Genomic DNA, 144,179 nt, shown 5'->3' on the forward strand with positions numbered 1-144,179 from the left:
TACTCGTGAGAATACAAGAGCTTTACAAAACACTTTCACAGTCTTTGGTACGATCTGTCTCCAGTATAGATACAAACATTACAGGTGACCTCAGTAGATCAAAAATATTAGCAAACTGTAAATAAGTTAAATAAGCTGTGGTATTAAAATAAAATTAAGTTATAAACAACTAACAACAGTGTTACTTCTTTCTTGCTCCTCTGCACTATTATTAATGATTATAAATTAAACAGGTTGTTTGATGTCTTAGTCCTCTGCATTTTGTAGATTAATGTTCACCATTTTTAAAAATCGTTCATCAGATTTTAGATGTCCTTTCTTGTAGGCAGCCATTGGTTTTTGTTCATGAAAATCATTTTAGTTATCTGAGGTGAGATTCATCTCATGTTTTAGCAAAGTTAAGATTCTGTGTCATGATAATTCAGTTGTGAGTGTGTTAAAAATATGTATTTGTTGAGTGATACTCTGATATCCAACAACACGAGATGGTTGCAACTCAAACTTCAAACACAAAATTCAACTTTTGACGAGAATTCTGATTAAATAGAAGTTTCAAATATAGATTGCCTAATTCAAAATTAATTTAGCTTGTGTTGAAATTATTACATTATTGTTTTGCACAACAAACAAAAGGTCAAATTCTATCCTCCATGTGAGGACAAGTCAATTCAAAACTTGGCTATATTCCAACTTCACTGATCCAACTGCAAAGAAAATTACAAATTGTTTAGTTTCCACTGTGACTTTTGTTTTGTGCAAGGTAAAAGAGTATTGCACATTTTATGCACTTCAATGTAGTTCTCTCCTTGCTGTGAGGAGGAGTCAATGCAAAACCTTGATGTCTTCCACCTCTACTTATCTGACTGCAGAGAGGATGACAGAGAACAGTGGACACACAGTTTAACATGATGGACTATAGGACAGGACTGCTGCTTTTAACTCTCTGCTGGGCAGGTGAAGATCTTCACAGATCTTGAGTTGAAGTTGTTGTTAAAAAGTTACCAGCTTAAATCAACTGATTATTTTCTTTTTCTGTCTTGACAGGTGTTGAAGGTCAGACTCTGACAGAATCTGAACCAGCAGTTAAAAAGCCTGGAGAATCCCACAAACTGACCTGTACAACATCTGGATTGTCATTCAGTAGCTACTGGATGGCCTGGATCAGACAGGCTCCTGGAAAAGGACTGGAGTGGATTGCTGCTGATGGTGGTGGTAGTAGCAAATACTACTCTCAGTCAGTTCAAGGCCGGTTCACCATCTCCAGAGACGACAGCAGAGAGCAGCTGTATCTGCAGATGAACAGTCTGAAGACTGAAGATTCTGCTGTTTATTATTGTGCTCGAGACTCACAGTGACTGAGTTGGTTGAGCAGCTGTACAAAATCCTACAGTACACTGTAAAAAATTACTGTGAAATCCACAGTAATTTACTGTGTTTCTGCACAGTTAATTACGGTGAATATTTTTTACAGTATAGTACTGTATATTAGGCCTAAAAACACAGTAATTATAATGATACTGTAGAAATCACAGTGATGAACACACTACTGTAGAAAATCACAGTAACCATTATGTTACTGTAGAAAATCACAGTAACTACTTAGTACTGTAGAAAATCACAGTAACCATTATGTTACTGTAGAAAATCACAGTAATATTGATACTACTGCAGACACCATTATGTTACTCTATATGAGGTAACAAATTTCCCTTTTGTAAAGAAAATCACTAATTTGAAGATTATTTTGTAATACCTTCAAATAAAACCCTCAAATTCATGGTGCAGATTAAATAATTTAAAACTTAGTTTGAAATAATTATTCTTTTCATATGAATTCAAGTACTTCAGGATGACCTTGTTTGTTCATACTTCTGCAGGCTGTTACTTTCAGGTTTTAAACTTGTCTCAACGTTTATCAGGTCATAACCTTTTATACAGTCTATGGTCATGACAGGCTGTCAGTGAAGTCGTGAACTGATTGGTTGAGCCAAAGAAAAACATCATATGATCTCAAATTTGAACAGCGTCACTGAGTCAGTCTGGGCGCCAAAGTAATTTACTTCACTGCAGCCGGTTTGGGATTTAACAGCTCTTTGGTTCACTACATTATCTTCTTTTTTTTTTTTACTTTAAAGAATTTTCTTCTTAAGAGTGTTCATGTTCTTGTCTGCTTTTGCTCGGTGTAAAGTTGTCAGACGGTATCATAGATGGACTTTCTGACCTCCTACAGCTTGCTAACTTCACCAGCTAACATTTAACTGCAGAGTCCTCTGAAATAAAGGACGTAACAAACTCGGAACATTCAGAAATGAGCACTGGAAGATACGGGAGAACACAAAGTCGAATGTTCAACAGATATTTTTTGCAGTGTGGACAGTGCACTTCTTGCAGCATGGTGAGGAGTAACGTTAGCCGTCAGTCCGGAGCAGCAGTAGCAGGAGTCACTGACATCAGCAGCTGATCAGTAAGTGTCTTCAACATTAAAACACTCGGTCCTGACTAACACCAGAGATTACACCAAGCTAGTTTTTGTACTTAATTTATTCACATCGATTTCTGGCCGCTCAGAAGTGTGCTGTGCTAACATTCTTATGTTAGCTAGTGGTCTGTTAGCTAACAGAAATCCACAGAAATCCAACCTGACTGCATTGTGTTAAACTGAAACAGCTTCATGTTACGAAACTTGTCAACACGCCTTAACGTTACAGATGTAACCTTTATAAATTCTGGGACATGTGAGAGCACTGTTATGTGTGTTTAGCCCGTGTCACCCCCTGGCTAACTCAACACTGTTAAGAAAACGGTGATGTTTTCACTGTAACTTAATAGTTTATTATTTATTCTATTCTAACGTTAGGTCTGATAAAGATGGCAAAATGCTCTGATAGTCTATCATCTACTACCAAACTGTGTGAAATTAATGTGTTCCAAGATGTATATGTATTTATGTATGTTTGTGTGTGTGCGCGCGCCTGCGTGTATAGGACTATTAATTAAAAAGTAATCACTCTCAGTAAAAGCAATGTTTTCCAAAGTCATGCACGGCTCTAAATCCTGATGCCTTTCTTCATCATTTCTTTCTACTCCTCACAGCTGATGACAACTCCTGCTGATGTCAGAGTCCAGTCTCTCCATCATCTCAGGTCTCACTGTGTAAGGTAAGATTTAAAATCCATTGACAAAGCCAAGTTAGTCAGCTCTTGTGGCAGTTGTGCTTGTCATACTATGTGCCTGTTTGTAGATATTTTATATTTATATTTTATATTTATTTTGGCTTAACCACAAGCATCTCAGCAGTCATCTGCTTAGATCTGTTCTCATGTACTAACTCAGAAACGATATTGTCTCTGTTGTGTAAGTTCAGTTTTCACAGAAAAAACAGTACTTTAAGGTAATACAATTGTTGTTAATTCAGTGTTTTATTACTCATCAGGAGAACCTGAACCTGAGATCCTGTGTACGACTAAGTGGATGCTGCTGATGGAGACTGACTGACTTCACTACCACCCTGGCTGTCCTCTTCACATCTTGCTATAGTTCACAGTTGAATATCAGGAGGAAACAATGACATCGCTGGAGTCTGTTCAAAAGATATTGCTCATCAACATTTTTACAACACATCCTATTTCTTTTACATTCATTTTACTTGCATTTTCCCTGTGATTGTTAAGATTGCTGTTAAGATTAAGATGAAATAAAGAAAATACAAACTACTTCAAATAATAATTCAGATGTTTTCTTAAAAAGGACCTGTAAACCTTCTGTAAATGAAGACAACGTAATGTCTATAAATCATGTGGAATCATAATATGAAGGAGGGATAAAACAGTTGTAGATTTCTCTACAAAATCACTAGAGGTCAGTGTCAAGTTTCTCTCTTTTACAATAAGGAAACACTCAGATCTGCTTTTCTCATTAATCTTAACTGACTGACACTTGAAACCTGCACTGATTTAACGCCTGCTTGTCATGTACATGGTGTCAAAATGTGCTTGAAACAAAAGTCATTTCTGAATTTGAATGAGCCTATTTTGAATCATATATTTTGACTCAATATGATATTTACCATCAGCAGTGACTGCAGCTCAGTCTGTCAGTGTCAATTCATCATCTCAACAGACAGGAAGTAAATCTCAAGATGAACAACAGAAAGCCTAAAGGAGCTGTTGTGTATTTTTATTAAAGCTGGATGAACAAAAACTATGTCCTCCTTCTCTCATCCTCACTGATAGACTCTGCACAGTCTCACATTATTAATGTCCTCAGGTCAACTAATTTACAATTACACAACACAGTCATCTGAGTACCACTGATGTAGCTTTAAAAGTAAGATTTCATTACAAAAAATATAATGTTAATATAAATGAAAAATCTGACTCTTCCATCACATACCGTAGCTTCATTGAAACCATTGCTGAGAGAAGACAGCAGTAATCTATAAAGTCCAAGTTTCTCTGTGTGTGTTTCTTCAAACATCTGAAAACACTGAAACCATTCAATGTCTTTTATGCAAACTCAACTTTTCATGATATTTACATGATCCTGCTGCTGTTGTTGTATTTCTGTATGAATGAAATAGGTAAGAAAAGTCAACAAATAATGAAATAAATGTAATGAAATTAGAATATCACATGTAAAGCAGAGGTGATTTCCAGCTGTGTTTTCACTTTGCAGATATACAATAATAACAGTCATCAGACTCTTCTATTAGTCTCCATTTAGACCAACATTAATGCTTCATGTGTTTGATTCTATGCAAACTCAGTGATCCTCCTTGTTTCTCAGATATAAAAACTTTACATCAGACTGTCAGTGGAGATCACAGCACATCAGTTTCACCATAAACCATGTTCTCTGTAGCTCTGCTGCTGCTGTTGGCAGCTGGATCCTGTGAGTTTCTTTGTTTTTTTTCATAGTCAGCAGTTCTTCCTGTTTTTTGATAATTTGTCACAAAATATTTTCTTGTTTTCTTCGCAGGTGTGAAGTGTGAACAGTTGACACAGCCAGCCTCAGTGACTGTGCAGCCAGGTCAACGTCTGACCATCACCTGTCAGGTCTCTTATTCTGTTAGTGGCTATTACACAGCCTGGATCAGACAGCCTGCAGGGAAAGGACTGGAGTGGATTGGAATGAGATATACTGGAGGCTCTCACTACAAAGATTCACTAAAGAACAAGTTCAGTATCGACTTAGACTCTTCCAGCAACAGAGTGACTCTAAATGGACAGAATGTGCAGCCTGAAGACACTGCTGTGTATTACTGTGCCAGAGACCCACAATAACACAAACCATCAGCAGACCTGAACAAAAACCCCTCAGTGCCTGAACACTTGTAACATGAAGCCACCAGAGGAGGAGCCCTCAGACCACTAATATACTAATAACACCAGTTCACTGTTACAATAGCAGGAAACAGTATTTGATCATATTTAACCATAAAAAGTAAAATAAATATGTCATGACTTATCATAATATATAATTATAATAATATTAAATAATACAGTGGAGGCATTTACCAAAAAGTGTTCTCTCTTCTTGACTCACAATATTTATATTTCAAGTAGTGAATTTGTTGCAGCATTATTTCAGTGGACAACAACACTTTAAAAACAATTCATGTAACAAGAAATGAAACATAAAAGTTTCTTTATGTCATTTTTAGTTTTAGTTTCAGCTTGGGGATCCACATAAATTACTTTTGTCAGTCTGGACTAACAATGAGAGGAAGGACTGAACAGGACAAGAAATGTAACATTTTCTTCTTTTACTCGTGAGAATACAAGAGCTTTACAGAACACTTTCACAGCCGATCTGTCTCCAGTATAGATGCAAACATTATAGGTGACCTCAGTAGATCAAAATATCAGCAAACTGTAAGTAAGTTAAATAGGCTGTGGTATTAAAATAAAATAATGTCATTAATAACTGACAATAACATAATTATTTGCTTGGTCTAAATGATTGATAAATTAAAACAGGTTTTATGTCTTAGTCCTATTTGTATTGTAGATTAGTGTTGACCTTTTTTCACATATTTACCTGTTTCTTTTTCATATTTTTCACATATTCTCATCAGTTTTCTTCACTTATATTCCTACTGGGGTTTTCTTTCCCCCTGACATCCTGAATGTTATGAGCACTTTGTCAGAAAAACAAAAAAAGCAACATTTGTTCAGGAGGTACTTTTTCTATTAAAACTTAATGATAATAAGTATGAACTTTATATTGAAATTATTATTGCAAATTTTCAGTATTTCAATCTCGTTCTCTGCTTGCTGTGAGGAGGAGTCAATGCAAAACCTTGATGTCTTCCACCTCTACTTATCTGACTGCAGAGAGGATGACAGAGAACAGTGGACACACAGTTTAACATGATGGACTATAGGACAGGACTGCTGCTTTTAACTATCTGCTGGGCAGGTGAAGATTTTCACAGATCTTGAGTTGAAGTTGTTAATAAAAAGTTACCAGCTTAAATCAACTGATTATTTTCCTTTTTCTGTCTTGGCAGGTGTTGATGGTCAGACTCTGACAGAATCTGAACCAGCAGTTAAAAAGCCTGGAGAATCCCACAAACTGACCTGTACAACATCTGGATTGTCATTCAGTAGCTACTGGATGGCCTGGATCAGACAGGCTCCTGGAAAAGGACTGGAGTGGATTGCAACTATCAATACTGGTGGTAGTAGCAAATACTACTCTCAGTCAGTTCAAGGCCGCTTCACCATCTCCAGAGACAACAGCAGAGAGCAGCTGTATCTGCAGATGAACAGTCTGAAGACTGAAGATTCTGCTGTTTATTATTGTGCTCGACACTCACAGTGACTGAGTTGATTGAGCAGCTGTACAAAATCCTACAGTACTCATCAGACCCCCTTTAACTCATATGAATCATGTCATCAGTTCAGTTAGTTCAAGAAAATGATGTAGTTCCTTCACACCCAAACACCTTCTTGGAACCAATAATATGCTAATTGGGTTTTTAAACAAAGAATCCTAACGACAGCTCTTCAGAAAGATTTTAATTCTTTTCTTACCTAAAGCAACATTTTTTTTTTTAACTTGAATTTCAGTATCTGAGCAGCTCTCTAGAGGCTCTGAATGTCTGTGGCTTCAAACATGTGCAACACTGATACAACAAAAAAGTATCTCATCCTTGAAAAATGCAATATTAGAATATAATCAGTTTATCTACAATAATACATGATTAAATGGTAGATTATTTAAAATGTCATTTTAAATAAAATCATAGCACCATTATAAGTTCACTAAATTAACCATATATCATGCTTAAGTACAAATTCAGTCTGGAAACTTCAGACTGAACTCCTCACCTCAAAGTGATAAATAGAAGAACTAAGTAATCCAGTCCAATCCAGTTCACTTCTCCCTGTGAGGAGGAGTCAATGCAAAACTCAGAAGTCTTCCATCTCTACTTATCTGACTGCAGAGAGGATGACAGAGAACAGTGGACACAGTTTAACATGATGGACTTTAGGACAGGACTGCTGCTTCTAACTATCTGCTGGGCAGGTGAAGATTTTTCACTGATCTTGACCTGACATATAATTCATTTCAGATTTCATTCACGTTATGTTTTCTTTTTTCTCCTGACAGGTGTTGATGGTCAGACTCTGACAGAATCTGAACCAGTGGTTAAAAAACCTGGAGAATCCCACAGATTGACCTGTACAACCTCTGGATTCACATTCAGCAGCTACCATATGAACTGGGTCAGACAGGCTCCTGGAAAAGGACTGGAGTGGATTGCTTTTATACACACAGGCAGTGCTGCTATCTCTTATTCCCAGTCAGTCCAGGGTAGATTCACCATCTCCAGAGATGACTCCAGCAGTAAGCTCTATCTACAGATGAACAGTCTGAAGACTGAGGACACAGCAGTGTATTACTGTGCCAGAGACACAGTGAGAGACAGTAATAGGAGACTCATACAAAAACTACTTCCTCTATTTACCTCAAAGACTTGGAACATTCAATGGTCTAAATAGCAATAATAATTGTCCTGAATTGCTGATTTTAATGTTTTGGTTTTTTTTGTTTTCATTCATAACCACTAGAACCACCACTGATAACATTCAATAACATTCATTCCTTTATTATCACTTTTTTGCAATACTGATTGTGATGAACTGTCAGTGATGAAAAGTAGTGATTGGCTGAATATTTAAGTCTGATTTGTAACCTACATAAATATATATTACTAAAACAGAAAAATGTTTTTATTTGATGAAGATATATTTTTGTGTATTTGCAAGGTTTACAGATGATGTAAAAAGACTATTTTTGGTTTCATACAATGCTGATGATTGAATTCATTATATTACACTTGAAACCTAAATTTTGCTCTGTAAATACAGTGATTCAAAAATGTACATTTTGGTATTCTTTTAAAAAAAATCAAAAGCACTGATTTGTTTGTTTCAGAAACATAAGTTTTGATTGTCTAATACATAATCAAAACCACATACATTCCTGAAACTGAGGCATTTTACACCCTTAACAATATGTTTTAGGGAAAAAGGCTGTGCCAGATGCATTTACTTATTAACAAATCAAATATATAAATGTCACTTTTTCACTGTTATTATTGAAGTAAATCTCAAGATGAACAGCAGGAAGCCTGAAGAAGATGTTGTGTATTTTTGTAAATCCATTGACAAAGCTAAGTTAGTCAGCTCTTGTGGCAGTTGTGCTTGTCATACTATGTGCCTGTTTTTAGATATTTTATATTTATATTTTATATTTATTTTTGGCTTAACCACAAGCATCTCAGCAGTCATCTGTTTAGATCTGTTTTCATGTACTAACTCAAAAACGATATTGTCTCTGTTGTGTAAGTTTAGTTTTCACAGAGAAAACAGTACTTTAAGGTAATAGAATTGTTGTTAATTCAGTGTTTGATTATTACTCATCAGGAGAACCTGAACCTGAGATCCTGTGTACGACTAAATGGATGCTGCTGATGGAGACCTGACTTCACCACCACCCTGGCTGTCCTCTTCACATCTTGCTATAGTTCACAGTTGAATATCAGGAGGAAACAATGACATTGCTGGAGTCTGTTCAAAAGGTATTGCTCATCAACATTTTTACAACACATCCTATTTCTTTTACATTCATTTTACTTCTATTTTCTCTGTGATTGTTAAGATTGCTGTTAAGATTAAGATGAAATAAAGAAAATACAAATGTACTTGTATGGCTTGTTCTTTAATTCTGTTAACTAATCTTTGATTCTTAAGGAAAATAAGAGACAGACTCCCTGGAAGTTTGTAAGAGCAGACCCTCGGCCTGCAGAACTGACCTCTGCAACCCTCCAAGTGGGGTTTCAATCAGTGATGTTCAAGAGACTCAGAAAGACCTCCTAATAAACCATTTCGATAAGTTGAATTACGACACAAACTAACAGCATGAAATGACCCTAAAGGCCACTCGGACCAGAGGAAAACAACTCCCACCTTATAGATGGAAGACAGGCTCTTATCACCAAAGCCATAAACTAACCCACATTCCTGAGGACTTCGTGAAGCCCCTTTCAAATCTGAGACAAACCTGAAATTCATGTAAATTAAATGTCTAATCATCATGTAACTTATATCATGTTATTTGTCATGTAAATACAAGAAAAACAGTATAACTTTCATAGGTGTATGACTATCTACTAAAGAGATAGAAGACTTAGATTGTATTATCCTTTTATACCAACAGGTAACAATACTGCTCCTCTATTGACAAGAGTTAAATTCCCTTATGTGAAGAGTTAATAAATGTTTAATAACCATGTATTTGTATTTTAAGTGTTTAACTTGTGATCCATTAACTTCATAAACAATCATATTTTAGTAGTTAAATTAGACAAGTAGTTTGGTTGAAAGAATGAAGTTTCTAAAATAATAGGAATGTAAAGATAATATTTGAAGGATTTGAGTTTAAAGTTTCTTTTATTGTTAAACAATAGTTACGTTGAATGCTTTTATATTATAAAGTAAGTTATGTGAAATTATATTTAAATATGTTTCTGAAAGTAATCTAATCGCATTAGTGTGGCCTAACTTTATTTCCTTTCACTATAGGATTAAACTTTATTTCAGTAGATGGTTTAAGATGTGTAAATAGTCCGAGAAAGTTGAACTAATGAAGGTTGTATGCTTAGACATCGTGAAGTGTTAATATGAAGGTTAATGTTTGTTATTAGAAGAACTGACTTATCATGAATCATGTAAATTGCTCAACTGTTTTTGAATGGTTTTATAAATATGATACAAGCTGACAGGACCGTTATTAATCAGAAATATCATGAATGCTTGGACACCATGAAAAGAATGTGTTTACAGCTTTAATGTGAAATAATAGGCAACAGTGACTTGAAGTGTGAGTTTCTGCATGTAAAAACTCAGAATTAGATTTCACCAAATTCCTTTACTTCAGGAGACGCAGGCCGTATTTAGAGAAGTTGAATTAGCTTTTCCCTTAGCATTCCCTGGTACAACACGTTAAGCCTCGAGTCACGCACTTCGAGCCACTCCTGCTGAATAATTTTCTTTATTAATTTTTATCATTCTTAGGCCTTATTTATTTATTTATTTTACTTTCCTTTTTTATTTATTATTTTCTGTATATTATCTGTATATATTATATTATCTATGCTTTATCATGTATCCTCAAGACGTTTAGCTATTAATAAATGTCTTCATTTATCCTAAAAGTGTTTGCTTGTTTCTTTGAGCTGCAGTAAACAGAGGTCACTGTTTGGGACAAGAACTTACGATTATGAGACTGATTCATTGATTAAACTGAACCAGGGTTAGTGCTTCCTCCTGGCACTAACAAATCCTAACCAAAAAGGAGGTGGTGCCCCCAATAATGAGGTAATTCATTAATAAAGTATTAATACTCCTACACAAACTACTACAAATAATAATACAGATGTTTTTTGTTTTTTTTTCTAAAAAACATGTAAACCTTCTGTAAATTAAGACAACATAATGTCTATAAATCATGTGGAATCATAATATGAAGGAGTAAAAAAAAGTTGTAGTTTTCTTTACAGAATCACTAGAGGTCAGTGTCAAGTTTCTCTCTCCTCTTTTACAATAAGGAAACACTCAGATCTGCTTTTCTCATCGATCTTAACTGACTGACACTTGAACCCTGCACTGAACTAAAGCCTGATACTCCTGCTTGTCATGTACATGGTGTTAAAATGTACTTGAAACAAAAGTCATGTGTGAGTTTGATTCAGGTAATTTTGAATAACACAGTTTGAATCTAGATGATATTTACCATCAGCAGTGACTGCAGCTCAGTCTGTCAGTGTCAATTCATCATCTCAACAGAGAAGAAGTAAATCTCAAGATGAACAACAGAAAGCCTAAAGGAGCTGTTGTGTATTTTTATTAAAGCTGGATGAACAAAAACTATGTCCTCCTTCTCTCATCCTCACTGATAGACTCTGCACAGTCTCACATTATTAATGTCCTCAGGTCAACTAATTCACAATTACACAACACACGGTCATCTGAGTACCACTGATGTAGCTTTAAAAGTAAGATTTCATTACAAAAAATATAATGTTAATATAAATGAAAAATCTGACTCTTCCATCACATACCGTAGCTTCATTGAAACCATTGCTGAGAGAAGACAGCAGTAATCTATAAAGTCCAAGTTTCTCTGTATGTCTTTGTCTTCAAACATTTGAAAACACTGAAACTATTCAACGTCCTTTATGCAAACTCAACTTTTCATGATATTTACGTGATCCTGCTGCTGTTGTTGTATTTCTGTTTGAATGAAATAAGTAAGTAAAGTCAACAAATAATGAAATAAATGTAATGAAATTAGAATATCACATGTAAAGCAGAGATGATTTCCAGCTGTGTTTTCACTTTGCAGATATACAGTAATAACAATCATCAGACTATTAGTCTCCAGTTAGACCAACATTAATGCTTCATGTGTTTGAGTCTATGCAAACTCAGTGATCCTCCTTGTTTCTCAGATATAAAAACTTCACATCAGACTGTCAGTGGAGATCACAGCACGTCAGTTTCACCATAAACCATGTTCTCTGTAGCTCTGCTGCTGCTGTTGGCAGCTGGATCCTGTGAGTTCCTTTGTTTTTTTTCATAGTCAGCAGTTCTTCCTGTTTTTTGATAATTTGTCACAAAATATTTTCTTGTTTTCTTCGCAGGTGTGAAGTGTGAACAGTTGACACAGCCAGCCTCAGTGACTGTGCAGCCAGGTCAACGTCTGACCATCACCTGTCAGGTCTCTTATTCTGTTAGCAGCTATTACACAGCTTGGATCAGACAGCCTGCAGGGAAAGGACTGGAGTGGATTGGAATGAGAGCTGGATCCACCACATACTACAAGGATTCACTAAAGAACAAGTTCAGTATCGACTTGGACTTTTCCAGCAACACAGTGACTCTAAACGGACAGAATGTGCAGCCTGAAGACACTGCTGTGTATTACTGTGCCAGATACCCACAATAAAACAAACCATCAGCAGACCTGAATAAAAACCCCTCAGTGCCTGAACACTTGTAACATGAAGCCACCAGAGGAGGAGCCCTCAGACCACTAATGATTTCAAGTCTAAGTCAAACAGTCTATGAATACTGTTTACTGTACATTAGTACTGAAAATGTCGAAAAAAGTATAATAAAAGCATTTGATTGCATAATGCAATAATATAGATACTAGAACATTATAATAACTGATATATGACATGATGGGACAAATGGATTACAATAATAGACATTATTAAACTTTAAACCATCATATATTCAAAGAGACTGGTGTGAGCTACAATTTCACAAGTTGATGCTTTTCCCAAATAGAGTCTTATTTCTCTGACTCATAATGTCTATATGTAGAATATTGAGGAATGAATAAAAGCAACATTTCAACATGCACCTTGCTTTTAAAAGGAAGCAGTGAAACCCCCAAAAGTCGTGTCTTTTCCATAACTTCATCATTTAAATTTTTCAGCTCTCATTGATAAGTGTTGTGTTAACAGTAATAGTAAACCTCCCACAGTGAATATTTACCTGTTTGGGTGTTTGTTTTGAAATATTGTTTTATTAAATAACCACAACACATGAATGCAGATCATACATAACAGTTTTAAAAAGCTGATTATCTCACAGAAAATTTTAAAATAATGTTTTCCTCAAAAACAGCAGGATTCTGATGGATATCAAAGGTTTGAGCTTAATATTTTGATAATTCAAAATGTATTCAGCTCATCCTTTTTGTCATGCAGGTGTCTTAAATCACCAGTTGATGATTAATAAATTGTATGAAGGACATTTTATTTAGTATTATGCTGTGCTCATACTTTTGAAGTTAATTATGAGACTGATGCAGGAGAAGCTGACAGTGAATCAATTCTCTCAGGAAACCAGTTCACGTCATATTTAATATGAAAACAAACTAATCACACTGTAAACACGGCTTAGAGAACGCTAACAGTGTTGGTGGTTACTCCTGTGTGCATGGTGCTCATCATCACTTTTTGCGGCGTTAATTTTAATGAATATGTGTTCCATTATCCATGATGAAAATTTCCCAAACAACAGACCTTAATGTTAATATTATTATGTGGTCACAACAATACATAATAGTTTACAGTAAAAGCAGAGATGCATTATTTTAAATAGTAACAGTTGTTTCATTGAAGTCAGCGACATTTTCAAAATGTTACATTTAAGTGAGTAATGAAATAAAAATCTGGTATGTAAAGCAGAGGTGATTTCCATAATAACAATCATCAGACTCTTCTATTAGTCTCCAGTTAGAGCAACGGACAGAATGTGCAGCCTGAAGACACTGCTGTGTATTACTGATCCAGAGACCCACAATAACACAAACCATCAGCAGACCTGAACAAAAACCCCTCAGTGCCTGAACACTTGTAACATGAAGCTACCAGAGGAGGAGCCCTCAGGCCACTAATGATTTCAACACCAGTTCACTGTTACAGTAACAGGAGAGAGTATTTGATCATATTTAACCATAAAAAGTAAAATAAATATCACATGATTTATTATAATATATAATTATAATAATAATAATTCAGTGGAGGCATTTACCAAAAAGTGTTCTCTCTTCTTGACTCACAATATTTATATTTCAAGTGGTGAATTTGTTGCAGCATTATTTCAGTTGACAACTACACTTTAAAAGCTCTTCATCAAACATGAAATGAAACATAAATAATCTTTCTTTATGACACTTTTAATTTTAGTTTGTGGCTCCACATAAATTACTTTTGTCAGTCTGGACTAACAATGAGAGGAAGGACTGAACAGGACAAGAAATGTAACATTTTCTGCTTTTACTCGTGAGAATACAAGAGCTTTACAAAACACTTTCACAGTCTTTAGTAGGATCTGTCTCCAGTATAGATGCAAACATTACAGGTGACCTCAGTAGATCAAAATATTATCAAACTGTAAATAAGTTAAATAGGCTGTGGTATTAAAATAAAATTAAGTTATAAACAACTAACAACAGTGTTACTTCTTTCTTGCTCCTCTGCACTATTATTAATGATTATAAATTAAAACAGGTTGTTTGATGTCTTAGTCCTCTGCATATTGTAGATTAATGTTCACCATTTTTAAAAATGGTTCATCAGATTTTAGATGTCCTTTCTCGTAGGCAGCCATTGGTTTTTGTTCATGTGTATGAAAATCATTTTAGTTATCTGAGGTGAGATTCATCTCATGTTTTAGCAAAGTTAAGATTTTGTGTCATGATAATTCAGTTGCGAGTGTGTTAAAAATATGTATTTGCTGAGTGATACTCTGATATCCAACAACACGAGATGGTTGCAACTCAAACTTTGAACACAATATTCAACTTTTGAAGACAATTCTGATTCAGTAGAAGTTTCAAATGTAGATTGTTTAATTCAAAATTAATTTAGCTTGTGTTGAAATTATTACATTGTGTTTTGCACAGCAAAGAAAAGACCAAATTCTATCCTCCATGTGAGGACGAGTCAATTCAAAACTTGGTTTACTTCCAACTTCACTGATCCAACTGCAAAGAAAATGACAAATTGTTTAGTTTCTACTGCGACTTTTGTTTTATGCAACGTAAAAGAGTATTGCATATTTTAAAAACTTCAATGCAGTTCTCTGCTTGCTGTGAGGAGGAGTCAATGCAAAACCTTGATGTCTTCCACCTCTACTTATCTGACTGCAGAGAGGATGACAGAAAACAGTGGACACACGGTTTAACATGATGGACTATAGGACAGGACTGCTGCTTTTAACTCTCTGCTGGGCAGGTGAAGATCTTCACATATCTTGAGTTGAAGTTGTTGTTAAAAAGTTACCAGCTTAAATCAACTGATTATTTTCCTTTTTCATCTTGACAGGTGTTGATGGTCAGACTCTGACAGAATCTGAACCAGCAGTTAAAAAGCCTGGAGAATCCCACAAACTGACCTGTACAACATCTGGATTCACATTCAGCAACTACTATATGTACTGGATCAGACAGGCTCCTGGAAAGGGACTGGAGTGGATTGCAGCTATCAGTTATGGTGGTGGTAGTAGCAAATACTACTCTCAGTCAGTTCAAGGCCGGTTCACCATCTCCAGAGACGACAGCAGAGAGCAGCTGTATCTGCAGATGAACAGTCTGAAGACTGAAGATTCTGCTGTTTATTATTGTGCTCGAGACTCACAGTGACTGAGTTGGTTGAGCAGCTGTACAAAATCCTACAATACTCATCAACATTGGGCTGAAAAACTCCAACTATCTCATATGGTTAATCACTTATTACCTATTAAATTTTTAAAGAGAGAATCCTAATGACAGTTTTTTAGAAAGATTTTAATTCTCTTCTTACCGAAAGCAACATTTTTTTTAACTTAAATTTCAGTACTGATACAACAAAAAAGTATTTTATGTGAAACTCCAAACCTCCACACAGCTGCAGAATACTTGGCAAATGATGAATTTACATATACAGTAATAAATGTTTAATTAAAATTACAGATACATATCCTTTTCCATGTGAGACTATTTATAACTTTCAATTCATTCACAGTAGACTCACCAAAGACAGATTTTGATAACTATTTATTAATGTTTTTTGTGGATGATAATGTGTTTTTATCCATTATTACACAAAATCTTATCCATGCAACACTCAGTATTAGACTAAAATCAGTTTATCTACAATTATACATGAATAAATGGTAATTCATTTTAAATAAAATCATAGCACCATTTTAAGTTCACTAAATCAACAATATATCATCGTACACTCTATATATTCAGTCTGGAAACTTGATAAGAAAGACTGAACTCTTCACCTCAAAGTGATGAATAGAAGTAACAAGAAATAAATAATTATTTATTCAACATCAACCATGTTCTCTGCAGCTCTGATGCTGCTGCTGGCAGCTGGATCCTGTGAGGAGCTTTCAGTGGATTCACACTAATAAACACATTAGAAACACTGAATAGTCAGATGAATGATGGAAGTAATGTTGATTTCTCTTTCCACAGGTGTGTACAGTATTGATCTCATCCAGCCAGACTCAATGGTTGTGCAGCCTGGACAGTCTTTGACCATCACCTGTCAGGTCTCTGGTTATTCTCTGACTGATAACAACTATGCAACAGGTTGGATCTGGACAGCGTGACGGAAAACCAGTGGATTGGATTTTGCATCGGTGGGGAGGAGGTGACTCTTACCAAAATAATGCTCTGAAGAACAAGTTCCTCTATCACACACACAACTCTACTAGTCCAGTGACATTAACAGGACAGAATCTGATCTGCAGCCTGAGGACTATTATTACTGCGTACGTATAAACTCCACAGTGATACAAACCACCAACAGACCTGCACAAATACCCAGCAACCAAGTAACCCAACCACAAATTTTCTATATATATCACTGATACTTGAGTTCAATTTAACATGTACCATACAAACAGTCTTTCTTTCTATTTTTGGGTCTATAACAAAACTTCAAGAAGTATAAATAAATAAGTGCTCAAGTCTCTGGATATTATATTGTATGAGGAAACACAAGTTATATTGAAAAAAAAGCAAACTTAACTTAAACTATAACAGACTTCCAGTAAATGAGACACTCCCTTCCCATGATACTCAGATGCAAATCTTCAGTGTGTGTGTTACAGGCCTCAGGCATGAGTTACCTGTAGTCAGATGACGTGTCCTGTTTAATACAGGGAAGCAGAGACAGAAGATGTTAGTTGTGTTCGTTCAGCAGGCTGCTCTCTGTTTTTATTTAGCAAATTTCATCTCTTTTTCTCTCCCTTAGACTTGACTCATAAGTCTCTGGTTCACAATAATCTCCGCATAACAAATTTAACAATTCATCCATTGACAACCCAACAATGATGAACTGTCACCGGTTAAGGCTATAATAGCAATGTATAACTTCTACACACCAATCTGTTGCTACATTTACCAGTGATAATTAAGTTACCAAATATTGCTGTAAAATCTGTGTACTAAAACTTACAATCGTTTACTGCTGCTGTAACCAGCTTGCAAAATATACTTTAGCAGTAACTTCACTGTTTTAAGCTTGTTTTGTTTAGCCTTCTTCACTCCACTGCATACATGAACACTTCTACATAATACAAACAATAATATATACACTATATAAACAACCTTGGTCATTCAAAAATACTAACATATTACATTTAACCATTTTACAACAATAACAGCGTGTATCGACCAGAACGAGCAACCAATAAAATTTAAATAACTATACATTAACCACGATGCTCACTGCATGCAAACCTATAGCATTCACTTCATTAAATTTTACACTAAACCCTTAACTAAGCAGCTGTTTAAGGAAGATGTACAGGAGCTACAGAAGAAACAAATAAATACACTGATATTAAGACCGCCATTTTGTCACCATTTACTCACAGGAGCCAGTGAAGCTCTATTTGACTTCCAATTTCTAACACACGATTTTCTACCTTAAACTTGGTCCAAACCACATCAGAGAGGCTTAAAAAGTCCATAGGGATAAGTTGTGACAGGTTTACACACATTACTAACCTGTTTAATACAGGGAAGCAGAGACAGGAGACGTTAGTTGTGTTCGTTCAGCAGGCTGTTCTCTGTTTGAGGAACGGAGGCCTTACGCAGCGTACAACTAGCGCTCGCTCTGTTGACTCCTCCCTCTTGTGGCAGAACAGAAAAGCACACTTCACAAAACAAAGTTTAAACTCAAATAAAACATATTTAAAATTGGCCTTTTTCACAGCAAAATATACATAAAATAATGATCCAAACCTAACCATTGTGTCCATACATTTGTAGGTGTCACATGTGCAGTGTATGTCCTGCTGACTGGTCTCTGGTTATTCTCTGCCTAATAACAGCTATGCAACAGGTTGGATCAGACACCCTGAAGGAAAACCAATGGATTGGATTTTCCATTGGTGGGGAGGAGGTGACTCTTACCAAAATAATGCTCTGAAGAACAAGTTCCTCTATCACACACACATTTCTACTAGTTCAGTGACATTAACAGGACAGAATCTGATCTGCAGCCTGAGGACACAGCTGTTTATTACTGCGTACGTGTAAACTCCACAGTGATACAAAACCACCAACAGACCTGCACAAATACCCAGCAACCAAGTAACCCAACCACAAATTTTCTATATATATCACTGATACTTGAGTTCAATTTAACATGTACCATACAAACAGTCTTTCTTTCTATTTTGGGTCTATACCACAACAAAACAATAACTTAAACTATAACAGACTTCCAGTAAATGAACCACTCCCTCCCCATGATACTCTTGTCACTGGTCAAGACACAAGACACTGGTCTTGTTGTTCTTGTGGAGCATCAGAGGTCACATCTCCAGCCTCAGGATGATGAACACACTCACTCTTCTGCTGGTTGCTCTCTCTCTGTCCTGTGAGTTCTCCTGCTTCTTGTTGTTTTATCAGACAACATCAACTGATGGTCAGTCAGTGATACCAGAAAACTTCCCAGATGACTGTTTGTCTCATTTTCTTCTGTGGTTCATCTCTCCTTTCATCTCATCAGGTTGTACAGGTCAGAGTATGGAGTCCATTCCCTCCAGTTCAGTAGTGAAAAAGGCTGGTGAGACTCTCGGTCTCTCCTGCAGGGGATCTGGCTTCACATTTACCTGCTGTACTATGCACTGGATCAGACAACCTGCAGGAAAACCACTAGAATGAATAGGGGTCGGCTGGTCCACTGCTAGTAGTAACACTTATGCTAGCAGTGTGAGAGGACGTGTAGAAATCAGCAGAGATGATAGCAACAGCATGGTCCATCTGAGACTGTCCAACTTAAAGCCAGAGGACTCTGCTGTGTATTACTGTGCCAGAGACACACACTGGTTAAATTAAGCAGAGAGGCTTTACAAAAACCTAAAACACCTACAGGGGGCAGCAGGAGACCCGAAATATGATGGCAGTGAGAGCAGAATGACGATGACACCAAACATACAATACACACGAACAAAGAGCAACACTTCCTGTTTGTTCTGTTTTTTTTCCTTGTTTTTTTGTGAATAATTTACAGGGTCTTTGTTGTTTGATGACTAATAATGTCTAAATGTGCTTTTCTTTCACTGTTTTATTAGACGTGTGAAGAAAACAAAATTGAATTTTTAGATATTGTTTGAAATAATAACATTTTCTTCCAGGCTGTAAAAGTATGTAATAAGTTGTGTAATTCAGCAATTACACATCTGAGTGATCAAATTAATAAGTGGAGTCCAACAGGGGTCCATTCTCCGAAAGCTCCCACTAGCCCAGTTTATGGAAAGCAACAACATATTCTAAGATAGTTATGTGGATGACAAAGGATGTCATCAAGTGACTGTGGTGAGTATAGTCACTAAATAAGTGCATTGAACAAATTAATATTTGGATGTGCCAAAATATGTTTCAGTTAAACAAAGATAACACCAAGATACAAAACCAGCCTACAGTCACCTTAAAGGAATAATTAGACATTTTGGGAAATATACTTATTTTCTATCTTGTTGAGAGTTAAATGTGAAGATCAATTCCACTCTCATATGTATTCATATCCAAATAAATTCCCTTGCTTATAATAGTATAAGTGGTCATGACACAAATCAGGATTTTGATTACTTGTGACATAATAGTCCATCATTCTTTTATAGCCTGTCAGTATCCTTCTTTATGCAAAGTGAACGTCCTCACAGTCTGCTATAAACACTTGATATCATGCTGTCAGTTGCAGCAGAAGAAGAGAAGCTCCCCTCAGACCACTAATGATTTCAACACCAGTTCACTGTTACAATAGCAAGAAACAGTCTTTGAACACATTTAACTGTGAAAAAAGTAAAACAAAAATAACATGACTTATGATGTATAATTATAATAATATAAAATAATACAGTGGAGGCATTTATCAAAAGTGTTCTCTCTTCCTGACTCAAAACAATTATATTTCAAGTGGTGAATTTGTTGCAGCATTATCTCAGTGGACAACTACACTTTAAAAACTCTTCATCTAACAAGAAATGAAACATAAATAATCTTTCTTTATGTGACTTTTAGTTTTAGTTTGCGGCTTCAACACCAGTTCACTGTTACAATAACAGGAAACAATATTTGATCATATTTAACCATAAAAAGTAAAAAAAAAATAACATGATTTATTATAATATATAATTATAATAATATAAAATAATTCAGTGGAGGCATTTACCAAAAAGTGTTCTCTCTTCCTGACTTGCAGTATTTATATTTCAAGTGGTGAATTTGTTGCAGCATTATTTCAGTTGACAACTACACTTTAAAAGCTCGTCATTTAACAAGAAATGAAACATAAGAGTTTCTTTATGTGACTTTTAGTTTTAGTTTGTGGCTCCACATAAATTACTTTTGTCAGTCTGGACTAACAATGAGAGGAAGGACTGAACAGGACAAGAAATGTAACATTTTCTGCTTTTACTCGTGAGAATACAAGAGTTTTACAAAACACTTTCACAGTCTTTGGTACGATCTGTCTCCAGTATAGATGCAAACATTATAGGTGACCTCAGTAGATCAAAATATAAGCAAACTGTAAATAAGTTAAATATGCTGTGGTATTAAAATAAAATTAAGTTATAAACAACTAACAACAGTGTTACTTCTTTCTTGCTCCTCTGCACTATTATTAATGATTATAAATTAAAACAGGTTGTTTGATGTCTTAGTCCTCTGCATATTGTAGATTAATGTTCACCATTTTTAAAAATCGTTCATCAGATTTTTGATGCCCTTTCTCGTAGGCAGCCATTGTTTTTTGTTCATGTGTATGAAAATCATTTTAATTTTCTGAGGTGAGATTCATCTCATGTTTTAGCAAAGTAAAGATTTTGTGTCATGATAATTCAGTTGTGAGTGTGTTTAAAATATGTATTTGTTGAGTGATACTCTGATATCCAACAACACAAGATGGTTGCAACTCAAACTTCAAACACAAAATTCAAGTTTTGAAGACAATTCTGATTAAGTAGAAGTTTCAAATGTAGATTGCCTAATTCAAAATTATTTTAGCTTGTGTTGAAATTATTACATTATTGTTTTACACAACAAACAAAAGGTCCAATTCTATCCTCCATGTGAGGACGAGTCAATTCAAAACTTGGTTGACTTCCAACTTCACTGATCCAACTGCAAAGAAAATGACAAATTGTTTAGTTTCTACTGCGACTTTTGTTTTATGCAACGTAAGAGTATTGCATATTTAAAAAACTTCAATGCAATTCTCTGCTTACTGTGAGGAGGAGTTAATGCAAAGCTTGGATGTCTTCCACCTCTACTTATCTGACTGCAGAGAGGATGACAGAGAACAGTGGACACACGGTTTAACATGATGGACTATAGGACAGGACTGCTGCTTTTAACTATCTGCTGGGCAGGTGAAGATCTTCACATATCTTGAGTTGAAGTTTTTGTTAAAAAGTTACTAGCTTAAAGAAACTGATTATTTTCTTTTTTCTGTCTTGACAGGTGTTGATGGTCAGACTCTGACAGAATCTGAACCAGCAGTTAAAAAGCCTGGAGAATCCCACAAACTGACCTGTACAACATCTGGATTGTCATTCAGTAGCTACTGGATGTACTGGATCAGACAGGCTCCTGGAAAAGGACTGGAGTGGATTGCAACTATCAGTTATGATGGTAGTAGCTACATCTACTACTCTCAGTCAGTTCAAGGCCGGTTCACCATCTCCAGAGACAACAGCAGAGAGCAGCCTTATCTGCAGATGAACAGTCTGAAGACTGAAGATTCTGCTGTTTATTATTGTGCTCGAGACTCACAGTGACTGAGTTGGTTGAGCAGCTGTACAAAATCCTACAATACTCATCAACATTGAGCTGAAAAACTCCAACTATCTCATATGGTTAATCACTCATCACCTATTGGGTTTTTAAAGAAAGAATCCTAACGACAGTTCTTCAGAAAGATTTTAATTCTCTTCTTACCTAAAGCAACATTTTTTTACATGAATTTCAGTATCTGAGCAGCTCTCTAGAGGCTCTGAATGTCTGTGGCTTCAAACATTTGCAACACTGATACAACAAAAAAGTATTTTATGTAAAACTCCAAACCTCCACACAGCTCCTGAATACTTGGCAAATGATGAATTTACCAATTTCAACTATTGTAAAATACATGCAACACTCAGTATTAGTTTATCTACAATAATACATGAATAAATGGTAATTCATTTTAAATAAAATCGTAGCACCATTTTAAGTTCTCTAAATTAACAATATATCATAGTACACACTATATATTCAGTCTGGAAACTTGACAAGAAAGACTGAACTCTTCACCTCAAAGTGAAAAATAGAAGTACTAAGAAATAGATAATTATTTATTCAATGATATGCAAATAAATGTGACTCATAAGGAAGTGAAGTGTGTGTGTGTGTGTGTGTCAGCGAGAGGACAGAAGAGCTCACATCAGTTCAGCTTCAACATCAACCATGTTCTCTGCAGCTCTGATGCTGCTGCTGGCAGCTGGATCCTGTGAGGAGCTTTCAGTGGATTCACACTAATAAACACATTAGAAACACTGAATAGTCAGATGAATGATGGAGATAATGTTGATTTCTCTTTCCACAGGTGTGTACAGTATTGATCTCATCCAGCCAGAGTCAATGGTTGTGCAGTCTGGATAATCGTTGTTTTTCTGACAAATGTGGTATAAAGAAATCATGGCTGCATGACAGTAGCTAATGAGCAGATTAACTTTCTGTAGGTGCTGAGGGTCAAACACTGACTGAGTCTGAATCAGTGGTTAAAAGGTCTGGAGAATCTCATAGACTGAGTGAATGTGGAAAAAAAGAGTAATAAAAAACACTGATTGCATGGTGCAATAATATAGATACTAGAACATTATAATCACTGATATATGACATTATGGAACAAATGGATTACACTACTAGACATTATTAAACCTTAAACCATTATGTATTAAAAGAGATTGGTGTCAGCTAAAAATGCACAAGTCAATGCTTTTGCTAAATAGTCTTTCTCTGACTCATAATGTCTATATGTAGAATATTGAGGAATGAATAACAGCAACATTTCAACATGCACCTTGCTTTTAAAAGGAAGCAGTGAAACCCCCAAAAGTCATGTCTTTTCCATAACTTCATCATTTAAAAAGATTAACAATATATTATAATCCGAATAACTACAGTTTTAGTAAGTTCACTGAATCACTTCTCTTCAGCCTTCATGGTATCATGTATTGTGAGGGTTGGCCGAGCAGCCAGGCACAAAAAATGAGGAGGTACAGGCAGAGTTCAGCAGTCCAAGTGAATTTTATTTGCCATCAGTGGAGTCCTGTGCAGATATTTACAGTGGACATGAATATCTGGCCAAAATGGAAAAAAAAAACAAAAACTGATTAACCAAAAGTAAAAAAAATAACCCTTTTCTCAAAAATAGGAGAATACACACACACAAAAAAAGAAATCAACTCTAAACTGCACTTTGATTATACCCCCTGAGATTAGGCCCAAGGCAGGGGCTGCAGACTGAAGCTGTGTCTGTCTCTGTATGACCAGAAAAGCCTCGAGTCACCCCAGACTTCTCCCTCTTATACAGGTGGACTCCACCTACTCAAGAGAACAATATCAATTATCTCTTACAAAACACTAACGAGGACAGCAGTGTTAAATAACAATATACTGTCAAATAGAAATTCATTGAAGTTTAGTCTAAAATGTGTTTTTCCTTAAAAAGAGTACTTTAACAGTCAAATACCCCAAAAGAGGCAAAACACCCCTCCCACTCTACCACACTTAGTCTCTCCCCTGAGAACCCCTCTACTTAACCAGATGAACTGCACTAGCTCCAGTTTGCCAGTTCCTGGTCTGACAGAGGAAGAGAAAGCACAACAGAGCAAACAGGTGAAGCACAATTTAAACTCAATAAACTGAGTACTTATAACACAACTACAATGTGTCTTCTTTTTTACCACAACATTTTAAATGTGTGCATTGTCAATGCAAGTCAATGTTAACAAACACCTACACACTAAGTAAACAAACTTTGGGATAAAAATCTCTGACCAACAATAAGATTGAGAGGAGAGGGCTGCTGATCCATGTGTGTGTGTGTGTGTGTGTGTGTGGCTTCCCCGTGACATGTATCATGTATCACGTCTATGTAAAACTATAGAAAATTACGTTTTAATGATCAACCAACTTCCACTTACTGTTTTTGTGAGCTGGAGAAAAAAACACACTAGAACCCGTCATCTTCATTCTTCATCTTCAATACATCCGTCAATGTTTAGATGTTCAATCAACCATTGGTTTCAGTTCATGTACAGTATGAAAATCCCCTTGTAGACCTTGTTTGAGATAGGAAAGCAACATATCATATATCCTATTAAGTATTTTTTTTTGTCAAAGCTAAGATTTTGTGTCATGATAAGAACAGAAATTATTTTGCTCATTTGTGTTGGGAAGACTCTGGCATCCAGCAATTCAGAGTTGGCTGAAACCTTTTTTTGTATATGGTTAACTTTCCAGTAGTTGTTTAGAGTACAGTTTTTGCTTGTAGTGTGCACTGTTTTGGGATTTTTCTTTTGAAATGTTATTACTTTAAAAAAAAAAAAAAAAAAAAACTTACAATAAAAATCTATTTCCCGACAACAATTCAAAAATTAGACCAATTAATTAATTTGGTAAGAGTCACGACTCTGACTATACATTGTAATAGTCTGATTCTCTCCTTCCTGTGAAGAGGAAATGCAAACATTTATACATCTTCCACCTCTACTTATCTGTCTGACTTATCTCCACATTCACAGAATAAAACAGGCAATAAAGTTTTCTAAATCAGAATATGAAGAAAAGGAAGCTACATCCATCTACAGGCAGGATCAGATTCACATAAATTGTGTCTTTATTTATTTATTTATTTGTTTTGTTTATTTTTTACAGTGTTTACCTTGTCAACCAACTGCTTTATAGTTGATTTAGTTTTTTATTCATGACACATCTGTAACCACCACAGATAAAGGCAAAATGTGATGATTATTGCTACAGAAAGTATTTCATCAATACATGAACTAAAATAGTTTTCTTCTAAGTTACAGGATTTAATTTTTTGCATATTGTCACACAGGTTTCAGTTCCTGAGCAGCTGTTTATCTCGAGGCTCCATGTCTGTGGCTTCAAACACCTGCAAACACTGAAACCATTAAATCTTTTATGCAAGATTAGGTTTTCACACTATTTACATGATCCTGACTGCTGTCACTGTATTTCTTTTTGCAGCAAATACAATACATACATACTTACAGTGAGTAAACAAAAATATTTGTACATATATTTTCTGTTATTGAAGAATGTCTTTGACCCCCAATGTATTTATTATAATGTGAAGACTACAGTATAACTGAAGCTGTTCAATTTTAGAAACACCAGTCCTCATTTTAAAACATATCTAATAATAACTTTTCAAAATTTACTCAGCTTGTCTTTCTAGTCATGTAGATGGAGATGTCTTATTGCAGGCTCAGACTACAGGAGTTCTGGGCTGGTTTATCCCCGATTCACCCCTCCAGACAATCAGAGGAAAAATCTGGTCTGGGACCTCGGTCAGTACTCATGTTCTGCCCAGATTATCTGCTAATGTGAGGAGTTTACAGATCCAATCTTAAACCTCCAGAACTGCTTGCAGACTCATCAGGGCCGCCCCGATAATTTCAAACATGTTTGATATTTAGGAGTTAAAATCTGGATGATTACGTCACTACTTTTCAAGCAGGACCACAATAGCCAATGAGAGACACAAGTCCACAAGGAGACGGAAGTGTTACAAGCTAACGTTAGTGCAAGACTGCAGATAGAACTTTCTCATGCTGGAGGCAAAATTTTTTTCCTCTGGATGGCGACAGACTTACTCGCCCTACTCTGCCTCTGATTGGCTAGGACTTGTTTCGTTTGTTGGTTAGGTTGCTTAGGTTTAGGCATGAGGCAACCCAGTCTCACATCAAAATGTATAATAGCTATGTTGGTCCACAGTGCAAATCGTTGGGTATCAGACAGACCGCATCAGTCTGGTGGGCAGACCATAGGATTTGCTGCCGGGAAGTAGCTCATTTTCCTCACTGTCCTTGATAACTCGACAGTATGATGGGTTAATGTTATGGCCATCCATTTATTTGGTTTGTTTTGTTGTTGGTCTTTTGCTGCTGTCTGTCTGTTTCTCTTCTTTTCAGAGCATTTCCTGTCTTTTTCGGCTTCCAAATTTACTTTTTTGTTTGTTACTTCTTTTTTGACAAACTGGGGTCTCTGTCAGTGTCTGAACTGTGAATGTCATCACTGTCATCACTGTGTCTGCTGCAGGACTCAAGTAATAACATTAAACAGACACAAACCCAGTTAGCAGCATGCAGATAGCGTTAGCATCAACAGCTACTGTAGCAGCCTGAATGTATCTCATATTCTTACATATTAACATTTTGGCTTTCAATGCTGTCATTTTTGAAGTAGTCATAGCAACTTAAGTCACTAATAATAACATGATAATAAAGTAATTATACTTAGAAAGCTTGCTGACTAGCATGGTAGATGAAGGTAAATATCTGCTTCTTACTGAGTTCAAACAAGATAAAAAACTGACTTTCAACTCAGTTGGTGTTTGTATCAGTGTCATACATAATTATTCTGATAAAAGAATCAGTTTGCAGGTCTCAAAACTTAAGATTTAGCAACAATTCATAATATTTTCAGCTCCTTTAACCACAGTCATAGAGCAGTGAGGTCACATGGTAAAGAGACAGAACCTGATTGGTCCTCCTGTCTACATGGTAAATGGTAAATGGCTGTTTATATAACGCTTTTAACCAAAGCTCTATATATTCTGCTGCTCACTCACCCTTTCACACACACTCACACACTGATGGTGACAAGCTACCAGGCAGGATGCTGGTGCAACCATCGGGAGCAATTTGGGGTTCAGTATCTTGCACAAGGACACTTCAAAATGCAGACAAGAGTCAAGGAACCACCGACCTTCTGATTGATGGATGACATGCTCATCCTCCTGAGCCACAGCCACCTCATTCCCATATATTCCCATACATTACAAGCGCTGATTGGCGCTTTGCAGATCAAACCTCTTGGCACCAAGTTTAAGATTGATTTCTGCGATAGAACCTCCTCTTTTCTCAAATTTTAGGGTCAATAATGTGAGAGTAGTTTCATGTGTATAATTCAGTTTTGCCAAAAATGTCAAGTAGAACCTTATAATTCTAAGGTCACGCAAATTCATGTCTTCTTACATGCTGAGACATGTCTAATCCAGATAATGAAAGTTAAGAGATGTTTCATGAGAGGTCAAGAAGCCACAAGCTTATACAACTGACCTCCCCTCAACTTAAAGAGAAAAACAAACAATAAAAAAAGGAAAAAAAAAAAAACGAGCAAACATAATTTAGGAACATACAACAAAAAAATAAATGACAACAAGAAGCACACAAAATGAGCAGAATAATTAACCAATAAAAAAAAGAGGATTTTTGATAACACGCATGTAGAAAATGAGGTGTCACAGGTCACATTGACTTCTTTCAAACCTCTACAGGGCAGTCTAGAACTGACTGGGTTTGATCCTCATACTGATCATGATAAATCATGTGCACTAGAAGTAACATCAAGAAAGACCACAAGTGATTGGATTGGTTTTTATCTGACATCAGACTATTTTCACATTGATTCATGTCAAAATTGATCTGCATATATTACATGTTCCTCTATACTCATTCACATTTTCTTCACTATGGTGTTTTTGTTACCTGATGTGGTGCCTTTTACAAAGATGACACAGAGAAATATGTTTATTAAAGGGTAAAGTGTTTATTTTTTAACTTTTATTCTGTTCCAGTATAATTAAACAATCACATACCTTAGAGGCACTGAAAACTTTGAATCATTTTTCTTTTTTTTTAAAGAAAATTGAATCACAATCCTTATGAGTCAGTTGACAAGCATTTACAGTACTGCAGTGTTCAAAATTAACTGAGGGGATTAGAAATATAAGAGTTTGGAGGATTCATTCCTGCACAGTGAACATACATTCTCCACCAAACATGAACTGAGGTCCGAGTCCGATCCAGTTCCTCCATTTGAGGAGGAGTCAATGCAAAATATCTTCCTCTATTTATGTGACTGCAGATGGATGGTAGGATGACAGAGAACAGTGGACACACAGTTTAACATGATGGACTTTAGGACAGGACTGCTGCTTCTAACTGTCTTCTGGACAGGTGAAAATATTTACAGATCTTGGGTTGAATCTGTCTTCAAATTGTTGCCAACATATGTAGAAAGTGACTGTTTTCTTTTTTTTGTCTTGACAGGAGTTGATGGTCAGACTCTGACAGAATCTGAACCAGCAGTTAAAAAACCTGGAGAATCCCACAGATTGACCTGTACAACCTCTGGATTCACATTCAGTAGCTACTATATGGCCTGGGTCAGACAGGCTCCTGGAAAAGCACTGGAGTGGATTGCTTATATAGGCACAAGCAGTTATCCTATCTATTACTCCCAGTCAGTCCAGAGTAGATTCACCATCTCCAGAGATGACTCCAGCAGTAAACTCTATCTACAGATGAACAGTCTGAAGACTGAGGACACAGCAGTGTATTATTGTGCCCGAAGACACACAGTGAGAGACAGTAATAAGAGAGTCATACAAAAACTACTTCCTCTATTTACCACCACTGATAATATTCATTCCTTCAGTATCATCTTTCTTATAAAACTGACTGTGATGAACATTTGTTTTATTGTCAGACACAGAAATTCTGTTGTTATTATCTGAATATTTAGGAGTTATATTGTCTAATTTATTTTTTATTAAACTAATGAAATCATACATTAACATTTTACAGGATAATTTTCGTGATACATAAACTGTGAATCCAGTGATTCAACCTACAAGTTGCTGTTTAAATGCAGTAGGAACTTACATGAATATAAAAAATTAAAGTAGAGACATATTTCTTTCTTCATAGGAAAAAGATGTTTTATGTTTTGTTTCTTGGAAGCAATGTTCAGAGAAGATGTAAAAAGACTGTTGGTAGTTGACAATGATGATAGTTAAATGCTTTGTGTATAGTGAAACTGTACTTGTATGTCCTAATAAATACATGCATAAAGATCATGCATGTGATACAAAAATGTGTAATTAAGTCATTTGTACAATTTCACACAATTTTGAGATTGTAGAACAATGAGCTAACAAAAAGAATATTTGCTATACATAATTACATTTACAAACAATCCTAAAATTGGCATTTGACATTTTACAATTAAAAAAAATCTGTGTTGCATTATCTAACCTGTGATTAACAGTCAACATGATCACAACTATTGTGACAGATCAATAGAATAGATTATTTATATATATTTGTTCATAATCATTTGCTGCTTTATTATTTTCATTATTGTCAGTTTATTAGTTGTCTGGCTGAAAAAAGAAGAACGTTTCCAGCATTCTTATTACAAATAGGGTTAATTAGTTTATTATAATTAGAATTATTGTAACGTTTTAAAATCATTGTGTTCCTGTAGCAATCTTTTTACAAATACAACAACACAGAAAGTCAAAAACAAATAGCAAAGAGCTCTGTAGAGGAGTGACTCCTCTTCAGTGAGCATCCATTCTCCAATTTCACCAAAAAATATTGAGAGACAAATCCAGTGCAGTTTACTTCTCCCTGTGAGGAGGAGTCAATGCAAAACCTTGATGTCTTCCACCTCTACTTATCTGACTGCAGAGAGGATGACAGAGAACAGTGGACACACAGTTTAACATGATGGACTATAGGACAGGACTGCTGCTTTTAACTCTCTGCTGGGCAGGTGAAGATCTTCACTGATCTTTATCTGACATATTTACCTTTGTATTACCAACTTGATGCATGTTAGACTCTTTTTTCTGTCTTGACAGGTGTTGATGGTCAGACTCTGACAGAATCTGAACCAGCAGTTAAAAAGCCTGGAGAATCTCACAAACTGACCTGTACAACCTCTGGATTCACATTCAGCAGCTACTGGATGAACTGGATCAGACAGGCTCCTGGAAAAGGACTGGAGTGGGTTGCATTTATCTATAGTGGTGGCAGCAGTTACTACTCTCAGTCAGTTCAAGGCCGATTCATCATCTCCAGAGACGACAGTAGACAGCAGGTGTATCTGCAGATGAACAGTCTGAAGACTGAAGATTCTGCTGTTTATTATTGTGCTCGACACTCACAGTGACACAGGAGGAAGCAACACTGTACAAAAACTCACCACATTCACATAGTAAACTTCAATTCAACAAATATTGACTGATTGATGCAATAAAGTTTTTGAAATCAGAATATGCAGAAAATGTAGCTACATCCCTCTACACGCAGGACCAGATCCACATAAACTTTCTTTCTTTCTTTATTTTATTTTTTTTAATCTTTAAGTTAATATTAATTTAGTATCAACAATCTTAATCCACCACCACCATGTCGTTTTGCACAGCTTGCACAATGGTGTCATAACAATGTATTTGGGTATAAATAGTTTACAATAAAAGCAGAAAAATCATTATTTGATAAAGTGAACAGTTGTTTCATTAAATGCAAGGATATTGTGTTAAGAATGAATGTGTCATTAAATAACCATTAATAATTGTTGGGCCTCAAACCACGAGGTCACACAGAGAAGGCCTACATGTAACCTGTGAGGCCTGAGCACGAGGTGCTTTTTCCTTTGTTTCCCCTGAGACAAAGGAATAGCGCCAAAATGCTGCTCACAGACAATGGGAGTCCATTGCAAACTCCATTTCCAAGGATGCTTTGCGATTTTCACACCTCAAGCATTTCATAATTCATAATTATCTATGATAATTGTGAATTATTGCTAATAACCAAACGCACTACTGCCCGTCCCAACATAATGAACTAATGAACAATAAATGTCAAGTATGTTGTTGTGTTTGAAATGAATATTTGTCTGGAACATCAAATAACACTGAAAAGGACTCATTATAGATTACAGTGAAAAAAACTTGCAGTTTAAAATGTTTCATCAAGGCTCATCAGACTCTTCTATCAGGCTCCAAGTAGACCAACATTAATGCTTCATGTGATTGATTCTATGCAAACTCAGTGATCCTCCTTGTTTCTCTGCTATAAAAACTTCACATCAGACTGTCAGTGGAGATCACAGCACATCAGTTTCAACATAAACCATGTTCTCTGTAGCTCTGCTGCTGCTTTTGGCAGCTGGATCCTGTGAGTCTCTCTGGATTTGTCACAGTCAGCAGTTCTTCTTTTGTTTTGATAATTTGTCACAAAATATTTTCTTGTTTTCTTCGCAGGTGTGAAGTGTGAACAGTTGACACAGCCAGCCTCAGTGACTGTGCAGCCAGGTCAACGTCTGACCATCACCTGTCAGGTCTCTTATTCTGTTAGCGACTATTACACAGCTTGGATCAGACAGCCTGCAGGGAAAGAACTGGAGTGGATTGGAAGTGCAGCAGCTGGATACACATTCTACAAAGATTCACTAAAGAACAAGTTCAGTATCAATGCAGACTCTTCCAGCAACAGAGTGAATCTAAACGGACAGAATGTGCAGCCTGAAGACACTGCTGTGTATTACTGTGCCAGAGACCCACAATAACACAAACCATCAGCAGACCTGAACAAAAACCCCTCAGTGCCTGAACACTTGTAACATGAAGCCACCAGAGGAGGAGCCCTCAGACCACTAATGAGTTCAAGTCCAAGTTAAGCAGTCTATGAATACTGTTTACTGTGCAGTAGTATTGAAAATGTGGAAAAAAAAATATAATAAAATCAATTCATTGCATGGTGCAATAATATAAATACTAGAACATTATAATCACTGATATATGACATGATGGGACAAATGAGTCCAAACAAACAAGACAAGTTGATGCATTTCCTACATAGTGTCTTATTTCTCTGACTCATAATGTCTATATGTAGAATATTGAGGAATGAATAACAGCAACATTTCAACATGCACCTTGTTTTTAAAAGGAAGCAATGAAACCCCCAAAAGTCATGTCTTTTCCATATCTTCATAATTTAAAAAGGGAAACAATATATTATAATCTGAATAACTACAGTGTAAGTGTTAAAACTATTGAAAATTATGTTTTTTAATGATCAACCAACTTCCACTTTCTCTTTTTGTGAGCAAGAGAAAAAACACTCTTGAGCCCGTCGTCTTCATTCTTCATTTTCAATACATTCATCAATGTTTAGATATTCAGTCAATCATTGGTTTCAGTTCATGTACAGTATGAAAACCTTTTTTGAGATAGGAAAGCAGCATATCATAAATCCTATTAAGTAATTTTTTGTAAAAACTAAGATTTTGTGTCATGAAAATTATTTATATATTTGTTCTGAGGAGATTCTGGCATCCAGCAATTCAGAGTTGGCTACAAAACATTTTTTATGTGTTAACTTTCCAGTTGTGTGCAGTGTTTTGGGATTTATTTTTTTTTATAATCCTTATAAATGTTATTGCTAATTGAAATCTTATAACAAAAATCTATTCTCCTCCTATTATCCTTTTGGTAAAAGTCACAACTCTGACTATACATTGTAATATTCTGATATTCAATGAACAACAGGTCTAAATGATAAACAAATCCATCCCAGTTGTTTCCTCCCTGCAAGGAGGAGTCAATGCAAAACTTTAGATGTCTTCCACCTCTACTTATCTGACTGCAGAGGATGACAGAGAACAGTGGACACACAGTTTAACATGATGGACTATAGGACAGGACTGCTGCTTTTAACTCTCTGCTGGGCAGGTGAAAATATTCAGAGATCTTTAGTTGAATCTGTCCTCAAATTATTGCAAACATATGAAGCAGGTGACTCTTCTTTTTTGTCTTGACAGGTGTTGATGGTCAGACTCTGACAGAATCTGAACCAGCAGTTAAAAAGCCTGGAGAATCCCACAAACTGACCTGTACAACATCTGGATTCACATTCAGCAGCTACTGGATGTACTGGATCAGACAGGCTCCTGGAAAAGGACTGGAGTGGATTGCAGCTATCAGTAGTGGTGGTGGTAGTAGCAAATACTACTCTCAGTCAGTTCAAGGCCGATTCACCATCTCCAGAGACGACAGCAGACAGCAGCTGTATCTGCAGATGAACAGTCTGAAGACTGAAGATTCTGCTGTTTATTATTGTGCTCGAGACTCACAGTGACTGGTGTTGGTTGAGCAGCTGTACAAAATCCTACAGTACTCATCCTTACTGGGCTGATAGACCACAACTATCTCACTTGTTTTGTGTATTCAGCTGTATGGAAATAATCAAGTACATTAATACAATACAGTATGTAAAGAATAAATACTGGGCCATACACACACATGCACACACAGTGAAAACCAAATAGAAGTATTAGTTTATTGTTTCTGTGGCTCTTAAAGCTGCAATATCTAAACACACCACTGACATATCATCACCTCTTATATTAATATGTTGAAATTACAGTTGATTATTTACACATCCAGCAGTTATGGAGCAACATTATCATTCATTTGGAGTTATGTGTGGCTTTTTACCTACTAAATGCCTGAGTATGTTCAGCAGCTAGTCGCTAAAGCTGAAAACAGATGCCTGCTGTGGATGAAATTGACGCTATGAGAATGGTGAGAGTGAACCAAAACAATAAAGTTGCGGGCTGGACAGATAAACAATGAGCTGAAATAAATATATATAAATATAATATAAATAAATATTATAAATAAAGTCTAAGGGCTGCTTCAGAGTCACTGATAAGTCTCTATAAGTGAAGTCGATAATAGCTGCTTTAAGTATTGATTGTACACTTTGCCCCAGAGAGAAAAAAAAAATTAGGGGAAAGAATCAAATCAAATTAATGGACACATTATCTAAATAAAATGAATAAATAACCCAAAGTAGAAATTTAAATAAAGCTTCCACCGTCTCTGCTTATTACTGGGAGGGAAGTTAAAGCATCTATTTCTCTCTTCTGTGTAACCATACTTTATACTACTAAATATAACAATAAGGCAGAACTATACTTATTTATCTATATTGAAACCATAGCATTACTAGAGCCCAAGACTAACTAGTGTTCTTTTAAACTCTTTAAGCAGAGAAAGGGTGCATATGTTTTTATATTGTTTAATATGTAGCCAGAAAATTATGATTTTTTACCCTGAAAGTCAGATAATAACTGAACCTGTACAATTGGTTACAGATTTGGACAATCCAGTGTACATTACTCGACCACCTGGCGAAGATAAGATCCTGGTTACAGACATGAGAAGGTTTGAAGAAATTATATGATATTATTTCAGAAATGATGGTTAAACAATCTGATAAAACATCTTCATTATCTCAGACATGCTCTTGTGTATCTCTGATGTTCTCTGTAGCTGAGGCAGAATGGAAAAATTAAATTATCTGTTTATTTGACGTTTCTTATTCTGTTAGCGACTATTACACAGCTTCGATCAGACAGCCTGCAGAGAAAGAACTGGAGTGGATTGGAATGTGATTTACTGGAGCTTCATACTACAAGGATTCACTAAAAAACAAGTTCAGTATCGACTTAGACTCTTCCAGCAACACAGTGACTCTAAACGGACAGAATGTGCAGCCTGAAGACACTGCTGTGTATTACTGTGCCAGAGACGCACAATAACACAAACCATCAGCAGACCTGGACAAAAACCCCTCAGTGCCTGAACACTTGTAACATGAAGCCACCAGAGGAGGAGCCCTCAGACCACTAATGAGTTCAACACCAGTTCACTGTTACAAAAAGGAAAGAATAAACAGAAAAAAAAACCTTAATGTATGTAATGTAAACACCTATAGTATGAAAGTATAAAATATGTTGTTCATTTACTTTTAACAAGAATTGATTTCATGGTGCTAGAGATACTTTAATGTTTTAATTAGTATTATAACACAGTGTGTATTCCTATGACAAAAAAATTATATGCTATTTTTGTCTTAACTTTTATATTTATGAAAAAGACATGTAAGAGGTAACATTACCACATGCATTTCCCAAATTATCTCCTGGTGGATGAGATTAAGTTTGGTAAAAACAAAACATAATATCATCTCATGTTTTAGTGAAGTTATTTTGTGTCACGATAATTCAGTTGCGAGTGTGTTAAAAATATGTATTTGTTGGGGGAAACTCTGATATCCAACAACACAAGTTGGTTGTAACTCAAACTTGCAACACAAAATTCAACTTTTGAAGAGAATTCTGATCAAGTACAATTTTCAAAATTCAGATCAGATCAAAATTCATTTAACTGGTTTTGCAGTTCTATTATTGTTTTGTCTGTGAGGACGAGTCAGTTCACAACTTGGTTGTCTTCCACCTTTACTGATCCGACTGCAGAGAGAGAGACAAACTGGTTACTGTAGTTTTCACTGACATTTGTTTGACACAAGAAACAGAGTTTATATTTCACGTTGGATATTTTATTTTTATTGACTAAAGAAGATGGGTATTAATAACATCCATGTACTGAGGAGTTACATGTTTTTCATGTATTCTCATCAGTTTTCTTCACTTATATTCCTACTGGGGTTTTCTTTCCCCCTGACATCCTGAATGTTATGAGCACTTTGTGAGAAAAACAAAAAAAGCAAAATTTGTTCAGGAGGTACTTTTTCTATTAAAACTCAATTATAATGACTATAAACTTTATATCAAAATTGGTATAGCAAAATTTCAAAAATTCAATCCGGTTCTCTCTCCCTGTGAGGAGGAGTCAATGCAAAACCTTGATGTCTTCCACCTCTACTTATCTGACTGCAGAGAGGATGACAGAGAACATTGGACACACAGTTTAACATGATGGACTATAGGACAGGACTGCTGCTTTTAACTATCTGCTGGGCAGGTGAAGATCTTCACTGATCTTGAGTTGAATTTTTTGTTAAAAAGTTACAAGCTTAAAGAAACTGATTATTTTCTTTTTTCTGTCTTGACAGGTGTTGATGGTCAGACTCTGACAGAATCTGAACCAGCAGTTAAAAAGCCTGGAGAATCCCACAAACTGACCTGTACAACATCTGGATTGTCATTCAGCAGCTACTACATGTCCTGGATCAGACAGGCTCCTGGTAAAGGACTGGAGTGGGTTGCATCTATCAGTGCTAGCAGTAGCTACATCTACTACTCTCAGTCAGTTCAAGGCCGGTTCACCATCTCCAGAGACAACAGCAGAGAGCAGCTGTATCTCCAGATGAACAGTCTGAAAACTGAAGATTCTGCTGTTTATTATTGTGCTCGAGACTCACAGTGACTGAGTTGGTTGAGCAGCTGTACAAAATCCTACAGTACTCATCAACATTGGGCTGAAAAACTCCAACTATCTCATATGGTTAATCACTCATTACCTATTGGGTTTTTAAAGAGAGAATCCTAACGACAGTTCTTCAGAAAGATTTTAATTCTCTTCTTACCTAAAGCAACATTTTTTTTACATGAATTTCAGTATCTGAGGCTCTGAATGTCTGTGGCTTCAAACATTTGCAACACTGATACAACAAAAAAGTATATTATTTGAAACTCCAAACCTCCACACAGCTGCAGAATACTTGGCAAATGATGAATTTACATATATAGTAATAAATGTTTAATTAAAATTACAGATACATATCCTTTTCCATGTGAGACTATTTATAACTTTCAATTCATTCACAGTAGACTCACCAAAGACAGATTTTGATAACTATTTATTAATGTTTTTGTTGATGATAATGTGTTTTTATCCATTATTACACAACACTCAGTATTAGACTAAAATCAGTTTATCTACAATAATACATGAATAAATGGTAATTCATTTTAAATAAAATCATAGCACCATTTTAAGTTCACTAAATCAACAATATATCATAGTACACACTATATATTCAGTCTGGAAACTTGATAAGAAAGACTGAACTCTTCACCTCAAAGTGATGAATAGAAGTAACAAGAAATAGATAATTATTTATTCAACATCAACCATGTTCTCTGCAGCTCCGATGCTGCTGCTGGCAGCTGGATCCTGTGAGGAGCTTTCAGTGGATTCACACTAATAAACGCATTAGAAACACTGAATAGTCAGATGAATGATGGAGATAATGTTGATTTCTCTTTCCACAGGTGTGTACAGTATTGATCTCATCCAGCCAGACTCAATGGTTGTGCAGCCTGGACAGTCTTTGACCATCACCTGTCAGGTCTCTGGTTATTCTCTGACTGATAACAGCTATGCAACAGGTTGGATCAGACAGCCTGAAGGAAAACCAATGGACTGGATTTTGCATCGGTGGGGAGGAGGTGACTCTTACCAAAATAATGCTCTGAAGAACAAGTTCCTCTATCACACACACACTTCTACTAGTTCAGTGACATTAACAGGACAGAATCTGATCTGCAGCCTGAGGACACAGCTGTTTATTACTGCGTACGTATAAAGTCCACCGTGATACAAACCACCAACAGACCTGCACAAATACCCAGCAACCAAGTAACCCAACCACAAATTTTCTGTATTCATCACTGATACTTGAGTTCAATTTAACATGTACCATACAAACAGTCTTTCTTTTTATTTTTGGGTCTATAACAAAACTTCAAGAAGTATAAATAAATAAGTGCTCAAGTCTCTGGATATTATATTGTAAGAGGAAGCACAAGTTATATTGAAAAAAAAGCAAGCTTAACTTAAACTATAACAGACTGCCAGTAAATGAGACACTCCCTCCCCATGATACTCTGATGCAAATCTTCAGTGTGTGCCGTGTACTTCTGTCCTGCTGACTGGTCTTGTTGTTCTTGTGGAGCATCAGAGGTCACATCTCCAGCCTCAGGATGATGAACACACTCACTCTTCTGCTGGTTGCTCTCTCTCTGTCCTGTGAGTTCTCCTGCTCCTTGTTTTATTCTTTATCAGACAACATCAATTGATGGTCAGTCAGTGATACCAGAAAACTTCCCAGATGACTGTTTGTCTCATTTTCTTCTGTGGTTCATCTCTCCTTTTATCTCATCAGGTTGTACAGGTCAGAGTATGAAGTCCATTCCTTCCAATTCAGTAGTGAAAAAGCCTGGTGAGACTCTCAGTCTCTCCTGCAGGGGATCTGGCTTCACATTTAGCTGCTGTGTTATGTCCTGGATGAGACAACCTGCAGGAAAAAGTCTGGAATGGATGGGGAGCAGCTACTCTGATGCCAGTAGAAATACTTATGCTAGCAGTGTGAGAGGACGTGTAGAAATCAGCAGAGATGATAGCAACAGCATGGTTCATCTGAGACTATCCAACTTAAAGCCAGAGGACTCTGCTGTGTATTACTGTGCCAGAGACACACTAGTTAAATTAAGCAGAGAGGCTTTACAAAAACCTAAAACACCTACAGGGGGCAGCAGGAGACCCGAAATATGATGGCAGTGAGAGCAGAATGACAATGACACCAAACAAACACACAAACACAGAGAAACACTTCCTGCTTGTTAGGGATTTTTCAAGAATGTCACGGTCAATAACTGACAGTGTTTTCATTTTATTGAGACTGCTGATGTCTACATGTGTTTGTCTTTCTCTGATTTTTAAAACCTGCAAAGAACAAAAAATGATAATTTTAGATAGAGTTTTAAATAATAATCACATTCTTTTACAGTCTGTAAAAGTATTTAATAAGTTGTGTCATTCAGTAATTACACATTTTGAGCAATCAAAAATGACAAGTGGAGTATCCCATGGGTCTATTCTCAGACCTCTACATGCTCCCATGCTCCGTTAACAGCTATTACACAGCTTGGATCAGATAGCCTGCAGGGAAAAGACTGGAGTGGATTGGAATCAGAGTCAGATACACATCATACTACAAAGATTTACAAAGAACAAGTTCAGTATTGACTTAGACTCTTCCAGCAACACAGTGACTCTAAACGGACAGAATGTGCAGCCTGAAGACACTGCTGTGTATTACTGTGCCAGAGACCCACAATAACACAAACCATCAGCTGACCTGAACAAAAACCCCTCAGTGCCTGAACACTTGTAACATGAAGCCACCAGAGGAGGAGCCCTCAGACCACTAATGATTTCAACACCAGTTCACTGAGGGAAAAAACGTCTACTCTAATCTACTGTATGTTAAAAATGTGGAAATAATATATATTCTACGTTCTAATAGTAGGGATTTATGATTTATGATTAATGCCAAACTCATAACTTTCTAAGTCTGCGAGAAAATATAATGTAATTCAGATAATTCAGTTTGCATAAAGTGCAAACAAATAACAGAAATCCTACATTCATTTTCTAATAGTTACTTATTATTACAATAATACCTTGTGTATGATAAAGTGATATACTTGCAGCCCTGATAAAAACATTGAAGGGTTAAAATAATTTAGTTTATTTGAAGGTAGAAAAAAACATGATAACAGAAGAATTGAGACTGAAAGTAAATCACTTTAACAAAGAAAAATATGCAAAAATTCTTTGTTGAATCACCAGTATTAGCTGTATTATGACATAATAATTTCCAAAATATTTAATGGAATAACATTAGAATGATCATAATGGCAACTGTTGCGGCTCTATGTGTTCCCTGTGCTGTTTGATTTGCAATTGAAAAGGTGTCAAGGTTAAAATACAGAATATTTTCAATTTTTCTATTTGTATCTCAGCTCAACAGCATTCAGTGACTTTAACTACTTCAACAATGTAGTAAATTTAAACATCGTCACATAAATTCTGTTAAAACATGTTAAGATTATGCTCCCTGTTTAAAAATCTCACTTTCAAACTACATTCTGCAGCTGCACCACAGTCCTGCTCACTCAGCATATTAACATATAATCTACAATATTATAGGAATTATGTTCCATCAGTGTGACCAATCAGATCATGAGTAATAGAGATAATTATTCATTGATCCTATGTGTCTAAAGCTTCATACCGATTGTTTAAATTTAAACTGAGATCACACATTATGCGCAATAAATATTTCAGTGCAGGAGCTGCTCCAGAAATGACTGATGCGCATTAAAGCGATAACTTTAGAAAGTTCTGAGTAACCAACAACCAACAAGGATTTTGATTCTGACACACAGTAAAACATCGCTAATGAATGTGCTTTGATACAGACTGAATGAACGAGGAAATGGAACAGCGTGTCTGACTCTGTAAGAGGGAGGAGACAGAGAGAAACTCAGAGTTTGTTGAAGAAAACCTGCCAGCGAGCAGGTTAGCTTCACAGAGTCAGTTGCCATGGCAACTGACCCCAAGTTTAAGTTAGCTCTCTTTCTGGAACTGAAAACCCAGAGTTTCCCTCATCTCAGGGTGAACGAACTCAGAGTTTTCACTGAAACGGGCCGCTGGCCGGAGAAAAATGATAATAATAATAATAATAATAATAATAATAATAATAATAATAATAATAATAATAATAATAATAATAATAATAATAATAATAATAATAATAATAATAATAATCAAAGGAAGACAAACAGTGCAACACTATTTAAATGAACCAGAAGTCATTTTTAAATTTTAATGAAGACAGTTTTAGCTTTAAGTGCTAACAGCTGCTAACAGCAGCACTGACCTGCTGGAGGAAATGTCTCTGTGTCTGCGTGAGGGAGGAAGAGCTGCTGGCAGTCACAAAAACAACAGAAATCCTCTTCACATTTTGTCCTGTGGCTCTTTAACTCTCCAGCTGTCTGTTCCTGCAGTTATCAGCTGATAAAATCTTATTTCAAAACATTAAACTTCTGCTCCGTCACACCGCAATTTAACTTATTGAAACAAGATAAGCATACGTTGCTTGTTCCATAACAGATCTTCATTGAAACCATTTCTCAGAGAAGACAGTTTCTAAACAGCAAACAACATTTTTGTGGTTAAATGGGTTTTCTAATTATCTAACATGAGATTTACAAGTCCGAAGACAGATGATAAACCTTTCTTGCAGGAGTTTGGAGTGGGGTTAAAACTACAGTACAGTAAGCGTGGAGTACTGGAAAGACTAAAGCTGTACACTCGCTGAACTTTTTTGACTGTTTTGTTTTCTCTTCTTAAATGTCATAGAAAAGATCGCTTTCATATTCATTGTCTGACTGATAAGCCAGTAGACATTTTCTTCCTAACCACAGCAAATTTTTTTTTTGTTTGTTTGTTTGTTTGTTTTCTTTTTTGCATGTGGTCACACAAGGTTTCTGTTTCTAAGTATTTAATTTCCTTTAGAGGCTCCAGGTTTCTCTGTATGTCTGTAGATTCAAAGCATTCATACCATTTAAATTATTTTGATTACAAATAAATGTAATATCTTTTTCATCATCTTAGAATGTCTAAATTAGATTGTTTTAAATGTTAACAATAATTACAAAATCAACAGAATCAAAGCTGTTGTGTAACTCATTTGATTCAATTAAATTTTAGCAGAACAAATCTGATAACTTTACTATAACTAACTTTATTCAGCAGTAATTTGTTGTCTTGGAGGAATAGACGTCTTAAATGACTATTTCCTAATGGTTAAACTGTTTCAATGCTGTTTTATTTTGTGTTGTTTTCTATCTGTTAAATTTGACTTCCCAGATAGCATACATAAGTGGGCCATTTCGGGCAATGATGCGTCACTGCTGGCCTTCTTCTGGCCCGGACAAAATGGATGTGAGCCTGAAATGGCCCACATGTAAAATAGCAAATATGGCCCAAATATCCCAAATCAAATGTGGGCCTTTTTTGGAAAAAATTGTGGTGCTCTCAGGTATGTGTACTCTAGATGTGGGCCAGTTCTGGTTTATCTGGTTTGTTCTTGATTGACATACGGCTTGCTTGTGGCCCAGGGAAACAGGAGCTCAAGTGCCATCATTCCATTTGGTATGTGGGCCGGATCTAGGCCACAGCAATTTTGATATCTGGGTTAACGGTGCGGCAGTGATGTAGGAGGAGTAACTATAAACAAATTCTCACTGGGGTCCAGTTCACATTATATTTAAAGAGATTTCATGGATTTGAAAACATACTAAACACACTGTTAACATGGCTTACAGAAAGCTGACCCTCTTGGTATTTGCTCTGTTTGTTTCAACTGCTGTTGAAGGTCAGACCATAACAGAGTCTGAACCAGCAGTTAAAAAACCTGAAGAATCCCACAGACTCACATGCACAACATCTGGGTTTAACTTTGGAAGCTCAGTGTGGATCAGACAGACTCCTGGAAAAGGACTGGAGAGGATCACTTTGGTACACACATCCAGTACTCCTATCCTTTACTCCCAGTCAGTCCAGGGTAGATTCAGAGTCATACAAAAACGACTTCCCCTATTTACCGCTATTAATACAGACACAATGTTTGTCTGTATCACTTTTATTACAACAGTGATTTTAATGAATTTGTTTGAATTTGTTTTTTTTGTTTTGTTTTGTTTTTTCCCCCCCAGAGCAAGAATCCCCTCTAATGTAATAAATATACATATATATATACATTTTTATATGCATACATTCCAGCAGTTAAAAAAAAAAAAAAAAAAAAAGTTAATTTAAAAAATATATTTGGGTACAAATAAAACAATTAAATGCCAAAAGAGAAATGCATTATTTGAAACACTTGACATGTTTCATTAAATACAGAGACTGGAATTGATTGAATGAGTGATAGAGTTGCTATCATTAAAACACTATTTTGATTGGTGAAGAGTATTTAGATATTTAATCTGGAATCAAAGCCTTGACAAGATGCTGTGGAATAATGATAAATAAACATAAAAAAAAATCTGACATCCATTAATTCAGAGTTCGCTGCAAAAGGCTGCAAATATTTTACTGCAGTGTGCCTGGTTATTTTTTCTGTTGTGTTCTGTGTTTTTGCAGTGTTTATTATTGGGATCTTTTCTTACGCACAGTGTTGTTGTTGTCATTTTTCACAACAAAACAGAAGGCCACATTCTACACAAAACTCAACTTCAAAAGAGACAGACCGAAAAACAAAACATAATTAATAATATTGCACAAATCTAATTAACTAGGCTATTTTATATTTTAAATTTACATTTTTTTTTTTTATATTTTAAATCTACAATATATATTGTAGTTTCAACACACAGCATGGCTTTCTGTGTGCTGAAATTACAATGAGAGCCAAATCCAAACCAGTTCTCTGCATGAATCATTTGGCTGGAAGCACAAAAACAGTTTATATTGTAATTTTAACAGCCAACCAAAATGCTGGCCAAGTCCAGTCTAGTTGTTTCCTCCCTGTGAGGAGGAGTCAATGCAAAACCTTGATGTCTTCCACCTCTACTTATCTGACTGCAGAGAGGATGACAGAGAACAGTGGACACAGTTTAACATGATGGACTATAGGACAGGACTGCTGCTTTTAACTATCTGCTGGGCAGGTGAAGATCTTCACTGATCTTGAGTTGAAGTCGTCTTCAAAAAGTTAAAAACTTATATAACAGCTTTCTTTTTGTCTTGACAGGTGTTGATGGTCAGACTCTGACAGAATCTGAACCAGCCGTTAAAAAACCTGGAGAATCCCACAAACTGACCTGTACAACATCTGGATTCACATTCAGTAGCTACGGCATGAACTGGGTCAGACAGGCTCCTGGAAAAGGAGGGAGTGGATTGCTTATATCAGCAGTGGTGGTGGTAGTAGCAAATCCTACTCTCAGTCAGTTCAAGGCCGGTTCACCATCTCCAGAGACGATAGCAGAGAGCAGCTGTATCTGCAGATGAACAGTCTGAAGACTGAAGATTCTGCTGTTTATTATTGTGCTCGACACTCACAGTGACTGGAGTTGGTTGAGCAGCTGTACAAAATCCTGCAGTACTCTGAAAAACTCCAACTATCTCATTTGATTAATGTCTTCATTTTAAGTAGTAGTTTTGTTGGGCCTTAAAGATACATTTTCCAAGAGAAAAAATATTTTTAAAAATAGAATTATATCACTTTGATATTTAAATCATATTATTATACACCCAAGAGATTACAATCCATTGCAAGTTTTTGAACTCAGTATTTGGATAAGAAACATTTGAATGTGTTTTACACCCTTAGCTTAAATACCAAACCACCGACAGAACTGCACAAATACCCAGATATTCATGTGACTGAAACACATACAAACATGTTTTAAATAGGAACATTAATAAAGATAGTACTCTCTGCTTAGTTGATAACAATTTGTATTTATGGAATTCACAGAACCTCTATATCTACGAAAGCAGGAACATATACACATAAAGTGTGAAGATTTCCTTTGTTATTTGGCCAAACTGAAATATAGCTGTAACTTGCTACACTATGAATTAAAGATTGTCAATGTTGAACCTAAAAGTTTTGTTCAGCTCAGAAATTAGCTGACAGGACTTTCCTTATGAAAATGTATCTGTGTTTCATATTTCCTTTTTAAACCTGTAGAGGGAGGTCTATGCAAACTCTTCCTTCCTTATAAACAGATAATCAGTAACTGTCATAGTTTGCAGCAGAACAACTGAGGAAATTTTATACATCTGAACAGAGAGAACTGAACCACAGTGTTTATTACAGAATGAAAATTACAATTGCCTGGGGTTTATTGTTTGTAGTTACTATTCATGATAAGAAAACCGATTCTTTTACTTCTTTTTTAAATGTTCAACATGTGATTTTCAAGTTTGATGGATGATGATCTTCATTTCTTTGTTTACATGAGTTCAGAGTGAAATCAAACTGGACCAGTCTCCCTCTGAGGTGAAAAGACCTGGAGAGACAGTGAAGATGTCATGTGTCATATCTGGATTTGACATGACAGACTACTTTATTCACTGGATAAGACAGAGACCAGGCAAAGCTCTGGAGTGGATTGAGAGGATGAACACAGGCAGATACTCTGCTATCTATGCCAGCTCCTTTCAAAGCTGTTTCATCATGACTGAAAATGTGTCCAGCAGCAATCAGTACCTTGAGATCAAGAGCCTGACAGCAGAAGATTCTGCTGTTTACTTCTGTGCTCGATAAAACCCAGTGACTGAAGACAGTGAAGCAGCTGCACAAAAACCTCCACAGACAACAAGTAGCTACATATGATGACAGTGACATCTTGGTTTTCTGATGAGCTGCATGTTACAAAATCACTTTGGAAATATGCACAATAGATTTCTTTATATTTTAAACTTGTTGGTAGTTTTTATTCTCTTTCTGATCTTACATCATTCAAATAAATAGACTGAGTTCTTTCAACTGTCAAATTATAATTTAAATAACAAATCGATGGCCAAAGCACAAAACCTCCTATCTGCAGAATTTTCTGATTGGTGTATTTCACTTTGGATGATGAGAACAAGGAAGGCTGCTCAAATTCAGTCTGTCTGCAAGATAATCCCACCCTTCATGGTGACAGAAAAGTCACACAACAAAACAAAAACACAACGCAGAGTCCCTGGCTGTGTAGAGAAGCTACAGCACGAGTGGGTTACACAATCACTGAACATTCATTCCCAGTGGACAAGGAAGCAAATATACTGAATTTAAGGAATTTCCCACTTAGGGAATTCTGACCCTGGTATACTACAATGTAGTAAATATTACATTTATTACATCTTTTTACAACTTAATTATATTTTTAATTTAATTTTAATTACTAACTTAATTTAGAGCATCGTTTTGTAGAACCTCTTCCAATAAAGGCATTAATATCTAGTAGGTATTGTTAACACATAATATAATAATATAGTCCAAAAACAACGTATTATGTACTGGGTATCCTTAATAAATAGCATTCTGCAAGAAAACTAGTTCTTTTTACTTTTCTCAAAAAACTGCATTTTGGAGATAGGAGGTTTTGCTCTTCGGCCGTCAAAATGTCACATTAACAAATACAAACTTCACATTTCATGAAAAAGGGGAAACAAGTTGAAAAACATTTGATCAGAGAGTGAACTTCATGGATCAGAGGTGACCTCAGTCCAAAATATATTCAGAGCACTGGTGGATGGTTTTACTTAGTCAGATGATAATAAAGCAGTTTTCAAATGGCAGTATGTTGATGATTAAAACAATAGATATTTATATTATTTTATGCTCTCATCTGCTGCCCATTATGCAAAAACATAATTTATAATGCATGAATCAAGCTGATTTGACTACAATCCCTCTGTGAGGAGGAGTCAATGCAAAACTCAGACATCTTCCACCTCTACTTATCTGACTGCAGAGAGGATGACAGAGAACAGTGGACACACAGTTTAACATGATGGACTATAGGACAGGACTGCTGCTTTTAACTATCTGCTGGGCAGGTGAAGATTGTCATAGATCTTAAATTGAATTTATCTCTAAAAGTGACCAGCTTCAAAAAATTGATTATTTTCTTTTTTATCTTGACAGGTGTTGATAGTCAGACTCTGACAGAGTCTGAACCAGCAGTTAAAAAGCCTGGAGAATCCCACAAACTGACCTGTACAACCTCTGGATTGTCATTCAGCAGCTATGCTATGGCCTGGATCAGACAGGCTCCTGGAAAAGGACTGGAGTGGGTTGCAACTATCTATAGTGGTGGCAGCAAATACTACTCTCAGTCAGTTCAAGGCCGGTTCACCGTCTCTAGAGACAACAGCAGAGAGCAGCTGTATCTGCAGATGAACAGTCTGAAAACTGAAGATTCTGCTGTTTATTATTGTGCTCGACACTCACAGTGACACAGGAGGGAGGAACGCCGTACAAAATGTCACCACATACACAGAATAAACTTCAGTTCAACAAATATTGACTAACTGATGAAGAATATGAAGAAAATGTAGCTACAATTTGACAATTTTTGTCACTTTTTTTTCATTTGGTCATACAAACTCCAACCACCAAAGATAAAGGCAAAATGTGATGATTATTATTAAAGAAAATATCACATCAATGCGTGAACTAACATATATATTTTTTCCTGTAAGCAACAGGATTTAGTTTTTGTGCATCATCGCACAGGTTTCAGTTATTGAGCAGCTGTTTATCTCCAGAGGCTCCACATCTGTGACTCCAAACATCTGCAGCACTGAAACCATTAAAAGTCTTTTATGCAAAAATAGGTTTTCATACTATTTACATCACATACTACTATAGAAAGAAAGTAAAACTATATTTAAATATATTTTCTTTTATTTTAGAATGGCTTTAACCTCCAATGTGTTTAATATAATATTAAGACTACAGTACAACAAGGCTACTGAATTTTAGAACAGCAATCTAGTGAATTCTTAATTTAAAACATCTCTAATAATAATACAAATACAAAATTTAAAAAATCACCTCGATTTGCAAACTGTGTAAAAAAAACTTGAAGCCTTCACCTTCAGTCTGCTTTATTACAATACAATTAAAATTACCAGAATAAGGAAAGAAGTTCAGCTTCAATATCAACCAAGTTCTCTGTAGTTCTGATACTGCTGCTGGCAGCTGTTTGTTTTTCCTCCAGTACAAACCTGATCATTGCTTCAGATCTTCATGTTGGTTCCTACTAGTGGTTCCAAAATCTCACCTTGTCATAAGAGTGACTGAGCCTTTGCTCTACTCACCCCTCAGCTGCCTGATCTCAACCAGCGAGTTTCACATCTTCTCCAAACTGTCATTCATTGTATGTTTTTAATACATCTCATTTCATCTCTTAGATATTTCTAATTTTATCCAATTATGTAACTTTATGTTACTCTATTATTAAGAAATTACCATTTAAAAATATATATATTCAATTTTTAGATTTCCAATCAGTCATTGATTTCAGGTTATGTGCATGTACAGTATGAAAATTGCATTGTAGACATTCTTTCAGATGGTAAACAGCATATCATATCTCCTGATGTTATTTTTTGTCAAAGTTGAGATTTTGAGTAATGATATTACAAGCAGAAACTATTTCAGGTGTTTGTCTTTTTGTTGATGATGGGGTGGATGACAGAATTGCTGCTTTTAATGATCTTCTGGGCAGGTGAAAAAGAAACAGATGTCTCATCTCCCTGCTTGAAATCGAGAGACCTGGACCTGCAGCTCTGAACCCAGTCCCAGAGCGACGAGCAGCACTAGGGCGATGAGACGGGTCAGTATCTGACGCATCTGATGCACTGTTCAGTTTCCCCCACAGTACAGGCAATAGTCCAATGATCGCACGTTGCTTATCATCCTGCTGTCTGTTGATATTCCCGTCACTCCCTATCCATCAGCATCCCACTGCTCTCACGTTGCAGGCCTCCAAGCTATCTGTTTTGTCTTCCTGGTGGAGGACTCCGGTTGTGAGCAATGAGTGCAATATTCAAGTATTACAATAATGTACTTTCATCTGTAATAAAGTGTTTTGTTTTGTTTTTTCATGCAAGTGACAAACATAGAGAGATAGATTTGTCAGACATGGATGAAAATGAATGAATTCAGCTGATTTGTTGAACTTAAATAAAGCTTTGTAGCTCACATATATTGAAGCTAAGAAATTCACTTTATCTTTTTTTCTAGTTGTTGGATATGATATTGTATCCCACATTGATGGGCAATCAGTGAAAAAAATGAACAGAATTATACAATCAAATTAAACTATAACAGACTGCCAGTGAATGAGCCACTACCTCCCCATGATACTCTGATGCAAATCTTCAGTGTGTGCAGTGTACTTCTGTCCTGCTGACTGGTCTTGTTGTTCTTGTGGAGCATCAGAGGTCACATCTCCAGCCTCAGGATGATGAACACACTCACTCTTCTGCTGGTTGCTCTCTCTCTGTCCTGTGAGTTCTCCTGCTTCTTTTTGTTTTATCTTTTATCAGACAACATCAACTGATGGTCAGTCAGTGATACCAGAAAACTTCCCAGATGACTGTTTGTCTCACTTTCTTCTGTGGTTCATCTCTCCTTTCATCTCATCAGGTTGTACAAGTCAGAGTATGGAGTCCATTCCTTCCAGTTCAGTAGTGAAAAAGCCTGGTGAGACTCTCAGTCTCTCCTGCAGGGGATCTGGCTTCACATTTAGCTGCTGTGTTATGCTCTGGATCAGACAACCTGCAGGAAAAGCATTGGAAATGATAGGAATTGTTTTTTCCGATGCCAGTAAAAACACTTATGCTAGCAGTTTGAGTGGACGTGTAGAAATCAGCAGAGATGATAGCAACAGCATGGTTCATCTGAGACTGTCTAACTTAAAGCCAGAAGACTCTGCTGTGTATTACTGTGCAAAAGAAAACACACACTGGTTTAAGTAAGCTGGGGCCCTTTACAAAAATATCCAACTTTTTGTTTTTACAAACACCTGCAGGGGGCAACAGGAGATCAGATATATAATGACATGTACACCAGTATGACAGTGCACCTTAGCACACACACACACACACACATAAAGACAATGTGATTGTAATAACCAATGATCTGTTTACATTTCTGTAGGTGCTGAGGGTCAAACACTGACTGAGTCTGAATCAGTGGTTAAAAGGCCTGGAGAATCTCACAGACTGACCTGCACATATTCAGGGTTTAATGCTCATTACTGGAATGCTTGGATCAAACAGGCTGCTGGAAAATGACTGGAGTGGGTTGCTACTATCAGTGATACCAGTAGCTACATCTACTACTCTCAGTCAGTTAAAGACCTGTTTATTATTGTGCTCGAGATGCACAGTGTTTGAGTTGGTTGAGCAGCTGTACAAAATTCTACAGTACTCATCAGACCCCCTTTATCTCACATGATTAATGTCCTTCAATTCAGTTAGTTCAAGAAATGTCGTTCTTTCCCACCAAAACATCTATTTTGGAACCATAGATATTTTATTTGCTTTTTAAAGGAAAGTTTTGTGAGAGAGGATACTTTTTAACAATATTTCCAAACAAGGATTTGAATTTTCTTCTTACTTATAAAGCACCTTTTGTTTTTAGTTTTTTTTACATGAATTTGAGTATGTGAGCAGCTCTCTAGAGACTCCAAGTTTCACTGAATGTCTGTGGCTTCAAACATCTGCAACACTGAAACCAATAAAAGTATTTTATGTAAAACTCCAAACCTCCACACAGCTGCAGAAAACTCGTACTGTTACATGATTTTGTTGTCACTTCACATTTTTTTGGAAAATGATTGATTTACGTATACAAGTAAAGAAATATATACAGTTTTTTTTTTTTTAAAAAAAGTAGACACCAGAAGTAGATATAACCTTTTAACAATTTCAGTCTATTTTTAATTTACAATTCATAACGTGGACCAAAGACAGATTGTGAAATCTAATGTTTCTTCTGTTTTGCTTTTTTGTTTGTTTGTTTGTTGTTGGATGATATTTAATTTATTATTACACAAATTTAACTATTGTAATATCTTATCCTTGACCCATGCAATATTAGACTACAATTTGTTTTTCTACATTAATACATTAATAGATGGCAAACTATTTTAAATCATTTTAAACAAAATCATAGCACCATTATAAGTTCACTAAATTAACAATATATCATGTTTAAGTATATATTCAGTCTGGAAACTTATGAGGAAAGACCGAATGTTCTACCTCAAAGCAATAAACAGAAGTAACAAGAAATATACAATTGTTTATTCAACAATATGCAAATAAATGTGACCCATACGGAAGTGAAGTGTGTGTCTGTGTGTCAGTGAGACGACAGAAGAGCTTAGTCTCTGACAGAGAAGTTGTTTGGTGTTTAAATGTGTTTGACTTTAAACCTACTTCATCTTGACTCTTCTTCACTACAAAGATTTCATTAAACATTTTTATCAGTATTTCATGATACTAGAGCTTACTAAAAAAACAATTTCCTGTTTTATGCAAAGGTGAAGTAAAATAAATAGTATGCTCATCCATTCAAAGAACCATAAACATTGTGCAAAAAATATTCTTTGTAATTTTGCCAAGAAATAAAAAATAAAACTGTCAACTACCTCATCAAGATTTAAGACTATTACTCCAGAAGATAAACATTTCATTCCTCTACTCAAATAATAATGAAATTATTAAATTTTAGAAAAGTTTTTCATACGGTCAGAATAATATCTTGAAAGATTCAATATTCAAAGGTTTTATTTATCACATGCTCATACAATATGTGCAGTGAAACATAGGGTGGCATACTCCTGAGGCTGTGCTAGAACTGTTAGTGTGTAATAAAGGATGCTCATTAGAATAAGAAAAAAATATAAAGCATAAAAATTCAAAGATAGACAGAATTAGAACATGCAAATGTGCAGCGAAGTGCAAAAGATTAACAAGCACAATGTGCGAGAAGAGGCCAAGGATATACAGGGGTCTGAACAAGGACAGAAACTTTTCTGCTTGAATACTCTGTTCAACCTTTTTTTATATCCTCCCCTTCTCCTGTAGAAATAAACTATTTATGTTTAACTCAGTGGACTAGTAAGAATAAATTGCATGTATTATAGTTTTATGCTCATGAAACAGAGCTGTGATACTAAAACGTTCCATTTTAAACCTGTAAATCCCTTATAAAAACACCATCAGGAATTCTCATTTTATATGTGACAGAATTATTGGGACAGATTTTAAACCTTACAAACTTTCAGATAAGAAAGCACTGAACTACATTTTTTTGACAGAATGGAAAATATTATTTTCTGGAGTTTATTCTCAATGCTTTGTATTTATGGTAGGAGAATAGTGTATCCTTCAACACAAAGAAGACCTCTTTTTGTTAAAGTCTGACTGAGTCTGACAAGTGTGATGGATGATGATTTTCTTTGCTTACATGACCTCTGTGCTCGACAAAGCACAATGACTGAAGACAGTGAAGCAGCTGCACAAAAACCTCCACAGACAACAAGATGACGTTGTCATCAATAAGATGATGTTGTTTTCTTATCAGCTGGATGAAGCAAAAGATCTTATATTACTCACAGAGATAATTCTTTCAACTGTAAAAGTATAATTTAAATTACCAATGTCACATTCACAAGTAAGAACTATACATCATATGAAATTAGTTTAAAGGGGAAACAAGTTGAAAAACATTTGATCAGAGAGCTTCATGGATCAGATGATAATTAGACCGGTGAAATGTCTTCAGCCCAAAATATATTCAAAAAATTGGTAGATGGTATGATGTGATGAGATGGCAATAAATTAATTTCAAGGTAGCAGTTCAATCAGGAGAGACAAGTGAACGAAGCAAAAAAAAACTGTTTATTATACAGATGATATAGATGATTAGGTGTTGTCAAAAGTGCCCAGCTGATGAGTTGATGTCTTAATTGACACCCAGGGGAATGACAGCAAGGAAATTATAAGTGTGCAAGTGTAAGGGATGGGAACGGCAGATAGTTTGAGAAATAATACTACATATCTGCACATTCAAAAGATATTCTTCCTGACTGAGCTTTATCTAAGCTACATTATGTTGGTGATTAAAATACTAAAAAACAAACATCATATCTAAGGACTTCCAGGATTGACGCCTGAAAATTAATTCCCCAGTCTCACCAAATTACTGAGATCCAAGTCCAAGTCCAGTTGTTTCCTCTCTGCAAGGATTTGTCAATGCAAAACTCAGATGTCTTCCACCTCTACTTATCTGACTGCAGAGAGGATGACAGAGAACAGTGGACACACAGTTTAACATGATGGACTATAGGACAGGACTGCTGCTTTTAACTATCTGCTGGGCAGGTGAAAATTTTTAGATTTTCATTTGTAATTTTGATTTTAATTGTAAAATTAATGCATGTTATGGCTTATTTTCTGAGTTTGACAGATGTTGGTGCTCAGACTCTGACAGAATCTGAAGCCGCATTTAAAAAGCCTGGAGAATCACACAGATTGACCTGTACAACCTCTGGATTCACATTCAATAGCTATGACATGAACTGGGTCAGACAGGCTCTTGGAAAAGGACTGGAGTGGGTTGCTTATATCAGTAGTGGTGGTGGTACTACCACATACTACTCTCAGTCAGTTCAAGGCCAGTTCAGCATTTCCAGAGACGACAGCAGACAGCAGGTGTATCTGCAGATGAACAGTCTGAAGACTGAAGATTCTGCTGTTTATTATTGTGCTCGACATTCACAGTGACTGGAGTTGGTTGAGCAGCTGTACAAAATCCTACAAAACTCATCTTTACCTCAATTATCTCAAATGAATAATGTCCTCACTTCAAGTTGTCCAAGAAAATAATACGCAATATCTACACATAACACATTTGGAGAACCACTAATGGTTGAATTGGTTAAACAATGTATTTCCTGTCAGCAAAAATGCTTAATTATTCCATAACAGATCATCATTAAGACTCAGAGAAGACAGTTGTCAGACAGTAAACTGAATTTATATAGTTAAATTGATTTTCTAAACATCTAACATGTGATTTACAGGTCTTTGATCTTTTCTTCATCTGCCAGAGTTCAGAGTGGGGTTAATATGCACGGAGTACTAGAAAGGCTTTGAATATATACATATATACATATATATATATATGTATATATAACTCCTCCTACATCACATCATCAGTGATGTAGGAGGAGTTACTGTAAACAAATTCTCACTGGGGTGAACTGGTGTCCTGTTCACATTATATTTAAAGAGATTTCATGGATTTGAAAACATACTAAGCACATTGTTAACATGGCTCATAGAAAGCTGACCTTCTTGATATTTGCTCTGTTTGTTTCAACTGCTGTTGAAGGTCAGACCATAACAGAGTCTGAACCAGCAGTTAAAAAACCTGGAGAATCCCACAGACTCACCTGCACAACATCTGGGTTTAACTTTGGAAGCTCAGTGTGGAACTGGATCAGACAGGCTCCTGGTAAAGGACTGGAGTGGATCGCTTTGGTACACACAGCTAGTACTCCTATCTATTACTCCCAGTCAGTCCAGGGTAGATTCACCATCTCCAGAGATGACTCCAGCAGTAAGGTCTATCTACAGATGAACAGTCTGAAGACTGAGGACACAGCAGTGTATTACTGTGCCAGAGACACAGTGTGAGACAGTAATAGGAGAGTCATATGAAAACTACTTCCTCTATTTAGCACCATGACTAGAAACACTCAGTTTTGGCTATTTCACATTTATTACAATGCTGATTTGTTTTCATTATCCAGAACAGGAATCCCAAAATATAATAATGTAATATAATATATACCATAGCTATTGATGTGGATATTTTGAGCGATGGTCAGCACCTCAGTGGAGAAAGTGGACACGAGCCTTTGATGTCTTAATGCTGAAAATGTTTACTGAAGCACTTGATCAAGGAGAATTGAAATAGCAAACAGTGAAGTCTTCTGTAACTGTGATGCTGTCTCTTTCCGTTCTGCCCTCTGAAAGTCTGAGTCTTAGTCTTTAACCTCAGCAGATCAGCCTACAATATGAAAAATTAGTCTAATTGGTTCACTAGTTTCTAAACAAGGAACTGCATTTTACCTGTGTTACTTCAGGTCACGTTGCCTGGAACTTCAGGTCACTGTCAGCACATTCTGGTTTGAATGTCTGATTGTGACAATAGAATCTATGCATTCACCTATCTGTGTTGTCTAGGAAAGCCCCCCAAGCCTGACCTTGGTAACCATGGCAATGCTGATTTACCCTTTATCAGACAGGCCTCTGCATCCCCAGAACATTACAGAGGGTTACTTCGAGTCTCAACGAGAGGATAGAATGTCTCCTTTCTGCTCAAGAATTACAGTGTGACCTCAAGGCCCAGGCTTGACCCAATGTAACCCAATTTGTAACCCCTAAAGATGGAAAATTCCATAACAGCTATAGTTATAGTTATTGTATATGTTATAGCTATAGTTAGAACTATAGCTGTCCAAATCCTGCACCAGCACTTTTTTAAAAACATGTTTCAATACCAAATGCATCTCAAAAATACATTTGAGTGTAAAAAACAATTTATTTGTAAAAAGAAAAAAAAAAAGAAGAAAAAATGGCATTTTTGTGAAACTCTGTACATTTTTCATTAAATAGAGGATTGAATAAGTGATAAAACTGCCAACCTTAATAAACCGTTTCATAAATAGGTTAGTGTTGAATATTTAAATATTTTATCTGGAATCCTGGCCTTGAAAAGCTGCTGTGAAACAATAATTAAAAAAAAGAAATTGAAAAAAGGCTCAAGACATATATCACACATGCAGCAGCAATTTTTACAACATAAATCCTAACAAGTTGATTCACTCTGTAATACTAATAATAATGATAATAATAACAGCTTCCTCTATTTTGCTCCAGTTTGTCACATATTCTTGTGCTCTATATTTGATTCTATGCAAACTCAGTGATCTTCCTTGTTACGCAGTTATAAAGATTTCTCATGAGACTGTCAGTGGAGGTGAAAGAGGATCAGAAGCTCACATCTCTTCAGCTTCACCATAAACCATGTTCTCTGTAGCTCTGCTGCTGCTGTTGGCAGCTGGATCCTGTGAGTCTCTCTGGATTTGTCATAGTCAGCAGTTCTTCTTTTGCAGTGTAACTTGATGAATTGTAACAAAACATTTTCTTCTTTTAACAGGTGTGAGGTGTGAACAGTTGACACAGCCAGCCTCAGTGGATGAGTTATGACACAGATGTCAAAGATTCACTAAAGAACAAGTTCAGTGTCAGCTGTGTTTCTGTCCTCTGGAGACACAAACAAGCAACACATACACACAACACAGGACTGTGAGATTATGAAATAAAAAGCTACATTTAGAAGTTCAGAAATTAGTTTCTCAGTACTTTAATCTATCTCCCACCATTAATGGCTCACAGTAGATTCTGCATTTTCAAAAATGAAAAATTAACCATAAAACAAATTCAACTACAGTAACATGTGGTCTTTCTTAAGGCCTGCATCTGACAAAAAGTTAGTTTCTCTACAGTAACCTCAAGAGTTTTAATCAAGAGTTTAAAATCTAATCACAGCAGCATTACTGTAACACCCTTTCAGTGAATTAACCATTTATATGGTGATACTGATGACCATATAATGCTCTCAGTATGTTTGGCCTTTTGCTCCTTGCCAGACAGACGGATGAATATCAGAATATTTAAAGGCCTATATTGTTGTTTTTACCCCTCACATACTTTACATTAGTGCCTATTATTTCATTAATTCAATTATCTGCTCGTGTAAGTACAGTATGATAATTTTTTTGTTTGGATGATAATACAGTTGTGAGCAGTTTGCAGTGTGTTTTAGGAAACTCTGCATCTGTTAATTCAGAGTTGGCAACAAAATCTTGCAACATTTCATCTGTTATGTATGTGCCTGGTTGATTTTTCTGTTGTGTTTGTGCTTCTAATTATTATTACTTTTATTTTCAGATCAAAAGTCTGATTTCAAAAGACATCATGCATGAATCATAACGCATTTGGCTGGAAGCACAAATACAGTTTATACTGTAATTTTAACAGCCGACCAAAATGCTGGCCAAGTCCAGTCTAGTTGTTTCCTCCCTGTGAGGAGGAGTCAATGCAAAACCTTGATGTCTTCCACCTCTACTTATCTGACTGCAGAGAGGATGACAGAGAACAGTGGACACACAGTTTAACATGATGGACTATAGGACGTGACTGCTGCTTTTAACTATCTGCTGGGCAGGTGAAGACTTATTAGTTTTCATTTTAACTTCATCAAATCAAGTTATAAGCTTAATGCATGTAATTAATTTATTTTTTGTCTTGACAGGTGTTGATGGTCAGACTCTGACAGAATCCGATCCAGTGGTTAAAAAGCCTGGAGAATCCCACAAACTGACTTGTACAACCTCTGGATTCACATTCAGTAGCTACAGCATGCACTGGATCAGACATGCTCCTGGAAAAGGACTGGAGTGGGTTGCTTATATCAGTAGCAGTGGTAGTAGCACAGACTACTCTCAGTCAGTTCAAGGCCGGTTCACCATCTCCAGAGACAACAGCAGACAGCAGCTGTATCTGCAGATGAACAGTCTGAAGACTGAAGATTCTGCTGTTTATTATTGTGCTCGAGACTCACAGTGACTGAGTTGGTTGAGCAGCTGTACAAAATCCTACAATACTCATCATCTCTGGGCTGATAGACTCTGAGAAAGAACTATATTTTTATTTAATCTTTTGTTGTTGTTTTTGTTTTTTAATGAACTCATAACACAAGACAGCAGAGGACAGAACAATTATGTTGGTAAAATCATTGTTCAGGTACATTAATATCTGTATCATAGTTGAAATCTAATGTAGGTCACAATATGAGATAATGTTGCAGTTCTTGTAAAAAAAACAGTAGGGGCAGTCACTATCAACTTTCTCTGTCAGTAAACTGAGACACTCAGGTCCACTTTTCTTGCTGATCTAAACTAAATGATGAACTGAGTTAAAGGTTTTCACATTCGTGAGCTTGCTTCAACACATCACAAATAAAACATTTTAACTGTTGTGTCAGTAGTGACTGCAGCTTCATCTGTTTAACTTTGTGCTTGTGAGACATAGTGATGAAAGCTGGATGAACTGCAATAAAGAAAAGAAAATTTCTTGGCTCTTGGAGGAAAAACTAATCTTCTTCTCAAGCATCATTTCTCTCTCAGCAATAATCCACCTCACTAAGGTGACTGATCATTTTTATATGTTTGGTCTGACAGTGCAGTTTGTACGGTATGTGTGTCATCTAAACATCCAAATTCATGTTATACTAATAAACAAATCACACATTTTTACTCCCACTTTCTCACAAATTAACAATTATGAAAAAATGACTAAGAAAAGAAAAAAGAACGATTGAACAACATCTATATTGTTGGTGTCTTAGTCTGTTTTTAACGCACTTTCTCTCTCAGTACAACACTACTCTTCTGCTCACTGAACTTTACTCTTGATGTCTCTTACCTTTTAACACTGTGTCTCCAAAATCATGCCTGCACAATATATCCTTCACATCAGCCTTTGCAGTTGCAGACTCAGCTGAGTTCCCATCATGACAGTTGTACAAAGTTTCTCCCTCTTGGCTCTCATTTCAGGTGAATAAAGTCAGTATCCAGCAGAAGAAGAGAAAGGGAGCTTTGGATGACTGCTGGCTTCCTGTCAATTAAACTCTGTGTCATTTCAGCTGCTCAGGGTCAGTCCCTCACCTCCTCAGAGCCAGTGGTCAACAGACCTGGAGAGTCAATCACTCTGTCCTGTAAAGTGGAAGGACTTCCTCTAGCTTGGCTGCACTGGATTCGTCAGAGATCAGGGAAAGGACTGGAATGGATCGGATGCATTGATGGCCGAACTGGCACAATATTTGCTCAAAGTCTCCAAGGCCATTTTTCTATCACTAAGGATACTTCCAGAGATGTTGTGTACTTGGAGGTGAGGAGTCTGACACCAGAAGATTCTGCTGTTTATTACTGCACACGAGAGCCACAGTGACACAGGAGCCTACAAAGCTGTACAAAAACTGAAAAACACTAAACACTGTATAAGAAGCAGTGAAGCATGTCAGGGCTTTAAAATAAAATTCCCATTGAACGATAGCAAACAATAAAACATGAAACATTTAGTCCTCTTAAGGGGGCAGATCACTTTAAATAAGTCAGTAGATCTGATTAAACATTTCTGATTATTTACCAGCTGTTATATGACTGATCCAGGTTATTTAAGTAGAGTCTCTTGACACTCCTTCTGAGTTTGTCAAGTAATCTTACAATGTTTACGGGAAATTGTCCTGCAAGAATTTTGAATACCTGGTTTTGACAATTTCGCCAGTAACGTTTATATACGGGAAGCTATTGCAGTTGTGCCTAAACTACTGTTGTGGTAATGTTGATAACCAAGTTACGCAATTTAAAACATGCCACAGTATTTTTAAATGTATAGATTTAGATTGAAACCTCCTGGTCTGTAAATATTTAATGTAGTTTCACCAAACTGGGAATCAAGAACACTTTAGTTGTTTCCTCCCTGTGAGGAGGAGTCAATGCAAAACCTTGATGTCTTTTACCTCTACTTATCTGACTGCAGAGAGGATGACAGAGAACAGTGGACACACAGTTTAACATGATGGACTATAGGACAGGACTGCTGCTTTTCACTATCTGCTGGGCAGGTGAAGATCTTCACTGATCTTGAATTGAAGTCGTCTTCAGAAAGTTAAAAACTTATATCAAATAACTATTTTTTTTTCTTGGCAGGTGTTGATGGTCAGACTCTGACAGAATCTGAACCAGCAGTTAAAAAACCTGGAGAATCCCACAAACTGACCTGTACAACCTCTGGATTGTCATTCAGCAGCTATACTATGGCCTGAATCAGACAGGCTCCTGGAAAAGGACTGGAGTGGGTTGCAGCTATCGGTAGTAGTGGTAGCACATATTACTCTCAGTCAGTTCAAGGCCGGTTCACCATCTCCAGAGACAACAGCAGAGAGCAGGTGTATCTGCAGATGAACAGTCTGAAGACTGACGATTCTGCTGTTTATTATTGTGCTCGAGAGCCACAGTGAGTGAAGCTGGTTAAGCAGCTGGTCAAAATCCTGCAGTACTCATCTTCACTGGGTTGAAAAACCTAAACTATTTAATGTGATTAATGTCCTTAGTTGAAGTAGTTCAAGAAAATCATATAAATCCTCTTCTCTCGCTCATCTTTTTGAGAATCACGTGATATTTTGTTCAGCTTCAATGATCCATTTTCTAAGATAGAAAATATTTCTAAAAAGAGAAGTATATCACTATGATGTATAAATCATATTAATAAACAGAACTGTCTTCATTATTATGAAATAGCTTAAATGAAGATTTCTGCCTCCCAAAGTTTACGATCCATGCAGGTTTTTGGACCAAAATGATTTGATGTGTTTTACACCCTTAATGAAAACCATTCTAAAGATAAGATGATCACTGAACTACAAACAATAATGTCTAAATGTTTAACCTGAGACTGACTTGTTAATAGTCTGATCATCTCATATTTTCTTAGTTTGCAGATTTTAAGATGAAATCAAAGTTAAATTCCTCACTGAGTACAACAAAGGTTATGGAGCTTCAACAAACTTCAACTTCTTTTGAAGTTTCAAACTACTTCAGCAACAACGTTAAATTGTCAAAATTGTCAACTTACTTTGCAAACACCCCACTAAAAATAGTTTTACATTTTATTGTTAAGAAAACCAAATACTTTTATGCATATCGTCACACAGGTTTAAATTCCTGAGCATCTGTTTAGAGGCTCCAAGTTTCTCTGGGCTACATGTCTGTGGCTTCTAACATCTGCAAAACCTGAAAACATTTAAAACTCCAAACCACCAACTAGAACAAACAATTTGATTATTTCCACTGTAACTTCACTGCAATAATTAAATAGATATACAGAGATACTGTAGAATATTTCTCAAAAACTGATATAAAAATAATCAGTATTACAGAATATTTTTCTCCTTCCTCTCTCACAGTGATTAAATATAAAAATGAATAAATTACAACAAAAAATAATCAATCGTTAATAGCTTTAAAAATATCCACTACATTAACATGAAGTATCCTCATAAGCTTTTGGTGAGTTTTTAAAATTAAATCATGAATGGACATATCAGAGTCAATATTAATATTCTTTAATTCTTTAATTTGAGGAGAAATGCTGATCTTTTCATCATCAGTGAAACCTATTTAAATAAAATGTAATCAACTATTCAACAATATGTAAATGCATGTGACTCATAAGGAAGTGAAGTATGTGTGTGTGTGTGTGTGTGTGTGTGTGTGTGTGTGTGTGTGTGTGTGTGTGTGTGTCATTGAGAGGACAGAAGAGCTCACATCAGTTCACCACAATGATACAAACCACTGACAGACCTGCACAAATACCCAAGACTCATGTGACTGCAACACACACAAATATGCTCTAAATATGAATATTAATAAAGACAGTGCTCTGTGCTTAGTTGATAAAAAATAGTATTTATAAACAGTGGAAACTGAACAGTAGATATATTTTTCTGATAGACAGAAGAAGAGAATAATATGCATTGTACATGTACATTTTATTTAACTTCCACTGCAGCCAACTACAAGAAGGATATGACACATTTTTATTTCTACATTCTTTGCGCCTGTATTGTGATGCCTAGAGAAGATGGGGAAACTTTAATATCTGACAAAACTAATACCTCTATCTCTTTGAAGGTAGGAACAGATACATATATAGGGTGCAAATTTCCTTTTGCTAATTGGGCCAAATAGAAACTTAGCCATAACTTGCTACATCATGAATTAAAGATTGTAAATGTTGAACATAAACGTTTTGTTCACCTTCTCCACCAGGTCAGAAATAAGCTTTCAGGACTTTGATGTTTTACATTTTCTTCTGTTGTTGTAGATACTCTCCTTATGAAAATGTATCTGTGTTAAATATTTCCTTTTTAAACCTGTAGAGGGAGGTCTATGCAAACTCTTCCTTCCTTATAAACAGATAATCAGTAACTGTCATAGTTTGCAGCAGAAAAAAGGGGAAATTTTATACATCTGAACAGAGAGAACTGAACCACAGTGTTTATTACAGAATAAAAATTACAATTTCCTGGAATTTATTGTTTGTAGTTACTATTCATGGTAAGAAAACCAATTCTTTTACTTCTTTTTTTAATGTCCAACCTGCGATTTTCAAGTTTGATGGATAATGATCTTCATTTCTTTGCTTACAGGAGTTCAGAGTGAGATCAAACTGGACCAGTCTCCCTCTGAGGTGAAAAAAACCTGCAGAGACAGTGAAGATGTCATGTGTCATATCTGGATTTGACATGACAGACTACTGTATTCACTGGATAAGACTGAGACCAAGCAAAGCTCTGGAGTGGATTGGGAGGATGAACACAGGTTCAAACTCTGCTAGCTATGCCAGCTCCTTTCAAAGCTGTTTCATCATGACTGAAACTGCGTCCAGTAGCAGTAGAAACTGCCCTGGTCAGAGTTGTGAATGATCTTAAAATTAGCTCCATATGGAGTCACTCAAGGGTCAATTCTTGGCCCTCTACTGTTTAATTTGTATATGCTCCCACTTGGGTCCATCATTCAACAATATAACATATCATATCAGTCCTATGCTGACGACACACAGTTATACATATCTGTTTTTGCCAACCACCTTAACCCAGTGGATGATCTCATCCAGTGCATTACTGAAGTTAAATATTGGATGGCCAAAAATTTCTTGCAGTTAAATGAAGACAAAACGGAGATTCTTTTAACAGGTCCGAAGGCTTTGAGGCACCAGATTAACTCTTTGTTAACTTCCCTATCAGTAAAACCCTGCGATCATGTCAAAAACTTGGGTGTGATCCTGGATTCTGATCTTAACTTTCAGAAGCACATTTTCAGTATCTCTAAGACTGCTTTTTATCATCTTAGAAATATATCCAAAGTTAGATCTTTCTTTACAGTCTGATTCTGAAAAGTTGGTTCACGCATTCATTTCCAGTTGACTAGACTATTGTAATGGACTCTTTGCTGGACTGGCAAAGCAAACACTTAATTAACTCCAGTTTATTCAGAATGCTGCAGCCAGAGTATTAACCAAAACCAGAAGGTTTGAACACATCACTCTTGTTTTAATTTCTCTTCACTGGCTCCCAGAAAGCAAAGAATTGATTTTAAAATACTTCTTGTGATTTTTAAAGCTATGAATGGCCTAGCTGACACCTACGTTGTTGACATGCTCGCTGAATACACGCCAGATAGACCCTTGAGATCATCAAATAAAGGTCTCCTCACCATACCTAGAATAAATACTAAATCAGCTCATGGTGCCTTCAGGCATTATGGTCCTACTCTTTGGAATTCTCCACCACATGAACTCAGGAGAACAGCGTCTTCCTTTAAAAGCAGACGAAAAACATATCTTTTTTCACAAGCTTTTAGTTAGGTTAATGGGTGAAACCTTCTTTTTAGAAACAGTATTATTATTGTTATTTCTTTTAACAATGATAATGATATTTTTTTCTTTCTTATATGTTTTTATATGTTTTTATTTATGTAACATCTTCTTATTTTATGTTTTATCTTATTTGTTTTATATATGTAACGTTAATGTAATATATTTGTTATGTATGATCTTTACTTGTTTTTAAGCACATTGAGTTTACGCTTGCTGTATGAAATGTGCTATATAAATAAATTTGACTTGACTTGACTTGACAAAAGCACTTTGAAAATTGAATGAATCAATGAACCAATCCCTGCATTACATTCATAAAAGCTAATCCAGAGGAAAAACGATTGTTTAGCAATAAACATTAAGAACAGCAATAAAGTAGCATTTAAAATGTCACAGTGATCACATCCTCAGAAAAAGCCACAGACAATAATCTAATTGTTAAAATTGTTGTCCATGTATGAATAAACGTAATAGTACATCTAGTTACAGTACAAAGGATCCATTTTTATTGTTGATCTTAAGTGTCAAGAAAAACTAATCCTCCAGTAAGAGACACATTCTGGGATGTTTGCGAAAAATATTATGTCATATGATTGATCTCTCAGCAGTAATGTGTGGTAGAATTCAGTGGATGAACGGCTTCTACTATGAAGTTTGTTCTCTTTGTTTTACAAATGTGTTATTACTGCATTTGCCTTAAAGAAGGCATTCAAAGGACTGGGATAGTATGACTGTTACTTGTTAAAATCGATTGTGTTGTTGACATTTTAAACAAATCAAATCCTCCTGCACATTCACCAACAATAAGTGAGATGTCTGTGTGAGGAGGAGTCAATGCAAAACTCGTTTTTACCTCTACTTATACTGTATGATGGCAGAGAGGATGACAGAGAACAGTGGACACACAGTTAAACATGATGGACTATAGAGCAGGACTGCTGCTTTTAACTATCTGCTGGGCAGGTGAGTATTTTCACTGATCTTAATATGACATAGTTTTTATTTGTTTTACCAGCCAGTTTCACTTGACTTTGCTTTTTGTCTTGACAGGTGTTGATGGTCAGACTCTGACAGAATCTGAACCAGCGGTTAAAAAGCCTGGAGAATCCCACAAATTGACCTGTACAACCTCTGGATTCACATTCAGTAGCTATAGGATGGTCTGGGTCAGACAGGCTCCTGGAAAAGGACTGGAGTGGATTGCTTATATAAGCACAGGCAGTTCTCCTATCTATTACTCCCAGTCAGTCCAGGGTAGATTCACCATCTCCAGAGATGACTCCAGCAGTAAGCTCTATCTACAGATGAACAGCCTGAAGACTGAGGACACAGCAGTGTATTACTGTGCCAGAGACACAGTGAGAGACAGTAATAGGAGACTCATACAAAAACTACTTCCACTATTTACCTCAAAGACTTGGAGTATTCAGTAGTCTAAATACCACTTGTCCCAAATCACTGATTTTAATGTTTTTTTATCCACATTCCTTCTAACCAGGGTCTATTAAAAGAACATTGAATTTAAACATATTAATGTCTGTTCTCCACTAACACTGTGTTTGAATGTATTGCAAAAAAATCCATAAAATGTATAAAATGTTGATTCCACAATCCAATATGAAGAAGAAGTGATGTCCTGAAAGTATTAATGCATGGACAAAAACATATAATTAAATGCTGATATAAATTAGTCCACTTAGCAGATTTTCTTCTTTTGTCTTTCTCTCAGTACGTGTGGCCTCAAACTCCCAATACGCAGGGTGTAACTCATTTTATCTGCAAGTCTGATGTTCTAATTTGACTGTATAATGAATTAATTTGTAATATACATGATTATATGACACTTTGTATGAAACAAAAAGTAAAGAGGGAATAAAGACATATATATTCATTTATTTAAAAAAAAAAACATACATTTTATGGATAGACCACTTTTCAAGATACTCAAAGACACTTTATATGACAATTTAAAGAACCTAGAAAACAAAAACACAATAAAGGAGCAAAGTGGCCTAAGATTGGAGCAGCTTGGTCCTGGATGGTGGAGAGAGGAGGTTTGCGGGGGCTGCAGGAACGAGTGTGGTGTTGGATAAATGTACTGAATATAGAATATACCGACAGGGGGTGACATACACAATTTCTGCTTTCCTGATAGAAATTTGGGTGGTATCTTAATATCAAGCATTGCAGACAAATTGAATTAAAATATGTCAGACAAGCCTTAAACATAACAGCTTAGATAGATACAAAATGAACATCTGGCTTCTAATAACTAAACTGAAAAACTAAATGCCAACAGATATCTATTCATGTACTTATGGTGAGGAGGAGTTATTTGCAAAACCTTGATGTCTTCCACCTCTACTTATCTGACTGCAGAGAGGATGACAGAGAACAGTGGACACACAGTTTAACATGATGGACTATAGGACAGGACTGCTGCTTTTAACTATCTGCTGGGCAGGTGAAGATTTCCACAGATCTTTATTTGACATATTTACATTTGTATTAGCAACTTGATGCATGTTAGGCTCTTTTTTCTGTCTTAACAGGTGTTGATGGTCAGACTCTGACAGAATCTGAACCAGCAGTTAAAAAGCCTGGAGAATCCCACAGATTGACCTGTACAGCTTCTGGATTTGACTTTGGTGGCTCTTGGATGGCTTGGATCAGACAGGCTTCTGGAAAAGGACCGGAGTGGATTGCAACTATCAGTAGTGGTGGTGGTAGTACCAAATTCTACTCTCAGTCAGTTCAAGGCCGGTTCACCATCTCCAGAGACAACAGCAGACAACAGCTGTATCTGCAGATGAACAGTCTGAAGACTGAAGATTCTGCTGTTTATTATTGTGCTCGAGAGCCACAGTGACTGGAGTTGGTTGAACAGCTGTACAAAATCATACAATACTCATCTTTACTGACAGACAACAAGGATTCTTCTGCTTCTTTTGTGTTCATTGTTATGTTGGTGCTTCAGTACATTGGATGGAAGCTGCAGGGAAACAGATGACTTGCACAGAGCTTTAATCACTCACATCTCCCTTCTCACAAGTGATTAACTTCACTTGGATGTCATATAAAAATAACAGTTACCATCCCTGTTTTAAAACTCTAGGGGGCAGCCAAGTACTGATTAGGTTTAACATCAGTAAAGTCCATAGTAAGCAATGGCAGGGAAGGAAATGAGTTACCCACTTTCTGCCATGAAATAGCCAAAATCTATTATAATGTCCTATCCAGTTATGCTGTGCACCACTGTGCACCATGTGCACACCGATGGTCATTTGTAATGCAAATAGGATCAAATGATATAAATTGTATCGATAATTGTTGTGTTAATGTTGATAAATAAGTTACTCAATCTGAAGAATGACAAAATTTTAAAACAGCACCAACATGGATGGGTCTTGCTTCCTGGTCAGTAAGCATTTATTCTAGTTTCAAAAAGTGATATCCAGTTGTTTCCTCCCTGTTAGGAGGAGTCAATGCAAAACCTTCATGTCTTCCACCTCTACTTATCTGACTGCAGAGAGGATGACAGAGAACAGCGGACACACAGTTTAACATGATGGACTATAGGACAGGACTGCTGCTTTTAACTATCTGCTGGGCAGGTGAAAATATTCACTGATCTTAAGTTGAAGTCGTCTTCAAAAAGTTAAAAAATTGAAATAACAATTTTCTTTTTGTCTTGACAGGTGTTGATGGTCAGACTCTGACAGAATCTGAACCAGCAGTTAAAAAGCCTGGAGAATCCCACAAACTGACCTGTACAACATCTGGATTCACATTCAGTGACTACTACATGCACTGGATCAGACAGGCTCCTGGAAAAGGACTGGAGTGGGTTGCTTATATCAGTGGTAGTGGTGGCAGCACATACTACTCCCAGTCAGTTCAAGGCCGGTTCACCATCTCCAGAGACAACAACAGACTGCAGATGAACAGTCTGAAGACTGAAGATTCTGCTGTTTATTATTGTGCTCGACACTCACAGTAATTGAGTTGGTTGAACAGCTGTACAAAATCCTACAATGATCATCATCTCTGGGTTGAAAAACCTGACCTACTTGATTTGATTAATGTCCTTAGTTTAAGTAAATCAAGAAAATTATATAAATCTTCTACTCTTGCTCATCTTTTTGAGAATCATGTGATATTTTGTTTGGCCTAAATGATGCATTTTCTAAGAGAAAAAATATTTCTAAAAAGAGAAGTATATGGCTTGGATATGTAAATCATATTAATAAACGGAACTATCTTCCTTATTAAGAAAGAGCTTAAATTAAGATTTCTGCCTCTCAAAGTTTATGATCCATAACAGGCTTTTGGACAAGAAAGACTTGAGTGTGTTTTACACACTTAATGAAAACCATTCTAAAGATAAGATGATCACTGAAGTACAAACATTAACTGTGCAGTTAAATGTTTTTTTCTAAATGTTTAACCTGAGACTTAATTTTTAAAAGTCTGATTATCTCATGTTTCCTCAGTTTGTAGGATTAATATGAAATCAAAGCTCAAATACTCACTGGATATAAAAGAAGCTGTTTAGTACTGCATCAATGAAGTTTCAACTAATTCAGCAACAACATTAAACTGTCAACATTGTCAGCTTATCTCACAGACTCCCTGCTAAAGATTGTTTTAAACTAATATAATTTTCTTTTTAAGGAAAACAAATACTTTTATGCAGATCATCACACAGGTTTCAGTTCCTGAACATCTGTCCAGAGGCTCCAAGTTTCTCTGAGCTACATGTCTGTGACTTCAAACATCTGCAAAAACTGAAAACATTCAAACTTTTGTATTCAAAGCTCCAAACCTCCATCTAACCAGAACAAACTTCAGTCTATACATGCTATTTGAGTATTTCCCCTGTTACTTCACTGCAGTAATTAAATAGATATATACTGTACATACAGACACACAGTAAAATATTTGTCAAAAACTGATGTTTGATTTTTTTTACTTGAAAATAGTTGTATCTTTCTTTTTCTTTCTTGTCTTCACTTCCTTCCTCACAGAGATTTAGAAAATATGAAATAAAATACAACAAAACAATACATTTGTTTTGATGTATTTTATTGTAGCATTATGGTATACATTACATTACAACAATAATAGTAAAATGTTGGCTATAAAAATCTCTGTCAGAGAAAATTCTAAGGTACTACATTAACCTGAGGTATCTTTATAAGCTTTATATGATTTTTAAAAATTAAAATGATGAATGAACTCAGGTCTATATAAATGTTCTTTATAACAATGTAATTCAACAATAACTTTATTTGATACAATAATTAATTTCTACTTCAGTCTGGATTTGAGGAGAAATTCTGATCTTTTCACCTTCAACAGAACCTATTTAAATAAAATGTAATCAATTATTCAACAATATGCAAATACATGTGACTCATAAGGAAGTGAAGTGTGTGTCTGTGTGTCAGTGAGAGGACAGAAGAGCTCACATCAGTTCAGCTTCAACATCAACCATGTTCTCTGCAGCTCTGATGCTGCTGCTGGCAGCTGGATCCTGTGAGGAGCTTTCAGTGGATTCACACTAATAAACACATTAGAAACACTGAATAGTCAGATGAATGATGGAGATAATGTTGATTTCTCTTTCCACAGGTGTGTACAGTATTGATCTCATCCAGCCAGACTCAATGGTTGTGCAGCCTGGACAGTCTTTGACCATCACCTGTCAGGTCTCTGGTTATTCTCTGACTGATAGCAGCTATGCAACAGGTTGGATCAGACAGTGTGAAGGAAAACCAATGGACTGGATTATACATCGGAGTGGAGGAGGTGACCTTTGGCAAAATAATGCTCTGAAGAACAAGTTTCTTTATTACACACACACTTCTACTAGTTCAGTGACATTAAAGGGACTGAATCTGCAGCCTGAGGACACAGCTGTTTATTACTGTGTCCGCAGCCCCACAGTGATACAAACCACCAACAGACCTGCACAAATACCCAGAGATTCATGTGACTGAAACACACAAAAACATGTTTTAAATATGAACATTAATAAAGATAGTGCTCTCTGCTTAGTTGATAACAATTTGTATTTGTGGAATTCACAGAACCTCTATATCTTTGAAGGCAGAAACAAATAGGGTGCAGATTTCCTTTTTTATTTGGCCAAACTGAAATTAAGTAATTTGCTACATCATGAATTAAAGATTGTCAATGTTGAAAAAAAAGTTTTGTTCACCTTCTCCACCAGGTCAGATATTAACTAGCAGGGATTTGATATTTTACATTTTCCTCTGTTGTTGTAGATACTCTACTTATGAAAATGTATCTGTGTTGAACATTTCCTTTTTAAACCTGTAGAGGGAAGTCTATGCAAACTCTTCCTTATAAAAATACAGCAATAGCAACTGTCATATAATTTGGAGCAGAACAACTGGAAGAGTTTTATACATTGTTAAAACACTCTGTTCAGAAAGCACTGAACCACAGTGTTTATTACAGAATGAAAAACACAATTGTCTGGAGTTTATTGTTTGCAGTTATTATTCATGGTAAGAAAACCAATTCTTTTGCTTCTTTTGTAAATGTCTAACCTGTGATTTTCAAGTTTGATGGATGATGATCTTCATTTTTTTGCTTACAGGAGTTCAGAGTGAGATCAAACTGGACCAGTCTCCCTCTGAGGTGAAAAGACCTGGAGAGACAGTGAAGATGTCATGTATCATATCTGGTTATAGCCTGACAAGCTACAATATTCACTGGATAAGAAAGAGACAAGGCAAAGCTCTGGAGTGGATTGGGAGGATGGACACAGGTTCAAACTCTGCTAGCTATGTCAGCTCCTTTCAAAGCCGTTTCAGTACCTTGAGGTCAAGAGTCTGACAGCAGAAGATTCTGCTGTTTACTTCTGTGCTCGAAGAGTCACAGTGACTGAAGACAGTGAAGCAGCTGCACAAAAACCTCCACGGACACAACATTTGACCAGAGATGAAGCAGTTTTCAAGAAGCAATATGTTGGTGACTAAAACAATAGAATATTTATATTATCTTCTTATCTGCTGCCAATTACACTCACAGGGAGTAATGAGAAACTTGATAACAAAATAAATCATGTTTAAACTGATTTGATTAAACCATGAATGTTAAAGTGTCTCATGTCTGAACATCAATTTAATAATAATACTTAGAAATACTTATGGACATCTTACACACATTAAACTAAAACATGTCAACTAACCAAACACATTTTGAGAACCATTAATGGGGTTTTGAATGGGAATTAAAAGTGTATTTCCTAACAGTGATATGAATGTACAAATAATAATACTAAATAAGCATTTGTTGCTTTTTCCATATAAGAGTCTCAGTAAAACCATTTCTCAGAGAAGACCACTGCTAAACAGTAAACAGCATTTGTGTAGTTAAATTACTTTTCTAACTATCTAAACTGAGATTTAAGAGTCTGAAGGCAGTTGATGAACATTTCTTAGTTTGGAGTGGGATTAAAACTACAGTACAATATACACAGAGAACTGCAAAGGCTGTGAACTAAGAGGATAAATGGATGTTTTTCAGTTGTAAACACACTTAACTGTCCACATTTTCCACTGTTTTGTTTATTTGTCTTCAATGTGATAGCAAAGATCACATTCATGTAAATTATTTGACCGATAAGCCAGCAGACATTTTCTACCTAACTACATCAAATATATATATATTTATGTATATATATGTGTATATATATATGTGTGTGTGTGTGTGTGTGTGTGTGTGTGTGTGTGTGTGTGTGTGTGTGTATATATGTATATATATATATATATATATATATATATATATATATATATATATATATTTCTTTTTGCATGTGGTTATACAAGGTTTCAGTTCCTTATTTAATTTCCTTTAGAGCAAACATCTGCAATATGCAAACACTAAAACCCATAAAAAGTTTGTATAAATCAGCTGCAGCAAACTCAAGCATCGATACTATTTATATTATTTTGCTTTCACATCTCTGGTGTTTGCAGTAACAAAATAAAATTAAATAAATCTCTTCATAAATATATGAAACTTAAGCAAAACAAATCTTTCTTAAATGTTTTAAATGAGTATTTCATAGTTGTCAAACTATATAAATGCTGTTTTATTTTGTGTTGTGTTCTCAACTTTAAACTTGACTTTCAAAGCAGTGATGCAGGAGGAGCTCCTGTAAACAAATTCTCAGGGGTCCAGTTAACATTATACATGAAGGGATTTGAAATACTAAGCACACTGTTAACATGGCTTACAGAAAGTGGACACTCTTGGTAGTTGTTCTGTTTGTTTTAACTGCTGTTGAAGGTCAGACCACAACAGAGTCTGAACCAGCAGTTAAACAACCTGAAGAATCCCACAGACTCACCTGCACAACATCTGGGTTTGACTTTGGAAACTCAGTGTGGGTCAGACAGGCTCCTGGTAAAGGACCAGAGAGGATCACTTTTATACACACATCTAGTTCTTCTATCTATTACTCCCAGTCAGTCCAGGGTAGATTCACCATCTCCAGAGATGTATCCAGCAGTAAGCTCTATCTGCAGATGAACAGTCTGAAGACTGAAGACACAGCAGTTTATTACTGTATTACCGACAGTAATAAGAGAGTCATAGAAATATCACCTCCTCTATTTACCATTTATTTTCAATTATACAAAATATGACATTAAATATACATTTTAACGACATAAATAGCAACATAACCTTCCTTAAAAATTATAGTAAAATTAAATTGTATGAAATTATATTTGAATTTACAAAATGTTTCCATTTCTCAAAAATATATTTGGATATCAATAAAATATTTTTTGTATAAAAGTAGAAATGCATTATTTGAAACACTTGACATGTTTCATTAAATACAGAGACTTGAGTTGATTAAATGAGTGATAAAACTGCTATCATTAATAAACTGTTTAGATATAAGTGAGTTGGTGATGAATATTTAAATATTGGAATCAAGGCCTTGATTCTACCTCTGTGAAATAATAATTAAAAAGGACACTGAAATTATTATTTCAAGACAGTGTGAAGAAAATAATAATAATAACAACTTCCTCTATTTAGCTCCAGTTTGTCACACATTCTTACGCTCTATATTTGATTCTATGCAAACTCAGTGATCTTCCTTGTTACGCAGTTATAAAGATTTCTCATGAGACTGTCAGTGGAGGTGAAAGAGGATCAGAAGCTCACATCTCTTCAGCTTCACCATAAACCATGTTCTCTGTAGCTCTGCTGCTGCTGTTGGCAGCTGGATCCTGTGAGTCTCTCTGGATTTGTCATAGTCAGCAGTTCTTCTTTTGCAGTGTAACTTGATCATTTATAACAAAACATTTTCTTCTTTTAACAGGTGTGAAGTGTGAACAGTTGACACAGCCAGCCTCAGTGACTGTGCAGCCAGGTCAAGGTCTGACCATCACCTGTCAGGTCTCTTATTCTCTTAGCGACGATTACACAGCTTGGATCAGACAGCCTGCAGGGAAAGGACTGGAGTGGATGAGTTCTGACACAGATGTCAAAGATTCACTAAAGACCAAGTTCAGTGTCAACTTAGACTCTTCCAGCAACAGAGTGACTCTAAATGGACAGAATCTACAGCCTGAAGACACTGCTGTGTATTACTGTGCCAGACAACCACAATAACACAAACCATCAGCAGACCTGAACAAAAACCTCTCAGGCAGCCACACATCCAACAGACACTTACAGTAGAGGACAGATGCAGCTGTGTTTCTGTCTTCTGGAGACATAAACAAGCAACACATGTACAGTACAAAAATCACCTGCTAAATGTAAACATCATATTTAGGACTGTGAGATTATGAAATAAAAAAAAACATTTAGAAGTTCAGTAATTAGTTACTCAGTACTTTAATCTTTCTCCCACCATTAATGGCTCACAGTAGATTCTGCATTTTCAAAAATGAAAAATTAACCATAAAACAAATTCAACTACAGTAACATGTGGTCTTTCTAAAGGCCTGCATCTGACAAAAGTTAGTTTCTCTACAGTAACCTCAAGAGTTTTAATTGAGAGTTTAAAATCTAATCACAGCAGCATTACTGTAACACCCTTTCAGTGAATTAACCATTTATATGGTGATACTGATGACCATATAATGCTCTCAATATGTTTGGCCTTTTGCTCCTTGCCAGACAGACGGATGAATATCAGAATATTTAAAGGCCTATATTGTTGTTTTTACCCCTCACATACTTTACATTAGTGCCTATTATTTCATTAATTCAATTATCTGCTCGTGTAAGTACAGTATGAACATTTTTGTTGTTTGGATGATAATACAGTTGTGAACAGTTTGCAGTGTGTTTTAGGAAACCCTGCATCTGTTAATTCAGAGTTGGCAACAAAATCTTGCAACATTTCATCTGTTATGTATGTGCTTCTAATTATTATTACTTTTATTTTCAGATCAAAAGTCTGATTTCAAAAGACATCATGCATGAATCATAACGCATTTGGCTGGAAGCACAAATACAGTTTATACTGTAATTTTAACAGCCAACCAAAATGCTGGCCAAGTCCAGTCTAGTTGTTTCCTCCCTGTGAGGAGGAGTCAATGCAAAACCTTGATGTCTTCCACCTCTACTTATCTGACTGCAGAGAGGATGACAGAGAACAGTGGACACACAGTTTAACATGATGGACTATAGGACAGGACTGCTGCTTTTCACTCTCTGCTGGGCAGGTGAAGATCTTCACTGATCTTGAGTTGAAGACATCATAAGAAAGTTTAAAACTTACAGCAAATAACTCTTTCGTTTTTTGTCTTGACAGGTGTTGATGGTCAGACTCTGACAGAATCTGAACCAGCAGTTAAAAAACCTGGAGAATCCCACAAACTGACCTGCACAACATCTGGATTCACATTCAGCAGCTACAACATGAACTGGGTCAGACAGGCTCCTGGAAAAGGACTGGAGTGGATTGCACTTATCAGTGGCAGTGGTAGTAGCAAATATTACTCTCAGTCAGTTCAAGGCCGGTTCACCATCTCCAGAGACAACAGCAGACAGCAGCTGTATCTGCAGATGAACAGTCTGAAGACTGAAGATTCTGCTGTTTATTATTGTGCTCGAGACACACTGTGACTGGAGTTGGTTGAGCAGCTGTACAAAATCCTACAATAGTTCTCAATAGTTCTCCTTACTAGGATGATAGATCACAACAACTATCTCATATGATTAATGTCTTCAGTTTAAGTAGTTCAAGAAAATTTTGTAATTCCTCTACTCCTATTCATCTTTGGAGAACAATGTGATATTTTTTTGGGCCTTAAAGACACATTTTACAAGAGAAAAAAATATTTCTAATAAGAGAAGTATATCGCTTGGATATGTAAATCATATTAATAGACAGAACTGTCTTCCTTATTACCAAAGAGCTTAAATTAAGTTGTCTGACACTCAAGAGATTACCATCAGTTACAGTTTTTGGACTCAGTATTTGAACAAGACAGAAAAGTTTTTTGTTTGTTTTTTTTCCCTTTATTTAGTGCAGAGTGTGAATAACACAAATTGAGTGCAGGACAAGTGATTAACATGAAACTCTTATGACACAGGGCAGTACATACAGGAGGAGCAAAAAGGACCAGACAATAACCCCAAGAAAACAATAACATGAAAATAAATTAATAAATAAAAATAAATAAATACACTTTTGGCTTAGTACAAAATGCACGTGGTGTGTGTGTGTGTGTGTGTGTGTGTGTGTGTGTGTTAGTGTTGGTGTGTAAGGATATAGAGGGAAGAGAGCAGAGGGAAGGAAAGATAAGAAGAAAGAGAAAGAAAGAAGAAAAAACAGAGAAGAAAAGAAATGGAAAGCTGCAGTGTTGTGGGGGATCTCTGGTTTGGAACCAGGGTGAGAGACAGAGTTTTATTTTATTTTATTTTATTTCATCATTTTTTTATTTTTATATTTTAAGTGTGTTTTACACCCTTAACTTAAAAGATAAGATAATCACTGAATTAAAACACTAATTGTGCAGTTAAATGTTTTGTCTAAATGTTTAACCTGAGAGTTGATTGGTAACAGTCTGATTATTTCACCTTTTCTCAGTTTGCAGAATTAATATGAAATCAAAGCTTCAATATTCACTGAATATAAAACAGGATGTTTTGTATGGTATCAATGAAGTTTCAAACTACTTCAGCAACAACATTAAACTGTTAACACTGTCAGTTTATCTCACAGACACCCCACTAAAGATTGTTTTAAACTAATATAATTATCTTTTAAAATTATCTTTTAAGGGAAACAAATAGTTTTATGCAGATCATCACACAGGTTTCAGTTCCTGAACATCTGTTCAGAGTCTCCAAGTTTGTCTGGGCTACATGTGACTTCAAACATCTGCAAAAACTGAAAACATTCAAACTTTTGTATTCAAAGCTCCAAACCTCCATCTAACCAGAACAAACTCAAGTCTTCATGCTATTTGAGTATTTCCCCTGTTACTTCACTGCAGTAATTAAATAGATATATACTGTACATACAGACACTCAGTAAAATATTTGTCGATTGTTGACATTTAATTTTTCTTTACTTTAAAATATATATTTTTTAATCTTTCTTTCTCTTTCTTCTTCTTTTCCTTTCTCACAAAGATTTAGAAAATATGAAATAAAATACAACAAAAATTACAAGTAAAATAGTAAAATCTTGGCTGTAAAAAAACTCTATCAGAAAAAATTCACATTAACCTTAAACTTTATATGATTTTTAAAAATTAAAATGATGAAAGAACTCAGGTCTATATAAATGTTCTTTATAACAATGTAATTCAACAATAACTTTATTTGATTCAATAATTTCTTTCTACTTCAGTCTGGATTTGAGAAGAAATGCTGATCTTTTCACCTTCAACAGAACCTATTTAAATAAAATGTAATAAATCATTGAACAATATGTAAATAAATGTGACTCATAAGGAAGTGAAGTGTGTGTGTGTCAGTGAGAGGACAGAAGAGCTCACATCAGTTCAGCTTCAACATCAACCATGTTCTCTGCAGCTCTGATGCTGCTGCTGGCAGCTGGATCCTGTGAGGAGCTTTCAGTGGATTCACACTAATAAACACATTAGAAACACTGAATAGTCAGATGAATGATGGAGATAATGTTGATTTCTCTTTCCACAGGTGTGTACAGTATTGATCTCATCCAGCCAGACTCAATGGTTGTGCAGCCTGGACAGTCTTTGACCATCACCTGTCAGGTCTCTGGTTATTCTCTGACTGATAGCAGCTATGCAACAGGTTGGATCAGACAGCCTGAAGGAAAACCAATGGACTGGATTATACATCGGTGGGGAGGAGGCAGCTTTTATCAAAATAATGCTCTGAAGAACAAGTTCCTTTATCACACACACACCTCCAATAGTTCAGTGACATTAAAGGGACTGAATCTGCAGCCTGAGGACACAGCTGTTTATTACTGTGTACGTCACCCCACAGTGATACAAATCACCAACAGACCTGCACAAATACCCAGAGACTCATGTGACTGAAACACACACAAACATGTTTTAAATATGAACATTAATAAAGATAGTGCTCTCTGTTTAGTTGATAACAATTTGTACTTATGGAATTCACAGAACCTCTATATCTATAAAGGTAGGAACAAATACACATAAAGTGTGAAGATTTCCTTTTTCATTTGGCCAAACTGAAATATAGCTGACAAAGCTTTGACATTTTATATTTTCTTCTGTTGTTGTAGATACTCTCCTTATGAAAATGTATCTGTGTTTCATATTTCCTTTTTAAACCTGTAGAGGGAGGTCTATGCAAACTCTTTCTTCCCTATAAAAACACCAACAGCAAATGTCATATAGTAGTTTGTAGCACAACAGTTTTATACAAATTAGCAACACTGAACCACAGTGTTTATTACAGAATAAAAATTACACTTGCCTGGAGTTTAGTGTTTGTAGTTATTATTCATGATAAGAAAAACAATTCTTTTACTTCTTTTTTAAATGTCCAACATGCGATTTACAAGTTTAATGGATGATGATCTTCATTTCTTTGCTTACAGGAGTTCAGAGTGAAATCAAACTGGACCAGTCTCCCTCTGAGGTGAAAAGACCTGGAGAGACAATGAAGATGTCATGTGTCATATCTGGATTTGACATGACAGACTACTTTATTCACTGGATAAGACAGAGACCAGGCAAAGCTCTGGAGTGGATTGAGAGGATGAACGCAGGCAGAAACTCTGCTATCTATGCCAGCTCCTTTCAAAGCTGTTTCATCATGACTGAAAATGTGTCCAGCATCAATCAGTACCTTGAGATCAAGAGTCTGACAGCAGAAGATTCTGCTGTTTACTTCTGTGCTCGATAAAACCCAGTGACTGAAGACAGTGAAGCAGCTGCACAAAAACCTCCACAGACAACAAGTAGCTACATATGATGACAGTGACATCTTGGTTTTCTGATGAGCTGCATGTTACAAAAGCACTTTGAAAATATCCACAACAGATTTCTTTATATTTTAGTTGGTAGTTTTTATTGTCTTTCTGATCTTACATCATTCAAATAAATAGACTGAGTTCTTTCAACTGTCAAATTATAATTTAAATAGCAAATGTCACATTCACAGGTACAAACTTTACATTTCATGAAATGAGTTCAAAAAGGGAAACAAGTTGAAAAACATTTGATCAGAGAGTGAACTTGATGGATCAGAGGTGACCTCAGTCCAAAATATATTCAGAGCATGGATGGTTTTACTTAGTCAGATGACAATAAAGCAGATTTCAAATGGCAGTATGTTGATGATTAAAACAATAGATATTTATATTATTTTATGCTCTCATCTGCTGCCCATTATGGAAAAACATAATTTATAATGCATGAATCAAACTGATTTGACTACAATCCCTCTGTGAGGAGGAGTCAATGCAAAACTCAGACATCTTCTACCTCTACTTATCTGACTGCAGAGAGGATGACAGAGAACAGTGGACACACAGTTTAACATGATGGACTATAGGACAGGACTGCTGCTTTTAACTCTCTGCTGGGCAGGTGAAGATCTTCACATATCTTGAGTTGAAGTTGTTGTTAAAAAGTTACCAGCTTAAATCAACTGATTATTTTCCTTTTTCTGTCTTGACAGGTGTTGATGGTCAGACTCTGACAGAATCTGAACCAGCAGTTAAAAAGCCTGGAGAATCCCACAAACTGACCTGTACAACATCTGGATTCACATTCAGTAGCTACAGCATGCACTGGGTCAGACAGGCTCCTGGAAAAGGACTGGAGTGGGTTGCTTATATCAGATATGACAGTGCTTACATCTACTACTCTCAGTCAGTTCAAGGCCGGTTCACCATCTCCAGAGACAACAGCAGAGAGCAGCTGTATCTACAGATGAACAGTCTAAAGACTGAAGATTCTGCTGTTTATTATTGTGCTCGACACTCACAGTGACTGAGTTGGTTGAGCTGCTGTACAAAATCCTACAATACTCATTCTGACTGGGCTGGTAGATCACCTTTGCATGATTAATCTTCATTAAGTATACATCCACGCTTTTTCACGTACAAAATACATTTCATTTCACAGTTCACACTTTAATAAGGTGCAGAATCAGGGAAATGAGATATTAGGTATTTGTGTGGAACATTCTGATATATTGGAGGTTTAATTTAGACAAGTAAATAAAAGAGGATAAATAAGGGTAAATTCAAAATATCCAAAGACAATAAAACATAATTAAAGAATGAAGTAGATCAAATAAAGGAAATAGTCCTTTACAGGAAAACGTCAATTACAACAGTTCATCTTCTACTTTTCTGTGTTCGCTGTCATGTTGGCGTTTAAGTGAATCTCATGTGTATACTTTGGGTAACCTGGAAGTACAAAATAGTTACCATCCCAGTTTCCAAACTTGAGAGGGTAGACAAGGACTTACTGGCTGTAACAATTTCTCCCAGTTATGTGCATAAACTAGAGGCAATGTTATGGAAGGAAAGAAGTGATTTATTTTTACCTAATACCCAACTATTAATACTCTGTTCCTAAAAATGTTGTTACCAACTTTTCTGCCAAGAAATTACCAAAAATATATCACAATGCCTCATCCAGTTGTGCTGTTCACAACTGCTACACTGATTACTGCTTATTATTTAAATATAATTAGTCAGATGACATAAATTGTGCTTTGCTGCTATAATGTTGATAACCAAGTTATTAAATACAAATGAGAAATATTTTATATGTACAGACTTAGGTGGACACTTCCTGTACAGAAAACATTCATTGTACTTTCACCAAACAAGAGGTGAGATTCAGATTCTTCTTTGTAAGGAGGAGTCAATGCAAAACTTAGACATCTTCCACCTCTACTTATACTGTATGATGGCAGAGAGAATGACAGAGAACAGTGGACACACAGTTTAACATGATGGACTATAGGACAGGACTGCTGCTTTTAACTAGGTGAAGATTGTCACATATTTTCAGTTGAAGTTTTCTTTAAAAGGTTACCAGCTTACAGCAACTTATTTTCCTTTCTTTTTTGTCTTGACAGGTGTTGATGGTCAGACTCTGACAGAATCTGAACCAGCAGTTAAAAAGCCTGGAGAATCCCACAAACTGACCTGTACAACCTCTGGATTCACATTCAGTAGCTATTACATGGCCTGGATCAGACAGGCACCTGGAAAAGGACTGGAGTGGGTTGCTACTATCAGTGGTGGTAGCTACACATACTACTCCCAGTCAGTTCAAGGCCGGTTCACCATCTCCAGAGACGACAGCAGAGAGCAGCTGAAAACTGAAGATTCTGCTGTTTATTCTTGTGCTTGACACAGTGACACAGGACGGAGGAACGCCGTACAAAAACTCACCACATTCACAGAATAAACTTCAGTTCAACAAATATTGACTAACTGATGAAGAACATGAAGAAAAGGTAGCTACAATTTGACAATTTTTCACACTTTTTTTCATTTGGTCATACAAACTCCAACCACCAAAGATAAAGGCAAAATGTGATTATTATTAAAGAAAATATCACATCAATGCATGAACGAACACATACAGTTTTTCCTCTAAGCAACAGGATTTAGTTTTTGTGCATCATCACACAGGTTTCAGTTATTGAGCAGCTGTTTATCTCCAGAGGCTCCACATCTGTGACTCCAAACATCTGCAGCACTGAAACCATTAAAAGTCTTTTATGCAAAAAAAGGTTTTCATACTATTTACATTACATACTACTATAGAAAGTAAGTGTAATGGGTTGGAAATGCCACATGTTAAGTTTTGTATGTAAACAGACACCCCCTAATTTTTTGTTAATTATTTGAACTAATCTAACTCTGTTTATACAGTTTTGACATCAGGTCAATACTCAAAGATGTCAGTAGGCAGCGCTCTAATGCCACTGTGGATACCTGAAGGAGGTCACTTGTATCTGCTCTGCTCATGCGCAGCTCAATATTAAATGAGCATCGGCTAGAGCAAGACGCTAACTTTGGCTCTCTCCCTTATTAATCCACAGGTATGTTAAAACTTGCTTTTCTATGATTAGCTTTGTTTACTAGCTAATGTAAATGCATTGGAAATCGTTCTGTGAAGTTGTGACATGGTTTAGAGATGTATTTAGAGCGTATTTTTGTTGCTGTATGTTTCGTGGGCGCCGACATTGATAATAGTTACCTCCGTGAATTTCGGTTTTCTACTATTTTGTCAGTGAAAGTTACAGACCTTTGCATGTGGTAACATATGAAAATGTGTTTAAAAGATTGTTTTAGAGTATAAGCCAGTCAGTCGCGAGTTAATGGTAAATAGAGATGCTATATTCAAACCAGTTTCACTTCCGGTCGCTCGTTAACAAGGCAGAGTCGCGCCATTTTGTTAAGAGGTTAAGTGCAAGTGCAAAGGAGTGTTACGCTAATGTTGCAGAAAGGTTTTGTGTACGTCATATCAGTGTAGGATGAGTGTAACTGTGGTGTATGTGTTAAAATAGGAGTGATTGTAGTAATGTCAGTAAAGTAAATGTGTGTTTTGGGTAATATAATTTTTGTGCTATATATTATATTTTATACATATATTACATTATATTGTAGTTAAGCCTATTCTTATTTATTTAGAAATGTAAGTCATATTTTGAATTTGTGTGAAGTTATTTTTCTTTGACAAAATGTTTTATATTGTTTATTGTGAATTTGGTTTCAACATTTATTTTATTTCTGTAACATGTTTTGTGTGAATGTGAAATATGAACCTCGTAGCTGTAGATTTCAGGAAACTGACGTAACTGAGAAATATGTACAGTTTTATACTGTTGTGTCAATATTAAATGAGCATTGGCTAGAGCAAGACGCTAACTTTGGCTCTCTCCCTTATTAATCCACAGTCCACAGACCATGTTTTTATCGGCTACACAGTGCACCCTTGCCTGTGTAACCTTTGCTGCCGGTCCAGATTTCCCCTAGGTCTGGCGCCGGTAACAATTGGGGGCTCGTCCGGGATTGGTGCTGCCTGGTGAAGTGAGTGCTGTGACAACGTGAACCTGTGTCCCAAAGCTTCAGGGAAGGCTGCAATCCTGTGCGTCATCCAGAGAGTAGAGGTCACCTGTACAACGTCATCATGGCCACTGTCAACCCACGGCGGGCGCTAGTCTACAAGATCCAGAAGAGACTTTGTGATTTGAGTGCGAGTCAGCTGCTGCAAGTTGCAGATTCGATTAATGATGGCAGCATTACTGATCGTGTTGATGAGCCAAGTGAACCAGAACTGTTTGATCTGATTGTTGACTACATCAAGAGTGAGAAGTTGGGAGCCCTGGAGGATGGAGGTATGGCCCAGCTCCTCCACCTTAACGATATGTTGAGTGACCTGGTGGCCATGCAAAGTGAAGCGGTTGGGGTTGCCCAGACGGCGCCTCCTGAGAATGAAGGTTCCACATCCATTCAACAGGGGTGCTCCATTCCACCCCATCGTGAACCCAGCCAGCCAACCACACCTCCAGCTACCCCTACTACAGACATACCCAGACATTCATTGCACATGGACAGAGACATTCATTCACTGCCACCCTCACCACGGAACAGAGATGCACACACTAACCCCTCTACAGAGAACAGAGATCTCCACACATTTCCATCACCTGCCGGAAGAGGCAATTTTATGTTAGCAAGGGACCTTACCACTCCAGCATTAGCCAAGTCACCCACAACAGGTTTTGGTGGTGCTCCTCCTGGTAGGGTGAGTCTATCTTCCAGCATGGGAGATCAGGTACTGAGGTTTAATGATGTTGCAGCCCTGCTTCCGCGCAGAGAATTTAAGCTACATGGTGGCCAAATTTCTGATGTGGGTTCTGATATGTCATACAGTAGCCTTTGTAAACAAATTGATGAAGGTTTGCATGAAGGTTTTACTGAGTCAGAGATAATTCGTACAGTGATTAAGATAACAAAACCTGGTACATTTAGAGAAATGTTGGCTAATAAAGGTGATTTGACTGTTGATGAGCTAAAGCGGTTTCTCCGCGCACACATCAGGGACAAAAACAGTACTGAACTTTTCCAAGAGCTAAGTAATGCCAAGCAACAAGACAAAGAGAATCCACAGCAGTTCCTGTACAGGATAATGGGGTTAAAACAGCGTGTTCTGTTTGAGTCACAACAGCCTGGTGCTGAGTTTAGCTATGACAAAAGGCTCGTTCAGGGCACTTTTCTCCACACTCTTTACCAGGGCTTAAATGAAAAAAACAACCATGTCAGACATGACCTCAAGCCACTTCTCACCGACTTGCAGGTTAGTGATGACTTTCTGTTAGACCAGATCACTAAGTCTATGAGCGAGGAAGCTGAAAGACTTAAACGACTTGGCACAGTAAGCAAAACCCGACCAGTGACAGTGAGCACAGCTCAGCTTGACTGTAGTGACTCAGCTAGGCAAGATAAAGTTGACACTCAGCTACAGGCTAACCGTGCTGCTATTCAAGAACTGACTGCACAAGTGTCCTCACTGACCAAACATCTGGCACAGATGGTAAAGCCTGCTGACAGTGTGACACCTGGGGGTCCCTGCTCCACCACAGCTTGTCCTCAGGCGCCAACAACTGATAACAGGGGCAGATGCAATGACTGTGTACAGCAAAGCAAAGTGAGCTGCCCTCACTGCTTTGTTTGTGGCCAAGCTGGACACCGTGCCATTGGCTGTCTCCAAAGGAAACTATCGGGAAACGGAATGAGGTCACTGGTGAGGGGCAACCAGTGACCGTGACAGCTGAGGAGCCCCCAGCACAAGCCAGCCAACCTAAAGCATCCCATCAGTCTAAGGCAGCCAGCCCTGTAAAAGCAAACACACCATGTCAACCACCACCAAGAAAGCGAATAGCACAGCTCATAGGAAAGCGTTGTATGGTGTCCTGTGCTATCAGCAAAGTTCCTCTTCAAATGTTGCTCGATTCAGGGGCTCAAGTGACTATGGTAGAGAGAACGTGGATGGAAAAAGCACTCCCCAACATCCAGATCCAGCCACTCGAAACCCTCCTTCTTGACCAGCCCTTGGACATTGCTGCAGCTAATGGCACAGATGTTCCCTTCGACGGATGGGCAGATGTGGAACTCCAGGTCTGTAGTGAGAACCATGGATGTGTCACCATCCAAGTGCCACTATTAGTCAGCCAAGACAGTCTTAATTGTCCCCTTTTAGGTAGCAATGTCATAGGTGAGATCATTAAAGCAAACCAAGAACAGAGAGGTGAAGCTGATATTTCTGCTTTATTAAAAGAGGCTTTAAGTATCAGTGACAGTGCAGTGGAAGCGCTAGTTTCTGCTCTCCAGATTTTGACCCCTGATGAAACCACCTTTGAGAGTAGTGTGAGAACAGGCAAGAGAGGTGTAACTATTCCTGCAGGGCAGATTTGTGAGGTGAAGTGCAGAGTCAGGGAATGGCCAAGGGGTGGGACAATGCTTTTTCAACCTGATCTAGCGAGTACCTGTCCTGAGGGATTAGAGCTGTTTCCAGCTTTAGTAGATGTTCCAAGTGGGTCTTCTAAAGTTGTTAAAATCCCCATTCAAAACCCAACAAAACATGATATCTATCTCACAAAGAGAACAGTGTTAGGCACATTGGAGGAAGTTACTGAGGTGAGACCAGTTAATTTGTCCACAGGTAACTCTGAGCCAGTTTTCCCTCCCACTGTAAACACATGTTCAGTTCAGCCAAACACAGATAGGCAAAAACAGCCAAATGGTAGACACAAGACAGCAGACATGACAAAACAGAGATGGCACCCACCTGTTGATGTGTCCCACCTGGAAGAGAGTGAGCAAAAGATAGTCAGAGATATGTTGTACGCAGAGTCAGATGTTTTTGCCAAGGACGATTCTGACATTGGTTGCATCCCAAGCCTGAAACTGAAAATCCACCTAAAGAATGAAACACCAGTCCAGACATCATACAACTCAGTTCCCAAGCCCTTGTACAAAGAGGTTAAGGAATATGTCCAGAACCTGCTCGACCACGGCTGGATCAGGAAGTCTGCCTCTCCCTACTCGTCACCAGTGGTCTGCGTTAGAAAAAAGGACAAGAGCTTACGTTTGTGTGTTGACTTTCGGGGCTTGAACCTCAAAACCATCCCCGATCGCCACCCTCTTCCACGCATCCAAGATTTGCTGGACAACCTTGGGGGCTACTCGTGGTTCTCGATACTCGACCAGGGCAGTGCTTACCACCAGGGCTTCATCGACGAGAGCTCTAGACACCTGACAGCCTTTAGTACGCCCTGGGGTCTGTACGAGTGGATCCGCCTCCCATTTGGCCTTACCAATGCCCCAGCCGCTTTTCAAAGGTGCATGGAGGGAGTCCTTGATGGTTTAAGGGACGAGTGCTGCTCTCCATACTTGGATGACGTGCTCTGCTTTTCCAAGACCTTTCATGACCACGTTGACGACCTGAGGAAGGTGCTCCACCGGCTGCGGGAGCATGGTGTTAAACTACGTCCAAAAAAATGTGAACTATTCAAAAGGCAGGTCAGGTATGTAGGGCGTCTAGTGACCAGTGAAGGTGTCCAGATAGACCCTAAAGATCTTGAAGCAGTCTACCATCTGAAGGATAGGGAGCCAAAGAATGTTGGTGAGGTCAGAGCTCTCCTTGGGTTTTTAGGCTATTATAGAACCTTCATACAGGACTTTTCAAGGATAGCCAGGCCCCTGTTTAAGCTCATAGAAAGTCCAAGTGAGTTTAGGCAGGGAGTCACCTCAGCTAGAACAAGAAAGACTAAGCCCAGCAATGGCCAGCTCCCATCCAAGGCACCTGTCCAGTGGACACCAGAACACAGTGCAGTGGTGTCGCGCCTTGTTGAAATGCTAACCAGTCCACCCATCTTGGCCTACCCAGATTTTGAGTCGCCCTTTGTCCTTCACACTGACGCATCAAATGAGGGTCTGCGTGCAGTGCTCTATCAGCAGCAGGGAAACAAACTCCGTGTCATTGCTTTTGGCTCCAGATCACTCACGCCTGCCGAGAAGAATTATCATCTCCATTCTGGCAAGCTGGAGTTCCTTGCACTGAAGTGGGCGATCTGCGACAAATTTAGAGATTACCTCTATTATGCACCCACCTTCACTGTGTACACGGATAATAATCCCCTCACTTATGTTCTGAGCACAGCCAAGTTGAATGCAGTCGGGCATCGCTGGGTGGGCGAGCTAGCCAATTTCCATTTCACCATCAAATATCGGCCAGGAAAGTCAAACACAGACGCTGACACCCTCTCACGATATCCAGTCCAACTCCATGAACACCTGAAAGAGTACACTGAAATAATGCCCCCAGATGTTATTTCTGCCATCTGGCAGGGGGACAGAGCAATGAGAGACAGTGATGTGCCATGGGTGGCTGCGTTGCAGATGCGCCCTGGTGCCGATGAAACCCCTCATGAAGGCATTCCAGTTATCACCCCAGAAAGTGTAAGGGCAGCTCAAAGGGGAGATGTTCCTATCTGTGAGGTGATAAACCTAAAAAAAAGAGGGTGGAATCCTAATGACAAAGACAAGAGGCAAATGGGACGAGAGACACGCAGACTAATACACGAATGGAACAGACTCATGCTTGACAAGGGAATATTGTACAGGCAGGCAGGACAAAGGAAACAGTTGGTACTCCCCAGTAAGCTTAAGTCGACTGTGCTGAAACACCTGCATGATGATATGGGGCATGTCGGCGCAGACAAAGTCATTCATTTAGCGAGAGAAAGATTTTATTGGCCCTTCATGCAACGCGAAATTGAAGACTACGTCATTCGCCAGTGTCAGTGTCTTAAGCAGAAGCAGCCTTGTATCCCAGAGAGAGCACCAATGGGCTCAATAACAACAAGTGCCCCTTTCGAGCTCATCTCTGTTGACTACCTCCATCTTGAACCGAGTAAAGGTGGCTATGAGTACATTTTAGTCCTAGTAGACCACTTTACTCGTTTTGCACAAGCATACCCAACCAAAAACAAGTCAGGCAGAACAGCAGCCGAAAAGATCTTCTCAGACTTTATTCCACGCTTTGGGTACCCTGAAAAGCTACATCATGACCAGGGCCGTGAGTTTGAGAACAGCCTTTTCCAGAGACTCCAACAACTGTCCGGAATTGCCCACTCTCGAACCACCCCCTATCACCCACAGGGGAATCCCGTCGAGCGTCTGAACAGAACCCTCCTACAGATGCTGCGTACTTTGCACGAGGAAAAGAAAACTGAGTGGAAGGACCATCTACCCCACATAGTCCATGCGTACAACTGTACGAGGCATGAGAGTACAGGCTACTCGCCATTCTTTCTCCTGTATGGCAGAGCACCACGTTTGCCTGTTGATTTGCTTTTCGACTTGAAATCTGAACAAACACCGCAGACCAGACAAGAGTATGCACAGAAATGGGCTTCTCGCATGCAGGAGGCATACAAAATTGCCTCTGATAACAGTGAAAAAAGCTCAGCTAAGGGGAAGAAACAGTACGACCAGCGTGTTAAAGGCATTGTGCTGCAGCCTGGAGATCGGGTGCTTGTCAGAAATCTGTCAGAGAGGGGTGGTCCAGGCAAACTTCGCTCATACTGGGAAAAGAGGATTCATCGTGTTGTTGAAAAGCTTGGAGATGGACCTGTGTACAGAGTTCAGCCAGAAACTGGAGACCGAACTCTCCGTGTCCTGCATCGAAACCTTCTGCTACTTGTTAATGATTTGCCCTTGGACCCAGACCAACAGACTCAGTGCACACCCAGAAAAAGACAAAAACGAGGAGAGACACACACAAATAACAGAGAAACAGTAGAACAAGAGTCAGAACATTCTGAGGAAGAGGAGGAATACACATACTGCCTAAGGACTATACCTGTGTATGAGAGGAGGAGAGTCAGACACCCAATGCCTCAGTCTGAACCACACAGTCAACTCAGTGCTGTAGCTCCTGAGTTCCGGCCAGTTGAAAAAGTAACGGAGACAGTTCAGAACCAGCAGCGACATGAACCTGACCCTGTTGCAGTCCCAGATTCAGTGTCCCCACCAACACCGGCTGCTGCCCGACCGACACTGGCTGAGGAACTACAGGAGGAACATGCAACGGATGAGACTGGGGAGGAGGCAGGTTCAGAGGAGCATCAGGACTACAGTGAACATGTCCCCGAGCCCTCAGGAGAGGAAGTGCCACCTGTGAGGAGGTCAACTCGAGCAATGAAGCCTCGAGAAATGCTCACATATGACCACCTTGGGCAGCCTTCATATCAGCCCTGGAGAGCAGGAGCAAACCTGATGTTTGCTTGCGTCCCCTATCCCATGTCGTTTTATCCAGCTGTTCCTGAACCTTGCTACTACCCTACCTCAGTATGGACATGTTAGACTTGTGAAAATGTACTCCCTGACTTAAACATACATTCACCTGTACAAATACAGCAGACTGTATACTGACTATTAGACTTTCTAAACTCTTGACAACTACACCTAACTTGTGTTAGTTTGGTTCTAGATGTCCGGAGACATCTCTTAAAGCAGGGGAGAGTGTAATGGGTTGGAAATGCCACATGTTAAGTTTTGTATGTAAACAGACACCCCCTAATTTTTTGTTAATTATTTGAACTAATCTAACTCTGTTTATACAGTTTTGACATCAGGTCAATACTCAAAGATGTCAGTAGGCAGCGCTCTAATGCCACTGTGGATACCTGAAGGAGGTCACTTGTATCTGCTCTGCTCATGCGCAGCTCAATATTAAATGAGCATCGGCTAGAGCAAGACGCTAACTTTGGCTCTCTCCCTTATTAATCCACAGGTATGTTAAAACTTGCTTTTCTATGATTAGCTTTGTTTACTAGCTAATGTAAATGCATTGGAAATCGTTCTGTGAAGTTGTGACATGGTTTAGAGATGTATTTAGAGCGTATTTTTGTTGCTGTATGTTTCGTGGGCGCCGACATTGATAATAGTTACCTCCGTGAATTTCGGTTTTCTACTATTTTGTCAGTGAAAGTTACAGACCTTTGCATGTGGTAACATATGAAAATGTGTTTAAAAGATTGTTTTAGAGTATAAGCCAGTCAGTCGCGAGTTAATGGTAAATAGAGATGCTATATTCAAACCAGTTTCACTTCCGGTCGCTCGTTAACAAGGCAGAGTCGCGCCATTTTGTTAAGAGGTTAAGTGCAAGTGCAAAGGAGTGTTACGCTAATGTTGCAGAAAGGTTTTGTGTACGTCATATCAGTGTAGGATGAGTGTAACTGTGGTGTATGTGTTAAAATAGGAGTGATTGTAGTAATGTCAGTAAAGTAAATGTGTGTTTTGGGTAATATAATTTTTGTGCTATATATTATATTTTATACATATATTACATTATATTGTAGTTAAGCCTATTCTTATTTATTTAGAAATGTAAGTCATATTTTGAATTTGTGTGAAGTTATTTTTCTTTGACAAAATGTTTTATATTGTTTATTGTGAATTTGGTTTCAACATTTATTTTATTTCTGTAACATGTTTTGTGTGAATGTGAAATATGAACCTCGTAGCTGTAGATTTCAGGAAACTGACGTAACTGAGAAATATGTACAGTTTTATACTGTTGTGTCAATATTAAATGAGCATCGGCTAGAGCAAGACGCTAACTTTGGCTCTCTCCCTTATTAATCCACAGTCCACAGACCATGTTTTTATCGGCTACACAGTGCACCCTTGCCTGTGTAACCTTTGCTGCCGGTCCAGATTTCCCCTAGGTCTGGCGCCGGTAACATAAGTAAAACTCTATTTAAATATATTTTCTTTTAATTTAGAATAGCTTTAACCTCCAATGTGTTTAATATAATATTAAGACTACAGTACAACAAGGCTATTGAATTTTAGAACAGCAATCTAGTGAATTCTTAATTTAAAACATATCTAATAAGAATTCAAATACAAAATTTACTAAGCTTGTCTTTTTAGCCATGCAGCTGGATATGTCTTAAATTACCATTTGCTTTTTTACCAAATGGCATATGTAGGCCAATCATGAATCTGATATAGGAGGAATTATCTCTGGGAAAAGAAAATCTTACTTAACTTACATAGCTTAGAGAAAGCTAACACACTATGCCTATGATCACTTTTATTGCAATGTTAATGAATATGTTTTTCATTATACATGATGGATGACAGCCCTTTAAATTAATATTAATTTAGTTACAACAATCCTAATCCACTATGTTGTTTGTAATGATACTAGAATTTGCTCAGTTGGCACAATTGTGTGTGTCATAACAATACATCTGCATACAAAATAATTTACAATTAAAGCAGAAAAACATTACTTGAGAGAGTAGACTTGTTTTCCTTAAATGCAGGGATATTGTGTCGAGACTAAGTTTGTCATGAAATTACCATTAATAATGAACTATTGAACAATAAATTTCTAGTAAGTTGTTGGGTTTTGAATCAATATTAGTCTGGAACCACAGTGTTAACAAGCTTGTGTGTAACAACAAATTACACTCAAGAGGACTCAGTATAGATTACAGTGAAAAAAACAAGCAGATTATAAAGTTTCATCAAGGCTCATACAACAGACTCTTCTATTAGGCTCCAGTTAGACCAACATTAATGCTTCATGTGTTTGATTCTATGCAAATTCAGTGATCCTCCTTGTTTCTCAGCTATAAAAACTTCAGACTGTCAGTGGAGATCACAACACATCAGTTTAACCATAAACCATGTTCTCTGTAGCTCTGCTGCTGCTGTTGGCAGCTGGATCCTGTGAGTCTCTCTGGATTTGTCATAGTCAGCAGTTCTTCTTTTGTAGTGTAACTTGATCATCTGTAACAAAACATTTTCCTCTTTTAACAGGTGTGAAGTGTGAACAGTTGACACAGCCAGCCTTAGTGACTGTGCAGCCAGGTAAAGGTCTGACCATCACCTGTCAGGTCTCTTATTCTGTCAGTAGCCATCACACACATTGGATCAGACAGCCTGCAGGGAAAGAACTGGAGTGGATTGGAGGTGCACATGTTGGATACACCACAGACTACAAAGATTCACTAAAGAACAAGTTCAGTATCGACTTAGACTCTTCCAGCAACAGAGTGACTCTGAACGGACAGAATGTGCAGCCTGAAGACACTGCTGTGTATTACTGTGCCAGAGACCCACAATAACACAAACCATCAGCAGACCTGAGCAAAAACCCCTCAGTGCCTGAACACTTGTAACATGAAGCCACCAGAGGAGGAGCCCTCAGACCACTAATGATTTCAACACCAGTTCACTGTTTCAAAAATGAAAGAATAAACAGAAAGAAACCATATAAAAAACTGGTATGAAAGCTTAAAACATATTGTTCATTTATTTTTAACAATAATTGATTTCATGTTTAAATTATTATTATATCACAGTGTGTATTCCCATAGTGAAAAAAAATCAAAAATAAACTTTTATATTTATGAAAAAGACATGCAAGAGGTAACATTACCACATGCATCTTCCCAAAATTATCTCCTGTCTGACTGATAATGTCAACACTTAAAAGAGTGAGGAGTAAAGGAATTCAGGTGACAAATTGGCCTCATCCATGACCTCATCATTATAAATAAATACATTACACTTTTATCTAAATCACAATGACTTTTGTAAATACATTTAATTATCACTCATCAGCCAACTTAATATTGATGAAAAAAATGCTTCTCTTACAATCCAATCCAGTTGCATCACCTCAATCTGCAAACTGTGTAAAAAAAAAACTTGAAGCCTTCACCTTCAGTCTGCTTTATTACAATACAATTAAAATTACCAGAATTAGGAAAGAAGTTCAGCTTCAATATCAACCAAGTTCTCTGTAGTTCTGATACTGCTGCTGGCAGCTGTTTGTTTTTCCTCCAGTACAAACCTGCTCACTGCTTGAGATCTTCATGTTGGTTCCTACTAGTGGTTCCAAAATCTCACCTTGTCATAAGAGTGACTGAGCCTTTGCTCTACTCACCCCTCAGCTGCCTGATCTCAACCAGCGAGTTTCACATCTTCCCCAAACTGTCATTTATTGTATGTTTTTAATACATCTCATTTCATCTCTTAGATATTTCTAATGTTATCCAATTATGTAACTTTATGTTACTCTATTATTAAGAAATTACCATTTAAAAATATATATATTCAATTTTTAGATTTCCAATCAGTCATTGATTTCAGGTTATGTGCATGTACAGTATGAAAATTGCATTGTAGACATTCTTTAAGATGGTAAACAGCATATCATATCTCCTGATGTCATTTTTTGTCAAAGTTGAGATTTTGAGTAATGATATTACAAGCAGAAACTATTTCAGGTGTTTGTTTTTTTGTTGATGATGGGGTGGATGACAGGATTGCTACTTTTAATGATCTTCTGGGCAGGTGAAAAAGAAACAGATGTCCCATCTCCCTGCTTGAAATCGAGAGACCTGGACCTGCAGCTCTGAACACAGTCCCAGAGCGACGAGCAGCACTAGGGCGATGAGACGGGTCAGTATCTGACGCATCTGATGCACTGTTCAGTTTCCCCCACAGTACAGGCAATAGTCCAATGATCGCACATTGCTTATCATTCTGCTGTCTGTTGATATTCCCGTCACTCCCTATCCATCAGCATCCCACTGCTCTCACGTTGCAGGCCTCCAAGCTTTCTGTTTTTTCTTCCTGGTGGAGGACTCCGGTTGCGAGCAATGAGTGCAATATTCAAGCATTACAATAATGTACTTTCATCTGTAATAAAGTGTTTTGTTTTGTTTTTTCATGCAAGTGACAAACATAGAGAGATAGATTTGTCAGACATGGATGAAAATGGTGGATATATTTGAAATAAGAAAAGAAAAGTGATGCTTCAATTCAGCTGATTTGTTGAACGTTTTGTAACTCACAAATATTGAAGCTAAGAAACTCACTTTATCTTTTTTTCTAGTTGTTGGATGTGATATTGTATCCCACATTGATGGGCAGTCAGTGAAAAAATGAACAGAACTATACAATCAAATTAAACTATAGCAGACTGCCAGTGAATGAACGACTCCCTCCCCATGATACTCTGATGCAAATCTTCAGTGTGTGCAGTGTACTTCTGTCCTGCTGACTGGTCTTGTTGTTCTTGTGGAGCATCAGAGGTCACATCTCCAGCCTCAGGATGATGAACACACTCACTCTTCTGCTGGTTGCTCTCTCTCTCTGTCCTGTGAGTTATCCTGCCTCTTGTTGTTTTATCTTTTATCAGACAACATCAATTGATGGTCAGTCAGTGATACCAGAAAACTTCCCAGATGACTGTTTGTCTCACTTTCTTCTGTGGTTCATCTCTCCTTTCATCTCATCAGGTTGTACAGGTCAGAATATGGAGTCCATTCCTTCCAGTTCAGTGGTGAAAAAGCCTGGAGAGACTCTCAGTCTCTCCTGCAGCCTATCAGCAGAGATGATAGCAACAGCATGGTTCATCTGAGACTGTCTAACTTAAAGCCAGAAGACTCTGCTGTGTATTACTGTGCAAAAGAAAACACACACTGGTTTAAGTAAGCTGGGGCCCTTTACAAAAACATCCAACTTTTTGTTTTTACAAACACCTGCAGGGGGCAACAGGAGATCAGATATATAATGACATGAACACCAGTATGACAGTGCACCTTAGCACACACACACACACACATAAAGACAATGTGATTGTAATAACCAATGATCTGTTTACATTTCTGTAGATGCTGAGGGTCAAACACTGACTGAGTCTGAATCAGTGGTTAAAAGGCCTGGAGAATCTCATAGACTGACCTGCACATATTCAGGGTTTAATGCTCATTACTGGAATGCTTGGATCAAACAGGCTGCTGGAAAATGACTGGAGTGGGTTGCTACTATCAGTGATACCAGTAGCTACATCTACTACTCTCAGTCAGTTAAAGATCTGTGCACCATCTCCAGAGACAATAACAGAAAGCAGGTGTATCTGCAGATGAACAGTCTGAAGACTGATGATTCTGCTGTTTATTATTGTGCTCGACACTCACAGTGAGTGAAGCTGAATTAGCAGCTGTACAAAATCTTACAGTACTCCTCCTTACTGGGCTGATAGACTCCACCTGTCTCATATGATTAATGTTGTTGCTTTGATGGAAAATAGAAACCTCTCTCGCTCTCTCAGCAGTTATGAGAAGGGAAGAGCAGCAAAATGTGGTCATCAGTTTAGAGTTCAGACTCTTACAAAGACAAACAACAATAACTGACAAACAATCCAAAAGGCGCACACACTGATATTAATATTATAGAAATAATATAGAAATATTATAGAAATAATATGTAATTTGACTGGTCTAAATTCACACAAACACACCTACTGGTGCTGGATTTCTTTAAAAAAAAAATCCCCATTTTCCCATTTTTAAAATAGTCTAAAGCTGAAAAACACGCTGTATATCACTGATTGATTTTAAAATCTTTCCTCTTTACCTTTTTGACTCAGTATGTCTTGTAACTGATTGTAATCAATAAATAACTGAAGAGTTTTTAGATAAAATTTCAAACCACTTTTCACAGCATTTATTTGCACTAAAAAGAACACAAAATGTCAAAACATCCTGTTTCATGAAGAACATGGTAGTGCATGTACCGTCCGAGGGGCCACATGTTCTCCTAAATTCAGTAAGCATGTCAGAAATCCATCATTTAATGCAAATGGTTTTACAGTTAAATTTTGTAGAAAGGTCTCCTGGAGAAACCTCCACATACATGAACATTAACTTTGCTCTGTTACATTTTAAATATGATGAAAATGATTTTATCATATCACCATTAAACACCTGGGTAACTTTATTGATCACAACCAGAAGAAGCTATTCAATTGCAGACTCTACTTACACTAATATTGATGGGCCAGCATTTGAATGCTGATTTTGTAAAATCCATTTCACAAATTATACTGACACATGATGGAGGAAAAGGTATCAACTCCACAGACTCCTGTATAGTCAAAGTTGTTGAGCTTTACCAAACAATAACTGGAATCAAAGTTTAATGTCTTCTACCTCTACTTGCCTGACTGCAGAGAGGATGACAGAGAACAGTGGACACACAGTTTAACATGATGGACTATAGGACAGGACTGCTACTTTTAACTATCTACTGGGCAGGTGAAGATTTTCATTGATCTTGATCTGACATATTTTCATTTGTATCAACTCAAAGCATGTTAGGCTATTCTTTTTTGTCTTAACAGGTGCCTGGAGCCCACAGATTGACCTGTACAACCTCTGGATTCTCACTCAGCAGCATCTGGATGTGCTGGATCAGACAGGCTGGAAAGATACCGGAGAGGGTTGCAACTATCAGTAGTAGTGGTGGTAGTAGCAAATACTATTCAGTTCAAGGTCAGTTCACCATTTCCAGAGACGACATTAGACAGCAGCTGTATCTGCAGATGAACAGTCTGAAGACTGAAGATTATGCTGTTTATTACTTTGCTTGAGATCCACAGTGACTGGAGTTGGGCAACTGTACAAAATCCTGCAGCATTCATCCTTACTGGGCTGATAGACCACAACTATATCAATTGTTTTGAGTATCAGCGACTGGAGTTGGTTGAGTAGTTGTACAAAATCTATTCATTTCTACTAAGCTGATGGATCCTGATAATGAAGTACATGTTTATGGTTTTATTTTTTGTTTTGTTTTTTAATGAATCAATGAACCAATCCCTGCATTACATTCATAAAAGCTGATCCAGAGGAAAAACAATAAATAAACTTTAAAAAACAGCAATAAAGTAGAATTTAAAATGTCACAGTGATCATGTCCTCATAAAAAGCCACAGACAATAATCTAATTGTTAAAATTGTTGTCCATGTATGAATAAACATCTACAGTACAAAAGATCCATTTTCATTGTTGATGTTAAGTGTCAAGAAAAACTAATCCTCCAGTAAGAGACACATTCTGGGATGTTTGAGCAAAAAATTATGTCATATGATTGATCTCTCAGCAGTAATGTGTGGTAGAATTCAGTGGATGAACGGCTTCTACTATGAAGTTTGTTCTCTTTGTTTTACAAATGTGTCAGCACTGCATTTGTCTTAAAGAAGGCACTCAAAGGACTGGAATATTATGTCTGTTACTTGTTAAAATCGATTGTGTTATTGACATTTTACACAAATCAAATCCTCCTGTACATTCACCAACAATAAGTGAGATGTCCTCCCTGTGTGAGGAGGAGTCAATGCAAAACTCGTTTTTACCACTACTTATACTGTATGATGGCAGAGAGGATGACAGAGAACAGTGGACACACAGTTTAACATGATGGACTATAGAGCAGGACTGCTGCTTTTAACTATCTGCTGGGCAGGTGAGTATTTTCATTGATCTTCTATCTATATCACATAGTTTTTATTTGTTTTACCAGCCAATTTCACTTGACTTTGCTTTTTGTCTTGACAGGTGTTGATGGTCAGACTCTGACAGAATCGGAACCAGTGGTTAAAAAGCCTGGAGAATCCCACAGATTGACCTGTACAACCTCTGGATTCACATTCAGTAGCTATAGGATGGTCTGGGTCAGACAGACTCCTGGAAGAGGACTGGAGTGGATTGCTTATATAAGCACAGCTAGTATTCCTATCCATTACTCCCAGTCAGTCCAGGGTAGATTCACCATCTCTAGAGATGACTCCAGCAGTAAACTCTATCTACAGATGAACAGCCTGAAGACTGAGGACACAGCAGTGTATTACTGTGCCAGAGACACAGTGAGAGACAGTAATAGGAGACTCATACAAAAACTACTTCCTCTATTTACCTCAAAGACTTGGAACATTCATTGGTCTTAATAGCAATAATAACAATTGTCCTGAATTGCTGATTTTAATGTTTTGGTTTTTTTTGTTTTCATTCATAACCAAATTTCTTCTAACCAGTGTCTATCAAAAGAACATTGATTTAAAACATATTAATGTCTGTTCTCTACTAACACTGTGTTTGAATGTATTGCAAAAAAATCCATAAAATGTATTAAATGTTGATTCCATAATCCAATATGAAGAAGAAGTGATGTCCTGAAAGTATTAATGCATGAACCAGAACATATAATTAAATGCTGATATAAATTAGTCCACTTAGCAGATTTTCTTCCTTTGTCTTTCTCTCAGTACGTGTGGCCTCAAACTCCAAATACACAGGGTGTAACTCATTTTATATGGAAGTCTGATGTTCTAATTTGACTGTATAATGAATTAATTTGTAATATACATGATTATATGACACTTTGTATGAAACAAAAAGTAAAGAAGGAATAAAGACATATGTATTCATTTATTTAAAAAAAAACATACATTTTATGAATAGACCACTTTTCAAGATACTCAAAGACACTTTATATGACAATTTAAAGTACCTATACAACAAAAACACAATAAAGGAGCAAAGTGGCACTAAGATTGGAGCAGCTTGGTCCTGGATGGTAGAGAGAGGAGGTTTGTGGGGGCTGCAGGAACGAGTGTGGTGTTGGATAAATGTGCTGAATATAGAATATACCGACAGGGGGTGACATGCACAATTTCTGCTTTCCTGATAGAAATTTACCAAGCATTGCAGACAAATTTAATTAAAATATGTCAGACAAGCCTTAAACATAACAGCTTAGATAGATACAAAATGAACATCTGGCTTCCAATAACTAAACTGAAAAACTAAATGCCAACAGATATCTATTTATGTACTCACTTTGAGGAGGAGTCAATGCAAAACTTTGATGTCTTCCACCTCTACTTATCTGACTGCAGAGAGGATGACAGAGAACAGTGGACACACAGTTTAACATGATGGACTATAGGACAGGACTGCTGTTTTTAACTGCTGGACAGGTGAAGATTGTCACTCATCTTGATTTGATGTTTTCATTGACGTTATAAATGATCTGCTTGTGATTGTTTTCTTTGCTGTCTTGACAGGTGTTGAAGGTCAGACTCTGACGGAATCTGAACCAGCAGTTAAAAAACCTGGAGAATCCCACAAACTGACCTGTACAACCTCTGGATTGTCATTCAGCAGCTATACTATGGCCTGGATCAGACAGGCTCCTGGAAAAGGACTGGAGTGAATTGCAGCTATCAGTAGTGGTGGTAGTGACACATACTACTCTCAGTCAGTTCAAGGCCGGTTCACCATCTCCAGAGACAACAGCAGACAGCAGCTGTATCTGCAGATGAACAGTCTTCAGACTGAATATTCTGCTGTTTATTATTGTCCTTAGTTGAAGTAGTTCAAGAAAATTATATAAATCCTCTTCTCTCGCTCATCTTTTTGAGAATCACGTGATATTTTGTTCAGCCTCAATGATCCATTTTCTAAGATAGAAAATATTTCTAAAAAGAGAAGTATATCACTATGATGTATAAATCATATTAATAAACAGAACTGTCTTCATTATTATGAAATAGCTTAAATGAAGATTTCTGCCTCCCAAAGTTTACGATCCATGCAGGTTTTTGGACCAAAAAGATTTGATGTGTTTTACACCCTTAATGAAAACCATTCTAAAGATAAGATGATCACTGAACTACAAACAATAATGTCTAAATGTTTAACCTGAGACTGACTTGTTAATAGTCTGATCATCTCATATTTTCTTAGTTTGCAGATTTTAAGATGAAATCAAAGTTAAATTCCTCACTGAGTACAACAAAGGTTGTGGACCTTCAACAAACTTCAACTTCTTTTGAAGTTTCAAACTACTTCAGCAACAACGTTAAACTGTCAAAATTGTCAACTTACTTTGCAAACACTCCGCACCCTACCCGACAGTTTTACATTTTACTTTAAAGAAAACCAAATACTTTTATGCATATCGTCACACAGATTTAAATTCCTGAGCATATGTTTAGAGGCTCCAAGTATCTCTGGGCTACATGTCTGTGGCTTCAAACATCTGCAAAAACTGAAAACATTTAAAACTTCAAACCACCAACTAGAACAAACAATTTGATTATTTCCACTGTAACTTCACTGCAATAATTATATAGATATAAAAAGATACTGTAGAATATTCCTCAAAAACTGGTATAAAATTAATCATTATTACAGAATATTTTTCTCCTTCCTGTCTCACAGTGATTAAATATAAAAATGAATAAATTACAACAAAAAATAATCAATCGTTAGTAGCTTTAAAAATATCCACTACATTAACATGAAGTATCCTCATAAGCTTTTGGTGAGTTTTTAAAATTAAATCATGAATGGACATATGAGAGTCAATATTAATATTCTTTATGACAATGCAATTAAACAATTCCGTTATTTGATTCAATCATTTATTTTCTCCTTTAGTCCCAATTTGAGAAGAAATGCTGATCTTTTCACCTTTAATACAACCTATTTAAATACAATGTAATCAACTATTCAACAATATGCAAATACATGTGATTCATAAGGAAGTGAAGTGTGTGTGTGTGTGTCAGTGAGAGGACAGAAGAGCTCACATCAGTTCAGCTTCAACATCAACCATGTTCTCTGCAGCTCTGATGCTGCTGCTGGCAGCTGGATCCTGTGAGGAGCTTTCAGTGGATTCACACTAATAAACACATTAGAAACACTGAATAGTCAGATGAATGATGGAGATAATGTTGATTTCTCTTTCCACAGGTGTGTACAGTATTGATCTCATCCAGCCAGACTCAATGGTTGTGCAGCCTGGACAGTCTTTGACCATCACCTGTCAGGTCTCTGGTTATTCTCTGACTGATAGCAGCTATGCAACAGGTTGGATCAGACAGCATGAAGGAAAACCAATGGACTGGATTTTGCATCGGTGGGGAGGAGGCAGCTTTTATCAAAATAATGCTCTGAAGGACAAGTTCCTTTATCACACACACACCTCTAATAGTTCAGTGACATTAAAGGGACTGAATCTGCAGTCTGAGGACGCAGCTGTGTATTACTGTGTCCGCAGCCCCACAATGATACAAACCACCAACAGACCTGCACAAATACCCAGAGATTCATGTGACTGAAACACACACAAACATGTTTTAAATATGAACATTAATAAAGATAGTGCTCTCTGCTTAGTTGATAACAATTTGTATTTGTGGAATTCACAGAACCTCTATATCTTTGAAGGCAGAAACAAATAGGGTGCAGATTTCCTTTTTTATTTGCAAATAAAAAAGGAATAATAATAATAATAATAATAATAATAATAATAATAATAATAATAAATAATTTGCTACATCATGAATTAAAGATTGTCAATCTTGAAAAAAGGGTTTTGTTCACCTTCTCCACCAGGTCAGATATTAGCTAGCAGGGATTTGATATTTTACATTTTCCTCTGTTGTTGTAGATACTCTACTTATGAAAATGTATCTGTGTTGAATATTTCCTTTTTAAACCTGTAGAGGGAGGTCTATGCAAACTCTTCCTTATAAAAATACAGCAATAGCAACTGTCATATAATTTGGAGCAGAACAACTGGAAGGGTTTTCTACATTGTTAAAACACTCTGATCAGAAAGAACTGAAGCACAGTGTTTATTACAGAATAAAAAACACAATTGTCTGGATTTTCTTGTTTGTAGTTACTATTCATTGTAAGAAAACTAATTCTTTTGCTTCTTTTGTAAATGTCTAACCTGTGATTTTCAAGTTTGATGGATGATGATCTTCATTTTTTTGCTTACAGGAGTTCAGAGTGAGATCAAACTGGACCAGTCTCCCTCTGAGGTGAAAAGACCTGGACAGACAGTGAAGATGTCATGTATCATATCTGGTTATAGCCTGACAAGATACTATATTCACTGGATAAGACAGAGACCAGGTAAAACTCTGGAGTGGATTGGCAGGATGAACACAGGTTCAAACTCTGCTAGCTATGCCAGCTCCTTTCAAAGCCGTTTCAGTACCTGGAGGTGAAGAGTCTGACAGCAGAAGATTCTGCTGTTTACTTCTGTGCTCGAAGAGTCACAGAGACTGAAGACAGTGAAGCAGCTGCACAAAAACCTCCACAGACACAACATTTGACCAGAGATGAAGCAGTTTTCAAGTAGCAGTTTGTTGGTGACTAAAACAATAGAATATTTATATTATCCTCTTATCTGCTGCAAATTATGCTCACAGGGAGTAATGAGAAACTTGATAACAAAATAAATCATGTTTAAACTGATTTGATTAAACCATGCATGTTAATGTGTCTCATGTCTGAACATGAATTTAATAGTAATACTTATGGACACATTTTACACACATTAAACTAAAACATGTCAACTAACCAAACACATTTGGAGAACCATTAATGGGGTTTTGAATGGGGATTAAAGGTGTATTTCCTAACAGTGATTTGAATGTACAAGTAATAATACTAAATAAGCATTTATTGCTTATTCCATATAAGAGCCTCAGTAAAACCATGTCTCAGAGAAGACCACTGCTAAACAGTAAACAGCATTTGTGTAGTTAAATTACTTTTCTAACTATCTAAACTGAGATGTCAGAGTCTGAAGGCAGTTGATGAACATTTCTTAGTTTGGAGTGGGATTAAAACTACAGTACAATATACACAGAGAACTGCAAAGGCTGTGAACTAAGAGGATAAATGGATGTCAAAAGTGTTTTTCAGTTGTAAACACACTTAACGGTCCACATTTTCCACTGTTTTGTTTACTTGTCTTAAATGTGATAGCAAAGATCACATTCATGTAAATTATTTGACCGATAAGCCAGCAGACATTTTCTACCTAACTACAGCAAATATATATATATCTTTTTGCATGTGGTTATACAAGGTTTCAGTTCCTTATTTAATTTCCTTTAGAACAAACATCTGCAATATGCAAACACTAAAACCCATAAAAAGTTTGTATAAATCAGCTGCAGCAAACTCAAGTATCGATACTATTTAGATTATTTTGCTTTCACATCTCTGGTGTTTGCAGTAACAAAATAAAATTAAATAAATCTCTTCATAAATATATGTAACTTTAGCAAAACAAATCTTTCTTAAATGTTTTAAATGAGTATTTCATAGTTGTCAAACTATATAAATGCTGTTTTATTTTGTGTTGTGTTCTCAACTTTAAACTTGACTTTCAAAGCAGTGATGTAGGAGGAGCTCCTGTAAACAAATTCTCAGGGGTCCAGTTAACATTATACATGAAGGGATTTGAAATACTAAGCACACTGTTAACATGGCTTACAGAAAGCGGCCACTCTTGGTAGTTGTTCTGTTTGTTTTAACTGCTGTTGAAGGTCAGACCATAACAGAGTCTGAACCAGCAGTTAAACAACCTGAAGAATCCCACAGACTCACCTGCACAACATCTGGGTTTGACTTTGGAAACTCAGTGTGGGTCAGACAGGCTCCTGGTAAAGGACCAGAGATGATCACTTTTATACACACAGCTAGTTACTCTATCTATTACTGCCAGTCAGTCCAGGGTAGATTCACCATCTCCAGAGATGACTCCAGCAGTAAGCTCTATCTGCAGATGAACAGTCTGAAGACTGAAGACACAGCAGTTTATTACTGTATTACCGACAGTAATAAGAGAGTCATATAAATATCACCTCCTCTATTTACCACCACCATTTATTACAATGTTGACTTCAGTGCATGCGGTTTTATTTTCAAATACAAAAAATATGACATTAAATATACATTTTAAGGACATAAATAGCAACATGATCCTCCTTTTGTTTATTTTTTTTTATATTAATTTAATATAATTATATTAAAATCAAATCGTATAAAAATATATTTGAATTTACAATATGTTTCAATTTCTCAAAATTATATTGGGGTATCAATTAAATATTTTTTTGTACAAAAGCAGAGATGAATTATTTGAAACACTTGACATGTTTCATTAAATACAGGGACTTGAGTTGATTAAATGAGTGATAAAACTGCTATCATTAATAAACTGTTTAGATATAAGTGAGTTGGTGATGAATATTTAAATATCGGAATCAAGGCCTTGATTCTACCTCTGTGAAATAATAATTAAAAAGGACAATGAAATTATAATTTCAAGACAGTGTAAATAAAATATTATTAATAACAACTTCCTCTATTTAGCTCCAGTTTCTCACACATTCTTATGCTCTATATTTGATTCTATGCAAACTCGGTGATCTTCCTTGTTACGCAGTTATAAAGATTTCTCATGAGACTGTCAGTGGAGGTGAAAGAGGATCAGAAGCTCACATCTCTTCAGCTTCACCATAAACCATGTTCTCTGTAGCTCTGCTGCTGCTGTTGGCAGCTGGATCCTGTGAGTCTCTCTGGATTTGTCATAGTCAGCAGTTCTTCTTTTGCAGTGTAACTTGATCATTTGTAACAAAACATTTTCTTCTTTTAACAGGTGTGAAGTGTGAACAGTTGACACAGCCAGCCTCAGTGACTGTGCAGCCAGGTCAACGCCTGACCATCACCTGTCAGGTCTCTTATTCTCTTAGCAGATATTACACAGCTTGGATCAGACAGCCTGCAGGGAAACAACTGGAGTGGATGAGTTCTGACACAGATGTCAAAGATTCACTAAAGAACAAGTTCAGTGTCAACTTAGACTCTTCCAGCAACACAGTGACTCTAAACGGACAGAATCTACAGCCTGAAGACACTGCTGTGTATTACTGTGCCAGAGACCCACAATAACACAAACCATCAGCAGACCTGAACAAAAACCTCTCAGGCAGCCACACATCCAACAGACACTTACAGTAGAGGACAGATGCAGCTGTGTTTCTGTCTTCTAGAGACATAAACAAGCAACACATGTACAGTACAAAAATCACCTGCTAAATGTAAACATCATATTTAGGACTGTGAGATTATGAAATAAAAAATACATTTAGAAGTTCAGTAATTAGTTACTCAGTACTTTAATCTTTCTCCCACCATTAAGGGCTCTGCATTTTCAAAAATGCAAAATGAACCATAAAACAAATTCAACTACAGTAAGATGTGGTCTTTCTAAAGGCCTGCATCTGACAAAAAGTTAGTTTCTCTACAGTAACCTAAAGAGTTTTAATCAAGAGTTTAAAATCTAATCAGAGCAGCATTACTGTAACACCCTTTCAGTGAATTAACCATTTATATGGTGATACTGATGACCATATAATGCTCTCAGTATGTTTGGCCTTTTGCTCCTTGCCAGACAGACGGATGAATATCAGAATATTTAAAGGCCCATATTGCTGTTTTTACCCCTGCATATACTTAACATTAGTGCCTATTATTTCATTAATTAAATTATCTGCTTGTGTAAGTACAGTATGAAAATAATTTTTGTTTGGATGATAATACAGTTGTGAACAGTTTGCAGTGTATTTTAGGAAACCCTGCATCTGTTAATTCAGAGTTGGCAACAAAATCTTGCAACATTTTTTCTGTTATGTATGTGCCTGGTTGATTTTTCTGTTGTGTTTGTGCTTCTAATTATTATTACTTTTATTTTCAGATCAAAAGTCTGATTTCAAAAGACATCATGCATGAATCATAGCGCATTTGGCTGAAAGCACAAATATAGTTTATACTGTAATTTTAACAGCCAACCAAAATGCTGGCCAAGTCCAGTCTAGTTGTTTCCTCCCTGTGAGGAGGAGTCAATGCAAAACTTTGATGTCTTCCACCTCTACTTATCTGACTTATCTGGATGACAGAGAACAGTGGACACACAGTTTAACATGATGGACTATAGGACAGGACTGTTGCTTTTAACTATCTGCTGGGCAGGTGAAGATCTTCACTGATCTTGAGTTGAAGACATCATAAGAAAGTTTAAAACTTACAGCAAATAACTGTTTCCTTTTTTGTCTTGACAGGTGTTGATGGTCAGACTCTGACAGAATCTGAACCAATAGTTAAAAAGCCTGGAGAATCCCACAAACTGACCTGTACAACATCTGGATTCACATTCAGTAGCTACAACATGAACTGGGTCAGACAGGCTCCTGGAAAAGGACTGGAGTGGATTGCTTATATCAGTAGCAGTGGTAGTAGCAAATACTATTCTCAGTCAGTTCAAGGCCGGTTCACCATCTCCAGAGACAACAGCAGACAGCAGCTCTATCTGCAGATGAACAGTCTGAAGACTGAAGATTCTGATGTTTATTATTGTGCTCGAGACTCACAGTGACTGGAGTTGGTTGAGCAGCTGTACAAAATCCTACAGTACTCATCATCTCTGGGCTGATAAACTACTTTGCATGATTAATTTTTATATGTTCATTCTTTTTCATGTACAAAATGTATTTCATTTCACAGTTCACACTTTAATAAGGTGCTGAATCATGAAAATGAGATATTAGGTATTTGTGTGGAACATTCTGATATATTGGAGGTTTAATTTAGACAAGTAAATAAACAAGGATTAATAACATGATGAGTTTTCAAAATATCCAAAGCCAATAAAACATAAATAAATAATAAAGTAGATCAAACAAAGAAAACTAGTCCTTTAAATATATCTTTCAACAATGCATCTTCTGCTTTTCTGTGTTCGCTGTCATGTTGGCACTTAAGTGAATATTTTGGGTAACTAAGGAAAAGTAAAAAGTAAACAATTAAAAAAAAAAAAAAAAGAAAGAAAAGAAAATCCAAACTTGAGAGGGAACATAAGGATCAACTGGCTATAACAGTTTTCCCAGCAATGTTCACATACAGGAGGATCCATTAGTCCCCCATTACCTCACATGATTAATGTCCTCAGTTCAAGTAGTTCAAGAAGACGACAATGATGAAAGAAATTTCCTTCACACCAAAAGATCTTTTTGGAGCCAGTGATATTTTAATTGGGTTTTAAAAGTAGTTTAGTTTAAGTTGAAAAGTTTTAATTATCTTCTTACCTAAAGCAACTAACTATGTTTTAATATGAATTTCAGTATCTGAGCAGCTCTCTAGAGACTCCAAGTTTCACTGAATATCTGTGGCTTCAAACATCTGCAACACTGAAGCCAATTAAAGTATTTTATGTGAAACTCCAAACCTCCACACAGCTGGAGAAAACTCATAATGTTACATGATTTTGTTGTCACTTCACTTTCTGTTGGCAAATGATGAATTTAAGTATACAAGTAAAGAAACAAATACAGTAATTTTAAATTAAAAGTAGATAAAAATATCTTGTCGGACTATTTTTAATTCACAGTTCATTCACAGTAGAGTCACCAAAGACATATTTTCAAAACATTTTGTTAATGTTTTCATCCATTATTACACAAATTAAATTATTGTATCTTATCCTTGAAACACTCAGTATTAGAATAAACTTAATTTGTCTACATTAATACATTAATAGAGGGTAAATTATTTTAAATGTCATGTCAAACAAAATCATTGCACCATTCACAAGTTCACTAAATTAACCATATATCATGTTTAAGTACATATTCAGTCTGAAAACTCGAGAAAGAAGAAAGACTGAACCTTTCACCTCAAAGTGATAAATAGAAGTAACAAGAAATAGATAATAGTTTATTCAACAATATGCACATAAATGTCACTCATAAGGAAGTGTGTGTCAGTGAGAGGACAGAAGAGCTCACATCAGTTCAGCTTCAACATCAACCATGTTCTCTGCAGCACTGATGTTGCTGCTGGCAGCTGGATCCTGTGAGGAGCTTTCAGTGGATTCACACTAATAAACACAGTAGAAATAATGTTGAGATAATGTTAATTTCTCTTGCCACAGTTGTGAAATTTCATCCAGACTTTAGTGTTGTATTTTCAGTTGATAACTCATGTAAGTACAGTTTAAAAATCACCTTGTATGCTTCAACAAGGACTATTGATTTTATATTATTACTATTATTTAATATTTATCAGAATGTCATGTTGATTATTTTTGTGCAAAGGTTTTTTGTGTTATAAAAATGCAGCTTTGAGCAAACAATTTCTAGTTTGTTTTGGAAAACTCTCTGACATCCATTCATTCAGAGTTGGCTGTAAAATGTTGCAAATCGTTACTGAAATGTTTGTGCCTGATTGATTCTTCTGTTGCCTACCGTCCATTTGCTTGTAGCTTGAAGTTTTGGGAATCTAAAATCATGAGAGTGAAAAATAACATTGCACTTCTTAAAAATACCACAGGGGGGCAGTCACTATCAAGTTTCTCTCTCATCTGTCACTGGTCCACTTTTCTCACTGATCTGAAATGAATGATGAACTGACCTAGAAATGTTTGTGCCTGACTGATTCTTCTGTTGTGTCCAACACTGCTCTTCTCCTCACTGAATTTTAGTCTTTGTGTCTCTTACCTTTTAGCACTGTGTCTCCAAACCTCAGACTGGTAAAAATGCAAATTCAGTCACTGTCACCCAATCTCCACCCATTCTGCCTGCACAATATATCCTTCACATCAGCCTTTGCAGTTGCAGACTCAGCCAACGTCCCACCATGACAGTTGTACAAAGCTTCTTCCTCTTGGCTCTCATTTCAGGTGAGTGAAGTCAGTATCCAGCAGAAGAAGAGAAAGGGAGCTTTGGATGACTGCTGGCTTCCTGTCATCTAAACTCTGTGTCTGTTTCAGCTGCTCAGGGTCAATCCCTCACCTCCTCAGAGCCAGTGGTCAACAGACCTGGAGAGTCAGTCACTCTGTCCTGTAAAGTGGAAGGACTTTCTCTAGCTTGGCTGCACTGGATTCGTCAGAAATCAGGGAAAGGACTGGAATGGATCGGACGCATTGATAGCGGAACTGGCACAATATTTGCCTAAAGTCTCCAAGGCAAATTTTCCATCACTAAAGATACTTCCAGAAATGTTGTGTACTTGGAGGTGAAGAGTCTGAAACCAGAAGATTCTGCTGTTTATTACTGCGCGCGAGAGCCACAGTGACACAGGAGCCTACAAAGCTGTACAAAAACTGAAAAACACTAAACACTGTATAAGAAGCACTGAAGCATGTCAGGGCTTTGAAACAAATTTCCTTTTGAATGATGGCCAACAGTTAACAATGAAACACATTTCATCAATACAAAATAATTTGTCATTGTGTTGAGACACTTTATCCTGAAACATTTAGTCATCTGATGGGAGCAGATCTTTAAATGTCTTTAAATATGTCAATATCTCAAAATAACACTAATACTAATACTCATTTTTCTACTTGTAGCTGACCAACAACTGAGAAAAACAAACACACAGCAGAAAAAAAAAAAAAAAATTATTTATATAGCCAAACAAAATGACAAATTATATAATTTCCTCAAAGGACTTTTCAGTCTGTACAGCATACAACATTCATCCCTAAACCCTCAGTTTCAATAAGGAATTTCCTCAAACCAAAATATTACAAAAACAGTGTTGCATGAAGTAGTGCGACAAAAGCAACATAAAAAAGCAACTCACAACAGATTGATTTCATAATTGGTCATGATCACAGTGACTTCAGTGGTATCTGATACTCCTTCCATGTTCATTCCTTTAATTATCATTTATATCAGTTAATATCACTCATTGCCATCTTTGCTCAGTCACAGCTGCCTTCACTGCCCTTTGCCTTTCATGTACTGTATGTACACTGAAATGTTCCTGTATATAATCACATTTTAATATGTATTGTGCAGTCCTCTGATGTTTCTGCTACTGACAGTAATTGTAGTAGGATATTCCTTAATAATTATCTGTTAACATTTTCTTTTCTGTTAATATGAAATGCAACAAATGTGAATTGGTAGAAGTTTGCTTGGAGTTTAATAGTTAAACAGCCTCTGTGAATCCACTGATGAGCTTGGAATAGTATATGTGTTGGATTGCACATCTCACACATTATATAATATGCTTTATTAAGGGAAATATTGATGTTACACAAATAAGATCAGTAATTCCCGCGTTTCAAAAACTGAGAGTAAATTGCAATCCAGTTGTTTCCTCCCTGTGAGGAGGAGTCAATGCAAAACTTTAGAAGTCTTCCACCTCTACTTATCTGACTGCGGAGAGGATGACAGAGAACAGTGGACACACAGTTTAACATGAAGGACTATAGGACAGGACTGCTGCTTTTAACTATCTGCTGGGCAGGTGAAGATCTTCACATATCTTTATTTGACATATTTACATTTGTATTAACAACTTGATGCATGTTAGGCTCTTTTTTCTGTCTTGGCAGGTGTTGAAGGTCAGACTCTGACAGAATCTGGACCAGCAGTTAAAAAGCCTGGAGAATCCCACAAACTGACCTGCACAACATCTGGATTCACATTCAGCAGCTACTGGATGCATTGGGTCAGACAGGCTCCTGGAAAAGGACTGGAGTGGATTGCTGCTGATGGTGGTGGTAGTAGCAAATACTACTCTCAGTCAGTTCAAGGCCGGTTCACCATCTCCAGAGACAACAGCAGACAGCAGCTGTATCTGCAGATGAACAGTCTGAAGACTGAAGATTCTGCTGTTTATTATTGTGCTCGAGACTCACAGTGACTGGAGTTGGTTGAGCAGCTGTACAAAATCCTACAATAGTTCTCCTTACTAGGATGATAGATCACAACAACTATCTCATATGATTAATGTCTTCAGTTTAAGTAGTTCAAGAAAATTTTGTAAGTCCTCTACTCCTATTCATCTTTGGAGAACAATGTGATATTTTTTGGGCCTTAAAGATACATTTTACAAGAGAAAAAAATATTTCTAATAAGAGAAGTATATCGCTTGGATATGTAAATCATATTAATAGACAGAACTGTCTTCCTTATTACCAAAGAGCTTAAATTAAGATGTCTGACACTCAAGAGATTACGATCAGTTACAGTTTCTGGACTCAGTATTTGAACAAGACAGAAAAGTTTTTTTTTTTTTTTTTTTCCCCCTTTATTTAGTGCAGAGTGTGAATAACACAAATTGAGTGCAGGACAAGTGATTAACATGAACCAGGGTGAGAGACAGAGTTTTATTTTATTTTATTTTATTTTTTTATTTTTATATTTTTATATTTTAAGTGTGTTTTACACCCTTAGCTTAAAAGATAAGATGATCACTGAATTAAAACATTAGTTGTGCAGTTAAATGTTTTGTCTAAATGTTTAACCTGAGAGTTAATTGTTAACAGTCTGATTATTTCACCTTTTCTCAGTTTGCAGAATTAATATGAAATCAAAGCTTCAATACTCACTGAATATAAAACAGGATGTTTAGTATGGTATCAATGAAGTTTCAAACTACTTCAGCAACAACATTAAACTGTTAACACTGTCAGTTTATCTCACAGACACCCCACTAAAGATTGTTTTAAATTAATATAATTATCTTTTTTAATTAACTTTTAAGGAAAACAAATAGTTTTATGCAGATCATCACACAGGTTTCAGTTCCTGAACCTCTGTTCAGAGTCTCCAAGTTTGTTTGGGCTACATGTCTGTGACTTCAAACATCTGCAAAAACTGAAAACATTCAAACTTTTGTATTCAAAGCTCCAAACCTCCATCTAACCAGAACAAACTCAAGTCTTCATGCTATTTGAGTATTTCCCCTGTCACTTCACTGCAGTAATTAAATAGATATATACTGTACATACAGACACTCAGTAAAATATTTGTCGATTGTTGACACTTATTTTTCTTTACTTTAAAATATATTTAAAATATATATATTTTAATCTTTCTTTCTCTTTCTTCTTCTTTTCCTTTCTCACAAAGATTTAGAAAATATGAAATAAAATACAACAAAAATTACAACTAAAATAGTAAAATCTTGGTTGTAAAAAAACTCTATCAGAGAAAATTCACATTAATTTGAAGTATTGTCAAAATCTTTATATGATTTTTAAAAATTAAAATGATAAATTAACTCAGGTCTATATAAATGTTCTTTATAACAATGTAATTCAACAATAACTTTATTTGATTCAATTATTTCTTTCTACTTCAGTCTGGATTTGAGATGAAAAGCTGATCTTTTCATCTCAACAGAACCTATTTAAATAAAATGTAATAAATCATTGAACAATATGCAAATAAATGTTATTCATAAGGAAGTGAAGTGTGTGTGTGTGTCAGTGAGAGGACAGAAGAGCTCACATCAGTTCAGCTTCAACATCAACCATGTTCTCTGCAGCTCTGATGCTGCTGCTGGCAGCTGGATCCTGTGAGGAGCTTTCAGTGGATTCACACTAATAAACACATTAGAAACACTGAATAGTCAGATGAATGATGGAGATAATGTTGATTTCTCTTTCCACAGGTGTGTACAGTATTGATCTCATCCAGCCAGACTCAATGGTTGTGCAGCCTGGACAGTCTTTGACCATCACCTGTCAGGTCTCTGGTTATTCTCTGACTGATAGCAGCTATGCAACAGGTTGGATCAGACAGTGTGAAGGAAAACCAATGGACTGGATTATACATCGGTGGGGAGGAGGTGACTTTTATCAAAATAATGCTCTGAAGAATAAGTTTCTTTATTACACACACACCTCTAATAGTTCAGTGACATTAAAGGGACTGAATCTGCAGTCTGAGGACGCAGCTGTTTATTACTGTGTACGTCACCCCACAGTGATACAAATCACCAACAGACCTGCACAAATACCCAGAGACTCATGTGACTGAAACACACACACAAACATGTTTTAAATATGAACATTAATAAAGACAGTGCTCTCTGCTTAGTTGATAACAATTTGTATTTGTGGAATTCACAGAACCTCTATATCTTTGAAGGCAGAAACAAATAGGGTGCAGATTTCCTTTTTTATTTGGCTAAACTGAAATAAAGTAATTTGCTACATCATGAAATAAAGATTGTCGATGTTGAAAAAAAAAAGTTTTGTTCACCTTCTCCACCAGGTCAGATATTAGCTAGCAGGGATTTGATATTTTACATTTTCCTCTGTTGTTGTAGATACTCTACTTATGAAAATGTATCTGTGTTGAATATTTCCTTTTTAAACCTGTAGAGGGAGGTCTATGCAAACTCTTCCTTATAAAAATACAGCAATAGCAACTGTCATATAATTTGGAGCAGAACAACTGGAAGAGTTTTCTACATTGTTAAAACACTCTGATCAGAAAGAACTGAAGCACAGTGTTTATTACAGAATAAAAAACACAATGGTCTGGATTTTATTGTTTGTAGTTACTATTCATGATAAGAAAACTAATTCTTTTACTACATTTTTAAATGTTCAACGTGTGATTTTCAAGTTTGATGGATGATGATCTTCATTTCTTTGCTTACAGGAGTTCAGAGTGAGATCAAACTGGACCAGTCTCCCTCTGAGGTGAAAAGACCTGGAGAGACAGTGAAGATGTCATGTGTCATATCTGGTTATAGCCTGACAAGATACTATATTAACTAGATAAGAAAGAGACCAGGTAAAGCTCTGGAGTGGATTGGGAGGATGAACACACGTTCAAACTCTGCTAGCTATGTCAGCTCCTTTCAAAGCCGTTTCAGTACCTGGAGGTGAAGAGTCTGACAGCAGAAGATTCTGATGTTTACTTCTATGCTCGAAGAGTTACAGTGACTGAAGACAGTGAAGCAGCTGCACAAAAACCTCCACAGACACAACATTTGACCAGAGATGAAGCAGTTTTCAAGTAGCAGTATATTGGTGACTAAAACAATAGAATATTCATATTATCTTCTTATCTGCTGCCAATTACGCTCACAAGGAGTAATGAGAAACTTGATAACAAAATAAATCATGTTTAAATTGATTTGATTAAACCATGCATGTTAATGTGTCTCATGTCTGAACATTAATTTAATAATAATACTTAGAAATACTTATGGACACATTTTACACACATTAAACTAAAACATGTCAACTAACCAAACACATTTTGAGAACCATTAATGGGGTTTTGAATGGGGAATGAATGAATGAATGAATGTACAAATAATAATACTAAATAAGCATTTATTGCTTATTCCATAAGAGCCTCAGTAAAACCATGTCTCAGAGAAGACCACTGCTAAACAGTAAACAGCATTTGTGTAGTTAAATTACTTTTCTAACTATCTAAACTGAGATGTCAGAGTCTGAAGGCAGTTGATGAACATTTCTTAGTTTGGAGTGGGATTAAAACTACAGTACAATATACACAGAGAACTGCAAAGGCTGTGAACTAAGAGGATAAATGGATGTCAAAAGTGTTTTTCAGTTGTAAACACACTTAACTGTCCACATTTTCCACTGTTTTGTTTACTTGTCTTAAATGTGATAGCAAAGATCACATTCATGTAAATTATTTGACCGATAAGCCCTCAGACATTTTCTACCTAACTACAGCAAATATATATATATATATATACTTCTTTTTGCATGTCGTCATACAAGGTTTCAGTTCCTTAGTATTTAATTTCCTTTAGAGGCCCCAGGTTTCTCTGTATGTCTGTAGATTCAAACATCTGCAATATGCAAACACTAAAACCCATAAAAAGTTTGTATAAATCAGCTGCAGCAAACTCAAGCATCGATACTATTTAGATTATTTTGCTTTCACATCTCTGGTGTTTGCAGTAACAAAATAAAATTAAATAAATCTCTTCATAAATATATGTAATTTTAGCAAAACAAATCTTTCTTAAATGTTTTAAATGAGTATTTCATAGTTGTCAAACATTATACATGAAGGGATTTGAAATACTAAGCCCACTGTTAACATGGCTTACAGAAAGCGGACACTCTTGGTAGTTGTTCTGTTTGTTTTAACTGCTGTTGAAGGTCAGACCACAACAGAGTCTGAACCAGCAGTTAAACAACCTGAAGAATCCCACAGACTCACCTGCACAACATCTGGGTTTGACTTTGGAAACTCAGTGTGGGTCAGACAGGCTCCTGGTAAAGGACTGGAGATGATCACTTTTATACACACAGCTAGTTCCTCTATATATTACTCCCAGTCAGTCCAGGGTAGATTCACCATCTCCAGAGATGACTCCAGCAGTAAGCTCTATCTGCAGATGAACAGTCTGAAGACTGAAGACACAGCAGTTTATTACTGTATTACCGACAGTAATAAGAGAGTCATAGAAATATCACCTCCTCTATTTACCACCACCATTTATTACAATGCTGACTTCAGTGAATATGGTTTTATTTTCAATTACACAAAATATGACATTAAATATACATTTTAAGGACATAAATAGCAACATAATCCTCCTTAAAAATTATAGTAAAATTAAATTGTATAAAATTATATTTGAATTTACAAAATGTTTCAATTTCTCAAAAATACATTTGGGTATCAATAAAATATTTTTTTGTACAAAAGTAGAAATGCATTATTTGAAACACTTGACATGTTTCATTAAATACAGAGACTTGAGTTGATTAAATGAGTGATAAAACTGCTATCATTAATAAACTGTTTAGATACAAGTGGGTTGGTGATGAATATTTATTAAATATTTAAATATTGGAATCAAGGCCTTGATTCTACCTCTTTGAAATGATAATTAAAAAGGACACTGAAATTATTATTTCAAGACAGTGTGAATAAAATAATATTAATAACAACTTCCTCTATTTAGCTCCAGTTTGTCACACATTCTTATGCTCTATATTTGATTCTATGCAAACTCAGTGATCTTCCTTGTTATGCAGTTATAAAGATTTCTCATGAGACTGTCAGTGGAGGTGAAAGAGGATCAGAAACTCACATCTCTTCAGCTTCACCGTAAACCATGTTCTCTGTAGCTCTGCTGCTGCTGTTGGCAGCTGGATCCTGTGAGTCTCTCTGGATTTGTCATAGTCATCAGTTCTTCTTTTGCAGTGTAACTTGATCATTTGTAACAAAACATTTTCTTCTTTTAACAGGTGTGAAGTGTGAACAGTTGACACAGCCAGCCTCAGTGACTGTGCAGCCAGGTCAAGGTCTGACCATCACCTGTCAGGTCTCTTATTCTCTTGGCAGCTATTACACACACTGGATCAGACAGCCTGCAGGGAAAGAACTGGAGTGGATGAGTTCTGACACAGATGTCAAAGATTCACTAAAGACCAAGTTCAGTGTCAACTTAGACTCTTCCAGCAACACAGTGACCCTAAATGGAAAGAATCTACAGCCTGAAGACACTGCTGTGTATTACTGTGCCAGACAACCACAATAACACAAACCATCAGCAGACCTGAACAAAAACCTCTCAGGCAGCCACACATCCAACAGACACTTACAGTAGAGGACAGATGCAGCTGTGTTTCTGTCTTCTGGAGACACAAACAAGCAACACATGTACAGTACAAAAATCACCTGCTAAATGTAAACATCATATTTAGGACTGTGAGATTATGAAATTAAAACATTTAGAAGTTCAGTAATTAGTTACTCAGTACTTTAATCTTTCTCCCACCATTAATGGCTCACAGTAGATTCTGCATTTTCAAAAATGAAAAATGAACCATAAAACAAATTCAACTACAGTAACATGTGGTCTTTCTAAAGGCCTGCATCTGACAAAAGTTAATTTCTCTACAGTAACCTCAAGAGTTTTAATCAAGAGTTTAAAATCTAATCACAGCAGCATTACTGTAACACTCTTTCAGTGAATTAACCATTTATATGGTGATACTGATGACCATATAATGCTCTCAGTATGTTTGGCCTTTTGCTCCTTGCCAGACAGACGGATGAATATCAGAATATTTAAAGGCCCATATTGCTGTTTTTACACCTCACATACTTTACATTAGTGCCTATTATTTAATTAATTCAATTATCTGCTCGTGTAAGTACAGTATGAACATAATTTTTGTTTGGATGATAATACAGTTGTGAACAGTTTGCTGTGTGTTTTAGGAAACCCTGCATCTGTTAATTCAGAGTTGGCAACAAAATCAACATTTCATCTGTTATGTATGTGCTTCTAATTATTATTACTTTTATTTTCAGATCAAAAGTCTGATTTCAAAAGACATCATGCATGAATCATAACCCATTTGGCTGGAAGCACAAATACAGTTTATACTGTAATTTTAACAGCCAACCAAAATGCTGGCCAAGTCCAGTCTAGTTGTTTCCTCCCTGTGAGGAGGAGTCAATGCAAAACCTTGATGTCTTCCACCTCTACTTATCTGACTGCAGAGAGGATGACAGAGAACAGTGAACACACAGTTTAACATGATGGACTATAGGACAGGACTGTTGCTTTTAACTCTCTGCTGGGCAGGTGAAGATCTTCACTGATCTTGAGTTGAAGACATCATAAGAAAGTTTAAAACTTACTGCTAATAACTGTTTCCTTTTTTGTTTTGACAGGTGTTGATGGTCAGACTCTGACAGAATCTGAACCAACAGTTAAAAAGCCTGGAGAATCCCACAAACTGACCTGCACAACATCTGGATTCACATTCAGCAGCTATGCTATGGCCTGGATCAGACAGGCTCCCGGAAAAGGACTGGAGTGGATTGCTTATATCAACAGTGGTGGTGGTAGCAAATACTATTCTCAGTCAGTCCAAGGCCGGTTCACCATCTCCAGAGACAACAGCAGAAAGCAGCTGTATCTGCAGATGAACAGTCTGAAGACTGACGATTCTGCTGTTTATTATTGTGCTCGAGACTCACAGTGACTGAGTTGGTTGAGCAGCTGTACAAAATCCTACAGTACTCATCATCTCTGGGCTGATAGACTCTGAGAAAGAACTATATTATATATTTAATCTTTTATTGTTGATTTTGTTTTTTAATGAACTCATAACACAAAACAGCCAAGGACAGAACAATTATGTTGGTAAAATCATTGTTCAGGAACATTAATATCTGTATCATATTTGAAATCTAATGTAGGTTACAATATAAGAGTGAAAAATAATGTTGCAGTTCTTGTAAAAAAACCCAAAAACAAACACTAGAGGGCAGTCACTATCAACTATCTCTGTCAGTAAACTGAGACACTCAGGTCCACTTTTCTTGCTGATCTAAACTGAATGATGAACTGAATTAAAGGTCACATTCGTGAGTTTGCTTCAATACATCACACATAAAACATTTACACTAAAAAACACATCACACATTTTTACTCCCTCTTAATCACAAATGAACAAATATGAAAAAATGACTAAGAAAAGGAAAAAGAAACATTGAACAACATCTGTATTGTTGGTGTCTGTTCTTAACTCACTTTATCTCTCTCAGTCCAACACTACTCTCCTCCTCACTGAACTTTGCTCTTGATGTCTCTTACCTTTTAACACTGTGTCTCCAAAATTCTGCATGCACAATATATCCTTCACATCAGCCTTTGCAGTTGCAGACTCAGCTGAATTCCCATCATGACAGTTGTGCAACAAAGCACGTGAAAGTCACGTGACCTGCAGGGAAGATGGCCGCTTGATACTTTTGCTCCTGCCCTCTCCCCCTCTTTCTTTGCAAAAACTCCCTACCAAGTATTTGTAAGGCAAAAATTTGGTCTTTCATAAGTACTTCAGCATCCTGATGTCTAAAAATGCTGCATACCAGATCTACTAAACCAACAAATATCAACCTAAACAGCGACAACGAGCTTCCCTGTGGTGGACCTGAGGACGCTAGCAGTGAGTTAGCAGACATGATTGCAGCAACTATGGAGAAACAACGCTTCGAATCCCAGCTTTCCAGCCTGAACGAAAAGCTCGATGATATCAAGGCCAACCTGACCACCTGTACTAAGGATATACAGAAATTCCGTGTGGAGTGCAACGACCTTTCCAAAAGGATGACAGTAACTGAAAAAGATACAAAGCTTAACAGTGCTAACTGGCAGAGCTTTGAAGCCAAGCTAGCAGACCTAGAAGATCGGAGCCGGCGAGATAATCTACGTATTCTGGGGATACCTGAGGGAGCCGAAGGTGCTAATGCTATTCAGTTCATCTCTTCTAATCTTCCTCAGTCTGGGTGAGCAAACTGTTGAGATTATGAGATCACGTCATATCCCCCAATCCAGCAAGGTCAACTTGGATGGCCCTCGCACTATCATATGCAAGCTCCTGTGTTTCACAGACCGAGACAGGATCCTCACAGCAGCAAGACATACTCAGCTCATTCTTGGCGGTAAAGATATTCGCTTCACTGCGGACCACAGCCGCCACACCATTGACCGACGCCGATGTTTCGCGCCTGCTACTGGCAACGCTAAGAAGATGGGTTTTCAAACCTTTCTCCTCTATCCAGCTAGGTTCAAACTGATCCGCGGCTCCCTACATCGCATCTTTGATTCTCACACAGATGCAGAAGACTTTCTAAAAGCTCAGGATCTTCAATGGTGGGCGCTTATATGGCCCTTGGCAAAAACATTCAGTACTGGATCGTGTGACATCTATGGTCAATTTTGACTGCTTATGTTGGAGGATCGCATAAGAGCCGGTCCACAGAACTATCCCTGTGAGGAAACCCATTGTCTGGTATTTGCTATTTTCATTTCATTATTTACAAGTCCCTTTTTATGGGAAGATGTTTTATGTTTATATAGGCAATTTGTTATTTTCTGAGATGCTATTAATATTGTAGCTTACTCCATCACATTTTCTTTTCTTTTTTTCCCTCCTTTTTTCATATGCTGTTCATGTAAAGCAATTTGCCTAAGCAAAACAACAGCACTAATATCTATTAGGTAGTTATCCATCACGGCCTATTTGACAGCCACATTTGGCTTTTAATGGAATGGGCTTTTGCGCCAGGAATAGTAGCCCCCTTTCTCAGTGTCATGTGTCTACGAAATTTTTCCTCTTTTTTTCTGTTTTTTTTGCTATGGGGATAAGGTCTGTTTATTTTATTTTTGATTTTCTTTTTGGGTACTCCCCGCTAAGGGACTTTTTTGGGCAATGTGGCGCCCAGGGCTGGGAGGGTTATAGTTCTTATCTTTCTCATTATTACAACGATACTCAGGTGACTGGACTTTTGTGTATGTTACTTATTTGTTTAGAATGGGGATGTCTTACATTGCTCTTTACTTCTGTTCAACTTAACTTAGTATCCCCATGACTACTTTACAGTTAGCCAGCTGGAATATCAAAGGTCTGAATAGCCCTATCCAACGCTCCGCTTATTTAGACCTTCTCCATAGGAAGCATATTGATATAGCTTTCATACAAGAGTCTCATCTGATAGCGGCCGACGTACATCGGTTTGCAGATAGATTTTATTATGTGGCTTCCTCAGCCTCTTTTGTTTGTAAGACCCGTGGTTCTTTAATTGTTCTGAAACGCTCCCTATCTATAAATATTCTAGAGAAATTTGGTAGCATTGATGGGCAGTGATTAAAACTATTATCTCTGGACGTAAATTAGCGTTTATTTCTGTTTACGCCCCTAATAAATTTGACTAAGAATTTTTTCATAACCTAAGTGGGATACTTTCAGAACTCCAGGATTTTGTGTTAATCTTAGGAGGGGATATGAATGCTGCCTTAGACCCTAATTTAGATCGCTCAGTCTTACAGGATCATCGTTCTCATTCTCAAATATCAGCTTCAACCTCTTTGTCACATATGATAGCAGAATTTAATTTACTAGATGCATATAGAGTGGTTAACCCTTCAGCTAGGCAGTATAGCTTTTTCTCCAATAGACATAGATCCTACTCGCGCATTGACTATATTTTTATCTCCTCAGGAATCTCTGAAATATATGATGCAACAATGCTTCCCTCTCCTTTGTCTGACCACTCTATCCTATTGGTTAAACTTATTTTATTAAATTCACTTGCTAAAGGGTCGCGCTGGCGATTCAACACCACTCCTTTGAAAAATATAGATTATTGTAAATATTTCAGGTGTGAAATTTGTGTCTGAGAACGCTGGTACTGGATGATCATCTGATATTTTGGTACGCATTAAAGGGGTGCATTAGGAACATTACCATATCTTTTGCCTCTCATCTTAATAAAACTCGATTTAGTAAAATTCATGAATTGGAATCAAAGCTTTTTGAATTGGAAAAGCAACAACAGCTAACATTTTGTGAGATTAGAGACCAAGATATTCAGGTAACACGCATAGAATTAGATTCTCTTCTTAGACGTAGAGCCGAATTTCTCATTCATAAAACTAGAAGAAATTATTATTTTAATGGCTCCAGACCTAGTCATCTTCTTGCTCAGAGATTGAGATATGACGACAAATTCTCCACTATTTCCGCTATCAAGTCCAGTCACTCGTATAAAATTGTTTCCAAACCCGAGGAAATAAATAGTGAATTTAGAAATTTTTATGCAAGGTTGTACTGTTCGGAAGTTACCCTAGACAGAGATAGATATGATCTTTTTTGTCAGAACCTGAATCTCCCGACCTTAAATCAGGAGGAATCTGATCAACTACAGACCCCTATTTCCCTTGAGGAACTTGAAAATGCCACACAACTAATGAAAAGGGGCAAATCACCAGGTTGGGATGGTATTCCTCCTGAAGTTTACCTGGTGTTTTGGGACCGCTTAGGTAAATTTATGTTACAGATGATCACTACTTCTATTGATAGAGGATTTTTTAATAGCGATACTAACTCTGCCATTCTCACTGTTCTTTTAAAACCAAAGAAAGACACCACCCTTTGTAACAGTTATAGGCCCTTGTCAAGTTTGAATGCAGAAATTGAAATATATGCCAAAGTGTTAGCCACCAGGCTTGAAACCCATATGACCAAACTTGTACATCATGATCAGTCTGGTTTTATTAAAACCTGTCAAGCGGCGGATAACATACGTAGACTACTCCATGTGATCACCTTCTCTCAGGACATTCCCTCATTTTGTGCAGTCCTTTCTTTAGATGCTAAACAGGCTTTTGACCGCCTAGAATGGGAATATTTATGGTATGTACTTGACAGATTTCGCTTGGGCCCAAATTACATTAAGATGATAAAAACGTTGTATGCTAATCCCCCCCCCCCCCCCCCCCCCCCCACCCCAGGGATACTGGGACAAGATTCACAGTCTCATCTCTAAATTTATTTGGAAGGGCAAGCGTCCTCGCCTTAAATTGACAACCCTGCAGCGTGGTAGACAGGAAGGAGGACTAGCCGTCCCTAACTTCAGGTTGTATTTTTGGTCTTTTGTGTTGCGCCCGTTATCAATCTGGTTAGACCCCAATGCTTCAGTCTCATGGCGGGCTCTTGAGGAAAACCTTGCCTCCCCACATCTCCTAAACTCTTCAAATCCAAGCTGGGCCCTATTATGTCTTTCCTTTTAACAACCTGGTACTTTGTAGAAAAAGCAACTCACTCTCAGTTAAAGTGGCATAATCACAGTCCCATCTTTCATAATTATGCTCTTCTTACAGGAGGTACCCCGTTTTCATTTCCCCAATGGAGTAATAGAGGCATCCACTCATTGTCTGACATCTGTAATGAAGGTGGTCTCAGAACATTTAATGATTTGCGAATAACACATAACCTACGTGGCTTCTCCTTTTTCTTACAACTCAGAGCATCCATGCATGCTCATGGTGTTCCCTGGGGGCAACTTCTCTATACCCATGAACTCCATCTTTTATTTAATGTGGGAGTTCGGTCAAGTGGTTTAGTTTCCAAGGTCTATAACTTGTTACTGAATTCTTCATGTGGTCCTCTCACTGTTCACCAGGTGTGGGAAAGAGAGTTTGAACATCTCGGTGGTGAGATCAATTGGTTTACAGTTTGGGATAATCTGGACCGCACATCTAAAAATCCTAACCATAAACTTATTCATTTTAATTTTTTACATAGATTTTATCTTACCCCTAGAAAATTCCATCTTATGAAACTCTCACCCTCTCCATTTTGTCATCTATGTACTCTAGGCTGTGTGGGCTCTTCTGTACATATGTACTGGGAGTTCCCTGGTGTGGCTGCATTTTGGAAAGTAGTAACTTCTGCATTATCTAATCTTCTGGGGGAGCATATTCCATGTTGCCCCAGATTGTTGATTCTGAATGATACTTCAACACTTAACCTGCCATCTACCAAATTTTTTATCTTATTTGTGGGTATTACTGCAGTGAAAAAAATGCTAGCTCTTAGATGGAAACCTTTCCCTCATTCCCTCACCTATACTCAATGGATGATGTCTTTTCTAAGTATTTTATACATGGAACAATCCATAGCTAGAATACATGGAGCTAAAGAATCTACTGTCCAGTCATGGGCCTCTGCAATAGCAGAGGTTAAACAGATGTTGGTTTGAATATGTTTTCATGTGACATTATAAGATATGCAATTGTAAGTTGATGTAATGTTGTAATATTATGCATTTCTCCAGCATGTATCAATAAACTATTGTGGGTTGGGAGGGGAGGGAACTGGGCGCCACATGGGTGGGAGGGAGGGAGGGATTACCCTTTGTTAGCTACACGGTGATAAATATCTCAAACATCCAGTGCAATAATGGATTTTTCAGCAAACTAATTGAATAAGTATTACTTCAGTAAATGTTCAAGCAATTTCCTAACTGTTAAGTTGAAGGGTATCGGTATCAGTTTATTATCATGAATTATGAAGGTTTGTATTCAATCTGCTCATTTGAGAAAATGAACACAACTTTAGTTTATCTTAATTTCTTGAAAAATCCCTAGGAATTGTCTGCCCGGTTGTGAATTGTGATTTGACAGATAATTATTACTAGAGGACTTAACTGGAATGTTTCAAAACTGTTGCCCCCTTCTCGTTATAGTGGGATATATTATGTTATTATACTTCGTTATTTTGTGTTGTTATTGTAACAAAATCTGTTATGTTTTTTCTTTGGAACAAAAAACCATTGATAACAAAAAAATGACAGTTGTACAAAGCTTCTTCCTCTTGGCTCTCATTTCAGGTGAGTGAAGTCTTGAGCTTTGAATGACTGCTGGCTTCCTGTCATCTAAACTCTGTGTCTGTTTCAGCTGCTCAGGGCCAGTCCCTCACCCCTCACTTTATCCTGAAACATTTAGTCATCTGATGGGAGCAGATCTTTAAATGTCTTTAAATAAGTCAATATCTCAAAATAACACTAATACTAATACTCATTTTTCTACTTGTAGCTGACCAACAACCGAGAAAAACAAACACACAGCAGAAAAAAAACTATTTTATTTTATTTATATAGCCAAACAAAATGACAAATTATATAATTTCCTCAAAGGACTTTTCAGTCTGTACAGCATACAACACCATTCATCCCTAAACCCTCAGTTTCAATAAGGAATTTCCTCAAACCAAAATATTACAAAAACAGTGTTGCATGAAGTAGTGCGACAAAAGCAACATAAAAAAACAACTCACAACAGATTGATTTCATTATTGGTCATGATCACAGTAACTGCAGTGGTATCTGATGCTCCTTCCATTTTCATTCCTTCAATTATCATTTATATCAGTTAATATCACTCATTGCCATCTTTGCTCAGTCACAGCTGCCTTCACTGCCCTTTGCCTTTCATGTACTGTATGTACACTGAAATGTTCCTGTATATAATCACATTTTAATATGTATGTTGCAGTCCTCTGATGTTTCTGCTACTGACAGTAATTGTAGTAGGATATTCCTTAATAATTATCTGTTAACATTTTCTTTTCTGTTAATATGAAATGCAACAAATGTGAATTGGTAGAAGTTTGCTTGGAGTTTAATAGTTAAACAGCCTCTGTGAATCCACTGATGAGCCTGGAATAGTATGTGTTGGATTGCACATCTCACACATTATAATATGCTTTATTAAGGGAAATATTGATGTTACAATTTCCGAGTTTCAATAACTGAGAGTAAATTGCAATCCAGTTGTTTCCTCCCTATGAGGAGGAGTCAATGCAAAACTTTAGAGGTCTTCCACCTCTACTTATCTGACTGCAGAGAGGATGACAGAGAACAGTGGACACACAGTTTAACATGATGGACTATAGGACGTGACTGCTGCTTTTAACTATCTGCTGGGCAGGTGAAGACTTATTAGTTTTCATTTTAACTTCATCAAATCAAGTTATAAGCTTAATGCATGTAATTAATTTATTTTTTGTCTTGACAGGTGTTGATGGTCAGACTCTGACAGAATCCGATCCAGTGATTAAAAAGCCTGGAGAATCCCACAAACTGACCTGTACAACATCTGGATTCACATTCAGCAGCTACTACATGAACTGGGTCAGGCAGGCTCCTGGAAAAGGACTGGAGTGGATTGCTGAAATCAGCAGTGATGGTAGTAGCAAATACTACTCTCAGTCAGTTCAAGGCCGGTTCACCATCTCCAGAGACAACAGCAGACAGCAGCTGTATCTGCAGATGAACAGTCTGAAGACTGAAGATTCTGCTGTTTATTATTGTGCTCGAGACTCACAGTGACTGAGTTGGTTGAGCAGCTGTACAAAATCCTACAATAGTTCTCCGTACTAGGATGATAGATCACAACAACTATCTCATATGATTAATGTCTTCAGTTTAAGTAGTTCAAGAAAATTTTGTAATTCCTCTACTCCTATCCATCTTTGGAGAACAATGTGATATTTTTTGGGCCTTAAAGATACATTTTACAAGAGAAAACAATATTTCTAATAAGAGAAGTATATCACTTGGATATGTAAATCATATTAATAGACAGAGCTGTCTTCATTATTACCAAAGAGCTTAAATTAAGATGTCTGACACGAGATTACGATCAGTTACAGTTTCTGGACTCAGTATTTGAACAAGACAGAAAAGTTTTTTGTTTGTTTTTTTTCCCCTTTATTTAGTGCAGAGTGTGAATAACACAAATTGAGTGCAGTGTGTGTGTGTGTGTGTGTGTGTGTGTGTGTGTGTGTGTGTGTTAGTGTTAGTGCATAAGGATATAGAGGGAAGAGAGCAGAGAGAACGAAAGAGAAGAAGAAAGAGAAAGAAAGAAGAAAAAACAGAGAAGAAAAGAAATGGAAAGCTGCAGTGTTGTGGGGGATCTCTGGTTTGGAACCAGGGTGAGAGACAGAGTTTTATTTTATTTCATTTATTTTTGTATTTTTTTATTTTTATATTTTGAATGTGTTTTACACCCTTAGCTTAAAAGATAAGATGATCACTGAATTAAAACATTAGTTGTGCAGTTAAATGTTTTGTCTAAATGTTTAACCTGAGAGTTAATTATTAACAGTCTGATTATTTCAGCTTTTCTCAGTTTGCAGAATTAATATGAAATCAAAGTTTCAATACTCACTGAATATAAAACAGGATGTTTTGTTCGGTATCAATGAAGTTTCAAACTACTTCAGCAACAACATTAAACTGTCAACATCGTCAGCTTATCTCACAGACACCCCACTAAAGATTGTTTTAAACTAATATAATTATCTTTTATAATTATCTTTTAAGGGAAACAAATAGTTTTATGCAGATCATCACACAGGTTTCAGTTCCTGAACATCTGTTCAGAGTCTCCAAGTTTGTCTGGGCTACATGTGACTTCAAACATCTGCAAAAACTGAAAACATTCAAACTTTTGTATTCAAAGCTCCAAACCTCCATCTAACCAGAACAAACTCAAGTCTTCATGCTATTTGAGTATTTCCCCTGTTACTTCACTGCAGTAATTAAATAGATATATACTGTACATACAGACACACAGTAAAATATTTGTCAAAAATTGATTTTTGATTTTTTTTTTACTTGAAAATATGTGTATCTTTCTTTTTCTTTTTTGTCTTCACTTCCTTTCTCACAGAGATTTAGAAAATATGAAATAAAATACAACAAAACAATACATTATTGTATACATTACATTACAACATAATGTCGGCTGTAAAAATCTCTGTCAGAGAAAATTCTAATGTACTACATTAACCTGAAGTATCTTCATAAGCTTTATATGATTTTTAAAAATCAAAATGATGAATGAACTCAGGTCTATATAAATGTTCTTTATAACAATGTAATTCAACAATAACTTTATTTGATTCAATTATTTCTTTCTACTTCAGTCTGGATTTGAGAAGAAATGCTGATCTTTTCACCTTCAACAGAACCTATTTAAATGAAATGTAATAAATTATTGAACAATATGCAAATACATGTGACTCATAAGGAAGTGAAATGTGTGTGTGTCAGTGAGAGGACAGAAGAGCTCACATTTCTTCAGCTTCACCATAAACCATGTTCTCTGTAGCTCTGCTGCTGCTGTTGGCAGCTGGATCCTGTGAGTCTCTCAGGATTTTTCATAGTCAGCAGTTCTTCTTTTGCAGTGTAACTTGATGAATTGTAACAAAATATTTTCTTCTTTTAACAGGTGTGAGGTGTGAACAGTTGACACAGCCAGCCTCAGTGGATGAGTTATGACACAGTTGTCAAAGATTCACTAAAGAACAAGTTCAGTGTCAGCTGTGTTTCTGTCTTCTGGAGACACAAACAAGCAACACATACACACAACACAGGACTGTGAGATTATGAAATAAAAATACATTTAGAAGTTCAGAAATTAGTAACTCAGTACTTAAATCTTTCTCTCCACCATTAAGGGCTCACAGTAGATTCTACATTTTCAAAAATGAAAAATTAACCATAAAACAAATTCAACTACAGTAACATGTGGTCTTTCTAAAGGCCTGCATCTGACAAAAGTTAGTTTCTCTACAGTAACCTCAAGAGTTTTAATTGAGAGTTTAAAATCTAATCACAGCAGCATTACTGGAACACTCTTTCAGTGAATTAACCATTTATATGGTGATACTGATGACCATATAATGCTCTCAGTATGTTTGGCCTTTTGCTCCTTGCCAGACAGACAGATGAATATCAGAATATTTAAAGGCCTATATTGTTGTTTTTACCACTCACATACTTTACATTAGTGCCTATCATTTCATTAATTCAATTATCTGCTCGTGTAAGTAAAATATGAAAATATTTTTGTTTGGATGATAATACAGTTGTGAACAGTTTGCAGTGTGTTTTAGGAAACCCTGCATCTGTTAATTCAGAGTTGGCAACAAAATCTTGCAACATTTCATCTGTTATGTATGTGCTTCTAATTATTATTACTTTTATTTTCAGATCAAAAGTCTGATTTCAAAAGACATCATGCATGAATCATAACGCATTTGGCTGGAAGCACAAATACAGTTTATACTGTAATTTTAACAGCCAACCAAAATGCTGGCCAAGTCCAGTCTAGTTGTTTCCTCCCTGTGAGGAGGAGTCAATGCAAAACTTTGATGTCTTCCACCTCTACTTATCTGACTGCAGAGAGGATGACAGAGAACAGTGGACACACAGTTTAACATGATGGACTATAGGACAGGACTGCTGCTTTTCACTATCTGCTGGGCAGGTGAAGATTTTCACTGATCTTAAGCTGAAGTCATCTTCAAGAAGTTAAAAATATATAACAGTTTTCTTTTTGTTTTGACAGGTGTTGATGGTCAAACTCTGACAGAATCTGAACCAGTCGTTAAAAAGCCTGGAGAATCCCACAGATTGACCTGTACAACATCTGGATTCACATTCAGTAGCTATGAGATGAACTGGGTCAGACAGGCTCCTGGAAAAGGACTGGAGTGGATTGCTTATATCAACAGTGGTGGTGGTAGCAAATACTATTTATTCTCAGTCAGTTCAAGGCCGGTTCACCATCTCCAGAGACAACAGCAGAGAGCAGCTGTATCTGCAGATGAACAGTCTGAAGACTGAAGATTCTGCTGTTTATTATTGTGCTCGAGAGCCACAGTGACTGGAGTTGGTTGAACAGCTGTACAAAATCCTGCAGTATTCATATTTACTGGGTTGAAAAACCTGAACTATTTAATGTGATTAATGTCCTTAGATGAAGTAGTTCAAGAAAAAAAAAAAAAAAATATATATATATATATATATAAATCCTCTTCTCTTGCTCATCTTTTTGAGAATCACGTGATATTTTGTTTGGCCTCAATGATCCATTTTCTAAGATAGAAAATATTTCTAAAAAGAGAAGTATATCACTATGATGTATAAATCATATTAATAAACAGAACTGTCTTCATTATTATGAAATAGCTTAAATGAAGATTTCTGCCTCCCAAAGTTTACGATCCATGCAGGTTTTTGGACCAAAATGATTTGATGTGTTTTACACCCTTAATGAAAACCATTCTAAAGATAAGATGATCACTGAAGTACAAACAATAATGTCTAAATGTTTAACCTGAGATTGACTTGTTAATAGTCTGATCATCTCATGTTTTCTCAGGTTTTAAGATGAAATCTATACAATACTCACTGAGTACAGCAAAGGTTATGGAGCTTCAACAAACTTCAACTTCTTTTGAAGTTTCAAATTACATCAGCAACAACGTTAAATTGTCAAAATTGTCAACTTACTTTGCAAACACCCCACTAAAGATTGTTTTACATTTCACTTTTAAGAAAACCAAATACTTTTATGCATATCGTCACACAGATTTACATTCCTGAGCATATGTTTAGAGGCTCCAAGTTTCTCTGGGCTACATGTCTGTGGCTTCAAACATCTGCAAAAACTGAAAACAATTAAAACTCCAAATCACAAACTAGAACAAACAATTTGATTATTTCCACTGTAACTTCACTGCAATAATTAAATAGATATACAGAGATACTGTAGAATATTTCTCAAAAACTGATATAAAATTAATCATTATTACAGAATATTTTTCTCTTTCCTCTCTCACAGTGATTAAATATAAAAATGAATAAATTACAACAAAAAATCATCAATGGTAAGTAGCTTTAAAAATGTGCACATTAACCTGAGTTAAGTAATGTATCCTGATTTTTGACTCACCTTTTGGTGAGTTTTTAAAATTAAACCATGAATGAACATATCACAGTCAATATTAAAATTCTTTATGACAATGCAATTAAACAATTCAGTTATTTGATTCAATCATTTATTTTCTACTTTAGTCTCAATTTGAGGAGAAATGCTGATCTTTTCATCATCAGTGAAACCTATTTAAATTAAATGTAATCAATTATTCAACAATATGTAAATGCATGTGACTCATAAGGAAGTAAAGTGTGTGTGTGTGTGTGTGTGTGTCAGTGAGAGGACAGAAGAGCTCACATCAGTTCACCACAGTGATACAAACCACTGACAGACCTGCACAAATACCCAGAGACTCATGTGACTGAAACACACACAAATATGCTCTAAATATAATATAATAAAGACAGTGCTCTGTGCTTAGTTGATAAAAATTAGTATTTATAAACAGTGGAAACTGAACAGTAGATACATTTTTCTGATAGACAGAAGAAGAGAATAATATGCATTGTACATGTACATTTTATTTAACTTCCACTGCAGCCAACTACAAGAAGGATATGACACATTTTTATTTCTACATTCTTTGCGCCTGCATTGTGATGCCTAGAGAAGATGGGGAAACTTAAATATCTGACAAAACTAATACCTCTATCTCTTTGAAGGTAGGAACAGATACATATATAGGGTGCAAATTTCCTTTTGCTAATTGGGCCAAATAGAAACTTAGCCATAACTTGCTACATCATGAATTAGAGATTGTCAATGTTGAACATAAACGTTTTGTTCACCTTCTCCACCAGGTCAGAAATTAGCTTTCAGGACTTTGATGTTTTACATTTTCTTCTGTTGTTGTAGATACTCTCCTTATGAAAATGTATCTGTGTTAAATATTTCCTTTTTAAACCTGTAGAGGGAGGTCTATGCAAACTCTTCCTTCCTTATAAACAGATAATCAGTAACTGTCATAGTTTGCAGCAGAAAAAAGGGGAAATTTTATACATCTGATCAGAGAGAACTGAACCACAGTGTTTATTACAGAATGAAAATTACAATTGCCTGGAGTTTATTGTTTGTCGTTACTATTCATGGTAAAAAAAAAAAAAACAATTCTTTTACTTCTTTTTTAAATGTTCAACATGTGATTCTCAAGTTTGATGGATAATAATCTTCATGTGTTTGCTTACAGGAGTTCAGAGTGAGATCAAACTGGACCAGTCTCCCTCTGAGGTGAAAAGACCTGAAGAGACAGCGAAGATGTCATGTATCATATCTGGATTTGATATGACAGACTACTGTATTCACTGGATAAGACTGAGACCAGGCAAAGCTCTGGAGTGGATTGGGAGGATGAACACAGGTTCAAACTCTGCTAGCTATGCCAGCTCCTTTCAAAGCTTTTTCATCATGACTGAAACTGCGTCCAGTAGCAGTAGAAACTGCCCTGGTCAGAGTTGTGAATGATCTTAAAATTAGCTCCATATGGAGTCCCTCAAGGGTCAATTCTTGGCCCTCTACTGTTTAATTTGTATATGCTCCCACTTGGGTCCATCATTCAACAATACAACATATCATATCAGTCCTATGCTGACGACACACAGTTATACATATCTGTTTTTGCCAACCACCTTAACCCAGTGGATGATCTCATCCAGTGCATTACTGAAGTTAAATATTGGATGGCCAAAAATTTCTTGCAGTTAAATGAAGACAAAACGGAGATTCTTTTAACAGGTCCGAAGGCTTTGAGGCACCAGATTAACTCTTTGTTAACTTCCCTATCAGTAAAACCCTGCGATCATGTCAAAAACTTGGGTGTGATCCTGGATTCTGATCTTAACTTTCAGAAGCACATTTTCAGTATCTCTAAGACTGCTTTTTATCATCTTAGAAATATATCCAAAGTTAGATCTTTCTTTACAGTCTGATTCTGAAAAGTTGGTTCACGCATTCATTTCCAGTTGACTAGACTATTGTAATGGACTCTTTGCTGGACTGGCAAAGCAAACACTTAATTAACTCCAGTTTATTCAGAATGCTGCAGCCAGAGTATTAACCAAAACCAGAAGGTGTGAACACATCACTCCTGTTTTAATTTCTCTTCACTGGCTCCCAGTAAAGCAAAGAATTGATTTTAAAATACTTCTTGTGGTTTTTAAAGCTATGAATGGCCTAGCTGACACCTACGTTGTTGACATGCTCTCTGAATACACGCCAGATAGACCCTTGAGATCATCAAATAAAGGTCTCCTCACCATACCTAGAATAAATACTAAATCAGCTCATGGTGCCTTCAGGCATTATGGTCCTACTCTTTGGAATTCTCCACCACATGAACTCAGGAGAACAGCGTCTTCCTTTAAAAGCAGACGAAAAACATATCTTTTTTCACAAGCTTTTAGTTAGGTTAATGGGTGAAACCTTCTTTTTAGAAACAGTATTATTATTGTTATTTCTTTTAACAATGATAATGATATTTTTTTCTTTCTTATATGTTTTTATATGTTTTTATTTATGTAACATCTTCTTATTTTATGTTTTATCTTATTTGTTTTATATATGTAACGTTAATGTAATATATTTGTTATGTATGATCTTTACTTGTTTTTAAGCACATTGAGTTTACGCTTGCTGTATGAAATGTGCTATATAAATAAATTTGACTTGACTTGACTTGACAAAAGCACTTTGAAAATTGAATGAATCAATGAACCAATCCCTGCATTACATTCATAAAAGCTAATCCAGAGGAAAAACGATTGTTTAGCAATAAACATTAAGAACAGCAATAAAGTAGCATTTAAAATGTCACAGTGATCACATCCTCAGAAAAAGCCACAGACAATAATCTAATTGTTAAAATTGTTGTCCATGTATGAATAAACGTAATAGTACATCTAGTTACAGTACAAAAGATCCATTTTTATTGTTGATCTTAAGTGTCAAGAAAAACTAATCCTCCAGCAAGAGACACATTCTGGGATGTTTGCGAAAAATATTATGTCATATGATTGATCTCTCAGCAGTAATGTGTGGTAGAATTCAGTGGATGAACGGCTTCTACTATGAAGTTTGTTCTCTTTGTTTTACAAATGTGTCAGCACTGCATTTGTCTTAAAGAAGGCACTCAAAGGACTGGAATATTATGTCTGTTACTTGTTAAAATCGATTGTGTTATTGACATTTTACACAAATCAAATCCTCCTGTACATTCACCAACAATAAGTGAGATGTCCTCCCTGTGTGAGGAGGAGTCAATGCAAAACTCGTTTCTACCACTACTTATACTGTATGATGGCAGAGAGGATGACAGAGAACAGTGGACACACAGTTTAACATGATGGACTATAGAGCAGGACTGCTGCTTTTAACTATCTGCTGGGCAGGTGAGTATTTTCATTGATCTTCTATCTATATCACATAGTTTTTATTTGTTTTACCAGCCAATTTCACTTGACTTTGCTTTTTGTCTTGACAGGTGTTGATGGTCAGACTCTGACAGAATCGGAACCAGTGGTTAAAAAGCCTGGAGAATCCCACAAATTGACCTGTACAACCTCTGGATTCACATTCAGTAGCTACTACATGGCCTGGGTCAGACAGGCTCCTGGAAAAGGACTGGAGTGGATTGCTTATATAAGCACAGGCAGTTTTCCTATCTATTACTCCCAGTCAGTCCAGGGTAGATTCACCATCTCCAGAGATGACTTCAGCAGTAAGCTCTATCTACAGATGAACAGCCTGAAGACTGAGGACACAGCAGTGTATTACTGTGCCAGAGACACAGTGAGAGACAGTAATAGGAGACTCATACAAAAACTACTTCCACTATTTACCTCAAAGACTTGGAGTATTCAGTAGTCTAAATACCACTTGTCCCGAATCACTGATTTTAATGTTTTTTTATCCACATTCCTTCTAACCAGGGTCTATTAAAAGAACATTGAATTTAAACATGTTAATGTCTGTTCTCCACTAACACTGTGTTTGAATGTATTGCAAAAAAATCCATAAAATGTATAAAATGTTGATTCCACAATCCAATATGAAGAAGAAGTGATGTCCTGAAAGTATTAATGCATGGACAAAAACATATAATTAAATGCTGATATAAATTAGTCCACTTAGCAGATTTTCTTCTTTTGTCTTTCTCTCAGTACGTGTGGCCTCAAACTCCCAATACGCAGGGTGTAACTCATTTTATATGCAAGTCTGATGTTCTAATTTGACTGTATAATGAATTAATTTGTAATATACATGATTATATGACACTTTGTATGAAACAAAAAGTAAAGAGGGAATAAAGACATATATATTCATTTATTTAAAAAAAAAAAACATACATTTTATGGATAGACCACTTTTCAAGATACTCAAAGACACTTTATATGACAATTTAAAGAACCTAGAAAACAAAAACACAATAAAGGAGCAAAGTGGCCTAAGATTGGAGCAGCTTGGTCCTGGATGGTGGAGAGAGGAGGTTTGCGGGGGCTGCAGGAACGAGTGTGGTGTTGGATAAATGTACTGAATATAGAATATACCGACAGGGGGTGACATACACAATTTCTGCTTTCCTGATAGAAATTTGGGTGGTATCTTAATATCAAGCATTGCAGACAAATTGAATTAAAATATGTCAGACAAGCCTTAAACATAACAGCTTAGATAGATACAAAATGAACATCTGGCTTCTAATAACTAAACTGAAAAACTAAATGCCAACAGATATCTATTCATGTACTTATGGTGAGGAGGAGTTATTTGCAAAACCTTGATGTCTTCCACCTCTACTTATCTGACTGCAGAGAGGATGACAGAGAACAGTGGACACACAGTTTAACATGATGGACTATAGGACAGGACTGCTGCTTTTAACTATCTGCTGGGCAGGTGAAGATTTCCACAGATCTTTATTTGACATATTTACATTTGTATTAGCAACTTGATGCATGTTAGGCTCTTTTTTCTGTCTTAACAGGTGTTGATGGTCAGACTCTGACAGAATCTGAACCAGCAGTTAAAAAGCCTGGAGAATCCCACAGATTGACCTGTACAGCTTCTGGATTTGACTTTGGTGGCTCTTGGATGGCTTGGATCAGACAGGCTTCTGGAAAAGGACCGGAGTGGATTGCAACTATCAGTAGTGGTGGTGGTAGTACCAAATTCTACTCTCAGTCAGTTCAAGGCCGGTTCACCATCTCCAGAGACAACAGCAGACAACAGCTGTATCTGCAGATGAACAGTCTGAAGACTGAAGATTCTGCTGTTTATTATTGTGCTCGAGAGCCACAGTGACTGGAGTTGGTTGAACAGCTGTACAAAATCATACAATACTCATCTTTACTGACAGACAACAAGGATTCTTCTGCTTCTTTTGTGTTCATTGTTATGTTGGTGCTTCAGTACATTGGATGGAAGCTGCAGGGAAACAGATGACTTGCACAGAGCTTTAATCACTCACATCTCCCTTCTCACAAGTGATTAACTTCACTTGGATGTCATATAAAAATAACAGTTACCATCCCTGTTTTAAAACTCTAGGGGGCAGCCAAGTACTGATTAGGTTTAACATCAGTAAAGTCCATAGTAAGCAATGGCAGGGAAGGAAATGAGTTACCCACTTTCTGCCATGAAATAGCCAAAATCTATTATAATGTCCTATCCAGTTATGCTGTGCACCACTGTGCACCATGTGCACACCGATGGTCATTTGTAATGCAAATAGGATCAAATGATATAAATTGTATCGATAATTGTTGTGTTAATGTTGATAAATAAGTTACTCAATCTGAAGAATGACAAAATTTTAAAACAGCACCAACATGGATGGGTCTTGCTTCCTGGTCAGTAAGCATTTATTCTAGTTTCAAAAAGTGATATCCAGTTGTTTCCTCCCTGTTAGGAGGAGTCAATGCAAAACCTTCATGTCTTCCACCTCTACTTATCTGACTGCAGAGAGGATGACAGAGAACAGCGGACACACAGTTTAACATGATGGACTATAGGACAGGACTGCTGCTTTTAACTATCTGCTGGGCAGGTGAAAATATTCACTGATCTTAAGTTGAAGTCGTCTTCAAAAAGTTAAAAAATTGAAATAACAATTTTCTTTTTGTCTTGACAGGTGTTGATGGTCAGACTCTGACAGAATCTGAACCAGCAGTTAAAAAGCCTGGAGAATCCCACAAACTGACCTGTACAACATCTGGATTCACATTCAGTGACTACTACATGCACTGGATCAGACAGGCTCCTGGAAAAGGACTGGAGTGGGTTGCTTATATCAGTGGTAGTGGTGGCAGCACATACTACTCCCAGTCAGTTCAAGGCCGGTTCACCATCTCCAGAGACAACAACAGACTGCAGATGAACAGTCTGAAGACTGAAGATTCTGCTGTTTATTATTGTGCTCGACACTCACAGTAATTGAGTTGGTTGAACAGCTGTACAAAATCCTACAATGATCATCATCTCTGGGTTGAAAAACCTGACCTACTTGATTTGATTAATGTCCTTAGTTTAAGTAAATCAAGAAAATTATATAAATCTTCTACTCTTGCTCATCTTTTTGAGAATCATGTGATATTTTGTTTGGCCTAAATGATGCATTTTCTAAGAGAAAAAATATTTCTAAAAAGAGAAGTATATGGCTTGGATATGTAAATCATATTAATAAACGGAACTATCTTCCTTATTAAGAAAGAGCTTAAATTAAGATTTCTGCCTCTCAAAGTTTATGATCCATAACAGGCTTTTGGACAAGAAAGACTTGAGTGTGTTTTACACACTTAATGAAAACCATTCTAAAGATAAGATGATCACTGAAGTACAAACATTAACTGTGCAGTTAAATGTTTTTTTCTAAATGTTTAACCTGAGACTTAATTTTTAAAAGTCTGATTATCTCATGTTTCCTCAGTTTGTAGGATTAATATGAAATCAAAGCTCAAATACTCACTGGATATAAAAGAAGCTGTTTAGTACTGCATCAATGAAGTTTCAACTAATTCAGCAACAACATTAAACTGTCAACATTGTCAGCTTATCTCACAGACTCCCTGCTAAAGATTGTTTTAAACTAATATAATTTTCTTTTTAAGGAAAACAAATACTTTTATGCAGATCATCACACAGGTTTCAGTTCCTGAACATCTGTCCAGAGGCTCCAAGTTTCTCTGAGCTACATGTCTGTGACTTCAAACATCTGCAAAAACTGAAAACATTCAAACTTTTGTATTCAAAGCTCCAAACCTCCATCTAACCAGAACAAACTTCAGTCTATACATGCTATTTGAGTATTTCCCCTGTTACTTCACTGCAGTAATTAAATAGATATATACTGTACATACAGACACACAGTAAAATATTTGTCAAAAACTGATGTTTGATTTTTTTTACTTGAAAATAGTTGTATCTTTCTTTTTCTTTCTTGTCTTCACTTCCTTCCTCACAGAGATTTAGAAAATATGAAATAAAATACAACAAAACAATACATTTGTGTTGATGTATTTTATTGTAGCATTATTGTATACATTACATTACAACAATAATAGTAAAATGTTGGCTATAAAAATCTCTGTCAGAGAAAATTCTAATGTACTACATTAACCTGAGGTATCTTTATAAGCTTTATATGATTTTTAAAAATTAAAATGATGAATGAACTCAGGTCTATATAAATGTTCTTTATAACAATGTAATTCAACAATAACTTTATTTGATACAATAATTAATTTCTACTTCAGTCTGGATTTGAGGAGAAATTCTGATCTTTTCACCTTCAACAGAACCTATTTAAATAAAATGTAATCAATTATTCAACAATATGCAAATACATGTGACTCATAAGGAAGTGAAGTGTGTGTCTGTGTGTCAGTGAGAGGACAGAAGAGCTCACATCAGTTCAGCTTCAACATCAACCATGTTCTCTGCAGCTCTGATGCTGCTGCTGGCAGCTGGATCCTGTGAGGAGCTTTCAGTGGATTCACACTAATAAACACATTAGAAACACTGAATAGTCAGATGAATGATGGAGATAATGTTGATTTCTCTTTCCACAGGTGTGTACAGTATTGATCTCATCCAGCCAGACTCAATGGTTGTGCAGCCTGGACAGTCTTTGACCATCACCTGTCAGGTCCCTGGTTATTCTCTGACTGATAGCAGCTATGCACCAGGTTGGATCAGACAGCGTGAAGGAAAACCAATGGACTGGATTTTGCATCGGTGGGGAGGAGGCAGCTTTTATCAAAATAATGCTCTGAAGGACAAGTTCCTTTATCACACACACACCTCTAATAGTTCAGTGACATTAAAGGGACTGAATCTGCAGTCTGAGGACACAGCTGTGTATTAATGTGTCCGCAGCCCCACAGTGATACAAACCACCAACAGACCTGCACAAATACCCAGAGATTCATGTGACTGAAACACACACAAACATGTTTTAAATATGAACATTAATAAAGATAGTGCTCTCTGCTTAGTTGATAACAATTTGTATTTGTGGAATTCACAGAACCTCTATATCTTTGAAGGCAGAAACAAATAGGGTGCAGATTTCCTTTTTTATTTGCAAATAAAAAAGGAATAATAATAATAATAATAATAATAAATATTTCAGTTTAGCCATGGCTAAACTGAAATAAAATAATTTGCTACATCATGAATTAAAGATTGTCAATCTTGAAAAAAGGGTTTTGTTCACCTTCTCCACCAGGTCAGATATTAGCTAGCAGGGATTTGATATTTTACATTTTCCTCTGTTGTTGTAGATACTCTACTTATGAAAATGTATCTTTGTTGAATATTTCCTTTTTAAACCTGTAGAGGGAGGTCTATGCAAACTCTTATAAAAATACAGTAATAGCAACTGTCATATAATTTGGAGCAGAACAACTGGAAGTTTTATACATTGTTAAAACACTCTGATCAGAAAGCACTGAAGCAGTGTTTATTACAGAATGAAAAACACAATTGTCTGGATTTTCTTGTTTGTAGTTACTATTCATTGTAAGAAAACTAATTCTTTTGCTTCTTTTGTAAATGTCTAACCTGTGATTTTCAAGTTTGATGGATGATGATCTTCATTTTTTTGCTTACAGGAGTTCAGAGTGAGATCAAACTGGACCAGTCTCCCTCTGAGGTGAAAAGACCTGGAGAGACAGTGAAGATGTCATGTGTCATATCTGGTTATAGCCTGACAAGATACTATATTCACTGGATAAGACAGAGACCAGGTAAAGCTCTGGAGTGGATTGGGAGAGTGAACACAGGTTCAAACTCTGCTAGCTATGCCAGCTTCTTTCAAAGCCGTTTCAGTACCTGGAGGTGAAGAGTCTGACAGCAGAAGATTCTGCTGTTTACTTCTGTGCTCGAAGAGTCACAGCGACTGAAGACAGTGAAGCAGCTGCACAAAAACCTCCACAGACACAACATTTGACCAGAGATGAAGCAGTTTTCAAGTAGCAATATGTTGGTGACTAAAACAATAGAATATTTATATTATCTTCTTATCTGCTGCAAATTATGCTCACAGGGAGTAATGAGAAACTTGATAACAAAATAAATCATGTTTAAACTGATTTGATTAAACCATGCATGTTAATGTGTCTCATGTCTGAACATGAATTTAATAGTAATACTTATGGACACATTTTACACACATTAAACTAAAACATGTCAACTAACCATACACATTTGGAGAACCATTAATGGGGTTTTGTATGGGGATTAAAGGTGTATTTCCTAACAGTGATTTGAATGTACAAGTAATAATACTAAATAAGCATTTATTGCTTATTCCATATAAGAGCCTCAGTAAAACCATTTCTCAGAGAAGACCACTGCTAAACAGTAAACAGCATTTGTGTAGTTAAATTACTTTTCTAACTATCTAAACTGAGATGTCAGAGTCTGAAGGCAGTTGATGAACATTTCTTAGTTTGGAGTGGGATTAAAACTACAATACTCATCATCTCTGGGCTGATAAACTACTTTGCATGATTAATTTTTATGAAGTATACATTCATGCTTTTTCATGTACAAAATACTTTTCATTTCACAGTTCACACTTTAATAAGGTGCTGAATCATGAAAATGAGATATTAGGTATTTGTGTGGAACATTCTGATATATTGGAGATTTAATTTAGACAAGTAAATAAACAAGGATTAATAACATGATGAGTTTTCAAAATATCCAAAGCCAATAAAACATAAATAAATAATAAAGTAGATCAAACAAAGAAAACTAGTCCTTTAAATATATCTTTCAACAATGCATCTTCTGCTTTTCTGTGTTCACTGTCATGTTGGCACTTAAGTGAATATTTTGGGTAACTAAGGAAAAGTAAAAAGTAAACAATTAAAAAAAAAAAAAAGAAAAGAAAATCCAAACTTGAGAGGGAACATAAGGATTAACTGGCTATAACAGTTTTCCCAACAATGTTCACATACAGGAGGATCCATTAGACCCCCATTACCTCACATGATTAATGTCCTCAGTTCAAGTAGTTCAAGAAGACGACAATGATGAAAGAAATTTCCTTCACACCAAAAGATCTTTTTGGATCCAGTGATAGTTTAATTGGGTTTTAAAAGTAGTTTAGTTTAAGTTGAAAAGTTTTAATTATCTTCTTACCTAAAGCAATTAATTATGTTTTAATATGAATTTCAGTATCTGAGCAGCTTTTGTTGTCACTTCACTTTCTGTTGGCAAATGATGGATTTAAGTATACAAGTGAAGAAACAAATACAGTAATTTTAAATTAAAAGTAGATATAAATATCTTGTCAGACTATTTTTAATTCACAGTTCATTCACAGTAGAGTCACCAAAGACATATTTTGAAAACATTTGTTAATGTTTTCATCCATTATTACACAAATTAAATTATTGTATCTTATCCTTGAAACACTCAGTATTAGAATAAACTTAATTTGTCTACATTAATACATTGATAGAGGGTAAATTATTTTAAATGTCATGTCAAACAAAATCATTGCACCATTCACAAGTTCACTAAATTAACCATATATCATGTTCAGTCTGAAAACTCGAGAAAGAGGAAAGACTGAACCTTTCACCTCAAAGTGATAAATAGAAGTAACAAGAAATAGATAATAGTTTATTCAACAATATGCACATAAATGTCATAAGGAAGTGTGTGTCAGTGAGAGGATAGAAGAGCTCACATCAGTTCAGCTTCAACATCAACCATGTTCTCTGCAGCTCTGATGTTGCTGCTGGCAGCTGGATCCTGTGAGGAGCTTTCAGTGGATTCACACTAATAAACAAATTAGAAATAATGCTGAGATAATGTTGATTTCTCTTGCCACAGTTGTGAAATTTCATCCAGACTTTAGTGTTGTATTTTCAGTTGATAACTCATGTAAGTACAGTTTAAAAATCACCTTGTATGCTTCAACAAGGACTATTGATTTTATATTATTACTATTATTTAATATTTATCAGAATGTCATGTTGATTATTTTTGTGCAAAGGTTTTTTGTGTTATAATAATGCAGCTTTGAGCAAACAATTTCTAGTTTGTTTTGGAAAACTCTCTGACATCCATTCATTCAGAGTTGGCTGTAAAATGTTGCAAATCGTTACTGAAATGTTTGTGCCTGATTGATTCTTCTGTTGCGTACCGTCCATTTGCTTGTAGCTTGAAGTTTTGGGAATCTAAAATCATGAGAGTGAAAAATAACATTGCACTTCTTAAAAATACCACAGGAGGGCAGTCACTATCAAGTTTCTCTCTCATCTGTCACTGGTCCACTTTTCTCACTGATCTGAAATGAATGATGAACTGACCTAGAAATGTTTGTGCCTTACTGATTCTTCTGTTGCGTCCAACACTGCTGTTCTCCTCACTGAATTTTAGTCTTTGTGTCTCCTACCTTTTAGCACTGTGTCTCCAAAACCTCAGACTGGTAAAAATGCAAATTCAGTCACTGTCACACAATCTCCACCCATTCTGCCTGCATAATATATCCTTCACATCAGCCTTTGCAGTTGCAGACTCAGCCAAGGTCCCATCATGACAGTTGTACAAAGCTTCTTCCTCTTGGCTCTCATTTCAGGTGAGTGAAGTCAGTATCCAGCAGAAGAAGAGAAAGGGAGCTTTGAATGACTGCTGGCTTCCTGTCATCTAAACTCTGTGTCTGTTTCAGCTGCTCAGGGTCAGTCCCTCACCTCCTCAGAGCCAGTGGTCAACAGACCTGGAGAGTCAATCACTCTGTCCTGTAAAGTGGAAGGACTTCCTCTAGCTTGGCTGCACTGGATTTGTCAGAAATCAGGGAAAGGACTGGAATGGATCGGACGCATTGATAGCGGAACTGGTACAATATTTGCCCAAAGTCTCCAAGGCCAATTTTCCATCACTAAAGATACTTCCAGAAATGTTGTGTACTTGGAGGTGAAGAGTCTGAAACCAGAAGATTCTGCTGTTTATTACTGCGCACGAGAGCCACAGTGACACAGGAGCCTGCAAAGCTGTACAAAAACTGAAAAACACTAAACACTGTATAAGAAGCACTGAAGCATGTCAGGGCTTTGAAACAAATTTCCTTTTGAATGATGGCCAATAATTAACAATGAAACACATTTCATCAATACAAAATAATTTGTCATTGTGTTGAGACACTTTATCCTGAAACATTTAGTCATCTGATGGGAGCAGATCTTTAAATGTTTTTAAACATGTCAATATCTCAAAATAACACTAATACTAATACTCTTTTTCTACTTGTAGCTGACCAACAACCGAGAAAAACAAACACACAGCAGAAAAAAAACTATTTTATTTTATTTATATAGCCAAACAAAATGACAAATTATATAATTTCCTCAAAGTCCTTTTCAGTCTGTAAAGCATACAACACCATTCATCCCTAAACCCTCAGTTTCAATAAGGAATTTCCTCAAACCAAAATATTACAAAAACAGTGTTGCATGATGTAGTGCGACAAAAGCAACATAAAAAAAACAACTCACAACAGATTGATTTCATTATTAGTCATGATCACAGTGACTGCAGTGGTATCTGATGCTCCTTCCATTTTCATTCCTTCAATTATCATTTATATCAGTTAATATCGCTCATTGCCATCTTTGCTCAGTCACAGCTGCCTTCATTGCCCTTTGCCTTTCATGTACTGTATGTATACTGAAATGTTCCTGTATATAATCACATTTTGATATGTATGTTGCAGTACTCTGATGTTTCTGCTACTGACAGTAATTGTAGTAGGATATTCCTTAATAATTTTGCTTGGAGTTTGCTTGGAGTTTAATAGTTAAACAGCCTCTGTGAATCCACTGATGAGCTTGGAATAGTATATGTGTTGGATTGCACATCTCACACATTATAATATGCTTTATTAAGGGAAATATTGATGTTACACAAATAAGATCAGTAATTCCCGCGTTTCAATAACTGAGAGTAAATTGCAATTCAGTTGTTTCCTCCCTGTGAGGAGGAGTCAATGCAAAACTTTAGATGTCCTCCACCTCTACTTATCTGACTGCAGAGAGGATGACAGAGAACAGTGGACACACAGTTTAACATGAAGGACTATAGGACGGGACTGCTGCTTTTAACTATCTGCTGGGCAGGTGAGGACTTTTAAGTTTTCATTTTAACTTCATCAAATCAAGTTATAAGCTTAATGCATGTAATTAATTTATTTTTTGTCTTGACAGGTGTTGATGGTCAGACTCTGACAGAATCTGATCCAGTGATTAAAAAGCCTGGAGAATCCCACAAACTGATCTGTACAGCCTCTGGATTCACATTCAGTGACTACGCTATGCACTGGGTCAGACAGGCTCCTGGAAAAGGACTGGAGTGGGTTGCATTCATCAGTCAACCAAGTGGTAGCACCCAATACTACTCTCAGTCAGTTCAAGGCCGGTTCACCATCTCCAGAGACAACAACAGACAGCAGATGTATCTGCAGATGAACAGTCTGAAGACTGAAGATTCTGCTGTTTATTATTGTGCTCGACACTCACAGTGACTGAGTTGGTTGAGCAGCTGTACAAAATCCTACAATAGTTCTCAATAGTTCTCCTTACTAGGATGATAGATCACAATAACTATCTCATGTGATTAATGTCTTCAGTTTAAGTAGTTCAAGAAAATTTTGTAATTCCTCTACTCCTATTCATCTTTGGAGAACAATGTGATATTTATTTGGGCCTTAAAGACACATTTTACAAGAGAAAACAATATTTCTAATAAGAGAAGTATATCGCTTGGATATGTAAATCATATTAATAGACAGAGCTGTCTTCCTTATTACCAAACAGCTTGAATTAAGATGTCTGACACTCAAGAGATTACCATCAGTTACAGTTTTTGGACTCAGTATTTGAACAAGACAGAAAAGTTTTTTGTTTGATTTTTTTCCCTTTATTTAGTGCAGAGTGTGAATAACACAAATTGAGTGCAGGACAAGTGATTAACATGAAACCCTTATGACACAGGACAGTACATACAGGAGGAGCAAAAAGGACCAGACAGTAACCCCAAGAAAACAATAACATGAAAATAAATTAATAAATAAAAATAAATAAATACACTTTTGGCTTAGTACAAAATGCACATGGTGTGTGAGTGTGTTAGTGTTGGTGTGTAAGGATATAGAGGGAAGAGAGCAGAGGGAAGGAAAGAGAAGAAGAAAGAGAGGATAAAAAAGAAAGAAGAAAAAGCAGAGAAGAAAAGAAATGGAAAGCTGCAGTGTTGTGGAGGATCTCTGGTTTGGAACCAGGGTGAGAGATAGAGTTTTATTTTATTTTATTTTATTTTATTATTATTTTGATTTTTATATTTTGAGTGTGTTTTACACCCTTAGCTTAAAAGATAAGATGATCACTGAATTAAAACACTAATTGTGCAGTTAAATGTTTTGTCTAAATGTTTAACCTGAGAGTTGATTGGTAACAGTCTGATTATTTCACCTTTTCTCAGTTTGCAGAATTAATATGAAATCAAAGCTTCAATACTCACTGGATATAAAAGAGATTGTTTAGTATGGCATCAATGAAGTTTCAAACTACTTCAGCAATAACATTAAACTGTCAACATTGTCAAATTATCTCACGGACACCCCACTAAAGATTGTTTTAAACTAATATAATTATCTTTTATAATTATCTTTTAAGGGAAACAAATAGTTTTATGCAGATCATCACACAGGTTTCAGTTCCTGAACATCTGTTCAGAGTCTCCAAGTTTGTTTGGGCTACATGTCTGTGACTTCAAACATCTGCAAAAACTGAAAACATTCAAACTTTTGTATTCAAAGCTCCAAACCTCCATCTAACCAGAACAAACTCAAGCCTTCATGCTATTTGAGTATTTCCCCTGTTACTTCGCTGCAGTAATTAAATAGATATATACTGTACATACAGACACACAGTAAAATATTTGTCGATTGTTGACACTTATTTTTTCGTTACTTTAAAATATATATTTTTTAATCTTTCTTTCTCTTTCTTGTCTTCATTTTTCCTTTCTCACATAGATTTAGAAAATATGAAATAAAATACAACAAAAATTACAACTAAAATAGTAAAATTTTGGCTGTAAAAAAACTCT

The 144,179-nt window shown here is 36.5% G+C and overlaps 4 protein-coding genes, 1 pseudogene and 16 gene segments (V, D, J or C); all 21 read left to right on the forward strand.

The window, feature by feature from the left end:
* Positions 1 to 905: 905 nt before the first annotated feature.
* Positions 906 to 1,340, forward strand: LOC121883807 (the record flags this gene model as incomplete). The annotated part of the segment is given in 2 exon segments: positions 906 to 954; positions 1,045 to 1,340. Coding segments are annotated over 2 exon segments (345 nt in total), but the record flags the coding sequence as incomplete, so codon positions are not given.
* A 650-nt stretch (positions 1,341 to 1,990) lies between these two features.
* Positions 1,991 to 6,813, forward strand: LOC121883899 (the record flags this gene model as incomplete). The annotated part of the segment is given in 6 exon segments: positions 1,991 to 2,464; positions 3,094 to 3,158; positions 3,434 to 4,890; positions 4,978 to 5,276; positions 6,372 to 6,420; positions 6,512 to 6,813. Coding segments are annotated over 4 exon segments (693 nt in total), but the record flags the coding sequence as incomplete, so codon positions are not given.
* A 4,977-nt stretch (positions 6,814 to 11,790) lies between these two features.
* On the forward strand, positions 11,791 to 12,519 carry LOC121883790. The segment is given in 2 exon segments: positions 11,791 to 12,127; positions 12,215 to 12,519. Coding segments are annotated over 2 exon segments (348 nt in total).
* A 19,177-nt stretch (positions 12,520 to 31,696) lies between these two features.
* On the forward strand, positions 31,697 to 32,384 carry LOC121883791. The segment is given in 2 exon segments: positions 31,697 to 31,868; positions 31,955 to 32,384. Coding segments are annotated over 2 exon segments (348 nt in total).
* A 994-nt stretch (positions 32,385 to 33,378) lies between these two features.
* On the forward strand, positions 33,379 to 33,848 carry LOC121883793. The segment is given in 2 exon segments: positions 33,379 to 33,427; positions 33,517 to 33,848. Coding segments are annotated over 2 exon segments (366 nt in total).
* A 2,629-nt stretch (positions 33,849 to 36,477) lies between these two features.
* On the forward strand, positions 36,478 to 36,919 carry LOC121883803 (the record flags this gene model as incomplete). The annotated part of the segment is given in 2 exon segments: positions 36,478 to 36,526; positions 36,618 to 36,919. Coding segments are annotated over 2 exon segments (351 nt in total), but the record flags the coding sequence as incomplete, so codon positions are not given.
* A 7,063-nt stretch (positions 36,920 to 43,982) lies between these two features.
* On the forward strand, positions 43,983 to 44,430 carry LOC121883901 (annotated as a pseudogene).
* Positions 44,431 to 45,189: 759 nt separating this feature from the next.
* On the forward strand, positions 45,190 to 47,319 carry LOC121883902. The segment is given in 4 exon segments: positions 45,190 to 45,222; positions 45,339 to 45,629; positions 46,870 to 46,918; positions 47,007 to 47,319. Coding segments are annotated over 4 exon segments (684 nt in total).
* Positions 47,320 to 53,296: 5,977 nt separating this feature from the next.
* On the forward strand, positions 53,297 to 54,583 carry LOC121883903 (immunoglobulin gamma-1 heavy chain-like; the record flags this gene model as incomplete). The annotated part of the gene is made up of 2 exons (XM_042392354.1): positions 53,297 to 53,664; positions 54,229 to 54,583. Coding segments are annotated over 2 exons (723 nt in total), but the record flags the coding sequence as incomplete, so codon positions are not given.
* Positions 54,584 to 64,371: 9,788 nt separating this feature from the next.
* Positions 64,372 to 64,890, forward strand: LOC121883904. The segment is given in 2 exon segments: positions 64,372 to 64,420; positions 64,508 to 64,890. Coding segments are annotated over 2 exon segments (432 nt in total).
* A 1,963-nt stretch (positions 64,891 to 66,853) lies between these two features.
* LOC121883905 lies at positions 66,854 to 70,515 on the forward strand. The segment is given in 5 exon segments: positions 66,854 to 66,878; positions 67,159 to 67,453; positions 69,102 to 69,208; positions 70,086 to 70,147; positions 70,294 to 70,515. Coding segments are annotated over 5 exon segments (663 nt in total).
* A 2,087-nt stretch (positions 70,516 to 72,602) lies between these two features.
* Positions 72,603 to 91,149, forward strand: LOC121883773. The segment is given in 2 exon segments: positions 72,603 to 72,740; positions 90,819 to 91,149. Coding segments are annotated over 2 exon segments (351 nt in total).
* Positions 91,150 to 95,061: 3,912 nt separating this feature from the next.
* Positions 95,062 to 96,823, forward strand: LOC121883906. The segment is given in 3 exon segments: positions 95,062 to 95,110; positions 95,197 to 95,295; positions 96,414 to 96,823. Coding segments are annotated over 3 exon segments (537 nt in total).
* Positions 96,824 to 99,475: 2,652 nt separating this feature from the next.
* Positions 99,476 to 102,658, forward strand: LOC121883907. The segment is given in 4 exon segments: positions 99,476 to 99,518; positions 99,615 to 99,731; positions 100,653 to 100,823; positions 102,368 to 102,658. Coding segments are annotated over 4 exon segments (489 nt in total).
* Positions 102,659 to 103,117: 459 nt separating this feature from the next.
* Positions 103,118 to 103,653, forward strand: LOC121883798. The segment is given in 2 exon segments: positions 103,118 to 103,239; positions 103,330 to 103,653. Coding segments are annotated over 2 exon segments (336 nt in total).
* Positions 103,654 to 108,937: 5,284 nt separating this feature from the next.
* On the forward strand, positions 108,938 to 114,590 carry LOC121883908. Its single transcript, XM_042392357.1, has 5 exons — positions 108,938 to 108,986; positions 109,075 to 109,373; positions 111,167 to 111,257; positions 113,629 to 113,919; positions 114,514 to 114,590. The coding sequence occupies exons 1-5, from the start codon at positions 108,938 to 108,940 to the stop codon at positions 114,588 to 114,590; spliced, it is 807 nt and encodes a 268-aa protein (XP_042248291.1).
* Positions 114,547 to 115,162, forward strand: LOC121883800. The segment is given in 2 exon segments: positions 114,547 to 114,636; positions 114,727 to 115,162. Coding segments are annotated over 2 exon segments (336 nt in total).
* Positions 115,163 to 116,026: 864 nt separating this feature from the next.
* LOC121883777 lies at positions 116,027 to 116,466 on the forward strand (the record flags this gene model as incomplete). The annotated part of the segment is given in 2 exon segments: positions 116,027 to 116,075; positions 116,165 to 116,466. Coding segments are annotated over 2 exon segments (351 nt in total), but the record flags the coding sequence as incomplete, so codon positions are not given.
* A 6,159-nt stretch (positions 116,467 to 122,625) lies between these two features.
* LOC121883797 lies at positions 122,626 to 124,347 on the forward strand. The segment is given in 2 exon segments: positions 122,626 to 122,668; positions 123,855 to 124,347. Coding segments are annotated over 2 exon segments (357 nt in total).
* A 7,560-nt stretch (positions 124,348 to 131,907) lies between these two features.
* Positions 131,908 to 133,865, forward strand: LOC121883909. The gene is made up of 5 exons (XM_042392358.1): positions 131,908 to 131,953; positions 132,046 to 132,363; positions 132,725 to 132,777; positions 133,412 to 133,460; positions 133,549 to 133,865. The coding sequence occupies exons 1-5, from the start codon at positions 131,908 to 131,910 to the stop codon at positions 133,863 to 133,865; spliced, it is 783 nt and encodes a 260-aa protein (XP_042248292.1).
* Positions 133,866 to 140,481: 6,616 nt separating this feature from the next.
* LOC121883910 (immunoglobulin gamma-1 heavy chain-like) lies at positions 140,482 to 142,584 on the forward strand (the record flags this gene model as incomplete). The annotated part of the gene is made up of 5 exons (XM_042392359.1): positions 140,482 to 140,658; positions 140,749 to 141,049; positions 141,790 to 141,814; positions 142,138 to 142,192; positions 142,280 to 142,584. Coding segments are annotated over exons 1-5 (729 nt in total), but the record flags the coding sequence as incomplete, so codon positions are not given.
* Between the last annotated feature and the right edge of the window lie 1,595 nt (positions 142,585 to 144,179).

Source organism: Thunnus maccoyii, chromosome 18 (genome assembly GCF_910596095.1).
Source record: "Thunnus maccoyii chromosome 18, fThuMac1.1, whole genome shotgun sequence".
NCBI lineage: Eukaryota > Metazoa > Chordata > Actinopteri > Scombriformes > Scombridae > Thunnus > Thunnus maccoyii.

Bases quoted from the DNA above. Each gene is read 5' to 3' on its own strand.
- LOC121883909 (XM_042392358.1), top strand. From the start codon at position 131,908: ATGGACTATAGAGCAGGACTGCTGCTTTTAACTATCTGCTGGGCAG. The intron at 132,364-132,724 runs GTAATAGGAGAC...TCTTTCTCTCAG, and splicing joins CAGAGACACAGTGAGAGACA to TACGTGTGGCCTCAAACTCC. The intron at 132,778-133,411 runs GTCTGATGTTCT...ACACAGTTTAAC, and splicing joins GTAACTCATTTTATATGCAA to ATGATGGACTATAGGACAGG.
- LOC121883908 (XM_042392357.1), top strand. From the start codon at position 108,938: ATGAAGGACTATAGGACAGGACTGCTGCTTTTAACTATCTGCTGGGCA. The intron at 108,987-109,074 runs GTGAAGATCTTC...CTGTCTTGGCAG, and splicing joins TTTAACTATCTGCTGGGCAG to GTGTTGAAGGTCAGACTCTG. The intron at 113,920-114,513 runs GTAATAAGAGAG...CTTGTTATGCAG, and splicing joins TTATTACTGTATTACCGACA to TTATAAAGATTTCTCATGAG.